Source organism: Aphelocoma coerulescens, chromosome 1 (assembly GCF_041296385.1).
Source record: "Aphelocoma coerulescens isolate FSJ_1873_10779 chromosome 1, UR_Acoe_1.0, whole genome shotgun sequence".
NCBI classification, from domain to species: Eukaryota; Metazoa; Chordata; class Aves; order Passeriformes; family Corvidae; genus Aphelocoma; species Aphelocoma coerulescens.
Window position 1 is genome coordinate 77,913,876 of NC_091013.1, and position 144,179 is coordinate 78,058,054.

General features: G+C 41.8%; 4 protein-coding genes across 6 annotated transcripts; 2 read left to right on the forward strand and 2 right to left on the reverse strand.

The window, feature by feature from the left end:
* Positions 1 to 406: 406 nt before the first annotated feature.
* Positions 407 to 35,058, reverse strand: CUL5 (cullin 5). Of its 2 annotated transcripts, XM_069014409.1 has the most exons (19): positions 34,678 to 35,057; positions 27,175 to 27,284; positions 24,748 to 24,847; positions 23,203 to 23,379; positions 19,687 to 19,828; positions 18,497 to 18,642; positions 18,340 to 18,420; positions 17,045 to 17,138; positions 13,672 to 13,802; positions 12,799 to 12,906; positions 12,138 to 12,202; positions 10,000 to 10,132; positions 9,329 to 9,460; positions 8,565 to 8,688; positions 7,646 to 7,821; positions 7,368 to 7,529; positions 6,571 to 6,689; positions 5,176 to 5,299; positions 407 to 4,034 (listed from the first exon to the last, which is right to left on the reverse strand). In XM_069014409.1, the coding sequence occupies exons 1-19, from the start codon at positions 34,699 to 34,701 to the stop codon at positions 3,840 to 3,842; spliced, it is 2,343 nt and encodes a 780-aa protein (XP_068870510.1). In that variant the 5' UTR covers positions 34,702 to 35,057; the 3' UTR covers positions 407 to 3,839. The 2 variants fall into 2 exon arrangements, with proteins under 2 accessions (XP_068870510.1, XP_068870518.1); XM_069014417.1 differs by lacking the exon at positions 407 to 4,034 and having other exon boundaries at positions 5,207 to 5,946; positions 34,678 to 35,058.
* Positions 35,059 to 42,989: 7,931 nt separating this feature from the next.
* On the reverse strand, positions 42,990 to 52,175 carry RAB39A (RAB39A, member RAS oncogene family). Its single transcript, XM_069030647.1, has 2 exons — positions 51,853 to 52,175; positions 42,990 to 45,680 (listed from the first exon to the last, which is right to left on the reverse strand). The coding sequence occupies exons 1-2, from the start codon at positions 52,173 to 52,175 to the stop codon at positions 45,254 to 45,256; spliced, it is 750 nt and encodes a 249-aa protein (XP_068886748.1). The 3' UTR covers positions 42,990 to 45,253.
* A 24,953-nt stretch (positions 52,176 to 77,128) lies between these two features.
* SLC35F2 (solute carrier family 35 member F2) lies at positions 77,129 to 98,142 on the forward strand. 2 transcript variants are annotated; one of them, XM_069014431.1, is made up of 8 exons: positions 77,129 to 77,318; positions 83,191 to 83,366; positions 83,893 to 84,020; positions 89,484 to 89,643; positions 91,263 to 91,419; positions 92,211 to 92,263; positions 92,868 to 93,022; positions 96,778 to 98,142. In XM_069014431.1, exons 1-8 carry the CDS (start codon positions 77,185 to 77,187, stop codon positions 96,994 to 96,996), a joined length of 1,182 nt encoding a protein of 393 aa, XP_068870532.1. In that variant the 5' UTR covers positions 77,129 to 77,184; the 3' UTR covers positions 96,997 to 98,142. The 2 variants fall into 2 exon arrangements, with proteins under 2 accessions (XP_068870532.1, XP_068870541.1); XM_069014440.1 differs by lacking the exons at positions 91,263 to 91,419; positions 92,211 to 92,263.
* A 41,644-nt stretch (positions 98,143 to 139,786) lies between these two features.
* On the forward strand, positions 139,787 to 141,607 carry SLN (sarcolipin). The gene is made up of 2 exons (XM_069030658.1): positions 139,787 to 139,886; positions 140,955 to 141,607. Exon 2 carries the CDS (start codon positions 141,064 to 141,066, stop codon positions 141,157 to 141,159), a length of 96 nt encoding a protein of 31 aa, XP_068886759.1. The 5' UTR covers positions 139,787 to 139,886; positions 140,955 to 141,063; the 3' UTR covers positions 141,160 to 141,607.
* Positions 141,608 to 144,179: the final 2,572 nt, after the last annotated feature.

Genomic DNA, 144,179 nt, shown 5'->3' on the forward strand with positions numbered 1-144,179 from the left:
CACACACTGTAATAACTTCAGAGACAAATCAACCAAAATATTCAGCAATCCAAGTGCATCCCAGTAAGTTGCAGAGAGACATAACCCTTTTTAAAAATGCCATAAACTAAGGCAACTCCTACCCACTTTTGGCATAGCGGGCTTTGATACACTGAAAGACTACAGCTCATCTTTAAACAGAAATTGGAAAACTAAATAGCTCTACATATATAACTTTAAGTACTTAAAATTTTTTAACAAGAAAAGAATTTTAAGTATCCACTTCTTTTTTAAAGTACTCTGATCATAACAGATGTTGGGACTTGAAGTCAGGCAAATTTCACACATTGGCATTTTTTAGAAGCAGCACCTGAATTCAAATTTAAAATTTTGTAGGGTGAGACACCAAAATACCTTGCTAAATGAGTAGTCTTTTAAATTACATTTTTATTTTGCAAGAAAATAAATTATACAACTTAAAAAATAAAATTCAAAAATTAAGCAGTACATCAAAATAGTTCAGCTGGACTGCCATACAGAAACTACCACCATTCAAAATTGTACAGCATTATTATCTTGGTAGTGGCACACATTCAAAATTGTAAATACCATATGGAGATAGTTATTACAACTCAGGAACTCGAGTTCGCTCAACACTCCAGACTACATATAGTGTATATGACAGAAAAGCTTTCATGTATTGTTTATTTCACAAATATGACCTTAAAGAATTACAAAGATAGCATCCCAGTCATTTAGATGAAAATAGAAAACAGTTTGAGATAGCAAATCTTTCTGTAAAACTATCAAATCTTTTTGCCAATTGTATTTTTAAAATTTGCACTTTACAGGACAATGGCATCCCAATGCAGATAAATGCAAGATGTGAACATTCAGAACATTTATATTAATTTTAAAAAGGTGAAAAATGAGAAAGTCACATTGTCATTTGGAAATGTAACTGCATTACAGTCGTAACAAATGAAAGATAAATGAGTAAAAATAGAAGCTAGGGACACCAACTGTGGAGAGAGGAAAATGGAAGACTTCAGAATTGAAAGAGATTCTCATCAAGTTGTTGGGACAGAGAAAGATTTAACAGTATTTCTTAATTAAACCCATTAAGGATGATTTCCCCCCCACCCTTTCTACATCAGATTTCATTCCTTAGCTATTCACCGTGGCAGTGTGTGTGGCAACGTGTTTTTCAGATGCAGCACCTCCTTAAGCTAGGTCTTTGGACATATATATTCATAGCTAAAAATTGCAGCCTTAAAAGTGCATTGTTGCCATATTGCAAGTGAGGAATAGTTTTCATTTAGATCTGAACTCTACCCTCCCCAAAAGACAGCTTACCCCAGGTATCTCCCTTTAAGTGCATATTGGTGAAGTGACCTGATGAAGGACGCTAAATGTGATTCTGCATCTTTAACAAATTTGCTGGTGTCTGTCTCAGATTTCATAAAAAACCCAACATCCATTTCCGGTATATATTTAAAGAAAAATGACCAAGTCATAGGCACATTACCAATTCTATTTTCATCCCAGGTTTTGAAAAATATATAGGTAACAATTAGGTTGTATTGTATTTATTAGTTGAAGGAACATGTAGCTCCTTAGCTTTTAGCAACCTTTTGCTTTCTGCATACACTCCAGCTTCCAACTTCCTAAGTTGTATCTGAGATGCAGTCTCTTAAACTTCCCTCTCAAATCTAAACCAATGGCTTCAAAATTAGCATTATACCCTTGCCAGCTCTTTCGTGTGACCATTTCACACCTCTTTTTCTCTGGTTAAGGGTTGGAATTTTTCATGTTGAAGAGTGTGCTCAGACTGTAATGTTCTCCCAGTTATCCCAAGTAAGCATTTATTACTTTTAAGTTACAAAGACTGAAAGTCTTGCAGCACAAAGTTTTTTATTAGAATTTTGTTTTCTAATGTTCAAATAGTTTCATTGGTTAACTACACAGAGCACCACTTGCTTTTGATTCTGAATTGCAACACCACAGGGCCAACATAAAAGATGCAATATTTTTAAACAGCATCTACTTTTGAGTATCAATAAAAGCATGTAACACAAGCTGTAGAATTTCAATCAATTGTTATTGGCCAGGCCTTGATTTCTCGCCATCTCTTGGTCATGAAACCCTCACTACCAAAAATTTCTTACTTAAACAGATGTCCAAGTACACACTGTTTGCAGGCAGTCACACTGGCATTTACATTAGTAACAGAGCACACAGCCTGCTTAAGGGTGCAAGCAGCCATTCTTGGAGAGTTTGCTTTTCAACCACTCTTACGGCATACTTTACTGTAACCACGTGAAAGTAAAACTCCTCCTCTTACTTACTGGAAAGCTTTCTTTTTTGACTAAAGTTAATGGTATCCGCTTCCCCATTTCTCACCAAAGAAGATGAGGCCTTTAGATGTTGCAGTTCAACTCGTTAATTAAAAAATAACTTCACACACTTGCGATTTATAGAAGAAATATTCATACAGAACTGAGTAAAGCGCAACTTACCTTTGTCCTATGACAGGCACTCTGCTCCTATGACTCATGGTATCGCTCCAGTACATGCTGGGACATTTCACAATAGCAGAGAATAGGGTAGTGCCAAATGACTACTTCAGATGATTGAGAATGGAAGAGGTAACTTTAAGAAGATGAGATTCCTGATGTGTGTTTGGCACTCTCTCTGCATCCACTAAACACAGTATTTTTCCTTAGCGTTGTTTCATTTTCATTAGAAGTGTATTTCCTACCCTACCAGTTACAAAATAAAAAGCAGAGGGTTTGGTTTTCATATAAAGATGTTGACTAGTCCAATTGGATTAACCTTGCATGTATATAAAAGTTACCACTGAGGAAATAGTACAGGGATCTTCAAGTGTTATTCTCTTTCTGGGGGAGTTGAGCATAAATTACTCTTTAATGCATCCTGATATATGTAGTCATACTGAAATATTTGGAATATAAATATTAAATGTAAAAGGAAATACACTTAATATTTCTGTTCATATAGCAGGCCCACCCATGAAAACTGCTTTTAGAGTGAAGTATCTTTCAAGAAACCTTTGCCTTGTCAAAAAGGGTTGTAGCAAATCATCTGTCCATATAAGGTAACAACATATCGACTTGCTTAGAGGAAACAATTTAAAAACAATTATCTCTTGCTTAGGGAAAAATATCACCAATGACTTGGAAGTACTTCTGTGTCACTTAATGTGTCAATTATTAAAATCCAGTTACTAGATTGAAGCACTGCTCTAGCCAACAGGTTTTAACTGTAACAAATACATATCAGTTGCGATGCATGTGTCTGTGTCTCTTGAATGTTATTACATGAAAAGGATCCGAGATGGACAGTACATTACTCTGTTGATCCAAAACACAAAAGTGAAAGTGCTACTTCTAGTCCTAATTGTATTAAAAAAAAACAACAACCAAACCCAAAACCCAAAATCAAACAAAACAAAAAACAAACCCAAAACAAAACTAATAGCAGTTCCTCAGTGCATGAATATTTGAATATTTTTTCCTTGTGCAAGTACTGGTCATCTAAAAACCAAATCTGTATTCTTCCTGGTGGGTGTAAATCAAATCTACTTTAAAAAGTTCACAATGGGCTCCTCATGAATGCAAGTTTCCCACAAAACAGCATGCTGTTAAAAGTGTGCAACATGAAGGGAATGCCATCATGCTAGCTGAATGAGATTGGCAAAATATAGTCCTCTGTAAGGTAAGGCAGGGATTTTAATACGTAACGAAAGTCAAAACAAGTCCTTCTGCAGCACAAACTGTCGAGCTGTCTGTCCAAGCACCCTTCCATTTATGTTCTCAGCATCCCGCAGAGTCCTCCAATTATGCCATGTATATAAAGGTGTTGATATCTGACTCATCTCTTCTGATATACTTGTGCTCTATAAGCCATTCAATTTGCTCTTTTATCATTTTCTTTTGTGGCAAGAACATGTTTTTCAATATTTCTACCAGTTCAGTCTGAAGCTGGGCATTAGTAATTTTCTTCCTCATTTTCATTATTTGGATGATAGCCTCCTGGTGGGGGACAAGAAGAAAAGAAAAATATTTTTAAATGCCTGGGTGAAGTGACAAATGAACACAGCATTAATAGGAGGCTCCTGGTAAGGCAAGACAGCAAGGAAAACTATATTTTTCCCTAGATAATAGAAATATGCTGCATATTTTAGCCTATGTATATACAGAACTGCTTTTATAAAGAAGTTGATAAAGGAAAAGAATGAAACACTGGCAAGATGCAAGAGATATAAGACAATTCCAGTCAAAGGAGGAGCTAAATCCTATACCTACAGTGTGAATTACTCACTAAAACCAAATGTTCATTCACTCCCTGAGCAGAAGTTGCAGTTTCCTAGGTGACTTATGATATACCTTGTGAACATCTCACTCATTTTGTAAGTACAACCAGGCATTAATCCCGCTGCTCCCAGAATGGTCACATCATAATGTTACATCAGGTGGTACAATTCACAGTGTGCATGGCCTGCAATCCAACCTGACTGACAGAACACCTGAAACTTGAAGGTAAAATGGGATTTTTGAGACTCCATTGTAGGTAATGATTCCTGATGCCAGAAAAAAAATCAGGCTTTTCTAAAACTGTCAGCTCAAAAGATTTGACATGAGTAGCTGACTGAAGAACTATTAACCACAGAGCAGGAAGCTGCAGTTTGTATAGATAAGATGCACTTTTCAACTTTTCCTCTAAGGACAAGGCCTCTTCAAAGTTGTAGTGCTGTTACCACAGCGTGATCCCACCTCCAGGATTATTCTCTTCATTGAGACCAGAGATACCAAGATCAGCAATGCTGTTTGTTCATGGTGGTGGCCAGTGTCACTCAACTTTATCAATCTGCTGCTGTCACCCACAACCACACTGTTGCTCAGTATCTGCTTTGTCCTCTTTCAAGATGGTGACCTGGTACTTCAGAACAGCAGGCTGACAACTAGAAGTGCATGAACACACATCCAAAATCAGGTATTCACAAGGATCTAGAGTCATATAGCAGAAGTGACTTCCAATGGGATTCCAAAGCACCCATTTCATACATCAACATCCAACTGTGGACAGCATGTAATGATAATACAACAAATTACAGTAATGATAATGCAACAAAAGAAATAGGGGAATTTTGTATTCCTCTGGCAGGTTACTTGCCTGGGTTCGCAATATTCTTAGCTGGACTATTCCTTCATTCTCCTCTTCCCGCATCCTCTCTGTAGTAAGTTGTAATCGACCAATCAAATTTATCTTGCCCCTTTTCTGAACTTTAGCGTTTTTTCTGAAAAAAGTTGCATTGCATGAAAGTAAGCAAAAAAATAAACAAACACTTTCAATTACAGAATTCCTGGTAAACTTAAATTACAGCAACAAGGAGTACCATGATAGATCAGATACTTATAGGTTATCAGCATTGCAGCAGTGAGAGAGCTGTCTGACAGATCAGAACTCAATGCCAATGTCTCCACACAATCAAACCTAAATAATGCCAGCAAGCATTACAAGTAAATCCAGCAGCTGAAACAATAAAATTTCAGAAAAATAGATTTCAATTTAATTATATAAATGTGGGGCTCTTTGGAGGAAGTTTTTACAACAAAGTTCAGGAAATTTGACTAGTTAATATTCCATCAAAGAACCATCTGGGACAAAACCCAGCTATTGCAACCAAGAAAGCTGATGGCATTCTCCAGTGGTCACCCACAAACTATCTCTACAGCCTGTATCTTCTGTCATGTCCTCTCATTTCCCAGAGCTCAAAATCCTGTTGACAGGAATAAGCACTATGGCCCTGGACAAGAAACTAAGCCCCAGGAAAGCAGATTTGTCACTTATCTCTTTCTCCACAGATCCAGATGTCCAGCTGCTACTGAGAATGAGGCACAGAATCTGAGGTTACTAGCAAGGAGCCAGTTCTCATCATAGTCACTGACAACAGAGGCAGGCAGAAGCGCAAGTAAAACACGCTGAACATAGTATGTACCACTTGGATATTCTCTCTTTGTATTATCTTGTGCTCAAAGGATTTCAAAGCACCAGTAAAAGAGCCCTGCAATTCTCACAGAAATAAAGACACTCCTCGCTGGTGAGAGCCACACTAAAAATCCTGGCTCTTGACAGCACACCATATTATTAAAGCAGTTTCACTTCTTTTTAACTTATCACTCCGTTCTTGAAATTCTACGTGCGTGTAATATTCAATACAACACTAGTGCTCTGATCACGGCTGTCTTCCATGAAATTTTATGGACTTATTGCTAACTGGAACATGGCAAAGCCTCCAATTTTGCACCTCATCCTTAGGTGTGTAAGAAATTTAATTTCACAGGGATTAGAATTATAGAAATATTTGTTTGAAGGAGCTGCTGTAGGTCATCAAATCCAATCACCTACTTGAAGCATGACTATTGCCAAAACTAAATGAGGACAGGGCAGCAAAGCATGTATTCTAGCTGAATTTTGAAAACTTTCAAGAATAAAGGTTAAGTTAAAGTGAATTCCTTTAGTTATAAAATAGTACATTGTTATTTTACTTTTCAAACATCATCTTACATTAAACTGAACTCCTGGTTCACCGAGAAGAGGGTTCCTTCTGTAAAGTCTTTGGGTGAATTGACTTGAGGTTCATATAATAAAACCTGACGTTTCAGCTTTGGAAATGCTACAAGAGACTACAGAGAAAAGGGGAGGGGGAGAAAGAATGAAAATAAAACACCAGACTTTCTAAATGGAAACAACTACTTTCTAAGACCATAATTCACTGCTGTGCAGACTCTAATGAGGAAACCACACAGCCTTGTTTGGAACTGGTAAAATCAGAGGGGGGACACAGTTTCCAAATCTCCTTCTGAAATGGGTTAGCATAAACAAAATCATACAAAGCAGTAAAACACACAAACTCACAGCTACAGAAGTGGTGTTAAGTCTGACTTACATGGTTTCTCTCTTTATTCGTGAGCTAAATAATTAGAAGTCTGCTAAAGCAAACACTGAAGTTATTTTTAAGTAACATATATTTATCAGGTGTCACTAATTTCCTAGAATTAGACCAGACCCACTCAACAAAACACAAGCATAACTCTGTGCTTTAGGCAGCTTTTTATGGTCAAAAAATTCTTGTAGTTTCCAAAAGTTTGTGAAGTAATACTGGGTTGAGAGAACGTGTTAATGTAAATACTGTGTGTGCTCAGCAGTAGTGCAAGGAGCCAGCATTACAACTGATTAATTACCAAGAAAGGCATTCACATTTCAGTTTCAAAGTGTTATCAGACAGTGCTTTAAAAATACTAATCCTGTATTTCAGAGTACAGAAATCAAGAAGCAATCTGTTCCAAGAGAAAGGGATATACCCATAAAGTCCTCCTAAGTTCTGCATCAGGGAGTTCAGTTGCCAGTTTAAGATTTTCAAAGCTGATCTTCTCTCTGGGTCTTTGGTTCCACGCAAACAGCACAGCCAGTTGAAATGTTGTTACCTCCAAGTCATACTGGCCAACCTCGTTCTTAAAGGTTATCTGTGAAGAGGATGAAAATTTTACTTATAAGCCTGTCTGGATCACAAGCTTTCTTACTGTTATAAATACAGAGAATACAGTCATTGAGACTGATACGCTGAAAACTACACACTTACAATTCCATTGGACATGAGGTGGTGCCAGTGGAGTTTTCTACCACTGTGATTCTTTTTATAAAATTCTTCGACCTCTGGGATGAGATCTTCTAATTCCGTGGGCAGTGACACAAACACTTTTTCAGAACTTCGGGACCAGGCGCCAGCATTTAAAATTTTAATATTCACAGAGTCAGCTGTAAGATGATATTGGATTATATGAATCTAGGCATAACAGATAGATAAACCAAAATGTTTTGGGTTTTTTTCCTACTCTGAACACAATTATGGAGGACTGAATTTTCAGAAAGTTGCAGGGTGTCTACCTACTTAAACATTAAGGTACTCTATGCAGCACTGGCTTTCTGCCAGCAGCACTGATTGAAACCTGTTTTTTTGGCTTGCTACTGCAGAGCTCCTTAAACGCTGGTGCAGCTTTACAGCGGATGCTTATAAGCACTACTCAAGGGTTTTCAGCATGGCAGGTCCAATACTTGATGCTCCTCAGCCTCTCTCATCAGTGAAACAATTTCAGAATGTGATTTAAGCTCTTCATAGCACACATCCAGTTCTCCTGCTGGCAGATAAAGGAGGAGCACAGCACAGAGCACTTGAAGAATGATGAGGGCATGAAAGAAGGGGATAGTTCAGGCATTCACACCTGGCTGATGCCAATTCAAGCCCCTGCTTGCAATTTGTCTAAAAGAGTAGGGAATCTGTATCGGTAAGATTGCTCATAAGGAAAGCCCACAACTCAGAGAGTGATATAGCTCTAGTATCAACTGCAGGAGAAAGCAGAGTCTACAGACACTTCCAATCTAGGGGCAACAATGCCACGGAGACTGTGCTCAACCTGTAGTTGACATACTTTTTAACTTAAAATTTAACATAATTTTTCACTGAAAGAAATTAAAAAGAGCAAATAATTTGAAAACAATACCTGGTAAAGCAAGTTTATTATTTTTGTGCATTTCCTTGAAGGCCTGATTCAAGTCTTCAGACACTTTGATATCCTGGAACATTCTAGCCAGCTTGTTTACATAGTCTGCTGGCATTCCCACTTCCTACATAAACAAACAGAACAGTAAATATGACATAGAAAACTATGAACAAAAAGGTTTCTTTTTAAATAATAAGCTTGAATAAATTAAGAGCATAAAAAAGTATACAGGTATAATCACTTTACAGTAATAGTCAATCTGCAAGGCAATATAAAGGGTTTTTAGCATGGATCATAAGTAGTTATCCCTTAAGGGCATATGATGATCCTTTTAAAGAAATTCAAGTTCTGAAGAAGGTATGCATGCATTAAGGAATCCATAAGTTCTGAGATTTGAAGGAATGTTTAAGGCATGCAAATAATACTCTAATCTACATAAAAATTCAAAATTAGAATAGATCTCAAATTATTTACATATCTAAACAAGTACACTGCATTTTGCTTATTTGCATATGGAACCTATGAAGCCTTTAGATAATTGTATGTGAAACATTTTTACATCTATCACTGCCATTATTAGAGAAGAGTTAAACTGTTTTACTTTCACAAAGTACTGTGATAGAAGGGAAGAACAAGATGCCCTGAGTCGCCTGCTATTAAAGATAAAACTCACCTAAGTGAGAAAGATATTTATGTTCAAGAGTGGAATATTAATTAACTACAAGCATGAGGCACAACCAAAGATAAGATATGATGCTACTTACTCTGAGCCATTCCACCATATTCTCCTCAATTTCACTATCTGCTGATATATCTAATATCAGACGTCTCGTTAAGTGAGCTTTGTGATATCGCATGAAAACATCTTTATTCTGTACATATTTAAGTACCAAAAGCTGTCAAAAATAGAGTTTAATATATTTATTTGCATTGTCAACCAGACATGTCTTTGAATGCTGATCTAATGCACTGTAGACTATGAGTAAAAAAAGGCTACTTGACATTGCCTTAGGAGCAACTGTGTTAATACTATCACAGGCATCAGCAATGAATGTTTCATAATATCACACCTTCAACTTCTTCATTTGTCAAACATCAAGAAATTCTCTTAAATCAAAAAAGACATTGACACTGGTATGTAAAAATCTCCTGTATTATTATCTAGACAAATATTAGTTATTGTAATACATTACAGTCTCATATAGGCATTAATTTAGTATACCAATTTTGTGAACTGACACAGGAGACATGAAACACTGGATGATTTGCAATATTTAAACACACACACACACACTTGATAACATAACAAACTCTTTTCTCTACTATTACACCTCGCATAACTGCTTTTGAAGATCAAGGCCGCAACCCACATAAGGAAATAAAACAAACAAATTCATTCTTCAGAGTAACTGAGAAATAGAAGGCAAAAACATACCACTTCTTTAAGCTTTGCTTCAATTTCTTCAGAGGTTAGTTTTTTGCTTAGTGGTGTTTTTCTTAGCAACATGTCACAGTAATTAGCAAGAAGCTCAGGGCATTTGGATTCAGGTTGTGTTTTCAATCCAACACTAGATAAAAGAAGAACAATATATCTTCAAACCATACAGAACCCTGCTATCCTGGAGTGACTACATTGTTAACAAGACAGACCACTCTCTCCTGATCCCCTTGGCAAAGATCCTGGTGGTGAATTTATATCCTTGTTAAACTAATGAAAAATTAGGGATAGCACCCTTTCTTCTTGAAAGAATAAATACTGCCAAACACTTTTAAACAGCTTCTACAGCTTGATTATTTTAACTAATTATAATTTTAGAACTGTAATAATGGAAGATGCAGGTGAAACTGCAGTTTGAAACAACTATATATTGCATGGAAAGAAGTATTCCAGTAAAGAAATAAAAATGCTACAGTGAAATGTTTCACTCATCTCCTCAGTATGCTGTACTGAGGTCTCAAGAACAGCCTCCTGCACCACACTTCACAGACTGCAAAACTCAACACATCTACCACATCGGATAAAATTATTTCATCACAGCTATAAAGGATGGACTAACAGCTTGGAGATCAAATGCAGACTAAAGTTGAACAAGATGCTACAGTAGGCAAACTGTGGTTCTTCAAAAATCATCAAGCACAGGTCATGTTCTAGACTGGTGAATAAAACCATATGGCAAGGACCAATCCCTATCCCTAGAGTCAGATGGCACCAACTTGACTGCTACTCCCAAGGGCCGAAAGCAAGCTCAGGAATCCAGTTTTCTTGCTCATTTCACCCTCTCACCAATTAGCACAGACAGAGCTAACATTCTTCAGACAACTGGTCCTTTTTTTTTTAATTCATGAAGCAGCTTGCAAGGTGTCTTCTGCCCTCCTAAAGACCATTTGAAGTATAAGCAGATCACAAGCCTTTTGGCTATTACAAAAGACTAAGCAAGATGAAGTTTTGTTTTGCTCAAACCAGGCTGCATATCTAGACAACTTCAAAGTGCTTGGGAAAAAGAATGTTGAACAGAAGACCATCAAAATCACAGTGGTTTCTAAGAAACCACTAGGCAGGGTTCACTTTAGGAGTGAAACAGTTTGAATGAGGTATCGATTTGGATGGTCTCAGGGGAAACGAAAACATTAGAAGATACCTAGGAAACTCCTCTACCTTACCTACACCTATGCAAAGTATAGAAAACAGGGATCCAGTCTTTTGTGACAGCATTCCTCCAATAAATATAAGGAGAAAGACTAATCCCTATTCAGGGGAATTGACTTGCCATTAGTCCGAGACCCAACCTGGACTACGAACCAAGATGCTGGACAGATATTTATAACCATCCACCCCTAACTAGAAGCAACTGGAAAGGGAAGCTGGCAGCCTAGCTACACAAGCTTTGTTTCTGTAGTAAATCAGGTGACAAACTATATATAAGCAATCCCAAGCACCTAAATATACACAAATTCCTACTCAAGTGGCACATCACATGGTAAATGTTAACAATCAATTAACTGACTGCTACCTTCTCTTGGCTGAGTTAGCAGAGCAGGCACTGTAAGCATGGTCCTTCTTCTTGAGTCACGCAGGTCTGCCTAATCTACTGGAAGCTGTTTAAACTAACCTGGTTAATCCTGCACTGAAACAAAAATGCAACAGCTGGACAGGTCACACTCAACTGGAACAAGAGGAGGTGGAAAACAGCTTGTGGATGGTTACACCTTAATCAGCCACAGTTTTTCCCATGAAGATTACTGCCTCATTTTTCCCCAGGACCTTTGCTGAAGTTGTGGCAGAGTTATACAGCTGAGGTTTTTGGAATTAATAATCCAGGAAGCCATTATGAACTTCAGCTAACAAACTGACTCATAGTATAAAAGAATAGATCCCCAAGTACTACAAATAAATTTAAGTTGAACCAGGCTGCTATTCACTGATCTGCTTCCACACGAAGAGAGTCTTACCAGAAGTCAGTAAGCAATCTGAAATTCCATAATGCAAATAACACAAAGCCCTTTTAAACACAGCATTACTTTTTGAAGAGACATTTTAAAAACCTTGATTTGCACAAAGTTTACATGGCTTACCCCTTTTGCTTCAATGGCAATTCAAGTTTAAATATTGTAGCATCATTCACAACTGCTTTGTATGCCTGAAAAATAATTAGATTATTGTTGCTTCACTCAATTTTTCACTGATATGAATTGCAAAGACTTTATCTCTTTTTACAATATTGTAACATTAAATTAATTTATTTTTTTTTTATTACCCCAAAGCTTGCAGATTCTATTTTCAGTTTGAGAGTTCAAATTCTATGACTCACTTTCCCAATAAACTGATGTATTGAGTTTTCCTCTTTTCCACTACCATACTAGTTTCCTTTAAACAACAACTTAGGAAGGGATTACATGGAGCAGGTTGCACGTCTGAAGTCATGAGACAAATACATAGTAAATTCTAAACACAAATTATTGCTGAATCGGACATTAAGGTTCTCAATGCAAAGGTTATCTTCTAATGTGCTCTACAACATTACAAAGCTGAATGCATGCATCTTTATGCAGGACTACAACAGAAATTAAAAGCTACTCAGCTGATAGTAAGTTTCATCAATATTTTAGCCTGCATATTTAATAGAGAAACAGCAGCTTCTAAATTTAACAGTGAATAGGCACAGGGTTTTGGAGACATCATAATACAAATTGCAACAATTCTTATAGTGAACAAAAGACCAGCAGAAACACATACCTTATCTCTGGCAGTAAGAAATCTTGGATCATCTTGAAAAGCTTCTTTAACCAACTTGCTAAACCGATTAAATAGCGTGAGCAATTGCTCTACATATTTCTCAGAATCCTAAAGAGGCAAAAATCAAACTAAAAAAAAGGGCTCCACAGAACTCAGTGTGAGCATACATGTAATTCCCTAATCTGCAAAAATGATGTATCCTCAAAAGCCTGCATACTACGAATGTACATTTTATCTTTAGTCTCTGTACTGAAGAGCTCTACAGCATGTAGGCCTAAACATAGATTTTCAGGATAGTATTTCCAATACACAAAAAAAAGATAAAAATCTATAACTTTCAAATATTATACAATAACATTTTATTTTAAAGGATGTTTTGAAGGACCAATAAAAGACACATGCCACATCCTAATTGCTGTAGACACCTAGGCCTCCTAGACCCCAAAAAAAAAAAGATGATAAAAAACTGAAAAAATACAGTGGAGAAAAAATCCTTATAACTTCCACAATGAACAACCACTCTTAGATTGAAAGCAAACTTCAAATTTCATCAGGAAGTTAGAATTCTGGGAAAATTAATTAGGCTTTTAAAATTAAGATTCTAACACAATTGTATTGTATAAGCACCCCATGCAACTAATTTATAACCTTTACTGCAAATTAGATTCACTTTTTAAAGCTACAATTGAAAACACAAAGAATAAAAAGCTATCCTAAAGTCATTTAAAACTTTCAGTGGATCAAAATTTGACCTCTACACACAAAATCTCAAAATATTATTTCCATTCATGCATTTGTCCCACAAATAGAGAATATTTAACTTCTGCAAAGTTGTTTTCCTGTTGTTATTTTACTAAAACCCAATATACTTACAGTAGTAATAGTTTCAGCAGCTGCTACCATGTCTGCAAGTCCAGCACTAACAATATGTTCTTCCAAATCCTTTAGCATAGGCTCTATGCCATTCGGAACTTTATCCATCAGTGAAAACATTAAATGCAACTCTGAAAGATACAAATACTGATGAAGCCACCAGTCAAAGACCTGGATAAAACCCAAACACACTGCATTTCTCCTAGGCATGTCTCAAGCAGAACATTAAATATCTGAAGAACAGATAATCCAATCGGTCTCTTACAAAGAAAGAGATCTTCAGTACTGTTTTAACTCTGGTCCCCCAAGAGGACTCTTTTGAAGGCAAAAAGAGAAATTTATTGCAGTGTTAATACTTGCTTATGCATACAGTATCTTCTATAGTATGCTAATGCATATAGTATCCCAAGCTTGAACAAGACCTCCCTAAAACCAACGACCATTTGGATTAAGTCCAAGTTCTAACTGCCTTCAAATCCCTGGCAAGAATGTTTCTCAGCTGGAAGCCTACAGGCATTTATGCAGGAAATTGTATGGATTCAAGACATTTCAAAATTTTACATTAAAGCCAAACAAACCTGTCTTTGTGTATATTTCAATACCACTTACAATATTTTTAGTTAAAAGTTTGCGAAGTTCTGAAGTAACCAAAACTGACTAATGCAAACAGTGAACTCTTCTTCCCCCAAAGTTTTAGTTTTTCTCACAGTTACTGGTCAAAAACTTCAAAAAGTGATGTGCTTTATTTGTCTACTTTTTGTGAAGATATTTCAATACTGCTTTAAAAAAAAAAAAAAGCTACTGAAACATCAATAATCATCTTGACAAAGCTGTCCACAAAGAACACTGGGATTAAGGTCACCAGATTGTTGTAAAAAGACCACAGAGATTTGAACTCAACACGGCAAAGGACTTTGCTTCATGTAGAACAAGTGGACTCTGATTCTTTTTTTGATAGAAAAAAAATTACAGATTCACTTAGTTCCTCAACGTTATGTCTATGTGAAAGGGGAAAAGTCAAGAGGCCCCGCCTTTGATTTCTCCTCTGCATTACTTTTGTCAGCAACAACACCAAGATCGTGTCACCACTGAGGATGAAATATGCTACCATCATCTGTATCTCCACAGCTGCTGCAGAAGCAAATAGAAAAGTACAGAGAAGAAAAGAAAAATCCTTTTAGAACATAACAATGCAAATTAGAGAATGGAAACTACAAACAACCTTGAATAAGAACTTGCAATGGTACTAGAGACAACTCACAATGGGCTGAATGACAGATTTCAGGAACCAGGAAAAAACCCCAACATGTAGTCGGAGGCATTCTCAGTGCAATTTAGATCTACTGTAAGAAATGGCAGCATCATTTTACATAGAAAAAGTCCAAAAAGCTCCCTCAACTTTTACTGGCTCTTTTAAAAAGAGTAAGAGGGAGGAAAAGACGGCAGAAAAAGTGAAACAAAAAGATATGTTAAAGGGCTCTACATCTGTTTCTGTACAGTAGTGATGGCATAAATACTTCAAGAAAAAAAACAGTGGTTTCTCTTAAGAATCAGTAGCAAAGGAAGACTCCAGGTGCACCCCTAAGACTGCAGGACCCAAAAAACCATAAACTCTTCAAAGACAGATTTCAAAGTAACAAAAGCAAATGGAGTATTTCACTTGAATTTCTCTCAGAATACATTATGGCACTGAAGAGCAAAGAAATTCATACTGTACTTGTAGGGGCACTTAAAGTCTGCTTTCATTCTGTATTCAGGAAAGCCAAGTGTACTTTTTGTTTCTGTTGCACTTCAAAAATAAAATTTAGGCCTCTCTTCCCCAATTCTATAAGCAAACAAAACCACAGTAAGTCAGTTCTAAAGTCTTTGCAAGCTATGACATTTTTGATAGTTTTTAGCTGGAAAACATTATTCCTTCCTGTCTTTGCACAGCATGTAAATATTACTTAATATAACAAGCTCATAGCCAGAAGTCCCCACCAGAACAGCCCTTTTTTGTCAGTGGTGTTTAATAAAGACAACATCACTGAATTCTTTGTGGCAGATAATATCAGAAAGTCACATGCATAAGCAAAGCACAGCAGGGGACACTATCAGATGTATACATTACTATGTATAGCTCCAGTCTTTAATTACGTTTCAGTCATCTGCACCTGCACCCTTCATTGAAGCATTTTAAACAGTTGTGACGGACTAAACGGAAGTGCTCTGCAACCAAGCACTATCACAGGACAGACAAAGCCACAAGACAGGGCTGTGTGAGTATTTCAACAGGTTTCTAAAGAAAGATCCTTTGGTGCCTGTAGATGAACCCTTCTGAAGCTCTGCATTTACATAAGCCTCCTGCATTCTCACAAAGGCTGTAACATATACTCGTAAGAAGTTTCACGGCTTTCTACATTTAGCTCTGGACTATTGCCAGAAATCATGCTGCTAGATGAACAGATCAGTAAGACATAGTTTTGAGGTCAAATATTTTCTTAAATGCTGCCTTTAGAAGTGAGTGTTTTCTATAATATTCTAAGTCATAAAACAGTTTTCTCATTTCAATAGAAATGAAAACCTCATAAGACATTACTAAATATTCCCTGGCTGCTGGATACCAAAACTTCAAAGAAAAATTAACCTGTGATTTCAGCTTTTTTTTTTTTTCCTACCTGAATTATAACATTTTAATGACATATCAAGTTTCTTTTATCATACAGGACCAACACAAGACTTCTGAATCACACTAACCTCTCAACTTCTGGCAGCAGAGTTAAAAAAAACTTCTGGAAACTTTCAAAAGGCATGCAGAGCTAACTTTCAATACTCACACTGACATACTGGCTATAAAACCACATGAACACCTTGCAGAGATTTTGTTAACTTAACCTACTGGTCCTACATCAATAATCAGAGTAAGAAAAATTTCTCCCTGCCTTTCAGAAAAAAAGCTTTTATAAGGAGATGCTTCACTTTTTTTCCAGGAGTAAAGAGGTAGCGGGGTGAAATGAAGAGGAAATGTTTGTATCTGGAGTATTCAAATAGAAAGTGAAAACATATGTAGTATTTACCAGAGTTGGTCAACATGATGAAAGTAAGTGTAGGAAAAAATAAAGAAAACAGAGCACTAAGTACTTTCTTTGAAACAAGATGAGAACTATCCACTCATTCAAATTAGAGTATTGTGCACATAGATTTCAAAAGTGATAGGAAAAAATATGAACCAATGATGGAAATTTTTTGTGGGACTGCTCATGGGCAATAATATTTTTATATGAAACACTACCACCATCTATTAAAAACAGTAATTTGATATATCTACACACAAATCTATTTTTATGCAGTTCATGCAGGGTTCACCCTGCACTGTTCTTGAAGCTTCACTTACTTTCTGTTTCATTTCGTTTGATCATGCCTTGGCATTCAGCTAAAATAGTCTCTTTAAAAGATGTCACCAGGGCATTGACACAGCACTCCATGAGCTGAAATATATTAAACACAGGATTAGCTCAAGCAGCCATCTGAACACCGAAGTCTGATGTGTCTTGAGTTTGTCATGACACAAAATTTAACCTGTTCTCAACAGTTAGCTCTATAAAGCAATAAAGTCATTCACTGATTCATAAAAGTATGTGCAGTTTGAATAGAATCTATACAGGAACCACACTTCTTCAAATGTTTAGGTTAGTAAATGTGGTAAAGTCTCCTCCAAACCATTAATGAGCTTAGTATTTCTGTCAGCTCTTTTCTCTCAAGGGAGTCGCCACTTTTGGAACAGTAACTACCCTACTTCATTTCCAAGTATACATCCAAGAGCTAAGAATAGTTCTCATTCCAGCATACCCTATTTGGACCAGGCTGGATGGCTTGAACAAGGCATTAGATCTAGAACAGAAACAGCCTGTACACGTCAGGACCATCTCTCTTTTGTCAGCCTCTTTATACCAGCTACAATTTATACTTGTGCAAAACGAATGATTCACAGCTTAACAAAAGGTGTAAAGCACATTTTGATCCACTGCAAAAAAATTATCAGATTTAAAAGGTATTTATTTAAAATAACCTGTTTCCTGAACTAATTTCAACACAAACAATTATGAACTATTAACTGCAGTTAAATCTTCCTCTAGAATTTGAACTGTGTAAAAAATTGCTGAAGAGGCAAGAAGGGGAAGGAATAAAAAGAAAACCGATCTTTTATATTAAATGGCCATATTTCAGCCTAAGAGGAAATATATTACAGCTTTAATGAAATTTCTATTGCTCCTTTTGATTAAAATGAACAATAAATCTTTCAGGTATTCTGAATGAGCACTGAGAAACTCTTTGCCAAACAGACTTGCCCATTTATTTTCAAATATGATTCTCATCCACTGTTAAGCATAGGAAAAAAAACCCACCATACCTAACTCAAAATGAAAGAACAAAAACCAACCTGAATAAAAACCAGCCCTTCAGTTTTAACTTTTGATCTATATGTGCTGTTAAAACACTTGCAGAAATTGTACATTACCAGACTGGAAAGTAATACATGTTTTTGCAACAAATAATTTATGATTAAAAACCACAAAATAAACAGTTTCAATTTACTGGTATCAAATGATACTGTAACACAAAACTAAACCTTGCAGTACAATACTATATAAATATGAAACACATGATTTTTCTACACATTATACTCACTGCTTCTACAGAGTTACATTCACGTCTTGTTTCTAAATATCGTAGTGCTCTTTTCTCTTCTTCTTTTAGTTTAGCATCTGCCTGTGCAAAAGTAGAACAGCAATCATTTTAAGTACTAACACTTTCAGTATAAAGGTACAACAGAATTTTTACTTACATATTTCATATAATTCTGTACACCGTTTTGTTGTAAATAAGAAGGAGCCTGTGTTCTATAAAATCTCTCTGTTGAATCCAAATACGCCTTTTCAAAGTTATCCCGATATATCTGAAGTTTATCTTCAGGATTAGAACAAAGGTTAACTGCAAAGAGAAAGTCCAAACTTACTCTCAAGTCTTGGAAATTTATGTGGCTAATAATAAGCAAATTTCAATGAGAGAGTGAGACTTGTACTAAAAGGTTGCATTGAACAGTTTGAAATATTGCAATAAATGGACTCTGATCACAAAGGTAACCAAACTTGGCCAATCTTTGCTCCCAAAAACATTCAGATCAATTAAGGGAAACCGGAAACAAACTTCATACTTAGCTCCAGCACTTCAACATTCAAACATGGTAACCATAAATACACATACAACTGCAAAATTGTAAGGAAGGAATAAAAAAAGCTCAGAATAGTGCCTAATAAAGGGAAAAGTTCTCTATCTGACTGAGCAAAAAGCTTCTCTTAAGACACTATTCCTGGAATCACAATGTCTCCATTTCAGACTTTTTTTCCTGTTTTACAAGAATGGAGACAGTGAGCTTATTGCAGTGCTTTGCACTATTTGAAAGAGTTTCCACTTTCCTCTCAACTGTTACAGAGAAATGAACAGTCATTAAATGGAATACGCTTCAAAAAAAGTTAGAACTTGACTTCTGTAAAAAGCCATCTCAGAGACTATTAGCCACAAGTTTAGTTCGACATATTGGAAAGCTTTCAAAAGTAGCAGGCGATGATGAAACATCACAGAAGTTTCAGATACACAGATCTGTTCTGCAACAAAGAAAAAGACTGGAAGTCTTAAACGTAGCCTGTTTAGCATTTCTTCCTCAAACTGTCTAAGAAATCAGAAACAGTATGTAAAGGAGTACAGACTAAGTTATATCTGCAACCCCAAAAGGTCAAAAGGTAGTCCTCTCTTTGAAAACATTGATTTTGCAGTAACTGATACACAGGTAAATCACTTAGAACCTAAAGATTATAAACAAAATTTAATTGGTATCATGTATCAACAAGCACAACAAAAAAATCAATACAAAATGCTGAGATAATTCCAACCCTACCACCACAACTGCCAACTTTGTATGAAGAAAATTCATTTACTCAAGTGAGGAGGCAATAGATTGGTGTGTGCAAGACGTACCATATGATTCTCGAACTCCAATAACGAGCTGGGAGTCAAAAGCTTCTCCTAGTCTTTCAGCATGAACTAGCTTCATTGCACTGTCCTGAAGTCTATTTTTTATATTTGAAAATATGGATTCATTCCACGTATCTAGCATGAGCTGCATATCAGAAGAGAAAAACAAAATCCTGTCAGAAAGGTACACGCAGACCTAAGTTTGTGCAAAAAAATACAAGAGATCAGAGACAGAAATTGAGCCATTTATAATGTAATTTTCAGGTCATACAAAGCAGTTCAGCCACATTAGAACTTGATCTTGCTCTGAACTTGTTATAGAAATCATATTCAGTCCACATGCTAAATTTACTTTATGTAATTGGACAGCTGGGGAATGAGTCTTGAATGCATGTGTTCATTCCATTATTCTGTATTGTTTCTACAGTTCTTGATAATTGGTCAAGTAACTTTTCCAGCAACACAATGTGTCAGGAGTTGCAATATCAGGGGCAACTTTTGAGGCAAACACCCAAATATAGTTCACCATTTGGCAGGTGCAGTCTTAGACAAAACTAAAAGCTCAACTAACACCATAGTTATGTAAAGAAGAAGACTGATGGCTCTAAATTGCATTAATCCAACAAGAAAGTTCAGTATGCAAGTAATGCATATGTAGTTTATAAAAAACTTCAGATCTCATCTAAGCACCGCAAAGTTTTAAAATTATTTATGGAGGCTCTTCTCAAAATCTTCATCACTCACTGTGTCCCTTTATATTCCATTGTGTGATTCATTATTTTTGGTGATTGCTACTGATGCTGCTGTAAATGCACTGCATTACACCTGACCACCATACCTGTGCCCACCCAAGCCCCTTTAGCTGCTCAGTAGTAAATACTTGCTACATATTTGCTAAAAATCCTTGTTTGCTTTTAATCTTCAAGTTACTGGAGTTGTTCTTTTTTTTGCCCTCAGATGCTGGATCTGGCTCTTTCTATATGATACTGAATACCCAATGAAATTATGCCAAAGCTTAAAAGATGATTTTTTTTTCTATCCAAGTAAGGCCATTTCATTGCTTTAGAAGAAAGCTCAAACTTAAAAGTACCTACAAACTTGACAGTAACTGCTAAGAATGTAATTTAAGCATGGTATTTGTCAGTCTACACTGGCAGTGGAAAGCAGGTTGGAATAATAAAATTTACTAATGCAAACTTTACCTCATGACTATGAATAAGCTTACTAAAAAACACAACATTGCATGGCAAAGTTAATAGTAAAGATTAGATGATCTTATTCCATTATTGCTTTGTAAATTTTAGATTTTAACACAGCTAGCACCTAATAAAAGTCAGATTTCAAGAGAGTTAAGTTTACCATACTTTATTCCTAATTTTTTCCATAACTGTCTCTCAGCTAAATTTCCATTTCTGACACTGGAGTCTTATGTGTTGGAAGAGAATGTTTAAAACATTGCAACATTCATAGAAGTAAAGCTTTATTTGATTACACTTCCCCAATTACTTTTCTCATTACTTTAACTTTATTGATGTAAACATTATGTTGCATTGTTTAAAAGAGCTGAAGTGAGTGAAAACTGAAGAAGAAACAGTGAGAATGTCAAGCAACCTGGCATGCACATTAACAGCTTTGTCATGGTCAAAGGGCTTCTAGACATTATGGATAGGGAAGTTTTACAGAGATATTTGAAGGAAAACACACGTCACTTTGGGCGACTACATGAAGAACTTCTCAAGCAAGGGAAGGGTTTCCACAAGGGACTTTTTAGAACAGAGAATAATGCTATAAACAAGAAAACCTTCAGCAGTGAATATGAAATAATGAGACAGGTTGGAGACTCCGGGTTTTCATGCCCCAGACACAGGCTGGCCCTAACTGGACCGCATATGAGAGACAAGATACCTCCATCTGCTTCAGTCCCGACTAAAATCTGAATTGTTAGAAACCAGTTCTTTCTCTTACATTCTCCTCACTACTTTGTCCACTCCACCTTGTTTTTTTTTCTTTAATTTCTTAGTTTTCCTACCTTCTGCATAAAGCAGAGTCAAGAGCTCAGGTTTGCCACATCTTGGGGAGTCTAAGATTATGTGCTTTCTCCAACAAACAATGAAAACTAAAAAGATAATTTGAGGTGGCAATTCCTCTCTGCTGCTGTTTTCCTTTTCTTCAAGAGGTACAGAGGACAAGATGTCAAAATAGGAGGGTGAAGGAGAATGGAGAAATGATCAATAGCTCAAAACAACTAAAGTGTGTGTTTGGGGAGGGTGGGTAGGGCAAGTTCTGTGAGGGTGGGGTGGTGCACTGCTCCACACCCCACCCACTGGAGCCTGGAGCCTCCAGGCCAGCCCCAAAGTGGCTACCAAACCACTGGCACAGTGGAAGCCCCATCTGTGTGGAGGGACCAGAGCAGATAAAGGTGTCCCACTGTGTTGGATCTTACAGCAGCTAAGATCGTGCTGGATCCCAGGTGGTAACTATTGATCTTTATCTTTCTACCTCTCATAAAAGTTTGCTATTCAATGTCCTGAGAAGTTTGTTGTCTTCTCCTGTGCTCTGCCTGGCAGTATCAAGGTACTAAAACCCTTTAAAACGCTTGCTGAGCGAGCTTGGGACATAACAAAGGGCAAAGAATAGAACTTTGCCCAAAGTAAGGAATTCAAACTATTTTGCTCTTCCCATCCTGGAGAACAATTAAAATGATCTTCAGTATCAAATGAAAGACTGCTAGACAAATTTCATTTCTCTACAGATACTTTCTGCAATGAAAAGGAAAATGAATAATGTTAAAGGACAACACTCTACAGTTGGTATGCTTTGTTCTTCTTGTAATAAAAGACTAAAGCAATTTACAGGACCATTATTCACTGGACTCAATACTGAGCACTCCATACTCAGAGCCCTAAACTTTCTTTATGTCTTTGATATGAAACAGTAAAATGATCATATCCACAAGATTCTGTATGTCCCATCTTGTCATTGATATGACTGACACTACTATGACTGCTTGGAAAAAAAAAGGGGAAATTAGGAGATCAATAGCTATAATTAACTCAAGATGCATTTAATTGGTCATTTATAAAATGCAGAGATATGCCCAAGTTAAGATTCTGGCCAAGGGATATAAACCAGGAGCAGAAGAACTATTCATTTATCTGTACAGGTACACTCACTACTCACAGATACAGAAAAAATACACGAATTTGCAACTATTTACTATTCCAGGGTTCAAGTCATAATTAAAAAAAAAAAACCCAAACAAACCCAAAGCCCCCCCCCCTCCTTCCCCAGCTTTAGTCACATGAACAAAACTGTTAATAACCAAAGCAAACTGGGGAAACAAAGTCAAACTATTGTGGAGAGGGAAAAACAAAACCGCTGTGGGGCCGTTCTCCCAAAGCAAAGTGATACATCAGGTTACAGGATTGGTGCAATTCCATCTTGAGCTACAGAATCCCCTCAGTGCTGCTACTGAGGCCAGCTGTGCAACAAAGCTCTCTGGCAGTACTGCTCACTCACCTTTCGAACAATGCTGTCTTCCACGTTGGACTTCTTGTTGCTGCCCTGCTTGCCCATCAAAGTGATCTCTAGCTGACAGAAGGGCTTGGGCAGAATGTCGCACTGGGTGAAGAACTTGCGCCACTCCACGATGTAGGCTTTGAGTAGAGCTGTATCATCCTGGTGACTCAGCACCCTCTGTAGGTGGGGGAAGCAGAGGAGGTAACTTATAAATCAATTTATGCACAAAATTTATGGGTTTTGTTTATGCTGAAAGTAACTCCCCATATAAAACTCAAATATACATATATATCAGACTAAGAAAGTCTACATATTGAAGTGCCACTTAGTTTCTTGAAGTAGTTATTTACCCATGTCATATGGGTCATTTCTAAAGGGCAAAGAAAGATAGCAGCAAAAAAGTATTCAGTAAGTTCAAATTTTCCAAATTAACCTTTTTTTTCTCCTTTTAAGTAATCTGCAAGTAAAAAATTAAAATCTTTGGTCTAAAGGCATGTGATATAACAACCATATAAAATAATTCAAATTAACATAAACCTGTAATGACTATGTAATACTCTATACAGTGACAAGTCTTGATTCAATGGCATCTACTAACCTAGGCCCAGATAGTTAACATGTACATTTCATTAAAGCCTGAAAACTTAGCTACAGTGTACACTGGCTATCATAATGCCAAAAAACCTGTCTATCAAATGACAGCCAACACAGACCACATCAAAAGGCCTCAGCTCAGCATAACATTTATGCATGTAAGCAGGTAAGCTGTAGAACTTAAAAATCAACACTTATGTGCCTGGTTATACAAAGGCCTCTATAGAAAACTCTTTTCCTTGAAGCAAAGCCATAGTGGTATAAATCACTTCATTAAAGAAAGGAAAAAATAAAAGTACACAATCTTTCTAAACCTTTGTCATGGGATGCTTTAAATTTTTTTTTTTAATTTCACAACTCCCTCTTTTAAATCCCCCATAGCAAAAGATGTTTTCTGTAGTATGTGTTACAAACACAAGAATTTCCTTTGAGTCTACTGACAGTTTCACTCGTTTGGAGGGAAGCCCATAAAACTGGACAGCTAAGCTTGCTGAGTTGATAGCACAGGTATTTGTAGTACACTGCACATACGGCTTATTTTAAAGCCATCCATGAACATGTCAAAATAGCACTGAAGCTATACAAACTTTTTTTTTTTCAGACAGTAATTTCTTATTCCTGGAAAAATTCTGCCTTTAGAAGTTTTCAAGTGGAAGAAAATTCCATAAGTACTGTTGGATAAACAAAAATAATGGTGCGATTTGTATTTTTTTTAATATAACACAAAAATCACTGCCCATCCTAGCTTCAAGCACTGTGAGAAAACAATGAGCCAGGCAAATGCTCAAGGCTCTTCTTTTTGTCAAGAGAAGTTTGCAGGGTAATTAGGATCTCCAGAACATCATAAAATTTCAAACAAAAAAGCAATGCATTTAGATCCAACAAAAGTCAGAATCATTTGGCTATTTTTCTAGCAATGTGAATAGAAGTTATGAAACGTTAAGAACTTACTGCTTGTGCCTGTTTAATAAAATCAAGGATGTCTTCCTTCAGAGCTTGATGGATTTTTGCTGGACCTTTATCATCCCACAAGCAAACTGCATGTACATCTCTAGAAAACAATTTATCCACCTTTTAGTAACAGCTACTCAAATTTTAATGCTGTAATGTATGAGGCCTTAACAAATTCAAAAGGTCATAGTTTCAGTATGCCTAAGAAATTAATACACTTTTAATCTGCCATTGTTAACAACACAAAACTAGATCCCAGTGACACATGGGAGAAAGCATGTTTGGGGAAGAGACTGAAGCTTTAAGAAAGTCCTGGAAGCAAGTAACTGCAACCTATCTAGGAAAAGGCTGTGGTCAAGATGATGTATAAGACAATTCTGTTTTCAGTACCTCTCCAGTAATCATTATTGAATTAAGGACAATTTTTAAAGCTTTTCTTTGACAAAGACAGAAATCACTTGCCAGTAGCAGCATTACTACTCAGCCCATGCTATTCTAAAATGCTATCATTAACATGCACCCTTCTGACAGTTTCACAATCCAAGCACTACAACATCCTACAAAGAAAATAGACCTTCCTCGTGAGAAATTTGAACCCTGAGGGACCAGGTAATTTAAAAGACGATTTAATTAGTTTAATAAGATCACTCAAACATTTCATGGCAGTGGTAGCATTTTCAAGTGAAACATTACTGGAGAAAAGTTACTAAACAGCACTGCAAAGCAAAATTCTATTACTGAGTTTTAATCAACATTCAAATGAAATTTTTCCTACCTGACAGTCCAGCAAGGGTAACTTAACTCCTACTCTTTCCATACTGAAGACTAAATAAAGCAAGTCACACTCCTAACCATACATCATATACAACAAGCCTTTTTTTTTCACTCATTATCATCCTCTGGTTCTGCTTCCATCTTTCAGTAACAAGGCCACATCTTTGCAGAAAAACACCCATATAGTCTAAAGCTATTACTTTGTTCCTACTAAATCAAAACACTTATTTCAATACAAAAGCAGCTTTTTTTAGTTTAACTGAAAATACAAAACTTGCAAGTTGCTTTGGCACAGATTAAAGGGGCTGGCCTAAGGTTTACAGAGGTCTAACCCAACTGGTGAGACTTACACAACATCTGCAGGCAGAAAAGGTGTTACTGTATTTAGAATGTCACTGTTTCCTGACAGCAGTGAAAAAAAGCAGTACTGGATTAATTATACTCAAAGGGCATGTAGAAGACACCTACAGATTTTGCATTTTTATTAAGAAGCTTAACAAAGAACACTGTCCAAAAATATAAACCTAGGGAAGAGGGATCCTTTCCCTCAATAGCCTTAATTTAGCCATGAAGTTACTTAAGTTCTATTCAGTAACTCAGCTACAAGAAAAGCAATAAATATAAAATTTCAATTCCAATGCAGAATTACTGAACTAGTTATTAAAAATTAAAACAGTGACTCAGAAGTCAGTTCGTACCTTAACTATACCATGTTTCTGGCAACTACTACAGCAGAGACATAATTAGATATTAAAACCCGTTACACATTAGATTACCTTTCCTCTTGGCTGGCAGAAAAGCGTGACAGGTGCATTAAACTGGGTGCACAAAGAGTCACTACACTGTCCTCACCAAAAAGAGCAATAAAGACAGAGTGCAGCAAGACTGCATTTGAAAAAAAACTACTGTTGTGACAGATTTTAAGAAGCAAAAGGAGTGTCTGCAGATTTAAATTACGAGATAAATTAAATTTATATTTGAGGGAAAATAACTCCATTGAGACAAATATTATTTTAGATATACTTCTGATCTATCTTTTGTAACTCACTTCCATATCATGTTTGCAAAAATCACACAATGTATGCCACAAAAAAATCATCACCTAAACTTCTGGAAAAGCAACTTCTAGCTTTTTGGAAGGAAGAAAATGGCAGGGTTTATAGAAAGCACACATTATTGCAAACATTGTCTGAAAACTATTACATTTCATTCTCAGGGTACAAAACCATGCAAATTATACCAGTTAAACTGCACCACCCTGTTACTTCAGTTATTTTAGCAGTCATTCAAATCAGAATAATGTAACATTCAGCAAACTGCCTTTAAATGAATTTACTGACACAGCAGTAAATATTTTCTCTCTAATTCTAACAAAAAAGTTTATGGACAGGTACAAAACTTGTTTATTATGGTCAGCTGAGGTCAAAAGCTCTGCTGTTCTTTCTCCATCCTACTTGCAAAGACCTAAATCTCAGTGAAGTTCTACTTTTGCACATTTACAGTGATGGTGGCATGCTTACCACTTAATAAAACTTTAACTCGTATTTTTGTACTGTGTTTCCACACAATCTGTGTCACACGTAACTTCTGTATTAGTTCAGTAACTGTATTCCCATCATATAGAAGGATGTAAGATACAAACAAATTACTTACGAAAACAGATCAAACCACTGCTGTTTTGTGACAGACTCCTGACGAAGAAGTTTCAGAACAATTGGGCGCATGAAATCCCATTTGTCTTCAAACTGAAGAGAACCTTTATTCTAAAAGGAACAACAAAAAATATTGTTAAAAACCCAGTATCTTAAGTTATCACTGAGGATTGCAGTTTCTACAGTTAACAGAAAAATACTTTCTCAGGTGTCCCTCATAAACTAGCATTTAAGCTACGCCACCACAGCTGAACACTTTTCTCTCTAAGTATCATTTTAAGAAGTGACAGGGCTATTATTTGTTTCAAAGAGACTGCCAACTTCTTCATTTAATCACTGCATTAGCTACAATGCAACAAGTTCGAGCAAGTGTTCTTCAGCTGTTAGTGGAGTTATACACAGACAACATGGGTCAGCTTCACTGTCCCAACCAAGATACACGCAATGCAAGTCAGGAGGCAGTTGTGAACCTGTCTTGAATAAATTATCCTGACCAAAATGGCGGCCAGCAATCAGGAATCGTGTTGTGGATGCTACCATGTACCTTTTTTCTCTCACTGTGCATTTGGCATCAGCAGCAAAAAAGGGAGGAAGGAAGCAGAGTAACGTAGGAGCTGCTGTACCGCAGGCTCCCTTCCTGTGGGTTAACTGGCCACAAGGCCAAGACTACAGCTGGTGCAGATAAAAATTATTTACACCATGCTGAAAAACATAATCCAAGGTGGATTTTTCAAATTTACAATACAAATTAAGAGGAAAGCTAAAGAAATTAAGCGTTTCCATATAATTCTGATTATTCTGAAAAATCTCACCACAGTATACAGGCTAACTTCCATTATTTAAAAAAATCCAAACAACACAACAACTTGGAGAGAAAAACAGCAGTTCTACCATGTATGTTGTGATTCTATTTGCTTAAAGCTGCACATAAAAAAAAAACCCAAAAGAATACACTGATTGAGAGTTCTGTAGCAGAAAGACTACTGGTTGAGTTATCTGGAGGGTTTTGTTCCAGTGAACGGTTTACTTTTGAACAGATCACTGTCTTGGCTAGAAATAATACATTTGACACAATTCACTTTAAAAACAGCAACTAATATAGTCTAACTACTTGAAATTCTAACAAATGCACTGTTCTGCAACTAACATCTCTTCAGATAAACAAGCACAAGCAGCACGCCACGTTCCCTCAATCACCTCCTTTTGATTAATTTCTACATGGAAATTTACAATTAAATCTGTTATTTAGTATTCAGAATAAGCACAGTTTGGCAACTATATCCCCTGGTGTTCTCAAGTGCAAAGATACCGCATTTTCAAGCTATGAAGATGCAACAGGCACCATAGTAACTATTTTGACAGCCACAGCACAGCACCTGGAGGCCACACAGCATTGTGGTAGGTACTGAACACAGCTTTCATGGAATCAGCCCCTGTTGATAAAGTCTATAAATCTTTCAACATAAAAACATAAAACAACAAATTGTTTGCCTATTCAGAGAGTTTTACCTATTCTTTCCAATTGAAAAAAAAAAAGAAAGAAAAGCAATTTGAATGCATCATCTTTGAAAATCACCAACTAAATGCTTCCCCTATATAGAGCTAGCTTTACAATTATTTCCTAGTGTTTGATGCATTGCTCTAATATTTCCTAGTCCTGTGAAAATTGTTAGCTTCTCCTTCCAGATACTTCTGTTCCAAATCACTCTTTGAAGGATAATGAACTTAAAATATCAGCTACTGAACAGTGAGAAGTTCGAGAAAAGGCATTATAAAGAAAGTAAAAGCAACTTCCTCAAAAGTTTTCCTTTTGAATGAAACTTCAGAGAAGACCCCTTAAGTTTTTTGGAACAGGCAAAAAAATCTCTTCTGCAATTCTTGAGAAGTGCAATTCAGCCCTTCACCAAAACCAGCTGAAGATAAAATGAATGCTCTATCTTTTTGAATAAGATTAGTTTCACTGTAAAACATGGGGAGGAGGAGGACTGCAAACACAACTGTTTATATGATTTAGATTGTGATTACCTACTTAATCCTAAGAAGCACAAATAAAACTCAACTTCAGTTGTAAAAACCCTGTGTCCATTTGTAATCAACATCTGCCTACTTAAAAAGAATTCCTTGCATAAAGCTTGTCCTGAAATCCCATTAGAAAAATTTAGAACTTTGCTTCCTATAACTTTTTTTTTCACATTTCCTTCTTTATTCTTTAATTAAGCTGAAGATGAAATAAAATTAATGGATGAAAAATCCTACTCAACTAAACTATTCTTTAAGTTCAATAAACAATTCACAGAAATATAGGATAAGCTGAGTTGGAAGGGACCCACAAGGATCAAGCCCAGCTCCTGGCCCTGCATAGGACCATCCTCAAGAGTCACACCAGGTGCCTGAGAACATTGTCCAAATATGCTTCTTGAACTCTGTCAGGCTGGTGCAGTGACCACTTCCCTGAGGAGCCTGTTCCAGTGCCCAACCACCCTCTGGGTGAAGAACCTTTTTCTAATACCCAGCCTAAACCTTCCCTGACACAGCTTCAGGGCATTCCCTCAGGTCCTGTCACTGGGCACCACAAACAAGAGATCAATGCCTGCCCCTCCTCTTCCCCTCACAAGGAAGTTGTAACTGCAATGAGGTCTCCCCTCAGCCTCCTCTTCTCCAGGCTGAACACACCAAGTGACCTCAGCCACTCCTTGTATGGCTTCCCCTCAAGGCCCTTCACCATCTTCGTTGCCCTCCTTTGGACACTCTCCAATAGTTTAATGTCTTTCTTACATTGTGGCACCCAAAACTGCCCCCAGCACTCGAGGTGAAGCCGCCCCAGTGCAGAGCAGAGTGGGACAATCCCCTCCCTTGCCCAGCTGGTGATGCTGTGCCTGGTGCCCCCAGGACAGGGTTGGCCCTCCTGGCTGCCAGGGCACTGCTGACTCATGTTCAACTTGCCACTGACCAGGACCCCCAGGTGCCTTTCCGCAGCTCTGCTCTCCAGCATCTCATTCCCCAGTCTGTCCACATATCCAGGGTTGCCCCACCCCATATGAAGAATCCAGCACTTTCCCTTCTTGAACTTCATCTGGTTGGTGATTGCCCAGTCCTCCAATTTGTCCACGTTTCTCTGCAAGGCCTCCCTGCCTTCAAAGGAGTCAGCAGCTCCTCCCACTTTTGTATCATCTGCACACTTGCTTAGTGTCCCTTCCAGTCCTGTGTCCAAGTCATTTATGAAGATGTTGAAGAGCACAGGTCCTAAGACGGAGCCCTGTGGAACCCCACTTGTGACAGCTCTCCAATCTGACATCACCCAGTTCCCTAAAATGAACTAGCTGCTCACCCATCACATGATGTGTTTATCCAGCTGTGGGCTGGACATTTTTTCCAGAAGGATACTCTGACAGACAGTATGCAAAGCTTTACTGAAATAAAAGAAGATTACATCAACATCATCTAGGTAGATTTAGGCTTCCATAACATCACAATTTTATACAGTAATTACAGGAAGAAAGGGTGCAATAAATACCCCCTACCATGTATCATTCACATTCACTAATTCCATCCCTATTAGTGCATGAGAGAAAACAGATTTTATAGTAGAAGAGGAGGTCAAACACTGGCAATTCTTAGTTGTTACCAAAGTCACACATGCAATTTCTGAGGAGTATTTCCTGGGCATTTTTTCTTTCCTAGCTTGCTTCCAACCACAGTTCCAAAGGAAAGGTAAGCAGGACAGTAAGGCACACTTTGATGAAATAAAGTTACTCCACTTATCTTCTCTGAAAAGAGAAGGCTAAGGAGCCATTCTAGAGTTCAAATTTTAATGCTTTGAAGAATAACTCCACTTATGATATATTTTGTTTTAAAAGTCACTTCATTACATTTGTTCCTAAAGATTTCAAGTTCCATTTTAACGCTAAACTTTACTTGAAATACATACTACTTTACACATTATACTTTTCCCTGTTCTTCAATTCTATACATAAGCACTTAGATATAACAAGAAGGCAATACACCAAGACTTCACGTTGCTCTCCCTTTGATCCTTGAAATGTCTGTTTGGAACTTTCTTTGCTGCGTACTCTTTATTTCATGCCACACAGAAATTCAGCCTTCATCTCTGCCAGATGCTCTAAACAATATGGTAGAAAAGCAACATCCTCTAGGTCTTACTGTACATCTGATCTACATATGAGTAACATCTTCACCTTTACTACTTCATTGTTTTCAGACAGTATTTATACTAAAGCCAGTTCACAGAGGGATGAAGTAGGAAATACAATGTCCTAGACGGAAACAAGCACTGTCTGACTAATCTCTGCTACAAGCAGCTCTAAAAATCAGTGTAATGCTTGTAGCAAGTTTCTACTCAAAGCAGAAAAGTAGCCACAGGAAAAGCTTTTGTATGTAACTAACTAGCATGCAATACTCCCTAGCTTCTTAAGGATATCCTAAATGGAAACAGCCAGGAAGAAACAGACAAACTTAAAATACAGATCTGGAAACAGGTACTTCAAGTCGAAAAATTCAAAAACTTCAAATGTGTTTCTAGTTGTCAGTGACAAGCAGTTGAAACTGATGCAAAGGTAAGTAATGATTCTCATTTCATTTAAGTCCATGGAAAAACTGTTGCTTCCTTTGCTGCTTCTTTCCTAATATCAGGCTCATGCTGGAGTTCATCTTGCAAGGATAGACTCCTGCATTTGCTGGCAGCTCCAGTAATGCTCTACAATAGTGTCAAGATCTGCCAGCATGGATACAGCTACAGGTTTTCTTTGTGCTACAGTAAGCTGAAGTGCTTTCTGCTCCAGAAACTGCAGAGAAACTCAAGTGTCTTCATATCACGTGGGTGAATTGGTTTAGACTGTATCATCACTGCAAAGAGAACAAGTTACAAGTCCAACAGGGCCCCTGAAATGAAGTACCCCACTTGAAAGCGTCACATGTGTGTTGAGACAGAAAACTCTACGGAACTCTGCTGGAAATGGCTTGGTTATCTACCAGAAAGCCACTGCCTCAACGAGGGAGAGCAGCTCTGCTACAGGTAGGGTGGGCTCCAGCTGACCCTGTAATAGCTCTTACTGAAGTACTGCAGTATTTCCAACACATTACAGTTTGTTCTGTCTCACCAGGACTCAACATGGCCGGTCATGCTAATCTTGCATTTAAAGAAGGCTCTCCAAGAATATGCTTCTCACTAAAAAAAATGAATTTACAATTAGGAAAATTATGCACTAGTGGAGTTTAAATGATGTCCTTTAAAATTATGGCAGCCAGTCAGATTTGGATTCAGCTAGTATCTCTTAATAGAATAAGAAAGAAATATTTCACTCTATTTTCTCAACTATGCAGAAAGCTGAACCAGGATGGGGGACAACAAAAGAAAAAGCTCAGTTCCTGTTCATGCTGGCAAAACTAAGACCTGTCTATACCCAACTTAGATTTGATTATGCAGGCTTACTTGGAAAAGATATGGAAAAATCTTGCAGATTTTAACACCTTTCCTTTCTTATCCTGGGATTTTTACTGTGCCCAGACATTGCTCTTTTTCCCCTTAAAGATGAAAGCAGAAGTAGGTTGGACAGACTCAGATGGCATGAGGCACTGCCAGGCAGCACTGATCTGGAATCAACAGTTTGCTTCTCTGATGAGTGGAACTGGGGAACAAAGGACCTTACCTAGTTCTAATTCTCGCACTGGTTTCTTTTGCCATTATAAACAAAGTCAAATCACTGTATCTTTCTTTCTGTAATGTGGGACTTGTACATTTTGTCATTGAAAAACTCGCTAATTAGTAAGTTACAGTGCTTAATAAAACCTGGAATGACCAGAAAGGCCTATTTTAGAAGAAATATCTCTGCAGCATTTTTCCTAAAACACGCTGTGCATATATATCCTATTATCAATATAAAATATTGATGACTCAAACACCAGTGGCAAAAACATGACTAGTTAACACAAAGACTTCAGGTTGGCAAGAGCCATGTCACCAAGTCAAGGCCTTTTGACTCTTTTTATGTACTTATTGCTCTTTCAAAATAGCTGAAGTGGAATGCTGACAAATCTTACAGGCCTATGTTTGTCCTATCTACTGTGGGCTATCCCACCCCGTGTATCATCAAAGCATGTGTCGGACTTTCTAGAAATCCTCAAACATACAGCAAAGAGATGGTCTAAAACATTAACAAGTGGATAAAGCCATCTGAGCCCTGCTCTGAACACAGGCTTTTCCACAAAAAAGTACATTTCTTCTCATGGGACATTATTTTTTTCACCCATGTTCTTGGATTCCTCAATTTTAGATTTTTAAGTATTTTGAGTATTTTCTGCTTAAATATCTAACTAACCTCTTACTGGCATAAAAATATACAGGAATTAATTAAAATTAAAATTAATTTCAATTACATTTCAATTTCGAGAAAGATTTTTTTAAGCATGTCTTTTTAACATGGAGATTTTTTTTGAATATTGGGAAGAAACAAGCAGATAAATTATTTCTCATTTCTTCACACTGAATGTCTCAGAGCAATAAATAAAACAAGCAGATTCAGGCCAGATCTATACATCCAAATTAGGTCAGGTTACTAAAATGCAAGCAGCACTTCTTCAGGACCACACTGAACTACAACACATAGTGCCGAACACACGTTTATGCCTATATTTATACCTATCTTCAATTGCTAATTCCTCAAGTTAAGCAGACAGCCTTCCCTAGGCCTATCTTACCACTATAGTTAACTGGTGTTGTAGAAACACTTACTGGAGGCATTAATAATAGTGGTTTCAAGTAGGCCCATCTTCCCTGTGCTAGCATGGCCTCAAAGGCCACACGTAGCCTTCTCCTCATACATACTGCAAATATCAGGACAGGCAGTCCTGAGCTCAAGCACTGGACTGTCCCACTGAAATCTTCTGTTCCAACCTGCGGCAGCTTGGGGTGACTGACATCTGCCATCAAACGCGGGGAAAGTGCTTGAAAACATATGACTACAAAAACAAAGCTGCTTAACGTAAGCGAAAGGCCTCCGGGAGTTTTCCTTTGCAGGAGAACTGCAGTTAACATAAAAACTGGAACACGGTGGCCACCCCAAAAACAGCACCTGCCCTCAGCGAAGACATTTTCCAACTCTTTGTTTAACTTAAAACTCATTTTCCGTACACCCGGGTTTTCTTAAATAAACAAAGAGAAGACACCGTTCCCTGTCTATCGGCACGACGCAACGCTGTTTCCCAACGAGGCGTGTTTGGGAAGGGAGAGCCGGGGGGAGGGAGAGCGGTGCTGGCAGCAGGCAGCAGCCGCCGGCGCGGCCGGGCCGGGCCGAGCCGAGCCCGGCGGCCCCAGGCCGCTCACCTGCGGGAGGGCCCTGGGAGCGGCAACTCCGGGCAGCGGCACCCGCGGCCCGACCCTGGCCCTGCCCCCGTCCCCACCGCCCTGCCCGGTCCGGCCACCCGCAGGGCCGCCCGGTCCCCCGCCTCCCCCCTCCTCCCGCAGGACTCGGCCGGGCCCCGCTCTCACCTTTAAGAGATTAGACGTCGCCATGATCCCCACTGCGGGGCCTCCCCGGCCGGTAGCGGCGGCTTCTCTGTTCGAGCTCGGTTCGGCTCCCACCGGCCGCTGCCGCTTTACATGGCCCCGGGCCGCCCGCCCGCCCGGCCGGACCCGCGGCGGCGGCGGCGGCAGCAGCAGCAGCAGCGGTGACGGCGGCCTCAGCGTTGGGCTTCCCTGTCCCGCGGCGAGGCTCGGGGGGCTCGGCAGCGCTGGGACTGGCCGAGTGCTCCGCACGCAGCCGCCCCTCAGAGCCTCATGGCGGCGTCCACCCGGGCGGCGCTCGGCGGCCGCGGCTCCATGGAAGGGGCCGGGCCCACATGATGCGGCGCCGGGAGCGGCCCCGCCGCCCAGCGCGGCTGCGGGCCCCGCCTGCAGCGCCCCCTGCCGGCCCGCCGCCGCGCCGCCCGGCCCCGCCGCTGCTGCCCTCACGGCCCCGCGGGGACGGGGCTCGGCGCGGAGCCGCGGGTTCAGCGTGCCGAGGCGCCGTGGTTTGTAAGCACAGAAATGAGTTGACTTCTAGCTATGTAACTAACTAACCCCGGCCCGTCCCACCGTCCTGCCCCCGCGGGTGCCGCGGCACCGGCCCCCCGCACGCCCGACCGGAGGGAGCGGAGAGCACCGCGGGCACAGCCCCGCACGGCCTCCCGCACCAACCCGTGTGCTGCGAAGCCAAGCCGCTGCCCTACACCCCATCTCCGCCTAAGCCGTCACGCTTCGTACCACTTGTCACAAGTTCTATTTACAGAATGGGTAAGTGTGTAAGTATCTGAAGGGTGTCAGGAGGATGGACCAGGCTCTTCTCAGTGGTGCCAAGCAATTGGGACAAGGGGCAACGGGCACAGAACTTCCACCTGAACATAGGGAAGATCTTTTTTGCTGTGCGGGTGACCAAGCACTGGAACAGGTTGCCCAGAGAAGTTGTGGAATCTCTCTCAATGGAGATGTTCAAGAGCTGTTTGGGCACAATCCAGTGCCAAGTGTTCTAGGATGGCCCTGCTCGAGCAGGGAGGTTGGACCTGATGACCCACTGCGGTCCTTTCCAGTATGACCCATTCTGTGATTCCGTGATCACAGCATATTCAGAGCTGGAACGGACACATAAGGTTCATCAAAGTCCAGCTCTTGGCAGTGAGACAAGGGAACATTTAGTAGGAAAAGTTTGCATTTAGGCACCTTTTGAGAAGGATTTGGAAAATTTCAGGGTTTATTTATATAAAAACAGAATCTCACTTTTCTACTAAAATATTCAGCCTTTGCCTAAAACTGCACCTTGAAGAAAATTTCACCAAGCTTTTCGTACAGCCTCAGAGCCCTGAGAGCTGATGCTGCCTGTTCAATCTGGCCTGCCATGAATCATTAGCATGGACAGCCACACCACTGGCCACCAGGGACGGCACCCCTCCCTTCGCCTCTCCTGGGGCACAGGATTTGAAGATAAATTCATATTGCAGAGGATAGGGACCCTGAAGTGTAAGAAAAAATGTAACAAAATATTTAAGAAATGTGTATACTGTTGTGGAAGTTTTGATAATGCTGACCAAATGTGGCCTGCAGCCTTATTAACTGAATAAATTACGATAGTCATATTAAGGCCTTCTTTCAATTGAGAAGTGAAAAGGAGGTATTGAATAAACTATTTTGACAAGTTTTCCAGCTTCCAAATGCTCCACTTAGTTTACGATTTTTTTTCTCTGCTGCTATCATATATTCTGTACTATAAATATTTAAGTATACTGTATTCATTGCACATGTAATGGACACAGTTATACAGTTTTACGTACAATATATAATTATGCAATATAGATCTAATGTGTTATGCACTTTCCATTGCACATATATTCTACAACAGTGCTGAAGTTGGGAGGCCTCCAGCAGGGGCAGTAAAATGTGTGCATTGTGTATCTGTGCATCAGCCTTTCCAGTGCCCAGTCTGTGTATTACGTTACAGGTATGTAAGTACCAGAAAAGCTGAGGCACATATTCTGCAGAATGTGACATGGAGGCAGCCATTTCTATGAGCCACTACTCTATGAAGTGATTTATTCTCTTTTCCCCAAACTGTTTAAAAATGTGAGCATTTCCAATTATTTGATATTTTTTGCTCTTTTCATTTTCCATTAGTTTCTTTTAAAATATATATTTGCTATTAATGCCACAATTCAGTGATGTTTATAAACTGCTTTTGATACATAGAGCCAGAAAATGAACTGCTATAGAGAACTTCATCTCAGGTCCCTTTGATGCCAAGCTTGGAGTACAAAACCACAACACAATTCATTACACTGTTGCAACAGCAAATTTTGCTTACCCAACATTGAAGCTGAATGAAGTTGGGCAGTGTTTTAAAATGCTATGTTTGAAAATTATGGCTTTCTCTATATTTGCATTTTTCATCCAAACTTATGAAACATTGCCACAAAAATGTAGGAGTACACAGGATGCAGTAGGACCTGAGTACCTTTTGTGGTCTGGTGTTTTCTAAGTCCCCTTAGGCACGTGGTAGCCATTACGTAACATTTATGCTGCTGCTGTGAATGGGTCATCAGTGACTAGGAAAGTTTGTGTATCCTGCCCAGATATGGTCTTGTGCAATAGTTCTGAGTAGGCTAGCCAAGGAATAAAGAGAACTTGAACATTTGAGAAGCAGGGAGACAAGGAAACACTGGTACTTTTTACTGATATTAAAAATAATGTGCATCTCATTTTGCATGGTTTACACAATGACTGTAATTCTTTGGTTTTTTTTTTTTTCCCTGAAGATCTATGCATGAATTTTCTGGGAAATAAAGACATCTATGAGTCTTAAGGTTTTATATTATTTTAGTACCACTTCAGGGTGCTTTGACAGTACTCAGTGTTACATAATATTGTTTTATTTGTTTTAATTCTATTACAAATGGATTATTATTAAATTCTGCTGGTAATGAAGATATTAATTATTGATTGGTACTACATTGGCCTACAGTTTTATATCCTTTGCATGGATTGTAAAAGGCAGAGTGAATGACAATCCCAGACATGTCCACGGCTTCAAAGTGATTTGCAAGGAACAGCTCATTAAGATTTGGATGATCAGTGAAATTAATATCATCATAATATTCTGGATGTGTTGGAGTGAACTGATTCCAGGCTTTGAATGAGTTGCATCAGAGAGAAATATGTGTTTCTATGATCTGTTTAATGCCTTGAAACACATGTACCACTAAGATGAACATAGTTTCTTCTAATCTTCACTTAGTCCATGAAGGGAAAAAAACATGTGATGCTTGATTAGTCCATTTTAAACTCTTCTCCCATCAAACTAGTTATATTCAGTAGGGATACTAAAACTCAGTTTTTCTTTCAATGGGAAATTCTTGTTTATCACTGCTGTGGACTATCACAATGACCTTACGCACAAACTGTGCCGTGAGTCACCAAGTACAGTCCTTTTAAAAGGGCAAGAACACTCAGACATCTACCTGTAGCTGAAAAAAGAAGCACTGTCAGTGACCAAACTTCTCCTACGTTTGTTTCCATTTCAACAAGAAAGCAAACACTTCTGGTGTTTACTATCTGGGCTTCGCATCACCTTTTCAGTTAATGACAATGGCATCCTGGAGAAATTGCCTGCATGTGGCAGTAAAGATTACTGTTGCTTTCACTTACAGTGGCCCAAGGCTTTGCTATCTTAGCGTCACCAGAACCACCTATCCTGTGCATCTCAGTATGACCCCTTTGTTCTCATGCCAACATTGTTCTTTAGCTTAAATAACCTCTCTCCCTGATGTTTGTTTTTCTCTGATGTATTTTTTAGACCACAGTGCTATTCCATCATAATTTCCTTGCTGGAAAACCTTACACTTTTTATCCTGAGTGTCAGTGAGGATGGTGTGGGGTGGTGCAGAGTGACTGTTTGCAGGCAGAACCTGCGGGAGGATTTTTGTTGAGGCCAAATTCCTCCTGGGACACAGAGAAGCACATGGCATGTGTTAGGCAGAATGTAGCCATTGTTCCTCACCCAAGCTCAGAGTTGTGGAGAACTGCTGCGGGGAATAACATGTGATCTCCTAGTGTTTTTTGGACAGCTAGAAATTTACTGCTCCATTCACTATGTACTTGGAGAGCTACAGTTGGGCTGTGAAGCATGATAGAATGAAAGAGGATACAACATGAGGAAACATGTTCTACTTTTCTGATACTTGTTCACATATGCATCTTTTTTTCAGTGCTCAGTAAACTTTGTCTCTCTTTTGTTTTAAAAGCTTTTCTGAGAATCAGACTCTCTTTTCCACAGAGAATTGGGCAGAGAAAAATCCCAATAAAATGAACTGTGCATTTCAATGGCCTGCTTGATGGGATTTGAGACTTGTGTATTTCAAAGTTATGTCTTGGCAAAGCTTGCTCTTTCAAAACATATAACACAAGCTGTATGTCAGCAAAATTACTAAAACTATCTGCACAGAGAAGACTTTTCTCCCTGAATAATAATCAGTAATTATTTTTAAATGACAAACTAATATAAATTATTACTAAATAGCTGAACTATTTCCTTGGCATTGAAAACTTAACCAAAATGGACAATTCTCGAAAGTGCTGCAGAGCAGTGCCAGCCCTGAAAGGTTTTTATTACTAAGATTATGACTGGAATATTTTCCACAATTCCTCCCTTCAGTTTTAGTACCTTAATACTTAGCAACTACCACTAAAATTTTCAACCATTGCCCTCCTCACTGTCAGACCTTGGTGCCAGATATGTCTTCTGACAGTCCCCTCCTGTAAAGAAACCATATGGGGGAGAAGGTAAAAGGGGAAAAAGCCTGCAATGTGGACATTTGCTTTTATGCAATGTAGACACTATGCAATGTAGGCATAGTGCCAGCACAGAGTTATACCCAACTGTTCCTGCAGCTGTGCCACAGAGGTAACCTACCCTTAGGGAGCACTGGAGTTAGGGAGCCAATAGCCTGCATCTCTGTGCCAACTCCAGGCCCTTGGCGCGTTCTTTCATCCCACAAGTCCAACAACAGTGATGGATATTTCTACAGGGTCTTAAGGGCTCTGGAAGCGGTGAGTCTCATTGCTCCCCCAGGGCTGTGCAGGGATGGAAGAAATTACCTGTGTCCTCCTTCCACCCTTATCTTGTGCAGCCTTCTCCCTGGTGATTGGCTTTATTGCTACAGGATGCTGTTTGTCCTTCCACAATTTTCACAGAGTAGGAAAACTCCGTTTGCATAGACTGCACAGATTTGAAGCCACAGCAGTGAGGAATGGCAGTAACTGAACTATAGCTGAAATGTCAGTTTCTTTACCTAGACATTGCTTTTATTTACAATGCATAGATTTTGGGTTTGCTACTTCTACTTTTACCTTTCTGTAGAAGCTCTTCAGCTGCAAGGTGAGACTTTAGCAGCTTGTGATCAGGTTAATCTTAATTTGAGCTGCCCTTGTAGCCTGTGAGGCTGCTGGAGGGTGTTGTCAGCTGGCTCCCAGTACTGCTCCCAGGGAGTAGTCATCTCTCTGCTGGTTACACACTGAGCATCCATCCCTGCATAGCTCAGGCCTAGCCTAAAACATTACTTTCTCTGAGAAGTAAATGAATTAAATACTTTCAAAGACAGTGATCCACTCTAGCATTTTAGGATTGGGATTTTGAATTCCTCGGTTTGAGTTTAAATGAAGATTTATTTAAACTCCTCCATAAAGAGCCGGCTACTCTCCATTCCTGTCTAGCCTCTGTGGATGATGGGTGTTCACGGGAGAAGAAGCCATGCAAGTGGCGTTTGTGGCCAAATGACTGTTCCCTGACTCCCCAGGGTAAGAAGCCCACATTGGGTGCATTTTTGTGGATTGGTGCTATGAAGCTCTTTTCATGGGCTCATTTTAGCCATGCGTTTGCTGTTCCACTGGTTGCCTGTGGGAGCAGCAACTCCATGAAGAAAACCGATTGCACTGTAGAATCTGCTGCCTATATATCCGGCTCTTCCACATTAAAAGTCCTGTTTGGGAAAAGGCTTTTAGATTTGCAGAACCAACTCAGTTTTCTTCACACTGCTGCTGATTAAGTATTATGCAAGGTAAATTGTATCCAGAAACCTGTGCCTTCGTTGTCTTCATATTAAGCTCAACTGGCACATCTTTGGTTGCATTACTTTTATCAGATTTGCGCATTTGTTGACACGCAATAAACAATTCTGCCATGCTTAAAAGAAAACTTCAGCTTTTCCACAGCTGTATTCACTTCACAGAGGGGGAAATGTCAATGAATAAAACAGCAAATGTAGGTAGTCAGTTTTCAGACGAGAGCATCCTGGGATGTAGCACTAGACCCAGACATTGAATTACTACTAGAAATGAGCTGGGAAGTAAGTTTATGTGCATTCATGAGATAGTAATATTTTTTCTCTGAGGACAGGCAGATGACTTTTTGGTTGAATTCTTCTAGTTTTAAATACATTCAATTATACCATTATTATCCTTAAGGAAATTAGGTAACGTTTGTGTTACCACACAGTTAAGTACTAGAGGAGAGGATCATTGCACAAAGGCTTGACTTATTTATTATTTTTTTGATCTGTTTATTTTGTTGCGTAGTCCTATCCATTAGGCTTTTTTAGGGAGAGTTCTATTTTACAGATTCCTCTTTTAGAATTTTAATTTCATTCACTTATTTGAAAGATAGTGTATCGATTCTGAAAAATGAGCAATGCAAATTTTTTGCTATTGACAATTGTTTTTTGATAAGTAATGATTTCTTAAACAGTCCAGCATGTTTGTGGTAAGGTTCCATGTCCATGTAGAGAATAAACCCTCAGCCTTCCTTCTTTTTCTTCAAGACTGAATAAAGGTTGCTGAAATTGCTGTGCCAGCTCTGCATAAAAGCCAAAGGTGGAGATTTGGAGGAGCTCACATTGTGCCAGGGTCTACAGTGAAGGAAAAGCACTCTTCCTGGATGTTAATTATGTAAGAAGAGGGCAATGAAGCGTGTAGTCCCTAAGTGAGCTGAAGTGCTGAGACTGAAATATCTGAGATCATGGTGCATCCACCCACCTTCGCTTTCAGACAGGCGACTTGGGCACCAGTAAGTGTTCGTCTGAGGCAGAAGGGATCTCAGCACAGGGCAGCACGGCGTGCCTGGAGCCTCAGTCAAGCCTGCATTATTATCTGTGAGCACAGGACAGTCACCAGTTTGAAGTTAGCTCAGTAAGTCTATTCCATATTGAAGGCATAAATGAGCAATAGGAATATTTGCTACCTCAAAATCTTTTCCTTGGCTGATTCCTAACATATGAATGAGGCTAGTTTCTGCTTCTTACATGGGACAGATCCAATTATAAGCAAGCCAAAATATCTGAAGGATTAATGTATAAAGTATTTTAATGAGTAGAGGAAGATATTTACTCTTCCTTATCAAAATTAAAATAAAAGCAATGTAAGTCTAAACATTCTAGGAGTCCAAAACAATACTTTTTATCCATTCATTTTCCAGGCCTATGAATCCAAATAAAACCTTTGTCAAGGTTTTTCAACATTTTCCACTTCCTAACTGGGATTGACCAAACCTTAATTTGCAAAGTTTGTGTTTTCTTATTAAATATTTTGTAGTTTTTAATTTGGCTACCAAGTAAGATTTTTCTAATGTCTGTAATTTCTGGGAATTTAATTCTGTTATCAATATTCATGCTTCCTTGGGGGGAAAACGAATATACATGCACTGAACTATAACCTGTTCTACAGCTTATTCAAGCTGTTACTTACATACCATATTGCAAAGCATCTGAAAAGAAAACAATGCATTTCAACAAATTATCTATTTATCAGACATTTCTATCAACTGCAAGTGTGTAGTGAGAAGGGTACATTAGTGTTTTAATATATCATAAAGACAGACAATGCTTGAAAGTACATGTTAATCTACATTTTTAGGAATTACAAATAAGACAACTATGTGCACAGTAGTTTAAAATGCAGTGAACTTCTAGTTGCATTGACAATACCAGTTCCTTACACAGTTGAATCTGGTTAAAAGCTCTATTCTGAGTGTAATAAATGTGACACCACAGGTACAACATTGACAACAGAGATTAAGGCTCTGTTCTGATGATTGTTTATTTCTCTGTGCATACCTCCCCTCCACTCCCCTCTTCTCCCAGCCCTTTTCCCCCCAGTACAACCCTTTTTTTTCAATACAGAATGAAAATCTCATTGGCTCCAGAGTATTCAGGAAAAAAATTTAAGATACAAGATTTTAATCTAAAAGTAATGAAATGTGCAATGAATTATAGATTCACAGCAATACCTGGCACTTATTTTTAATTTTAAATTTTTAAATTATTATTATTATTATTATTGTTATTTGGGTATGTCAGAAGAAACCAGTATCCACATCCCATGGTGCTAAACACTCAAAACCAGGTAGCACACAGAGGGTAGAGTCCAGGACTGGAGATCAGAGACTGATTTAGTCTCAGCAGTTGTGAATTTGAGGAAGAACAATCATCTCTATATTTGAGATACAGAAGGTGAGGCACAGAAAACACAAATGCCTTGTTCAGAAACACACAGCGAACCAGTGGTAGACTTTGGGTCTGTTGACTCCCCAGTCACATTTATTTGTTGGCCTCTTAAACAACAAAGAGAAGATCTTCTGAGATGTGCAACACAGGCCTCATATCATAGGGGAATCAGTGCCAAATGCACACAGCCTGATTCTGCACTACCATGTAGTCATGTTTACTTCATAAAGAGGGCCTGAGATACCCTCCAAACAAAGCTGATTTGGTGTCAATACATGTAGTTTAATAGAGAATCAGGCTCACAGCAATTACTCTGTTGCATGCTGAGACTAGAATTAACTGTTTTATTTGCTAATGAATTAAGGCTGATTCCTGTTTATATTAAGGCCTCTGTATCCTTCCATGATAGTGTAACTGTACCTCAGTGCAAGTAAGACTCAGGCTTTAGAAAAACTTAAACTTTTATTTCCCTTCAAAGTTAATGATTTTAGTTGCCCTAAATGTATAAAGTAAGTGGAACCAAACAACCTGTCTTCATACTACAAAATATTTGAAAAGGATTGTAAAAGAACATAAAAGTAACCTGAGAGAAAACCAACATACGCTTGTTGAAGAAGAAAATTAGATTAGATAGACTTGTTGCCTGGTCTTGAAAAAGGAGAATTGTACATGATAACACACCTTTATATGAAGATAACTGGCTTGATGTTTGGTGGTTATGAGGATGCCAGATAAATTGTAGATGTTTATCAACTCTGGAGATCAAGTAATCTTTTATACTACTACAATAAAATAGAAATAGATTTATTTGGTATTTAAGTGCTAGACCTAGTTGGCATAAAGCTAGAGTGTGTTATATTCAGAGGAATAGGAAGATGACTCCAAGCTCAGTAAAATGCTACATGATCACAGATTTCTCCTATTGTTGTTATTAAAAGCTATTATGGGTTTCTTTCTTGGAATAGGAGTTCTCTAACTTTGCTCTCTGTAGCCAAGCATTATTTTAGAAATTCTTTTCTCTCCAAATGCTCTATTCATAACAGTTTTTGTTTAAAATCTTCCATTTTTAGATAACAGTTCAACATTTGCTGGCTAAGAATAAAACTGTCCTTGCTCTATTCAAATTTAAGGCCTGGGTTCCCATGGGTTGCAGCACTTTTAAACTTTTTTTACTTCTAGTTAGAAGTAGGTTTATTTTTTAAAGCTAATATGGAATTTGTTTGTGTAAATTAACGTAATTCCATAGGCATCGGTGTGACAATGATTACCCAGCTGAGGATCTGGCCGCTGAAATGCAACTCCAGTGGTTGGGAAAGCTGTTTTGTAAACAAGTCAAATTAACAGCTGGATCATATGTGATGTTATGTTTAGTTTCATTGGCAATTCAGAAAATATTTAGTAATAAATTCCACTGTTTCTATTCCCTATTTGTGTATACAAATAAATCATCTTTTCTTAAACATTCTTTTTTTAGTAAGGCTTGTATTCATTGTCATATCAAAAGTGTTTTCTATTGGAGCAATCTTTCAGTTTGCTTTCCTTAGTTATCTTTATTACCAAATTCTACAGCATTCTAAACTTTAATGGTTATTAGCAACCCTGCACTTGAGTAAAGAACCCCATTAAAAAAGTATAAGGTATAATATCTTCTTGTCCAAAGCTAAGGCAGGATGAACAATAGTAATGAGCTCATCTGATCCTCACCTAACGAGATGTTGATTTTAAACAGTATTCAAAATACAAAGCCCAAGAGAGGATGTTGTCACGATGATTATTGCGCTCTCTCAATGTCTTGCTATAGAATTAGTTTTCCCTTTAGCAGTATATAATTTCTTTTCCTGAAGACCACACGAAGTTATTGTACTCTGTAAAGAAAAAAAGCACTTAAAGTGTTATGGATTATAACCTAGACAGAAGGATACAAAACCAAATTACTGTTCTATGATTCAGCTATGTCATGATCTAATATTGTTTCAAAATTATTTTTCTGTCATTTAGATTGGCATCATCTTCTAAACACCCCACGGGCTCTTTGGCATGCTACAAACTCAGCAGATGCACTGTCTTCTGGGCTTTACAGCTTCTTCTGATGAATGTACAACATTCGGAACAAAGCCGCTCTTGACGCCTTCCCATCCATCTTGTATTGAGATTTCTCCATTTTTCACAAGTTCATAGATGTCTCGTGTAAGAATTGTAAAGGACTCTTCAACATTTGTGGCATCTTTTGCTGAAGTTTCTATGTATTTCATACCACAGTCAGATGAGAGTTTTTCAGCTTCTTCTCTTGTAACCTCACGCTGCGACACTAAGTCACATTTGTGCCCTACTAACAGGAACACAATCTGAAAGGGCTGCACGTGCATTTTTGCTTCCTCTAGCCAGTCCTTCACATGTTCAAAAGATCGTCGATTTGTGATGTCAAACACTAGTAAGCCACCCACAGAATTGCGATAATAAGAGCGTGTTATTGATCTATGAAGGGGAAAGAAAAAGAAAAAGGAAAATTAAAATGCATTTTCACTTTATTCAAAGGGGATTACTTTTCCATTTGGCAATGTGTTTTTATCTTTTACAAGTTTTATTAAATAACTTTACTTTTAAAAAGCTGACTGAAATTTATTAATTTATCTACTAGACTACTATTTTTTTCTTACATTCAAAATTCACTTTCTAAACATTCCTGAACCCGACACTTCTAGGGCAAATATTGAATGCTGAATTATTCTGCAAAGTGGTCTTTATTAGCAAACTGTGGGAAATGTTCAGAGAAGAAAATATATATACTTTTGGTGTCAAGTCTGAGTCCTTCAGCTTCATATAAACATGCACTTCACTTTATTATAATCAATTATTTCAAACTGAAATATGTACACATGTGTCAAGAAACCTGGAGCCTAAACCTGCCAATATACAGGCATATCCTTTTGCATTCCTTGCAGAAACATTCTTAAAAATAAAGGTTATATAGATAACCATAACTTTTTGTGCTTGCAGAAGTCAACAAGTAACAGGCAGAGAAAGGAAACTCCCTGAACAAAACTGTCCAAAAGTTTTGAGTGAGCTGGGCAAACACACACTTATTACAGGCAAGGGACACATCTGCCTCCAGCATCTCTCTCACAGAGGTTCAAAAGCTCTTTATGTTTTATACATTTACATTTTTTTAGCATGAGGGCTGGCATGAGGTATTTTCTACTTTTGAGCCCTCTAAGCTCCAGAACATTCACTGGAAGGGATTTTGGAAGACAGAAACTCTTATTTTGGTTGAAAAATTTTTTCGTGTGCTCTAAAATTAAAAAAAAAAAATATGGGGAGAGAGAGAAGGATACAGGAACTAAAAAATTATTTAAATTCTCTAATCATGAGCAGTAGGGGAGAAAGAAGGTGAGAAGAGACATTTTAAAGGAAGTGACAGCCTACCAAAGAGTGGACACAAGCACTTGTTGCTGGCATAAATAGAGACCTAGTGTATACAGAAGTATTCTGCAAATGAAATGAGACGCACAATATCTAAACAGTCATTATCTGAAATCATAATGTAAGCTAAGAATGAATTCCATTTTATCTCACGATTATGAAGAGGATGCAGCCTCAAAACTTTAGGAAGGAGGATGAACTGTTCACAGTAGCACATCTTTCTATAAGAGTAGCTCCCTCCGATTCTCAGCTCACCGCATTTCATGGAGTTTTTGATAACAATTTGAACACAGAGGTATAATTAGCAGCAATAGTCCTATTACAGATAGGTAAGTGCACAGATAAATAAGGCTTCGATTTCTTGGCATATCTAAATTCATTTAGCCACAGCAAAGAGCATTTGAAATGGTTTTCTTTAGATAAGAGGGAGGGACTGTTTCTCCTAATGCTTAGAAAGATCTTTTCTACGTTCCCAGCAATAAACTCCATGCAGTGTCTCTCTGAATGTGAAGACAACAGGATCTTAACCTCAGATTAATTCAAATAGCCTGGATATGAAAAATGGCACACTGTTCCCCAAAATTACTCAAGACCATAAATGAGGGGTATCACATTTTGTGAAGTATTAAATGTAGGTGCCATGAGGATCTGTTTCTGGCTTTCTTAACCATTTTTTTTCCCTTTAGAGTGTCTGCAAACACGAAGGCATAAAATAATTTATGTAGTTCTAGTCAGAGCAAATGTGGGTAACAAAAATGGGATTTGATTTGGAGAAGTGAAAGCTAATACAACGTACTTTCATAAAAAAGAAAACCCATACAAAAAACCCACACAACCCTCTCCCCGCTCCAAACCTTGAAAACAAACAAATGCATTAGCCGGGAAAGAAAGTAGGTTAGTATTGAAAATGCAATGCCTCATCTGCCAAGCATTTCTATATAAAAAGATATCATGTATCTATGAACTGGAGTACTGAAACAGCCCTCTGTGTGTTTTTGGATGCTTATACACAGCAGTCAGTACTGCTAAGTCTAAGCTGTTCTGTAGTTCTAGAAGTACTGTTCTAGAACAGTACTGCTGTTCTAAGTCCCTTCTGCAGAGATGTGCTAATTTACAGTAGCTGATGATCTAAGCCGTTATATTGAATTGTGTGTATGTATTGCATACACATATGTATTAATTATTTAATTAATTATTTAATGCAGATGACTAAAAAGTATTCTGTAACTTTGTGCTGTACATCACAAAAACTGGGTAAATATATTGGAGGAACAACAGTCATTTTTTCTGTACTTCTGGTTTGTATAATTTGAAACTAGTTTTCTCATTACCAAAAAGGAGATTCATATAACAGAGAGGCTTTAGAAAGCAGTAACTCAAGAAAAAAAGCAATACAAAATTTTTAAAGACACATTGATGCATACAGTATCATGTTATGTGGTTTTCTAAAATCTGAGAAAAGGATCATAGAACCACAGAATCATTTAGGCTGGGAAAAATCTTTACGATCATTGACTATGATTGTTAACTCAGCGCTGCACAGTTCACCACTGAACCACTTCCTGGAGTTGACACACGTACATGTCTTAAATAATTCCAGGGATGGTGATGCCACCATGTCCCCACACAACCTGTCCCAGTGCTTTTACACTTCATGAGTCAGCAGTGCCCTGGCAGCCAGGAGGGCCAACCCTGGCCTGGGGGCACCAGGCACAGCATCACCAGCCGGGCAAGGGAGGGGATTGTCCCACTCTACTCTGCACTGGGGCAGCTTTACCTCGAGTGCTGGGGGCAGTTTTGGGTGCCACAATGTAAGAAAGACATTAAACTATTGGAGAGTGTCCAAAGGAGGGCAACGAAGATGGTGAAGGGCCTTGAGGGGAAGCCATACAAGGAGTGGCTGAGGTGACTTGGTGTGTTCAGCCTGGAGAAGAGGAGGCTGAGGGGAGACCTCATTGCAGTTACAACTTCCTTGTGAGGGGAAGAGGAGGGGCAGGCACTGATCTCTTGTCTGTGGTGCCCAGTGACAGGACCTGAGGGAATGGCCTGAAGCTGTGTCAGGGGAGGTTTAGGTTGGGTATTAGAAAAAGGTTCTTCACCCAGAGGGTGGTTGGGCACTGGAACAGGCTCCCCTCAGGGAAGCCTGACAGTGTTAAAGAAGCACTAGGACTATGTTCTCAGGCACATGGTGTGATTCTTGGGGTTGTCCTGTGCAGGGCCAGGAGCTGGACTTGATGATCCTTGTGGGTCCCTTCCAACTCAGGATATTCTATGATTCTATAAGTCTTTGTATAATCACATCAGACTATGGCTTTAGGGATGCTTTAAGGCAGTCACGGTGTTTCTTTTTCATTATGATCTTACTCATCTTTACCAGATGAACCAAACTTTCACTAAAAGCTTTATCTAATTTTGAAGAGTTATTTTTATACTATGACTAAAGACTACATTTTAATGGTCTTACTTTTGAAAATACGTATTACTTACTGAAAAAGAATAGGATAGAGTTTTATTTTCAAGACATGCTAGAAGCAGAATGTATCTAATATTCTGGTCTACTAAAAAGTGGGTCAGTGGAATCACCCCCACAATATTTTGCCTCTACTTAAATGAGCTCTCAGTCTTAGCACCACTACCGAGCATTTTATAGCATTGGCGGTTTCATGATTTAGTATATTATTGGATTTAAATATGGGAAAATTAAACAAACAAACAAAAATCATAGCAAAGTAGATGATGTAAAACACAGCCAAAGCAGCAGATTTCTCTAAATGACTGATCTGAACATAGAAAGAAACTGAGGGTCTACCCTTCATTTTCATTAATCTGCATTACAGACCTGAGTCTATACTAAGCACGTCTGTAGGTTCTTGTTCTAGTAAGGTGTTAAAGGTGTTAGTGATTATGTTCTTGTTGTCCATGTGGCACCTCAAACAATGGGAGATGCTGCTTAGTGATGCCTTACTGATGTCAAGATAAATATATTCAATAACTGCCCTGTCAGGGCATGTTAAAGATGATTTCTAAGTCAATGCATGAAATCCAGTTCAAATACGGAATAATCAATGAACTAGAGACGTGAGAATTTTTTCCAAATAATTCCTCCAAGAAAATACATGACATTTTTTAAGAGATTATAATGGCAGGTGTGTCAGACCTTACTTTTCCCCTGGGAATGTCCCTAATGCCTGGGGCCAAAAGAAGGGGATTATTATGCAGCCAGTAGTTTGCCCTGCATCTAGGGAACTCCCTAGGGAGCTTTAAAGACAGGTTTTACCTCCTCTAAAATCCCAATGCAAGCGAGCCAGAGCAGAATTGGAAATCAGAACTGCAAACTGCTTGGTGTTCCCCAGAATTAGATAACTTCTTGGAGTAATTAGCTCTTCCCTAAGATCGTCTTTGCTTGTGATCTGTAGTGTTCTCCATTAGCAGAGAAGGGAATGTGCAACATTTAAACCTGTGGTGTAACTTAATAAAATATTTATAATTTATTTGACTAAATGTAAAAGAGACTATACATTAAACACCATGATATTTAGTACACCAACTGACAAGAAACTCTTAGCAGAAAAACAAATGCAAATATTTAAAACTACTTTCTTCAGGTTGTATCTTCTGAGTCTTAGAAAAAACACAGAGGTAAATTTAAGAGCAGCTGACTGCATGACTCATCAGTGTATATTCCCTGAGCACTCTGGGGTTAAAGGATGGCTATAATTTGATTTTAAATGTATGCAAGGTTCTGTTCATTTGCATTTCTTTCAGTTGAGTGTCTTGTCATTGGCCATCCTGGCTATTTGTCAGCACATTCAAAATAAAGAGACTGTACACTCTTAGTCACTCATTTACAAGTATTCTGCATTCTGTCTGGAGAGCACAAAGAGGGTGAAAAAGCTTAGAGCTTTCCATTAACATTGTTAATTTCTTTGCTAACCCTTCAGAAGCCTACCTACAAAAATACATCTGAAGTTGTTACTCATGCAAGCCCAGGAACCTTGTTTGTTGTTTCACTCTAAGGCTTATCACAGAGAAAAAAAAAGTTGTTGTCCCCCACTAAAACAATGCAATCCCACCTCTTCATCTGGGTGTGGGAATCTGCACAACTGTTGCGATGGAAGACAGGGAGTACAGAGGAACTGATTCTGGCCAGGGAAAAGGCCCATTTCAATCCTCCTGCTAGCATTCCAGTAACAACAGGTGCACGGTTCAGGTGCATGGAGATGGGCTACGCATTTGCCCGTGCCATGAATTCACATCTGTTGAACCCCAAGTCCAAACTAAAATCCATACAGAAGTTGCCTGAAGTGGCAAACACTACAGATACAACGGAGATACAAGAGTGAGTGAGTGACAGTATCACTTGTAAACTGGGAAATGACTGAGACTTCTGGGGAAGGAAAAGAGGGTAGTTTTGCTACCTGTTTGTAACAGAGGGGAGAAAGGAGAGTATTTAATACTCAGTGCAGCATTTGAGCTAGTTTAGCTACATTATAAATGGTAGAGGTAGTAGTGAAGCAATCATCAGATCACAGCAGGTGCAGAAGGCAGATAAAACACTAATAAGGGACTGAAGCTGGCTGCCCAATGGCTTCCACACTGCCACGGCTGCACTGGTGCACACGGTGCTGCTGTGCTGGAAGGAGGAAGAGCTGGGAGGTGGCCTGGTCTCCAGATTGCATGGGAGAGTTAATGGCAGAGGGAAATAACCGCAGGGGAGGATGAGTTCGGAGGGGATGACAAAGTAAGAAATGACGAGTTAGGCAGAGGGCTCTTGCAGCAAAGAAAGAAAAGAATGTGGAGGAGGAATTTCTATGTTAGGTCCAGGACTTCAGGGGCAAGATGAGGGAGGGAAGAAGAAACAGGACAAGGCCACTTGTTACCCCACAGTGAGAGCTGGGAGGAGAAGGGTAGCTGTTCTTTGGTGTGTCTGAGAGGAAAGGGTGAGGAAGGAAACTCTTGGGAAGGAACTGGTGGACAGTGGGGCAAGAGAGATCAGGTGGGCCACAGGGCTAGGACCACTGGCAGGCAATGGGGTGGAGGACTGTTTGGGGCACAGCAACTAATTGGGTGAATGGAAATGTGCTGGGGGGCAAGGTAAAGTCCTTGGGGCCAGAGATGTGTCGGATGAGGAGGGTACAGGGCCGGGAGGGCAGCAGGGTGTGCCCGGCAGCCGGCAGGTTTGGGGAGCGGGCGGGAGGGGGTGTGGGTAAGATCCCAGGTCCTGTACCTGAACCGCTCCTGCCCCGCCGTGTCCCAGAGCTGCAGCTTGACCCTCTTGCCGGGCTCGATCTCCACCAGCCGGGAGAAGAAGTCCACCCCCACGGTGGGGTCGGAGTGCAGCGGCCCCGGGAAGCGGCCCTCGGTGAAGCGGTGCAAGAGGCAGGACTTGCCCACGGTGGAGTCGCCCAGCACGATCAGCCGGAACTGGTAGATCCAAATCGCCGCGTCCATGGCGGCCCCGGCCTGGCCCGGCTCCGCCTTGGGGCTTTTCTTGGGGCTCCTGCGCGGCCGGTGCCTGCACCGCGCCCCGATCGCCCCCACGCCCGGCATCGGCGCGGCGGGCGGGCGGCGGCGGGCGCTGCGCGGGGCCCGGGGCGCCGCTCCCGCGGGGGCAGGACGGGGCCCTTGCGCCCGCCGCTCCGGGCGGGGCCCGGGTGCCGGCTCCCCCCGCCCCGCTCCCGGGGCGCCGCGCCGTGGTCTCCACCGGCTGCCCGAGCGGGGCGGGGCGGGGCGGGGCGGGCGCTGTCCCTTCAGCACCGCGCTGCCCGGCTCCGGCCGCGGCTCCGCACCCCCGCTGTCCCGGCTGCTCCCGCTGTCCCGGCTGCTCCCGCTGCCCCGGCCCTGCCGCCGCCGCCGGTGCGCGCTGGGGCCGCCTCTGCCGCCCGCTGGGCGGTGGCGCGGCCGAGCCGCCCGCCGGGGCCGCCCTCCCATCGTGCCGTCATGTGCGCGGCCAGACGGGCCCTCTTCCGCCGCGCCGAGCGCAGGGAGCCCACGGAGCGCAGCGCGGCTACCCGCGCCGAGGGAATGCTGCCTTGGGGCTACAGCCCGTGCCCAGCGTCCAGCTGCCCCCGCGGGCAACAAGTGTAGGGTTGGGCCAGGAGAAGAGGGATGCTGGGGCAGGGCACCAGGCCGGCATGGAAAATCGTGGGAGAGAGACTGTTAAAAGCATGGCTTTTGCAAAGAAATTGGGAGCAGAAAGGAAATACTGGGGGAGGTGTGGGGGAACCAGATCGGCGGGTGAAAAAGGGGCATGGACCTGGAAAGGACGGTGGGAGATGGGCAGGCCAACAGATAGAGATGAACAAATGCCAGATTGTAATGATGTGCTGGGAAAGTGGCAAAAGGGAAAAGGACAGTTAGCAATCTAGGTATCCCCAGAGAGAACCATACAAACTGCCTAGAGAAAGGACATAATACTGGAAATGACAGGGACATACACTCTTCATTTCCCAGTGGAACAAACTGCATGTATTTGGCCTTGGTGAAAGTGCCTTTGCCCACGGTAACAGAAGAATTGTGTCAAAAGAGATTCCCGCATCAGAGAAATTTCTTTGCCCTCCTGGGATCTTCAGCTGACTATAATGTTATGATAAATCTGCTGAGCAATAGATTCCTCGGATTTCTTTTAAAGTCTCAGAATCACATGGGATAACAAACACTAACAATCCCCAGATGGCTGCTAAGGGCACTAGAGCCAAATAAAAGGAAATCGTTGGACTTCTGGTAAACAGAATTGCAGCAGCTTCTTCTGTAGTTCGGGCTGGGGTGAGGGAGCCATGGGCAGACAGCCTGAAAACCCAGCTGAGTATGCTGAGAGAGCTGGGAAGTAGGTTGTTGCTGGCAGAAGGTCAGCAGCAAGTGGATACTGATATGAATAGGCACTTTGACAGTGAAAAGGACAGGGAGAAGAGATGGGTGACATTTCTTTTCACACAGCCTGTATTCCTCTGTTCATGTCGGGCACAAATGCAGCTAAATGCCTAAGTACCTGTGGCTGGTTAGAGGCATATCTGGAACCACATTTCTTCTGTAACTCTTTGGGGCAATTTGCTGTACGACGGTTCTCATTGCCTGAGTCTGGTATTGTTACTGCAACGTGTTACTTGGTCACCAGTGTGAGACTGGTAGATTTCCCTTGTAGGCTTGGGTAGATCTTGCAGCTCCACAGTGGGGATGAGTGAGACCGAGGGCAGGGTGAAGTTGAAAGAGGGGTTGCATGCACTGCTTGGGAGATCATGTCTCCCAGCCCCAAAATGAGTTTGTCTGGGATATGAATGAGTGTCTGGCCCTGGGGAACAGATCCAGATGACCCCAGAACCTTCCAGCAAAGACTTGCCCAGCAAGTCCAGAAGCTGTAAAAGGCATAGCCAGGAGCTGCCAAAGGGATTTATCTTTCTATGCATGCTGAGCTGAAGCTGCAAGATGCCACCTGCTCCAAAATCCATTCTCTCCAGGGACCTTGAAGGCTGGCCAGTCAGTCCCTGGGACATAGTGATTCTCTGTCTGCATGTATCTCTGAGAGTGTTCCCTCCTGAATCCTGTACATTTCTCCCTTGTACTTTCACCTGCTCTTCTTAAAATAAATTGAACACACCTTGTACTTGACTAGTTGCTCCTTTAAGTAACAATTAAAATAAAACTGTGTTAACAATGATAATGATAAATGAACCCTTGTAAGGCTAAAATCAGTCAATTTCTTGCAGTTCTGCATGGGTCATGATTACAGGTGATTCCTGGGACTCTTTCCAAAAGTGTTCTGAAAAAAGTAGCACTTATATACAAGAAGTATTCGCATGTGAAACAGGTTTGAGGTACATGCTATCAGTAGCTCTGATACTTGCCAAATGTGAATACTGAAAAATTTTAAGTGGGCTTTGTTCATTGTATAATACCTAGTTCAGACACACAGCAGATTGCTATCCTTTGCACATCTGGGCTGGAAGAACCCCACACTAATGAGCTACACAGCTCATTTAATTCCTAACAGGTGAGCAAAGTCAATTTGCCTAGGGCATTTACAGTTGAGCTAAATATGTCTCCAAATATTATCAAGCTGCCACAGTATGGTCTGTCTAGCTAAGCTTGTCATTGTAGAAAGACTGTGGTATATACCTACCTAAAGCAAAAACCTACACCTTCATTTGTGATCTTTTGAGTGTCATATGATAAATGTTAACTAAAGAACCTGCATTTATACTGTCTATTCTGAAGTGAACATGGTGGGTGAATTTTATGTCCAAGTCATTCCGTTTTTTTTTCATTTACCAGTGAGTACAGAGGCCCTGACAACACACAGTTCTCACAAAAATCTCAGACTAGCAGTCAGAAGAAGCAATCAAAAACTGCTATTTTTTGAGGAGCTAGGATGGTTAGAGCAGAGTGGTTAAAGTAGCAACACGAACCTGACTTTCCTTCCGGCAGTTTCTACCACTTTTGCATGGGCAGCTTCAATCTACTCTTCCGAGGGAAGGTGAATCAAACCTAAATTCTGGGAAATAATAAAAGAGCCAAACAACCTCAAACTTCCAAATCTTCTCCATTATCACCTAGATAACTGCATTAAGCTGCAAATCCAAGATGTTTCAATCTAAAATGTCCTCATTTCCTGTTACATTTTTGACCTGGAATGGATTTTTCTCCAACGTTGGTAAGTGGGTGGGTGACTACCTAGATCACAGCACTTCTGAAGAACATGAACACGTGCTGACATAGAAGTTTATAGAAACACTGATGAAAGGAATTGATTCGCAACCCCAGACAGCCTGTGACTGAGAAACTATGCCTTCTGCTGCCACCCAAGGACCTAAGAGAACTGAGGGATCAGTCTGGAAGCAAGATGCCATCCATGCCTGTTTTAATTGCCTAGGCTATTGGCCTGGAGGCTGATACAGCTGTTCATTTTTTCACAGAACAAGTTTCAATAGATGCAAACTATTGATTTTTTTTTCTCCAAGCTCTTTTTTTTTTTTTTTTCATAGAATAGTACTGGAGGTGGGATACTCCCTGCTAATGAGCAGTGACTTTCCTTCCTCTAAGATGTCACCAGGCCAGGTAGGTTTCACATGATGGCAGGAAGGATATTTCTTAAATGACAACATCTTAGAAGATGTCCTTGATTGATGATGTGTTCTTTATGTTGTTGAGAAAAATATGTGCATGGAAAAATATTGTACAAACCTCAGGGAAAAAACCAACTTGCCCAACTGAGTGATCAGAATCCATGAATGGACTTAGAGAAAAACAAATATCTAAATAAATAAATCAGGATCTACATACAGGTTCATTTTGCGAGGCACTAAAATGGCTCTGTAGAGATGATGCAGGCGAAACTACTCCACAGCTGAATGAACTCACACAGGCAGTCAGTGAAGAAGAGAAACACCCATCTGGGACAAGAAAAACTTCTCCTAACTGTTCAGACCTGATCTTCCTGAAGTACCTCCAACATAATGTCAAAGATAAGCCTGGGAAAAAAAAAATTCCCAACTTAACAGAGTATTAAAAATCAAGGACTGGGTATTTACTCAACAAATGCTTTACAATCATTAGATATTTTTATACTTTTCCTCACATCTCATCAACTCTTAAGCCATCTGTATTACATACTGGTTAACAGTGTGTAACTGAACTATAGGCCCATCATTGTCTCACCCCATTTGGCCAACTATATCCTCCCTCAAAATGTTAGTAATATTGTTATACTTAGAGCAATGACTCACAGCTTGATCTTTGCTGTGCCTAGATAAGATGTACTACAAGAAGTGTATTTCCTTCCCAAACATCCATGTATTCCTGGAGCAGTAGAAGGTATGTAGCTCTGAGAATCTTGCCATTTTAGACATCTAAGATGTCATCTTAGACAGCTACAGTCACAGAAACACATCTAACTCAGGAAAGTGCCAGGAAAATACAGGAACATGCAACCTGCTCCACTAAAATACTAAAGTGAATTCATGCTCATTGACATTTCAGAGATAACGCCTAAACTCCCCAAGAACCTGCCTTTAGGCAGGATTAGATTGCCTTTAGGTGAGATTAAGAACCAAACCCCAAATGGAAATTTATTCTGCTACACAAAACAGGTGAAATATTTGTTCTCACACCTCACTCTTCCATTTGTCACTTGGAATGACTCCTTCTAGGATTCTGTGCATCTTTTGCTCTGATAAAATCTGTCTCCTACATTTCCTTTCTGTTTGGAAAATGCTGGTGTATGAAACAATATAGATTTCCACGAACAAAGAATGCTCTTTGTCTGAGATTTGTGCCATGGACCCTTTGGGCACGTTGATCAAAGAGGTACATTTTTCTGTAAGCACTGCATTTCTGAAGGAATCCTACAAGTCATGGCCCACCATCATGGTCATCTGTTTTTCACAGATTCCCACTTTTGGTCAGATGCAATCTCTAATGGTTTCTTAAAAGGTGTATTATTTTTAATTGCCTTCATAAATGTAATTGCTGAGATAATTCAGGACAGGCAAACAATTCTCCCTGCACTGTTGGCAAATGCTAAACAAAGAACTTCCCTGTATGGTAAGTTCTGCTGAGTTTAGCTTATGTGGAAGAATTCCCCAGACAAATAAGCTGTGATAACATCTGCCAAGTTTGAACTGACTAGATTAATCCAGTATGAGCTGGTAGCACAGGTAATGTTTCTTCTCTTGTACATTACTTGGATGGAGGGATGAAGGGTTATAGAAACTCTGGTGGGAATTATTAACTTGCCTTTGGGATGGAGGAAATCAAAGATATTTGGCCTCAGGCTGTGTGATTAGCAGAGCCATTGCCACCTTACATCAATGATTTAATATGAAAGGTATTAAATTGTTAAAGTGATAGTCCTTTGGGAGCAACACCACATGTAGTCATATGATACCATGTAGGAGCTGAAGCCCAAGAACTGCAATGCATGGAAGCTAAACTGCTGTCCATAGACCCAGCATGTCAACCAGTCAGAATGAGTGACCCGTTTCTCTGGGATTACCAGTATAGTCCTGGTGGGGCTGAAGCTCTGATCTCTGTGGGATATGTCTGCAGATCAGGAATCATCATTACCTGCTTACCCATCTGCTCAGGCAAACTGTATCACTCAGTGGAGTATCACACCACCTCACCTCCTCATGACCATGGCATGCATGGTGTAGATCAGAGACAGAAAACAGTGACAGCTGCCCTGCACTCCTACTTCTGGTGTAAAGGCTTGTCTTAGGCTTTGCAACTGGAAGTAGGCCCCACGGTCTTTCTCCCAGAACACCATCCCCTATGCTTCCAGTTGAAGCCCCACCTTGTTTACACTGGAGGTAGACTGAGTGCCTTTAGGACAGGAAGCCTTCCCTCTGTCCACGGGAACTTAAAGCCTTTTAAAAGTGAATAAAATTTCTTATAAATTTAAGAGACTGTGTCTCTGTTCAAAAAGCACGCATCACATGAGGATATTTAGAACAAAGAAGTTTGTAGAAAGGAATTAGCAGACATTAGTGGACAAAATTTTCACAGTAAGGGCAATCATCAGAAGGGGTTAGACTTAAAAGACTACTGTCACAGAGCCATGTAGGGACTTTTTACCCCGAAGAACTTCAAGAAGTGAACCTAAATGAGGACAGCATTTATGGACTAGGCAAAGATTAGGTTATGTGACTGAAGGCTTATTCCCATGAACACAAAGGAGCAGAGACACAATGGCAGGGAGGGGAACCCCAGTATTACTGTTTACAGGACCATAGGACTCACCACAGGAAGTTGGAAAGAACATTTTGGGGTTGTACAAGACTTACTATGGGATGTTTAGGGGAAGGATCAAAGACAGGGGAGGGAAAGATCAAATTGGACCTGGGAGGAATGAGTGTGAAAAAATAGAGAAGAAAGGAGACAAAAGGAGGTGTACCTGTGTAAATAGGTTACTGGTCAGTGTGCTTGTGCTAGGGTCTTTGCCAGCCAGGGCTCCATTCCTGGTGGGGGATGGCTTTGGTGTGCTCAAGGACACAGATAGCCAATATGTGCCAATGATCATCAAGAAATGGAAAAGCATCCAGAGGTAACTGAAGCAAGAATTGGAAAACAACAACAAATCAGAGACCAAGTGGTGTAATCATCAATGAGGTACTGTTTAACCAGTCCTGTAACTAAGGACATGGAACGGTACTGGGGTAACTGGAGGGAACTGAAAAAAGACCCTGCAGATGGAAGCCCTGTGATTCTGCTCCAGGATGCAGGACTATTTCTGTAGCCTCTGAGTTCAGGGAGCAGAAAAGAGTGAGGGAAACCCAAGATCCACCCATGTTCCTGTGCTAGAATGACAGAGCATAGCGGGAACAACCACACTGACCCACCCATGCTCCCTTCAGGATTGCACCATGTCTCCTGCAGAATGAGGATCTTGTGATTGAAACCCCAATGCCAGCCTACCCAACTGCTCCACTTCATTGCACCATCTGTCCCATGGCATAGGGAAGTCACATAATTTGTAAAATGCCCCAGAATGTGTCTGAATTCAAAAGAAAAGCTATCTGATTTTTCAGGAATCAATCAACGACCTTTAAGGATTCTCAGTGTTCAGATCTGAACACTGCCACTCACATGCATGTTGTTCTTTTTTTATTTGCTAAAGGATGTCATGGGCAAGGAAAGGAAACACCTTAAAGCTGCCTTATATGCCACGGCAAAGCTGACAAGCAGCGCTATCCACTGGAGGGCAGTGAAAGGCTGGGGAAACCTGAGATGAGGCTGAGAATGCTCATACCTAAACACAGCTCCTAACTCGAAAGATCGTGAGTTGCCTCAAACTGAAAGAAAATGCTACAGTGTGCATAGCTGACAGAGTTTTGGTAGCAGTGGGGCTACAGGAGTGAGCTGTATAGGAGAAGGTCTGCCCTTCAGTCACAGCTGGTTCCAGCTGGCTTGGCAACAGATACCACCAACCCACCATATGCCAAAACCCGAACCAATTACAGAAGCATACAGCATCTCTGTGAAATACATTTAATAAAGAGAAGCGTCTGCTGGGAGATTTGTGAGGGTACAAGTGATGACACACAAGAAGACATAGGTGCAGAAACATCTCGAGATGACTGCAGTCCATGAAAGCATCCCTGCAGGAGCAGGTACTACACTGAGGGGGACTACAGTCTGGGGAGGAATCCAAAGTGCAGCAATTGAAATGTGTAAGGAATATGAAGTGACAAGGAAAGAAACCACTACTTGATGCTGTAAGCAAAAGGCAACTCCTGTTCTAGCGCTCTTTGTAAAGCCCACTTGAGAGGTGTGATTTGAGCAAGTGCAGATGAAATAAATTTGTATCAAGAGAGGATGCTACCTTTCTGGAGAACACTGTGTGCTGTGAAGGGATGCATATCAGTGTGTGCACACCTGCACATATCAAGATGGATAGTTGGTGAGAAGGATAAGAGGCTAGGAAGCCATAAAATGGAGAAGCCATAGGTCTAGGCTGGATACCAGGGAGACTAGAGTGGTCTGACAGTTGGCTCCTGGAGGGACCAAGAGGTCCATATCGACCACTGGAGAGGCTATGAGGTCAGTAGTCAACCTGAGACCCATCTGCAAGTTTATGTCTCTGAGCGTGAGTCAGGGGGAGACAGGAGGACCCAGGGACAGTTACTGGGAAGATCCATAGTGCACATATGTAGATGTTGGTTTGTGTAGGGTCATGCAAAGTAAAGTGGAAGGCCGAGGGTCCAGGGTCAGTTACTGGACAGACTGAGTGCCTGAATTGTACTCATTCCATGGCCATATTAAAAAAACTATTTCACAATAAAAAAAAGCCCTTTAACTGCCAAAGAGGAGGCAGGATTAGGATGTTTGTGTCTCTGGTTATGTGATCAGCTATGTATATATCTATATATGCACACACACTCTGTGGGACTATTGGGAATACAGGCAATAGCCCACCTCAGTACTGACTGCATCTGGGAACAGGGAGCTGTGGCAGCCTTGCCTCTGTTGGACTACCAGCTTCGGCACTCCTCAAGCCAAAAGGCTTCTCTCACAGCACAGAAAGAAGCTCCAGCATTTGCAGATAAGTGGTTCTGCACAAAGTACACCACTCTAATGCTAGAAGTGGATGCACCCGAGCCTCCATTCAGATGAGTATTTGTCTGTATTGCATGTGCAACAGCCATTTAATCCACCAACAAAAGGTCACTATGAATGCCTTGCAGCAGAAAAGTGCTGAAGCTTCAGTTCACAAGTTTTATTTACAGTATGGAAGTGCAGAAACAGAATTTTGAAATTTAGCTAACCTGAGAAATTAAAGAAAAATCTTTGGAGTACATCCAACATCCTCACAGTTCTTAAAATATACCTATGCCATAAAACAATCATGTAACACCTGCGTATGTGTAATGTTTCCATGGGTGCCCTCTGAGTCTATTACTGATTTGGCAAAACTCACATCTTAACATTTAGAGTATGACAATTAATGTTGAAGATTTTCCTGGATAATCAATCAATGAAACTACTTTTTCTTCCTCAAAACATATACTGTGGTCCGGCATGCTGAATAAGTGTGATATATATATATATACAGAGGAAACTGCTCTTTACTCTTTAAAAATCAAACATTATCAAAGAAATAGTTAATATTTACCCAGAATTGCAGAGAGCTTTTTAACAGAGGAGCATTTGCCTTTCCCCATCCCCCCAGTAATTGTTATAGGAACTTTAGAATAGAATAAAATAGAATAGGACTATTTTTCTTGGAAGGAACCTACAATGGTCATCGAGTCCAACTGCCTGACTACTTCGGGGCTGACCAAGTTAAAGCATATTATTAAGGGCATTGTTCAAATCCCTCTTAAACACTGGCAGGCTTGCAGCACCCACCACCTCTCTAGGAAGCCTGCTCCAGTGTTTGACCACACTCTTGGTGAAGAAATGCTTCTTAATGTCCAGTCTCAACCTCTTCTGCTGCAGCTTTGAACCATTCCCACACACCGTGCCACTGGATAACAGGGAGAAGAGCTCAGCACCTACCTCTCTACTTCTCCTCCTCTGGAAGCTGTGGAGAGAGATGAGGTTGCTGCTGAGCCTCCTTTTCTCCAAAGCAGACAAGCTCATTCAAGGACCTTCACATCCTTCTTAAATTGTGGGGCCCAGAACAGCACATGACACAGCACCAGTCCTGAATACAGTGGAATAGTCATCTTTAAGCCCAATGCTCCAATCTATCTAGATCCGTCTGCGGGGTCTCCTGTCTTTCAAGAGAGTCAGCAGCACCTCCCAGTTTGGTATTATCAGCAAACTTGCTAATGGTGTATTCAGCTCCTGCATCCAGATCATTGGTAAACATATTGAACAGAACTGGGTTGAGAATTTATCCCTGAGGAACAACACTGGTGACCAGTGGCCAGCCGGATGTAGCCCCAGTCACTACAACCCTTTGAGCTCTGCCCTTCAGCCAGTTCTTCACCCAGCACACCATGAATCCACTCATCCCACAGCTGGACAACTTGGCCAGAAGGGTGCTGTGGGAGACAGTATCAAATCTGTACTAAAATACAGGGAAACTACATCCACTGCCTTCCCTTCATCCACTAGGCAGGTGACCTTATCATTGAAGGATACCAAATTAGTTAATCAAGAATTTCCCTTTGAGAACCCATGGTGACTATAAATTCTTCTTTAGATGTCTTTCAATAGCACCCAGTGTAATTTTCCCCCATAATTCTTCCAGGAACTGAGGTTAGACTAACAGGTCTGTAGTTCTCGGAGTCTTCCCTCACATACTTTGTTGTAGGTGGGACTAACATCCTGTCCGCAGGGATTTCCTCAGACTCCCAAGACCTTTGGTAGATGATCAAGAGGTGTCCTGCCATAATATCTGCAGGCTCCTTCACACCTCTAGTGTGAATCTCATCAGGCCCCATGGGCTTGTGAGCATTCACCTGGCAGAGCTGGTCCCTTGCAATTTCAGTGTCCACAAAGGGAAGGTCACTGTTCCCACACTCGCGGTCCTTCTACTCAGAGGACAGGGCAGCCCAAGGTCTATCGTTATTAAAGGCTGAGGACAAGAAAAGCTTTGAATGGCTTAATTACCACTGAAGTCGCCATGCATATTGCCTTTCTTGCTTGGAAGGAGCGGGGATTTCTTCCCGGCTGTGAGGAATCTTTGCGGTTCCACCGCCCCGGCCTTGTTGTTATTGCGGCCTGTGGAGGTGCCACGTTACCGCGAGGGGGCGCCCTCCGGCCTGGAAAGCTGGGAATGTTCGTCATGGAGCTCAGCGCAGGGCTTTGAAAACAAGCGCTTTCTGGGGCACAGTCGGCCAAGAAGGCCAGTGACATCCTGACCTGGAGGACCAGGGCAGTGACCGTCCCCCTGTACTCGGCACTGCTGAGGCCACACCTCCAATCCTGTGCTCAGTTCTGGGCCCCTCACTGCCAGAAAGACATTGAGGGGCTGGAGCGTGTCCAGAGAAGGGCAACGGAGCTGGGGAAGGGTCTGGAGCACAAGTGCTGTGAGGAGCAGCTGAGGGAGCTGGGGGTGTTTAGCCTGGAGAAAAGGAGGTTCAGGGGGGACCTTATCACTCTCTACAGCTGCCTGAAAGGAGGCTGTAGCCAGGTGGGGAATGGTCTCTTCTCCCAGGTAACAAGTGACAGAACAAGATGACCTCAAGTTGTGCCAGGGGAGGTTTAGATTGGATATTACAGAGATTTTCTTCCCTGAAAAGGTGGTCAGGCATTGGAACAGGCTGCCCAGAGAAGTGTGCAATCACCATCCCTGGAAGTGTTCAAGAAACATGTGGCTGTAGCACTTGGGGACGTGGTTTAGTGGTGAACATGGTGCTGTTAGATTAACAGTTGTCCTTTTGATAAGCCTTTTCCATATATTCTGCAATCCTATTATTTTAACACAAAACTACAGAAAAATTATATTTTACCTTCCAAATATACACCTTGTCTTAAAACACATTGTCTTTAGCCCATTGTATCTTATGTAAAGCACTAGTTTTATGTGGCTGCATTAGCAGTAATTAAACTTGGTCAGAAGTTGTAATGGCATGTTGTGCCCATGATGTGCTATGCCAGAGATGGGTCTGCATGCATCAAGGGCATTTTAAGATGGGAAAAAACCCAAATGATTTGACAAAGTATTTTTTGCTGAAGCCAAAGGAAAAAACCCTTGGTGCTGAGGAGATTCCTTTTGGTTTTCAGGATCAGACCCACAGACAGATTATTTTTCTAGATGGATGTTTTATAGAAGGATCATTTTTATAAAAAACTCTTTTTCTGGGAATAAATTTCAATTTCTGTGGTTAAGATGTGTTTCCTGTGCTCTCTTCTCTGATGTCTTTGGAAATGAAAGCATTCATGTTCACTGCCCCAACAGAAACACCATAATGAATGTTATTTACTACAAGCAGTTGTCCATACAAGGTTATCAAATAATCTAGAAGACAATTACCCAGCTGCTTTTAAGAGAGAACACAGGCTAGACATGTTCAACCTGTTACTTTTTTTTCTGGGAGGTGCTAAACACACACAGCTCTCTTGGCATTACAGATCAATCACCGGCTCTCTTCAAGCCAGACCTGAAGATAAAATCTACTTACCTTGGTCAACACTTATTAAGTGACATTAGACTTCTTAAACATTCAGAGTTTTGTATTTCATTCAAATAGATGCATTTATGTCAAACAGTTGTAGAGACAATTTTTTTTTTCCTTCATCTAGTAGTTACAGCTGGCCAAAGCCAGCTGGCAGGCTCAGCTACCTGGTCCTTTGGTTTGGGATATTTTTCTACACAAGGGAAATAGAGTGCGGCTAGATCAAAGCTGGAGTTTAGATGTATATGTACAACCTTGGCAGCCACCTTGAATTTATTCCACTCTAACTCAACCCAAAATCTGGCTTGTGATTTCCAAATAGCAGAATGCCTTGTTCTTTCTTTTGGTTAAGTTCTGAGTAACTTTTAAAGAAAACGGGAAAAGGTGTGACAGTTCCAGATGGGTTGAAACACAAGTAGGTACATATTTGACTACAAATTTAGGAAGTTCTTTTTCTTAAGTGTGCATTGTCTAAGATATACTATTTGCAGCTCCAGGAAACACAATGGCCTTTTCATAATGCAAAAATAATCAGAGCTATTTGAAAAAGCCTTGGCTCATTGTTAATGCAATGGGGATAACAGGAGTTCCCTCCTTAGCATGCAGAGAGAATTTAACAACCATTGATTTGTACATACTGGTTAGAGAATCAGAAGATGTCTTGGAAGTGGTCACTAACCTGAGACATTTGACGTGACTGCTGAAGTTATGGCTGATTTCACTGGTTTGGAGGGTTGGGCAATGCTGACAAGGGGTTTTGTGGTATAAGAGGTCTGAGTGGTAGTGGTGGACTAAGAGATATTGATGGGTCAAGGGTTGCTGGGGAGGGGGGGACATGAAAAATGTGTGTGCCAAACAGAGACCCCACAGAAAAGAAATGTAAACAAAAGAAACAGGGCACAAAACAAAAATGACAGTTTCCATAAAATAGTGACTTAGTAATAAAATCATGCAAGTGATTCTGGTAAATCAGTCTAGCCATTCTTTTTCTTCTATCACAGATGTAATGCCAGTTTTCTGGCATGAGGTATTACATTTATCATACCCAAACAGCATGAAAAAGCAACAGTCCTAACACCCTGTTACACCATGGTTGTTCAGTCTTGGACACCAATTCTTTGCCTGTGTATTTCCTGTGGAAAGACCTAGCTTGTAGCTTCTAGGACTGAGATTCTAGACTGAATGTCAATGAATTGACATACTGGTCAATGCTATGATTTGCAAACTTATTACTACCTCACATGGTTGTAAAGGATATAAGAATCTGAAACACAGAGCACACTTTATCATAAAACAACAACTAAGCTTTCAGATAAGTACATATATTTTTAAACCTCCCCCACCAAAGAATAATTCCCCTCTCATTAACTTATGTTTCAACATAACATTGAATTTAATAAGGTTGCAAATATATTAAGACTGTCAGATAAAGAGAATTCCGTGATCAGTCTTAGTCCTAAAATAATCTAAGTCCTATGATGGAATTATAATAGGAATAGAAATGACTAAAATGATCTGGTTACATTTCTTAGTAAAAAATGTTTAGGAAAGCACTTCAACACATGAAGCTAAGTGGGTACTTGATATTTTCCTAACCTGACAACTAAGCTCTGCAAGTGTCTCAAATACCAATATTTTCTTACAGTCATATTGAAACCAAACAAACGTGATTAGCATTGCTTATTTTGTGTTAATTTTTGAGAACAACGAAACAATTTCCCTTGGAATGTATATTAAATTGTAGGTTCAAAATGTCTTCCAACATCTTCCCACAAGGTGAAAGTTCAACTAAAGTAATACTACAATCAAGGTGCAGCTTGCATAATTTACTCATTAGTGGAATGCCTTGCTAGGATTAAAACAGGGAGTGGAATGCAGTTCCACAGGTCTTGTTGACACCTAACCTCTTTAGCTTTTATTCTACTTTTGCAAAGCCTTTCCCTCTCTCTCCTTGCTTAAAGAAAGTCTTTAGGAACTGTTCAGAATAAAAAATACAAAGACCTAAACTCCCACATGGGTAAAAAACCAGATATATTAAAACCCCCCCCAACTTTAAATACTTAATACTCAAAATAATGGTCTTGAGAGAAGTTAATTATTTTTCTGAGAAGGAATTTATATGAGACGTGAGCATATTATTTAACTAAAATTTCTTCAAGCTAGAAATTTCAATGAAATGGCTTTTGTATATGTAGGAATTAAAAAAAAAAGAAAGCTGTTTACTCTGCATTATTTACATAGTAGCTCTTTTCTACGGTATCTTGCTGTATGTAGAATAGTTTTATTTTACACCATTCAAATGTCTGGTATTACTTGTGCTTTGTTGGATTGCCAAAAACTAAAAGGAATAAAAAATAATTTGGTCTTAGTTCCACACTGAAGTTGATACTCAGTTTCTGCTTTTTCTTGTGTAACACCTGATATGCTTCTACAGAATGCTTTTCCTCCAAGTATGATTTAAAATGTCAGAAGGCATGTTTTTATTTCAAGAATAAAGTCTATCCTAAGAATAAGTAACACTTCTTTCAATGTAGATATGAACACAAAAATAATGAAGAATCAGTAGATCAGTAAGAGAATGTAAGTCTTCAGAAAGGACCTGGCAGAATCCATGTTTCTGAGACAATAAATGTTAAAACTGCTGAAATCACCCTGCATGATCGCCTTAATTGCTGTGTTCAGGTTTGGGCTCTCCAGTACAAGAACGAGAATGGCATTTAGGAGGGTGTCCAGCAGTGGAGATGGTCAGGGGTCTGCAGCATATGTCAGCCAAGGTGAAGCTGAGGGAACCTGGAGAAGAAAAGGGGGATCTTTCTGCAGTCTTCATCTTCCTGATGGCACACAGCATAAGGACAAAGGCTGACAATCACAAATTGCAACAAGGGAATTTCTGAGTAGGGAAAAGGACTTATTAATTTATTAATTTATTAATTTATTTGTTTATTTTCTGTTGTATTGTGAGGATACTTAGACACTGGAGCAAGGACCCAAAGAATTGTGAAATCTTCAGCCTTGGAGATATTTAAGCTTAACAAGACAGGACTCTGAACAACCTGCTCAAGATGACCCTGCTTTAAGCAGGGGTTTGGGCTAGATAACCTCCAGAGATGCCTTTCAACTCAAGCTATTCTGCAATTCTGTAAATATTTTTGATATATCCTAGGGTCCCTGTCTTAATAATATCTCATTGATACAGCCCAAATCTGCAACAGTGCAAATCCCCTTGGACGAACTGCTGTGTGTCTGGATAATGTCTTTTCAAGAAATTACACTAGTTGATTTAATTAAAGAATTTCTTCTGCCTGGAATCCAAGTTTTGCTTGTGGTGGATCATCACAATGCTGCCTTAGGTGTTGTTACCTACACCTTTTTCAACAAGGTGTGGCAGAAAAGTGCCAGTGTCAGTAAGGTCTAAAAACAATCATGGAAAGACTGTCCCAACTCTTCTGTTAGGTTGGGAGTGGAAACAGGGGTCTCACCTGCTTATAAAATACTATCCTACCCTTAAACCTGTTTTAGTCAGGGCCTGGTTAGCCTCTTCTCAGCCCTAGTCCATATGTAAGTGGTAGGATTTAAAGATGCACCACACAATGCAAAGTCTGGCATTCACACTCATGCAGGGAATTGTGGATTCTGGCCTTCACCACTGTAAGTTTAGTCTCAATTACTCTGCAATATCCCATCACAGACACACAAGTAAACTGAAATGAATACTACACAAGCTTAATCAAGAAAGATCTGACTGGCAAGTTTTGCAATTAAATTTACACAGATTTTATTTTTCATGTAATATCAAGGCTGAATGCAGTGTCACAGGGTATTCTGATTTTAAAAAAATGGGGTCAATGTAGTAAAAAGACTATTTTGTTTGTGATTTTCTTTTTAAGACTCAAATTCCTAATCTGATTATCTGAAAAATAGGGTGTGAGCACAGCTAAAATGTACTTTCTCAAGAAGAGCCCAATGCTGACAAAATGGGTCTACATCAGAGCTGCCCTTGTCACCCCAACCCATTATCCATAACACCTCTACCTTTGCACTGGAACTGGAGGTCGTCTCCATGACAGGAATTTGGTGCAGAGAGATGAGTCAATGTAACACTGATGTTATTTGATAAAAACACCCCAACCCCCTAAATCCCGAAATATTTTCTGATGGCTCAACTAGCTGCATGGGTAATCTCCGCAGGCTTAGAGGGAATACAAGAGAAGGGACAGGACCACACAGCCAGAGGTGAAAGGCTCAGCACAGCAATCCAGAAAAGGAAAGCCAGTTCCACCTGGAAGGTGTGACCCCCAGTGCCCCATACCAGCGCAGAGCAGGTATCCCATGCTGAAGGCTTGAACTAAATGGTGGATACAATACAGACACAGGATTATCAGGTCCCAGACCAATAGTCCAGGCCAGAATAACCATGTGTGCCTTTCCCACTCTGACAGAAATGCTGCCAAGTACATACACGTGATCCCCAAACATTTGTATTGCCAGGAGTTGCTCACTGCAAAACAAAACATGAAATCTTCACAAACGTTGGGAATATTTGTTGGACTATAATTCCTAAATAATGTGGAAAGCTTTCATACAGGGTTGTACCCATCTGTAGAGAGGAAACTCTAGGCAATTTGGTGGGATCTTTTCAAATATTATTTTCATAGTTATCACTGTGATCAACTAAAAAAAACCCCGAACTATTCTGTATAGTCCAAAGAGCAGAAGATGCCTGTTATAGAGGACTTCTTTTATCCTGCAGATGCAGAGTCAGAGGTATTAGATGCTATTCCATGAAACCACCATGAGAACACAATTCTTTTAAGGGAAAGAAATCTGTCAGAGGGTTGAAGAACATTTTCTTTCATTTCAGGGACAGAGAGTTTTGACAAAAAAAAAAAGCCTTCAACATGTGCTAAATAGGTTTAAATTTTGATGGTCTTTGGGCGTTACTATATTTGCCTTTCTGAGACTGAGCTCATGGTTTGAAGCTGTAATCTCCATTTGTCCCACTAGCCCTTTTAATATCATATATGTTGTGTCAGTGCTGGAAGGTTAAAGATTTGAGGGAACTGTGTTTGGACTGGGTGCAAAACCAGAGTCCTTTGAGATTTTGCTAGTTATTACTGAAAGTAACACCCACATTGATTTATTTAGGTCTTGGAAACACTAAATTTGTAACAAAACCCCACTTTTTTTTATCTGGGTACAGTTCCAAGCAGGGGGTCACATTTCAGGTGAGTGGGAAGTGAGGATGGTGTGTGAAATCAGAATTACAGATGCACAGACTTGTGTGACCTCATATTGATTGCTCCCAAAATGCATCTGTTTTACCACTTCTGTTGGCTCTGGTAATTTTCAATGACAATCAAGTACCTAAACTCCATTCTTGGTATTTTCTCATAAATAAACCTCACCACATATTGAAATTCTCACCCCTCCTCATTCAGTTGCTTTTGCTTAGTAGATACCTTTATTAACATTACAATGTGAAAACTTATCTTTGTATTTCCTTCTTGGTAGAGACAGCAGAACCACCCCTGCACCACAGGATATGGCAGCGCAGCCATAAGATGTGTTTTTCTACTGACTATCTTACTGTGATGTTTCTCAGATTATATTTTTTGAAGAATTTTAGAGAATATTAAAATATTTTAATTTTAAAATGGTGTTTTCCTTCATCTGCAAATCTTTTTTTTTTTTTTTTAAAGATACTAATGCCCTGCTTGTTTCTGCTATTCCTATGGAAAATCTGTTCCAGGCCATGCTGGTCCTAATAGACAATAGACAGAGCTGTATTGAAAATATTAGTAAGGAACCCTCTTCGCATTTTCAGCCTAAACCTAATAACATTTCATATATGCATGTTTGTTCTGGTACTAATATTGTCTTTTATCTAAAGAAGTTTCTTTGTAGGGTTTGCTCAGTGCATTTTTGACAGTGTTCTCATTTCCTCTCAGTGTTCTTTGCTAGACCAATGAGCCCATGGTCTCCCACAGACCCTTTTGCATCTTTCTGCGTATTTGTCTTGAATACAAGTAACCAGCACCTACCCTATCTTTCATTAAGTTTCCCCAGGACTTTGTACAGGGTAACACATCTCTCTCTTGATTCCAGCTGATGCATTCTGTGATTCCATTTGCCCTTTGTGCAGCTATTAGGCCTTTCCAGCTCATGGCCATCCCAGGTGTCTCGGGGTGACTTTATGATGGGTATCCCCTATTGCTGCCCTATGCCCAGAAATTAACTTTGTGCCTTTCTGTGCCTTTAAACTGAGCCTGAGAGGGGGGAGAGGAAAAAAACCGAGTGAACTTCTCAAAGTGGTTGTTCAAGGATACATGCTCCTCTGTGCTCTTCTGCTGCAGTAGACAGTGGAGGAAGCACCCTGCTTGCTTTTCCGCCAGCTTTTGGCTCCTCTTCTCCGGAGGGAGATGGAGAGCTGAACTTTCTTTTCCTGGGACTTCGGGTTTTTTTTACCTTCTTCTCTTCTGGACTGTTTCAACATCAGAACACATTGGGAGAATTTTCTACCGAGGTGGAGGCCCTGGAGGTGGGCCCACGACCCAGCTCCAAGGAGGAGAAGAGAGACCACACGTATGGAAGGACTCTGAAATTTTCCCAGGTTTCTCTCCACAGCAAGAGGTTTCATTATTTAGCATTATTATCCTTTTCCTGTGTGTTTGCTAAATAAATAGTTTTTATCTCTTTCACTTTCCTTCGAGGAAAATGTCTTTTTTCCTGAAGCTGGTGGGGGAGGGCTGCTTGTAACCTCCCTTCTATCAGAGGATATTTTTCCTCCAAATTTGTCCAAACCAGCACAAATAATTAGTGGCGCCCAACTTGTGGCTTGAAGGAAAGTGAAAAAACCTGTACTAATTACATTTTGGTTTGAATTTAACTACTTTGTGTTGGGGTAAAGTAGTCACTATGTTGGTTGAGTTTATAATGTCTCTCTGGCTTGATGTACTTGTGTCTTTCTGGTCCCTAGGCCTATTTGAGGTACTAGTGCCTTTCTGGTCCCTAGGCCTGTTTGCCTATCCACGGATTGCTCCGATCTTGTTCCTGATACATAACTTTTGCCGAGCAGGGGCATGAATCCAGATTTCTATTTTGCTGTGCTTGGGGACAATGATTTATAAGAAGTTAACAGAGATACAGGCAGCTGTTCGAAGTGTGTATGATTTGTGGTTTCTCTGTCCTAATATCAGTCCTAGTTTCAGTAGCCTGTTTTGGGGGTTTATTAGTAATTGCACCCGGATTGTTAGAGGAGGAGGAGATGAAGTTTCCCAGACTTTCATGTCCCTCCCCTTTAAATTTGATACATTATCTTTTGAGAATGTTCAGTTTCCCCTGGATGTTAAAGAGACCACCTTCCTGGTATTTTATCTGGTAAGCTTCCTCTTTGTGGTTTGCAGCTTGTCTAGAACGAAAGCTCAGATTTCCAGCAGACTGATGAGACACCTGACCCAGATGTGGAAAATCCTCAGTGGTGTGGGGAATGGGAGGATATGGGCCAAACCCTGAAGAAATTCTCTGACCCAATAGCTTGGAATTTTCCCCTTCAAAAGGCCTACTGCAGATGGGTTCTCTGATAGTCCAGGCAAGATGTTCAATTGTTTAATGCCCTCATTCTCCACCATTATGTAGCAGGTTCAGTTCATAAACCAGGAAGAAACACCAATTAAGTGTAGTGGTTTGGTTCAAAATACCCATTACTTATTTATTTTCCTTCTGTGAGATAAGAATTAGGAGAAAACAAAGCAGGCACAAAACTTAAAAGAATATAAAGAAGTTTATTAACAGACCTAAAAGAAAGAAAAAAAGACCAAACCTTCAGAACACTTCTCTTCCCCCTACCTTTCTCCCTTCTCCCACTGACAATGTAAAAGGACAACCCTTGAGATTTTCATCAGTTTACCACCTCTATAATAATCATTTTCAGTTCACTTAGGGAGAGGAGTCCCTCTTGCTCATGCTGTGGATACATCTCCACAAGAAACAATTCTCTCATGGCTTCAATGTCACAGCAAGACAGCAGCCCGGGATGGTTCTCTGCTCACATGTCAAAGTCCCTTCCCTTGTCTTACAGCTTTCCCCACAACTGTTTTCAAGGGTCCAATTTTGAGCTACTGGAGTACCATTTTAAGGTTGAGCTGTTCAGAAACAAAGCTTCTCTTCACCTATCTCTGGGAGCATCTTCATCTCTAGGAAGAGAGGTCTTCTTCTTCTCTGGGAGCAAGGGTCTTCATCACTTTCATCTCTCTCTGTTCAAGCTTCTCATCAAACCACAGCTACTTCAACATTTGCGTCTTTCAGCACAGGTGCTTTTGCTCACAATTGCAATTTGAATGCTCCACTCCCCATGCTTTCATGAAATTACAACGGGTACTCTGATGTATCATAGTCCATCACCATAGCTTTACAACAGGAAGCTAGGTTTTCAGCTTCTAGGTTTGAAGCATCTCCTCTTTCTCTTCCCTCAGGGTTTCAGCTCTTCCTTCTTCACTGACTTTGGTGTCTTTATGGTGTTTCCTTCACATGCCCTCACCCTTCCTTTTCTTTTGACTTGGGAGAGGATTGATGTCTGCAGGCTTCATCTGTTCTGCAGAAAACTTAACAACACTAGAAGGGTTAATCTCACCCAGGCCTTGCAGCTGGAATTCGCTTATTGCTGTTGGTCGCATGATCTTTGCCGGGCAGCGGCCTCAGATGAATTTCGGCCGCATTGGGTGTGGGTCGACCTGCCTAAGCCGCACCGTTGAGCCGCCTGCACGGAGCAGGCCGCGGGTGGAACAGGGCCACTCGGCTCCGGGATGGCTGTGTCCCGTCTGGCCCGGCCCGCACTGAGGGGCTGCGCTGGGTGTCCAGCGAGCAGAAGCGGCTGAGATCTCAGCCAAGCTGCGCCGTGGCCAACCCGGCTGAGCAGGGCCCAGCCCAGCCCTGCTGGGCCACGCCATGGCCCCCCAGTTACCTGTCCGAAAGCTGGAAGCAAGAGAGCTTTCCCGGGCTTTGTTCATTCTTAAATGTGGATCACAGAGGCGTGTCAAGCTTCTTAAGTGGCTTTAAAAAGTTGCCAATATTCAAACTAGCCAGTTGATAGGTTCTATTGGGTCTAGAGGAAGCTGTAAGCACCTCTTTGCAAAGAATCACTTCCGTGGCTGATGGAGCCTTCTTTAACTAAAAACCCAGACTATGCTAAACCATAACACCAGGAACAGCAAGTATTTCTTTGCCTTAGCTCCTAATCATTTCCAAATAATGAGCTATGAATCTTTGTTACTAGCTTCCCAATAAATGACATTGTGTTCTGTAGTGATAAATCTAATGTCAGTCCCAAGGCTGCACAGTTCTTCCAAATAGTGTTCAGACATTTGAAAGCAACTTTTAACTAAGAAAAATAAGAAAATAATGACACAGCAGAGAAAAATTACCTTACATCTTGTTTTATTGTTCCAGTTGTTTATCCTAATTTCACTCATTAGCTTGACATTTGTTTCATTCCTTTATTTTTCTAAGAGAAAAGTGATTATGCTGAAGACATGGTATAAGACAATGAAAAATTGAAAATGTGAAAACATGCAGTTATTGAATTAAAAAATAAATAGCCTTTATTATTTCATAATAAGAGCTCTTACTTAAGAAATGCTATCTGAAAAATTGTATTTTTCTGGTATCTTCCCAGAAAAGGTTTCACCAAGGAAAAACCACTCTATTATTCTAGGAATTTAATACATTAAAGAAGATAAATATCTTTAGAAATTATAATTCTGATATATATAGCATGGATAAAATAATAGAAAAAACCCTCCCAAAACGCTGTGGAGGAAAACATAATCTGACCATGAAGGACCTCTAGTGGCACATATACTTCCAGTGAAAGAAACCCTGACATTATGCTTGCTCAGCATTTTAGAAGGAATCACTTCCGCAGTTTCAGATTTTGACTTCAATTCATGTTATATTTTTTGTCCTTCCTTTGGTTGATGCTGATGCAAAAAATATAATTTTGTTACAGTAATGTACAACAAAGTGTCTAGCTGTACATAGCTTTGCCCTTTACTTGTTATCATTGTTATTGACCTTTATCACCTATTCAAACTTACGATTTTGTCAGCAGGAGGAACAGCCTGATAGGACACACTGAAATGAAACTGTTTAGCAAAAAAGGAGTTGGAAGCAGATGAGAATATCAGAGCTATGTCTGTGTCTTATTTGTTATGGCTGTTCTAATTCTTTTATTTGTCCTCAGCTCAACAGTTTTTTGGTTGTTTGTTTGGTGGGGTTTTTTTTTGGTTTTTTTTTTTTTTTTTTAAGCAGCAAAAAAAGCTATGCTGGTACTTTTGAGTTATCCTTCACTCATTTTAGAAGATATCCAACTATAAGAAATATTTGGATTCTTAGTTCCTTTCAGTCACACTTCAAAATAGTTTGATAATTTAGACACAACTTTTGAACACAAGTAATTAATTTTTAAAGAATTCTATAAATGTATTGCTAAAAATTCTTTGTCAAAAAGGAGGTATATACCTACCAGTTAGTCTAGCTTCCAAATGCATCCTGCAGATAAACTAAAGTAATTCCCAGGGATTTCACTCATCCTGGAAAAGACACAGTAAACTATGTTACAGTGAAACCAGTTACTTTTGTAGAGCGCCAGGAGGAGAGTTTCTGTCTCTGAAAGAGGATGCAGAGCCTTAAATGCACAGACTCCCATGTTCCACTGGTGAGATGGCAGAGGGGAGGGGTAATACTGGTTCTGCGCTGAATGAAGGGTGGCTGCAGGGCCAGTCAGCCTGGCTGGCACACACTGCAGGCAGGAGATCTCTTCACTGGCATGAGGAAAACTCAGGGGCCAGCAAAGATCCAGAAACATACAGCCACAATCACACATGAGATGTACCCTGAATTGTAGCAAAGCAGGTGCCTGAAGCAGGAGTACCTGAACAGGAAGTCATGTTTAGACATCTCAGATATCTCTGCATTCATGGCCATGTTGTCCACAAGCCATAAAAATTTCCAGAGATAGCGAAGTTTATTATACTTTGCAATGAACTTAGTCCCCAAAGTCTAACAAAGGGCACTTTTAACAGTTGTTGCTGTTTTTTTTTTGTTGTTGTTAAAATTTAAATTAAAAAGAGATCCCTGCCTGTTTAAACTCTTTTTGTTTTGTTTTATATTTTCAGTTCATAGATACCCCTCTGGCACTGCAATCTTTCTGCAGCTGAGCAGCTCTGGTGTAAAACTCTGGCCTGGTAATGCCTTTCTGTTGTGAGGCTGCTGCAGCCTACCTGTAGCAAGGAATTCCAAGAGCTGAGCTTAAATGAACACAATCAGCACCAAAGCCATGATTCCCCCTCTTTGAAAAACTGGCAGCAGATTGCAGACATAGGATGAATAAAATTAAATGCAAAGATAATAGTACCACAGTTGTGGAACTCAGATATGACTAAAGATACAGGGTCTGATAGGTCTGCTTCTTTTAAACTTTTTGTTAGTTTAGGTTGTGAAGAATCGTGACCAGCATGACCTGATTCATAACTATCATAACACTGAGACTAATCTTGACAGACTGAATTCTTGCAGGAGTGACAGCAGGATTTTTATAGGATTAGGAATTCAAAATTAAAATACCAATAAACTATTCTGTTATACAAGTGAAGAAAAAATATATAAAATCTCAATGTAATAAATAAATGGGTATGTATATTATAAATATACAAGTATATTTCTTAATAGTTTTAGAACATATAATTATACAGCTTTTCTTTCATTATGATCTTTAACATCACACCATCACAGAGTCAAAGATGATATTTGGGGTCCAATCCTCTCCCACATAGCCAATACCTGGGTGCTTACTTGATCCTGGGCCCTTGGGGAAAGGGGAGACAAAAATTCACCTTCATTCATGACAGGTACATGAAATTGTAAAGATAACCTGAAAATGGCAGAGTAATGCCTCTTTGACACTCATGAATCTAATCCTACAAGGATGAATTTGAGTAGTAGCAAAGGGAGATAAACGCAATGAGAGAACTGTGACAGAGAAAACCACGTCTGAAGAAAAAGTTATGGTGTTGATGGGAAGAAGATTAAATTGTGGTGCTCTGCGGGGAACAGGTGAGGGTAGAGACCAACAGTGTCTTGCAGCGGAAAATCCTTTCTGCCAGCACAGCCAACACTGTGACAAATATTTGCCCCAATGAGGGGAGAAGATTGCTCTTCCTGGAGACACCTCTGGGGTTCAAATCCATCATCTGTGACACATACAGAGCATCATTAGAAGTGTTGTTTAAAAACCCACCAAGGTATGCAAAATGTCACCAGGTTCTCCAGGTAAGTTGCCCTGAGATGAGGGTGAAGACAAACAGGATGTGAAAAATCCAGAGGCATGGGAAAGAAGCAGCAAAGAAGTGGGAGTTGAAACGTTAGAAGACTCGAGGCTGCGCAGAAAGTTGCGAGAAGTTAAACTTTAAGGGTTTAGGGTAACTTTTACTTCTGTAACTGGCAGACGCTCCTGAACTGCCTGCGCACCAGGCCAGCCGCGGCGGGGCACCCACATGCCCCGGGGCTCGATGCCTTCGGAGGGGCTGGGGGTAAAGTAGCCCTGCAGGGACCCGCACCGGGGCACCAGGCTGGGCTGCTGCCGGGGAGCCCCGCGGGAGAGCGGGAAGACGAAGCTGTTGTTGGCACTGCTGGAGCCGCCCTTGACTTCCCACCTGCACCCAGCGGTTGGAGGAAACGCCGGGGCCGGAGCGCGGCGAGGGGAAGCAACACCAGGAAAGCTCCGACCCCCCGCCCCAGCACGAGCCATGCCCCTCCCGGGGGCGGCCCCTCGGCGGGCACAAAGCCGGGCTCGGCCGCTGCCCGGGGAGCAGTGTGGTGCTGCCCCGGTGTTGGTCTCTTCTTCCCGCCAGGCGCCGCCCGCCGCCTCCGCAGCGCCCGCCCGCCCGCCCTCCATCCCTCTGCGCCCGCTCCCGGCGGGCGCGGTGCTGGGGTAGGGCCGTGCCATGGAGGAGGCGGCTGCTGCTACCGGGGCTCTACCGCCCGGGGATGCGGCTGCTGGGGCCGAGCCATCGCCCGGGGCCGCCGCCGCCGCTCCGCGCCGGCTGCTGGCGCTGCTCGGGGCCAAGCTCTGCACCTGGTGAGTCCCCGGCCTCCACGTGGAGCCACGCGGCGCCGGCCTTCCCGCCCGCCGGCTCCCGGGCCGCCCACCGGAGCGGGGGAAGGAGGGGAGCAAAGGGGAGGCGTCCCTGCCGCTCTCGGCAGCGGGCAGCGCGGTCGGGATGCGGAGGCCGCTCTGTGCCGCCGGGAGCAGCCGCGGGATGCCCGGGCCGGAGCGGCAGCCGCGGTGCGGGCCCGAGGGTGGTGGGGGGCGCGGGGCTGAGCAGAGCCCGGACCCTTCGGCCGGCGTGGCACGGGGGAGCCCGAGGGTCTTTCTGTCAAAGTAGTCCTACTTGTCTTACTATGTGCTCTCACACATAAACACGTACCTTCGACTCTTTTTTTTTTTGTTTTCATTTTTTTTCCCTTGCACTTTATCTGTTTTGTAGTCTTCGATCAGCATCGTTGTGAAGGACAGGTCATGGGGGATAGGAAAGGTAATAGAACGAAATAGCTGAAATGAGGTGTGGAGTCCAGAAAGACCAATATCCCCATTTCCTCCTTCTGTGAATCAGCTTAGGATAGAGAGGCGTTCAGGTATATCTCTTGAAATATAAGCACTAGTTAAGCATGGAAAACTTGTGGGAAAATTCCGCCAAGTTGTGCAGACATAACATGTGTTCCAAAGCTGATACTTGCAAAGCACTACCTTCCAGGAGAGCAGGACTCTATCCTCAGACTTCTAGGCCATCCACTTACAACTTCACTTTCCCTTTAAGGGGAAAAGAGAAAAGACAGTCCCCGTTTAAAAGGCTTTTTTTTGAGCCGTAGGTTTGGTCACTAATAATTACTGCATCAGATTTGTCAGCCAAGGATGTGCTGGCTTTCCTGCCAGCCTTGTGCTCATAAGCTGGGGTCTGGCAACTGGACTATGTGATGATGTGTGCTGGTTAAGCAGAGCCTTATTCCAGTGGACAAAGCCTCATCTCTTTTGGTTATAACTTTCTCTTTTCACTCCTCCTGCGTGTCAGGAGAGTCCCTAAAGGCAAGACAGAAACTTATTGAGCTATTCAGTAACCCCACCTATGCCAGTAGTTTTGCCAAAGGGCTACACTAAGTGAGTCTGTGGAAGGTACTTGAAAGAAAATCAAGAGCTTTCACTAAATTTTGTAAAGTGTTGTCTGATACTGAATTCATAGTTTTTCTTACTCTTTTTTCCCCCAGGTGATGGGAGGTTCAGCCACTTCAGTTCTGTGAGAAACCTTTCTGAGTCATAGGAAAGTTCAATACCTTTATGTAATGAACTAGGTTGACTGTGGGTTTTTGGGGTGATTTTTTTAAAGTAAAACCATTAGAAAATGTATTTCTAGTGCTTTTCTGTTTCCTACCTTTTACAAATTAAATTGTCCTCAGTTTCAAAGCAAAACATGGAAAAACTAACTTCTGATGATGTTAGTTCTTAAAAGTATATTTTATTGTTCTTAGCTTATTGTTAATTATGTTGCAATATGGGTTCAGTCTGAACCTGCATTTTCCTTTAACTATGAGTATGAAAAAGTGAGATTATTGAAATTAAAAGGTCACTTCCCCCCTGTTTGGGAAGGGCTCAGTAGCTGAAGCTAAGTGCAAGTAAACTCTGTATGTGAACAGTGTTGCTAGGCTTTGCCATGTTAGTATTACATTGGTGGCATACATAAAGTCAATATTTGAAAAGCTGTATTTATTTTCAATTAAAAAATTCACATTAAAATTCCAGGATTTAGTAAACTAATTGCCAGTAAAATTATTAACTGTGGTCTCATTAAATTTTCTTTCACTTCCTCTGATATAGACTCTGATTGTATTTTAGTATCTTGGTGTACTTTTTAGCCTGCATTTCATGTGGAGCCAAGGAAAGCCAGCCTGAGTTTCTTACGGTGTTGAGAGCTGCACATTGTCCAGTGTTCACTTTAGGCCAATTTGTGGCAAACTTTCTTGCTGTAAAAAGGCCCAAAATGATTTTAGTTTTGCTCAAAGCTATAGATACAGCTAGCTAAGATAAATAGGATGGCTGACAGGAGGGGAGGAATAATTACTTAGTAGCTTGCTACCAAACATTAAAAGCCAACAACGCCCCCCAATCAACTATGAAACTAAAAGGCCTTTTCAAACCACTTACCTTGCATCATCTGAGACTCCAAAGTGAATTAGTCCTTTTCCAATGCATTAAAAAATACCAGAGAGGATTTAGTTCTGGCATGGAAAAGTTAATAACTAATATATTTCAAAAAATGATCAATTATTAATAAGAAAGTCACTGTCATCAATACTCAATACCAAAATGAATGGAAAGTCATGTCTTGAAAGCATTTTTCTCAGAAGAAATTGCCTTGCAAATTGCAAACGGTAGGTTTTAAAGTTTTTTGCTCTCAAGTTTTACAGAGGATCAGGCATTTTTCAGGATAAGCTATGAGCCCAGTGCATCATGCCAGGAGCATGGTGATGTCTTCTCAGAAGAAATTAGTTTTGACACCTGGGCAAATGCTTTGAAGGGAAACCATTGCTGCTTCCTGCTGAGGCTTCCACCTGGTATGGAGGAACAGTCAGGGCAAGAGGCTGTTACCTTACACACTGCTGAGAAAGCTGCCAGGTGTGGAGCATTTTGGGACTCACAGAAGACATTTTTCGATGGCAGCCTTCGCTGTTGGTGGACATTGTATTTCTGTGTGATTTTTGATGTTAACATTTTGAATCTGTTCAGGCAAGAAAAAAAGTCCCTGAATTAAAATAGACAAAAATAGAGAAGGGCATGAGGTGTGATGAAGCCTGCTTGCTTTGTCAGATGCCTTTGTTATGGTAGAAGTAAATGCTGTAGGACTGCCAAGACATATATTAACTAAATAGCAGTGCTTGCTAGAGCAGTAACCACAAAGCAAACACTTCTGGAGGTTCTGGACCTGCCCGTCTTCCCAAATGCAGAAATGCAAGGAGGTGGTAATTCCTGAGATACTTGAAACTGGGGAGATTTGGTTATAAGAAAAGCTGAGGATCAGCTTAGTGCAGTTAGACCCATCTGCTGTCTTGCAATGGAGTGTCTTGTTTTCAGTAAATGATGGTTGAAGCAGATCAATTGTTAGCAAATTTGAATGGCAGCAGACTTACCCCATTTTGCCTGCTCTTTGGAACCTGGTCACTATCCAGTTTGCCAGAATGCTGCACGTAGAGTCCAGGCCTTTGCTGTAGTGAAGGTGCCGTAGCTCAGGTGGATCTAAGTTGCCCCTTGCAACTCATATCGTAGGCAAAAGTGTTTAAAGCCTTACCACACACAAGTCCATGTTAAACAAGCTTCCTTAAACAAGCTTGTGGGGTGGTATTGCCTGTGCTTCTGCCTTTCTCTGTGGCAGCACACAGGAGATGGGTGAAGGGGAGTTTATGTCCAGGAGGTGACTCAGGGCTTCTGCCAGCCAAGGCAGCTTTAACCTCTCCTGGTAGCATATTGATGAGGGCAGTTCATTTTGTGCACCACACAGGCTTCACAGGCTTTGCTCCAGTAAAATTGCAGCAGTTTTGCCCAGTCATGCCTCTATTCATGTCTGATCCCTACCTCCATGCTCTCCTCCCAGCTAGTCCAAGCACAGGGTGAGTTTAGTCCAATAAACTGCTAAAGGCTTGCTGTGTTCCTCATGTGCTGATGGTGAAGAAGAAATATTTTTCTCCTAGTTTGGGGCGAGAAGCTTTATTTGAATAATAAAAAGTATAGATGTATTTTTTTTAAATGCCTAAACCCACATATTTATGTATTGTTCACCACAGTAGATCTTCCTTTGAATTTCAGTGGGTCTTTTGTCATTTTACCTGCTGCAAAGGAGACAGAGTTCACAGGGCTGGCAAAGGGCAAGCTGGAATCATCATTCATGCCTGCTTGAAATTTTAGCTAACTTACATTACATTTGTTCTAATGGCAACTGATTAAATTCTTTACATGAACATAAAAACATATTCCTGTATCAGCCATAATACTTAGCCAGAATGTGTCTGATTTGTTCACTAAATAGCATAGACTATTGACCAGAATATAAAGAAATGAAAAAGAAATTAGTTAAAATAGAACTAATAGATAGAAGTGAGGTACCTTCAAAGTCTTCTTCTGCAATTTTTAATGAAAACCGCCCACCACCCCCCCCATACCTTTATAGAAATGAGAATGTTTTTCTTTCACACACCAGTAAGAGTTACTCAGATGAGACTGGATAGTACCTTACAAGATTGTCACATGATGCATAATACTTAGAGTGTGAATGTGCACCTCTGCTGGGATTGGCAAGGCAAGCTGTAGTAAAGCATGCGGTTCATATCTCGTGGAAGTACAGCGTGGCTGGACTTTGTAGAGATTTGCTGTCTCATCAGAATGGACTAGGAGAGAAAAATGTGCTCAGCAGCATTTTCAAAGTCAGAAGAGCTCGGTGTCAGACTGAATTGACAACAGAATTAATGCAGGTGCATTAGAGTCTGTGCGAGGAAGATGCCTCCCTTCCAAAAGGAGGGATTGATTGTAGCATTGTAGTTGGCTTTAGCACTGCCGAACACACCTTTCGCATTGCCTGGCAGCTGGATGGCACAGCACAGCAGGGTGAGCTGCCATTTACTGTGTTGAAGTCACCCACCTTGGGAAAACAGCTGTTGTTACTATCAGGTGGTGTGCCTAACACACGGGTGTCCTGCCAGAAGTCAGTGTGGAGAGATGTGGGCACAGGGTAGGTACAGAATCCTAATGGGGTCCTTTCTTCACTTGCTTGATTAATTTGAGTGAAAACAAATGAATCAATTGTGCAGACAGTTAAATTTCCATTAGTAGTCTTCAGAGTAACAGATTAAATGTGAACTTGGCAGACCTGTACAGACAGCACAGGGCTGAGCTCCTGTCACTGTATATTGTGCATGTGCAGAGACTGGGGTGGCATAAATCTGCATGGCTCCACTGGCAGGAGAAAGAGCAAGCCAAAAGATACATAGAGTTACATGCTCCTGTTTGTCTAAGATCATCTGAAATAGTTTATCTTATGTTAGGTGAAGAATTGCTACTAAAAGAACATAAGTTTTTTTTCATTTTTCCCCCCCCAGCTGTGGGTGGGACTTAAGAGGAGTTGTAAATGCAAACATGATCTTACCCAAAATGCATTCTTACCTCTATCCTCAGTTACAGCAGAACTGAAAAAATCCACAAGAAATATTAATTATAATAATTCTTATTATAAGCAAGATTTATTTTAAGGTGACAACGATCAATCACTGGAACAACCTCCACAGGGATGTTGTGGAGTTCCCATCACTGGAAGTTTGCAAGAGAGTGCTAAATAGTCTCATCGAGGCTCCCTTTCCCATGAAAGGTTGGACCAGATGGTCTTTCAAGATCCTTCCAAACTGAGCTATTCTTTGGTTTTATCATTAATAGTTTTGTGTTTCCTTAGCACTGCTCAGCTTAAAGTCTCAGCTCACTAAAACTCAGGTCTCAGATGAGCCTGAAGGTAGGTATGCTTTATCTTCATGTTGTAGATCTTTGTTGACTGAAGTCAGGATGGAATTCAGTGGAGGACAAAGGATTTAACTCAAAACCTGCTTAATAAGAATAGGACCCGCTATTGGGTAGAGCCTGTCCAGGTGACCTGCGTGAAGATCCTTGCAAGTAATTGCAGTCTCCATCCTTGGTGGTTTGAACTGGCCTTACTTCTCACGTGGCTGTCCTGAGGTCAGACTAGATCTTCTGTGTACACAAAACCCTGCTTACCTGTAGATCAGAACAACAGTGGTAGGGAGTAGAAAAAGAATAAAGTGTCAGTTTAAAAAAATGGCATTTCCCCGGTACAATTAGAAAATATTTTTTTAGAAACTTGAATGTTTAATTCTAAGCTTACTGTTTTGTCTTTTATTCACAGGCATATTTGGAAAACTATAATTCTGGGCCAGATGCTTTCCTTGTTTATCTGTGGGACTGCTGTTACAAGCCAGTACCTGGCAGAAAAATACCAAGTGAATACTCCAATGTTGCAAAGTTTCATCAACTATTCTTTGCTGCTTCTAGTTTATACAACAATGCTGGCATTTAGGACTGGTATGTGAAATATGGGATGGGAGATTCTGGTTCATCTTTTTCTTTCTTTATAATTTTCCTTTCAGAAATTGAAACTAAAGAACTCAATACTCATCCTAGTTTTTATAGTTCCTGCTTTATAATAACACATGGAAATTATTTTCACAGGTTAAATGTGCATTTAATTTGACATAACTCTATATCTGTTTAGTTTTGTGCTCTTTGAAGTCCTATGTTATATTAAGCAAAATAGGCTTAGTTGTAACAAGCTTTGTCACCAGAAGGTATTTAGTATTCCTCCTATTCTTATTAATTTACTCTGTAAATAACTCTAGTCTTCCTGTGTTTTTCTTCACGTGGAAGAATTTCTGTGGCTTTTCACCATTTGCATTGTCTCCTCCCAGGCTGGGTTTCCTGTTACTGTATCTTAAGCAGGAGCAGGCAAAGTCAAACATCTTGGTGTTATTTATGCTTCTACAAAGCAAAATTCCTGTGCAACATTTGGCTGGAAAGAAACACATATTGATTGCTGCTTTTTTCTAAACAGGCAGTGGCAGTCTTTGGCAGATTTTGAAACAGAGGTGGTGGAAGTATATTTTTTTGGGACTGGCTGATGTTGAAGCCAATTACATGATTGTAAAAGCCTACCAGTATACAACCCTCACGAGTGTGCAGGTAAGGACTGATCTCCCTTTTTGAACTGTTGCTTTTATTACAGTTTTGGACTGATTTCTAAAATGAGATTTGTAGTACAGACATGGAAGCTATTTAAGCCTGGAAAGAACTTTCCAGTATCTATTTTCTCTCTGCAGTACAGGGAAGAGCATCCTGTATCATGAATAACCTTTCCAGGAAGCAGAGGAAATTGGCTGGTATTACCCTGTGCCAGCTCTTGAGCTGAACCCTAATTATTTTGATAAAAGCACTCCTAAGAGTTCGCTGACAGCCACTCAGTTTTTTCTCCTGACACAAAATAAAGATTTATGACCAGATGACAGTCAGTCAGTGGGGGTTCTTGCTGATGAGAGTGAGGTGGATCTCTTGCCTAGCCCTAGAAGCTGCAGGAGGCATTGTGAGATGTAACCCCACCTGTGAGGACACACTGAATGTTAGCTGGTGTTGCTGACCATGCAGTGGGGGATCAGCCTTGTGGCTTTTGGATGTGGCAGTTCAGGGCCCTCTTTGGAAGAGGTGGAAGGAAGGTCAGCACGCCTAAAGAATAGTAGACATCCTCTGCAACACCAGTGCTTGATGCTGCATTGCTGCAGTAGGATAAATCTTGTGTTCTGAAAAAGCTCTATAAGCTGAAGGGCTAAAGCTGCAGTTCCTTTTCCAGCAGCTTTTGTCTGTGTAGGGTGACAGAGCCAGTGCTTTCCTCCTGCCTCCAACTGCATTCTCCTGAGCTTGCAAGGCCAGTTTCCTTGAACAAACTGATTCAGAACAAGGAGTAAAGTGGAAGTAAACCCTGCCTTTGCCTGTACTGTTGGTGAGCTGTGTCAGGTCCAAGTTAACTCACTGTGTGACTTCACAGCTGCTGTGGGAACAAGGGAGAGGATGGTGCATAAGCAAGGAGGGAGTGTGTCCAGGTTGTGTCAGTTCATGCCTGCTGTTACCAGTGGTGGGGATCTGTGACTGTGGTTGTGGCCCCACTTACCTGAATAAAAGAAAAAATAACATGAAGACTTGGCTGTTAGTTGGAAAGGAGAGTTTAGGTGTCAGTGTTTTACAGAGTCAAAGTAATAGGGGTTAATATTTAAGTGAACTACCTGTAAAGCAATAAACTCCTGCAGTCCGGGCTCCCTTTAGAGAGTTGCAGTAACTTTTCTTTGCACTGCTAAAGACCAGTTGTGTCTCTTGGGTTGTTATTGTCACATTTCCACTTCATACTTATGTGTTATGACTCATTAGGTCTTTAATCTTCTTACAAATAATGCCTAAGAAATCCAAGTTTTAAAAGTGACATGTTTCAGTCTTAAGATCAAGTTAAGCTTATAAGTGAGACCCTGTTTGACCTTATACTTTACAGGTGAAAAAGCCAGGACTTTGATCCAAGTTCTCAGAAGGAGTAAAGCTATTCTCATGATTTCTTTTATAGAAATTAAGAAAGAATAGATATAATAGATTGTCCTGCCCAGTTGCCAAAATCTCAAGCATTTTCTGAGGCTTTTTCCCTCGTGGTTAACCTTGTGACTGATGCTGCTTTGTGTCAGTTCAGTAATTGCGATTTTGTTGCAACTGCCTGTTTCCCTAAGGTTTCTTGCACTTTCTCTGAAGTCACTAGTTTCTCACCATTGTTAGGAATGAGATACAGGAGAAAAAAGAACCACAAAAAGTCTGGGATTTGCTCTAGTGCAAGACATTTGCTTCTGGTTTTGGCAAGCAATTTTGCAGCTACGTCAGTACCTGTGGTTCAGAGCACCCAGCCTGATGGCCTGTATGCAGTACTGGCTGTGAGTGGATGCCCAGGGACCATAAAAGCAACACAGGGGTGTATGGCACCTTCCCAAATGCAGTGTAATCATTGTTAAAATGCTGTCTGGCTGGAGCTTCAGCTCACCACAATGAAACATAGCTTCAAAGATAAGTTTTTTTCAGCTCAGCAAGGAACTTCCATGTATTTTCTCGCACACGCACACAGAGGCAGAACTGTTTTCCCTTTAGTTATCAAATAGCAGCATTTTACAGAGGGGGCTTAGAGATTTTTAAGGTGATAACAGTGGGATGGCAGCTCTCATTTCTTGGTAAATACAGAAGAAGTCTTTGGTCCACAACTGAACAGTTTGGCTGTGGATGAGACACTGCCAGGATGCTCCTTGCTGCTGGTGTCCTTCTGTCTTGTGGCGGGACTTGACTGTGCTGTGGTTTCACCACCTATTACGGCATGAAGCTGAGTTGGGAGAGGTTTAGGTTGGATATTAGAAAAAGGTTCTTCACCCAGAGGGTGGTTGGGCACTGGAACAGGCTCCCCAGGGAAGTGGTCACTGCACCAGCCTGACAGAGTTCAAGAAGTGTTTGGACAACGCTCTCAAGCACATGGTGTGACTCTTGGGGTTGTCCTGTGCAGTGCCAGGAGTTGGACTTGATGATCCTGATGGGTCCCTTCCAACTCAGGATATTCTATGATTCTGTGATTTATAGCAAAAAACCAAGCAGTGTAGCTTCAGTTTGATGTTTTTAACATGTTATTGAGCACATTTAGCATTTTCTCTGTAGATAATTCAGATGGAAATGTTTTTCAGGCAACTATTGACACATTGTCAGCTGATGGAAGAGTGCTAGCCTCAACAGGAGAAAATACAGGATGAGCCCCTGGGGCTCAGCTGGAGGCTGCCCTGAGGGAATCTTGTGGGGAATGAGCAGGTTGAGCAGTTGAGCTTTCTTGCTTACAAAGCTGTCTGAAGCTGGCAATTATAAGCAAACCAATGACCTCCAACTGTCTATGATAATTTATTAACCATGTATTAAAACATCTTTTAATAATTTACCATGCTTTTAAAACCTCCTATAAACAGTGTGGCCAAAGCATGGCTTGAGTCAAAACATTTGTAAATCAAATCACCAGGTTATCTGTTTTTCTCCCCTTGTTAAAAATATAGTTTAGAATTGAATAAGATGAGAGTTTGAAGAGGCTCTACTGGAAACAGTAGTTAGTAACTGCTCTAAATGTTGTAGCAGCTTGATAAATAAACTTTATTGTTTTAACTGATTCCATTGACACAATTCATCGTGATATTACATCTGCTTTGCACCTCTTTGATCTTGATCCTGTACAGAGGAGCTCTGTAACGTACTAGATGAAGGGAAGGTAAGATCAGTAGCTAGAAATCTGGTTTCATCTGTCTGTAACTGAGGATAATTGTCTCCTGGAACAGATTACCAGAGCGTGTTCTTCACCATTTGGTGCCCGTGTGTCCTGGCTGCAAGTTCTCTAACCATGGTGCTGTAGTTCTACAGTATGTTCTTGGTCTGTATGCAGAATTCCCCATCTGGCATTACTGAAAGAGCTTCTGGCTCATTATTTACTACTCCCTTACATCCTAATTAAGATGTTTTTTGAAGGGTTTACTTCCACTCTTTCTGTTTGGGTTGAAAATCTGCTTGGAGGTTGGAAGGCTACATTCTAACATCTCCGTTAATGGGAAGTGAACGCTTACTTATTAGTAGAAGAGGTGTCTACTACCAGAGGGATAAAAATTTTGCTTTCTAATGCTTGTAGTATTTCTTGTTGTTTGATACAACATGATGTCAAAACAGTCACATGTTACAGGTTTTTCTTGAGACTAGACTAAGGGTAAGATAGAGAACAAGACCAGTGACAAGATAGTCTGATGTTTTTTCAAGCCTGATATTTTCCAGAGTGTAGAGTTGTTTCGAAATACTTGATATCACATATTGGGGCTCAGGTAGTTGTAATGTCTCATAATACAGCCTAAAGAAGTACTTTTACACTACACAGACTTTACAAACTGGACAAGCTGGAGGCAATCCGAGGAGAAAAGACGAATAGATGGAAGGATTAATCCTTAATTAAGGCTGTAATCTCTAAGAGCTTCCCTTAGCACTATGTTTGTAAGACTTTACTATGTGTAGTTATGAACAAGTAAAACCAAACATATCAAAATAATAACAGGTTTGATTAGAGCCCTTGGGGACAATGGCACAGCACAGAAGTCGGCTGCAGTGGTGCACTGAGACAGGCAGAGGCTGGAAATGAACATTAAGAACTAAGGGCTTTTGTCTTGATTCCAGGGTTTATGCCCCAGTCCTACTGATCTGGACATAACACTTTGTTGGGACTTCAAGAAGCCAAGTTTTAAGGACTGACATTTGAGAGTAATTTCTGAGGAATCTTTGGGAAGTTGACTATATGTTCTGCAGTAGGCTGTTCCCTTATGTAGTTCCGTGGCACTCTACTGAGACAGGTCAGAAAATACAGCTTTTCTTTCCTTTGACAAATTCAGAAACAAAATCTATTTCGTTGAATTAAATATTAAACCAATTATGATTAGCCCAGTGGTCTTGGTGGTATTTGGTTATTCTAGAACAATATGCCTGTCTTATGCTGCAGTGTATTCTTCTGTATTAAGTACACAGCTAACTCTTGATGTTTCCTGTACTAAAGGAGAATAGCTAGAAGATCCTTGGAAAGTGTTCAAGGCAAGGTTGGAGTGGTCAAGCAGAAGGTGTCCCTGCCCACGGCAGGAGGGTTGGAACCAGATGAACTTTAAGGTCTCTTCCAATCCAAGCAGTTTTGTGATTCTATGTGTGGGTCTAATAGCAAAGCAAAGATACATAAGAACATGTAGAGAAAAAAATAAAGAAAGGAAAGATAAGTCGGAATCACTGCTTTTCATGGAGCACAGACATCCTTGAACCACAGCTGTTCAGTTGGCTTGGGGCAATGTCTGCAAATACATCTGAAGTGCTCCAAAACTCCATCTGCCTTGTGTGTCTGCTGCTGGGGCATGGGTGAATTAGAGTGGGTTACCTGCTTCTGACTATGGAGGGTTAGCTCTGACAGAGTGATGAAAATGCGTTGGTGGCTTGTATGTGTTTTTGTGGGAAGTTGGGAAATTAGGAAGATGGCTTAAGAAAAGCTGTTCTTGCCTTCCTATTTTATTTCTGCCAGTTTTGCACATGGTTTCCAACACACATACCAGTTTTGGTTTTTAGTATGAGCCAGTTGAGGGGGGTGGGGAATCAAACCCAAAGCTGCAGGGTCAGGTCCTTGTCACAGTCACATCAATGTAGAATCAGATTACTTGTACCCATCAATAGTTCCAGATTTTTGGTTTGTGTACATGGAGCCCCAGGGAGCAACGCTGTTTCAACATGCTAGATGCAACATCTAGCATTCATTTGTGAAGCTGCAGAAACTGATTAGATCCATCATTAGAAGACTTTTCTAAATCAGTGCTTTCCTACCAGGAGAAAGTGGACCACTGTTCCAGCTCCTCCTTCACTTGCAAAGGGGAAATGTGGGTCTCACTCCTCTCTTAAACCAATCTACTGGGGTTGCTTTGCAGGTTTCCTTAACATCTGATGACTGGAAGTAAGATCCTGTGCATTTGCTTTCAGGATGTTGCAGTCCAGATTTGGGGTGGGTTTCTAACTCAAACCATTTTTCTGTACACACAGCTCCTGGACTGTTTTGGGATTCCTGTGCTGATGGCTTTGTCGTGGTTCATTCTCCGAGCAAGATACAGGCTGATACATTTTCTTGCTGTTGCTGTCTGTTTGCTGGGTGTGGGAACAATGGTGGGTGCAGACATTTTGGCAGGGAGGCATGACAATGAAGGTAAGGAGTCCCTTATTGGGGGAAAGAGCAGAGAGATGGTCCCTGCTGTGGACAGGAATTTGTAAAGCAGAAATAGTAGCAGATGCAGTTCTGTTTTGAAAGAGAACATGTTGCTATTTTTATTTCTTGTCCAAGAAGAGCAGATGTTGATTTTATGGAGAGCTGTGGAATTTCTTTGCTTGTATGTTTGGATATTTCCTCCACCTTAAAAAAAAAACCTACTTGTGTTGAGTTTAAATTTTGCTGCTGTTCATTAGACGTGATGGAAAGTCTCATTCCTGAAAGCTTGTTCACTTTGACTATCATGTGAGATGGTTTAACAGAATAAGCTCTCCCTGGCTCTCCCTGCGAACCTTGTCTTGGTTATATAGTATCAACCTGCTGGCAGCCAGACTTCTCTGATTTGCAGTTTTCTCTGAGTACAAGTACAAAATAAAAAGTTGCTCCCAGCAGCTGGCTTCTCAGCGTTATCTTTGGCAGACCCAACAGAAGTGGTCCATGTGTCCCCAAGGTCACAGCCTGGAAAGCAGGGGCTTACTATGGGAGTGGAAGAGGAGATGGGACAGGATGCCAGGATTCCTGGGACCTCTCGGAGGGAGGCTGGGCTCTGGGGTCCAGGAGGCAGCTGAGTGCAGATAAGGGCAGGTCTCATCTTCTCAATGACAGATGCCTAAATCAACCCATGTCATAGCCATCTTATTTTGAATAAGAATTTTGAATTTTCAGAGCCAGAGGGTTTGAGAGAAGGTAAATTTCAGGGCATTGCCTTCATCAGGCAGCATAGAGATAAGTCTGTGTGGTGTAATTTTGGGCCTTACTGTAGCTAAGGCATAAGACAAACTAAAGTTTAGCTTTACTGCTATGTGATACAAGTGTCTTGGTCCTGAGGGAGAAGAATATTTCCCCGAGACATTAGGCAGTTGTGCTTTATTTGCTGACCTGGGGATCCTTACTGCTGCTTACCCTCATATTTTAGACATATTTTCTTAGTGATTGCTTTGGGAAGGAAATTTTAAACCAATTGAAGGATTTAAACAGCAACGATCCTCTTGCTATTTAGCTGATGCATGGAGACATTTAATGATGAGTGATTGTAGCACAGGGGGTTCCATTTGCAGTATAAATACATCACAGCAGGACACATGGTACCACCCGTCTGCAGCGCCCACTTAGGACCTGTCATAAACCTGGAGCTGAGTCCAGGTCCCTCAAAAATCAATAGAGTGATTTTTAAAAAGACTTGAATCAGGCCTTACTGCAGAAGTGGGGACAATATTCTCAAAGTGCAGAGAGCATGTCTACCTGGGAATTTGCTCAACTCCTGACAGTGCCTGAAGTCAGCAGTAGTAGAATTGGACCAGATGATAGAGCAGTGTCTTGGCTGGGATGAGATATAAATGCTGGGTTTAGCTCACTCCACACTGTGCAGGGTGAGGTGAGCAGGCAGCAGAGTCTGTGCTCAGACACTCTTCTCCACACACAAAACGTGTTTCCTTCCCCCTTTCCCTGGAATGAGCTAGGAAGATAGAGATGTTCAAGATAAATTTGCTTGCTTTTTTAAGGAAAGTTAAAAAGTGTTTATGGCATTACCCTTATTGTGGATTAATATTTCTGTACAGGTAGTGACGTGGTGATTGGAGATGTCTTAGTGCTTCTTGGTGCTTCTTTGTATGCCATTTCTAATGTGAGTGAGGAATACATTGTGAAAAATCTGAGCAGAGTGGAGTTTCTAGGAATGGTGGGCTTGTTTGGGACTATTATCAGCGGTCTACAGCTGTAAGGATCTAATATTTATTTTAAAACTAATTAAGAATATTCTACAGATGATTGCTTGTATACCCTGAAATGATGTTATTAAATTCTTTGTTACATCTGTATTTGGCCTATATGGGAGTCCTTCCACTTGAGTTGATTTTTGTTGCTGATCAGCATCTGTTTTATATCCTTTTTATTTGCACTACTCTTATTACAGCAATTCTAAAGCTGAACTCCTGCAATTGAACATGTACAGTACTTGGCTGTATTTTTGATTTTGTTGATGCTTATGAGGATACTCAGTGTGCTGAGAACTGTTCACAGGAGTGTATTTCTTAATGGATTTTCTCTGTGGAAAAGTTTAGGAGATAATTGTTAGCAAGAGATCTTCCATAATAAACTCAAGTTTAAAATGAAGGCATGTATACTCTTACAAATAACCACATTTGAGTAACAGACCAGATGCACTTAAGTCTGTCTAATGAATTATATAGTCCTCATTTCTCATCATTATAGTTAATAATTTCCTCAAATGGTATATCAAATAAAACTGAATCACTGAAGGATTAAAACGCCTGTGAAAAAGGCATAAGAATTAAATAACAGTGCTCTTGACTTGCAGGCACTTTAATTTTCACGTCTTTTTTCATGCTTGTTAGATGTTTGAGTTAGTGTCATAAAGTAAAATTTGAAACAAAAAATGAATGGCTTAAAAGTCAAAATGTTTCTTATCTATTTTGGTAATTAACTTCTCTATTCGAGTATGATTTCTTTCCTTTTTTTACTGTTTTATATCTTTTCTCTGACTGTAGAGCTATTGTGGAACATAGGGAGATAATGAAAATTCAATGGAACTGGAAAGTTGGTATGTGTGGGACAAAATAATGTGCATGTTACAGAACACTGGAAAATGATGATAATTTAGACCTTGGATGGTGGGGCTTTTCTTTCTCTGAATAACAAGCAGCGTTAATGTTACATTTCACAAGTTTATTTTCTTTAAACTTTGCAGCTCAGCAAAGAGAGAGGGTCTGCAGGATTGAACTTTAAGACAGGTTTAGCATTTTACGTATAACTTGAAATAATTTTTCAGAATAAATTGAAATAAGTAAGAATGAAACCTGTTTAATTACTGACATGTTTGTTGTTGAAACATCACAAGAGCATTTTTCTGTTGCCCTTCCTAAATGAAGTAATGGAAAAATTGACACGTTTTGACCTGAACAGAACTAAATGTTATCAACAAATGTGGCTCTAAATTTCTTCAGTCAGCTCTTAAGTAGGAATGAATGAGAACTTTCTTGTATAGATACAGTAATCCTTGCAATACAAGGTAATCTTTTCTTACACATACATTCCCCTATCTTTTAGGAGATAAAAATAATAGTTTTAAAGCATCTGAAGAATATCAGTGCTCTTTAAAATTATTGTTCTGTGCCTTAGGAGTAACTTGTCCCCTTGTTTTGCAGCACTGCTGTTCACAGCCTTTGCCATGTGCATGTTTGGGCTGTACAGCTTTATGCCGGTTGTGATTAAAGTTACCAGTGCAACCTCTGTCAACCTGGGGATTCTGACTGCAGATCTCTACAGTCTCTTCTTTGGGCTTTTCCTGTTTTTCTACAAGGTGAGTACATTCATTCCTTCACTTTCACATTCCTTCACTTATGTTTCTACTCCAAAATTATGAATAAGGTGTCATGTTCTTAGAAGCCCCAGAACAGTCGTTTGCACCTGCACATTTCTGCAGCTTCTATCACTCATTGTTGGCAGGTGTCAGTCAGGAGGAGTGTGCTTAGTTAATGACAGAGCCTTGCACTGTTAGCCAGAGAGCCATTTTCAAACCATTTCACACTCCAAGGAGTAAGTTAATGTTAAGAGATAGTAAATAATTTCCTGAGGTGCTCCAGTAATAGAGTTCTCACTGAAAGCCCTTTGTGGAACTGTATATTAAATCTGGTTCATTACTCCAAGTGTCCAAGGAGAGGGTTTGAATCTCCCTGTCCTGAAAGGCATTTGGTGTCTGAAAGAGGACCAGTGTGATTTTCAGAAAATAATATTTTCTTTCAGAACTTCAGTCTGTTTATTATCAACATGGGATGAGAATCAAGCTCTCTCTGTGCTCCTGCTAAGGAGTGACTAAAGGATCTGAAAAAATACAGATAAATATGTTATTCTGTACACTCTCCAAAAGGCAGTTACTTTTATTGTGCTCTAAAATATTTTTGGCAGTGTCTGCTCAAGCTAAATGACAATGCTAAAAGGATTTCATTCCACCCTCCACTTTTCATCCAGAATCACTTGTGAGAACCTAGCTCATTAAAGCAATTGGAGTAATTGATTCAGTTGCTCGGTGACTGGAAGGGCTGAGTGAGAAGCTTGTGAACTTTGCTTAGGAACTTAATTTGTATTATTCCATGTGGTTGCTTTCTCTTCAGCCAGAAGCTTTTAGGTGAGATTTATTTTCTGAAAATGAAAGCAGTGCATAGTCTGGTAATGGTAGGGTCTGACAGCAGCTAGATTTTCCTTTTCAAGAGTCTCTTAGCTCAGCTTTCCTCCCTTTTTTGGGTTCCAAACTTTGCTCCAAATTACAAAGCATCCATTAAAAATGAATGCAGGAAGCAAACCATATTTACGATGTAACAATTAAATCCTTTCTAAGTTACTTCCAAACGTGCATTTTGACACACAGATAGCTTAACTCAAGAAGTGATTATAAATTTATATTCATAATAGTAAAGAGGAAGAAGAGCTTTGGAAGGGATATATTAAATTTTTATTTTTCAGGTTTTTAGCTTATTTTGGGAAGAGGTTTTTCTGGGAGCAGGCCATCTCATAATTGCTAACAGCAAGGTATTCTGGTAGCAAAAGGAAAAATGAATTAGGGAAGACTTCGGGATTGTGTTGAGAGAACTTCAGTTATTTATTGAAATAGGAACTTGCATCTGGGGTTAGAAGCAATGAAGTAGCAAAAAAGGGAGTAATAATAATGCCACATCTTTAATAATCAGAGGATCTGAGATAACCATGAACTGAGAGAGCCCAATTTTGACATGGCTTTTGGCAGTAGAAAATCTTATTGCCAAGTTAACCATATAGTTTCTTTACCTATGGGGCAAAGAAACCAAGCAGGATATTTGCTGGATTAAAAAGCACTCTAGACATAGGAATCTACAAGCAAAAATACAGGGAATTGCTCTGTATTCCCCATTATCACATGATATTTCATAACAGGCTGCTGAAGGCTCTGCTGGGCTGTAGGGTGGAGAGAGCCATGGAGAGCTCTGAATTGCTGTGGTCTGAACCTACTCTGAAACAAACTTACACAAAATACCACAGGACGACAGACAGTGGCTACAGCAGAGACCAGGCCCAGGAATTGACAAAGTTTTGACTTGTGCACAGTATTTTGCTAATGCACTTAACTTTTTGGCCCCATCCATGTCTGTTTTAAATGAAATGTGAATTTTGCATGCCTGTTTTGAACTCTTTTTTTTTTTTTCTTTTACTTCTTTAATGAATCCTTGCTCTGCCTCCTAATGATCTCATTATATACATACCTGTAATCCCTCAAGAGATATTGAAAAAGGTCTTCAAATGCTTTTGTTGTATAAACCCTTGTGGAAGGGAGTATACTGTACAGACACTAGATGGAGATACAGTCCTCCAGTAACATTTAAAGTACTCTCTAGGCTCAGCAGTGTGAATGAGGATATGACTGAAATCAGCGTCTGAAGCAATAAAGTTGTTGGAATATTTGAAATTAAAAAAAAAAGAAGAGAAAAAAAATCCCAGGAAAGGAACACTGAGTTCTCACCAAAAACAAAAGAGAAAAAAAGAGAGAGTGTAGGCCTGTTGGAGCAGCATGGGTACTGTTCACCTGTGTCAATAGCTGCAAACATACCTTTGGGTCACAGGCCTTGGGTCACAGCTGCACTGCAACAGCTTTGGTACCCTGCCTCGGTGATTGTATCCGTTCCTGCAGGAATTCACTCATCAGGATCAGAGACACCTCCAGCCTTGTGCGCACTGCACTGTGAGAGGGATCTGCAGTTCTGTGGCTGCCCAGCCACAGGTCCTTGCATGCAGGCACATCCTCACTCAGGGCCTTAGGCTGGAGAATTTGTGCAGGTGATTGGATACAGCCCCAGGCTCTGCCCATTTGATGGGAGCAAGTCAGTAAGGGGTATGACCACAAGTGATCCTGCTGCCTCTGTTGGGATAGTTCAGAGCTTGATGCTTCCTCCTGTGTGGAGTGAACACTTGAGTCCAAGCTCCTCCAGGCAAACAGCCAACAAGGTGAGGAGAGAGAGGGCACTTAACATAAGGCCACTGTGTTTCAGTCTGCTTTTCCTTTTGTGTGTTGCCATCCAAGAGTTTCCAAGCCAAGTGACTGCCAGCTAGAAATTGCAATGCCTTAATTGTAGATGCCTCAGTCTTCTTTGGATGAGAGTCCACTGTCTAGGTCCTACCGTTCATTTCATCCTGATAAACTAGAACATATTTTTCAAGCATGTCTAAGGAAGCTAAAGAAGTTGAAGGATGTTGACAGAGGCATGTAGAATATGCTATGTCCTTACTCCTAGTGTCTAATCTGCGTGGTTTGACAAAGGGAATATGGAGGATTTTAATAAACCTGCTGAAAAGTGTTCCTGGCTGTGGATAACTTCAACACTTGGTATTATTGAATCTGGTGTTATTTATCTTTCTGTCAAGGTGGATGAATCTTGGCAATTATTGGCAAGTGAACAATAGACTGCCTGATGTACTGCTGCAGTTTGTACTCTTACCTGTCACCACTCTTCACAGAGCTCAAATATCAATCTTGTAAAAGGAGCCCCAGCCTCTCCCTTCAAGGACTTGTTGGCTGTAGAGAGCTAACTGGTTTTGATCCAGTAATAACACTTATCTAGCCCTGCAGATGATTAAGAGATCTGTGCAGAGAACCAGCTGCTCTGGTGACTTGCAATAGCACAGAGATTCATCTCTTGCCAGAACCTGAAATACTTGCATGTGCTGGATCAAAATTCTCTTAGGGGTGAAGTGTTTCAGCATTCATATGTGTAAACAACTTTCATTCAGTACGACTGTGTTGACACCCATTTGTTCTCTCTGTTCAGATTCTTGTATGTAGACCTGAGGAAACTCCCTGTCCAACAGTCTTGGAAATGAGATGCAGAGAAAACCAGCCAGTGGCCCAAGTCTTTAAGTAAATGGAGCTGTTGAATTTTGGTTTTCAGACCCAAATCCATCTCGTGGTGATAATCCTTATAAAAATAATTTTTACAAGGAAGGGTAGCTTTCACATTCTTGAAACAAGGCAGCATTGGCATGTTCTTATGTCAGGCAAGACTTAACACATCTCTTTCTCTCCTCTGCCAGTTTTCAGGTCTTTACATCCTGTCCTTTGTTATCATCATGGTGGGCTTCATCTTGTACTGCTCCACTCCTACTCGGACGGCAGAAGCCACGGCCCTGCCACAGCCCAGCAGCGCCGGCTTGGACAACGCTGCACTAAAGCTCGAGGAGAGCGACAGTGAAACCCCAGCCGTAGCTGTGCAGTTCACAAGAGGAGAAACTGTGGTGGTCAGCACTGATTAAAGAAATGGCAGCACTTCAAAACAGAGCTTTTTTTTTTTTTAATTGCCAAATTTCCCTCAAATATTAATTGAGAGAATTGTCCCACTGCCAAGGCACATGTTGTACTGTGCTGGGTTTAACGCACTGGATAGACTTTTAAGGCCAGATCCTCAATCAGTGAAACTGTATTGATTTGCCCTTGCAGAAAATCTGGCCTTTAGATGAAGACAGATTACTATTTATGTGGAGTCTCTGGAAAGTGAGAGACTGTTATTTTTAAGTGCTTAATTAACTTAACAACAAATGCTTAGGGAAAAAAACGAAGCCAAAGCAAGCTCTCAGGTCACTAAGTGGAGCAAATATGTTTTATATTGCATTAGGGACCTAAATCTGCACGATGCTGTCTGAGGGCTTCACGGTTTCCACCCCTCGGTGCTGGGTGCTCTCAAATAGCATCTTGCCAAAGCCGCTCAGCTTCTCACAGGGCCTGGTTCTGCAAGCCACAGTACATTCACACACCCTCTACGTGCCCATGGACTTCATTCCTCTACGGAAGGATTTGCTGCCTACATTCCACCCAAATGTTCATCTCTTCATATTGCTGCACTCCCTGTCGCAGCTGGGGCTGCTATGTGTATTTTATTTTGAATTTTGCTAGTATGGGAAGTCTGAATATGTGTTTTTATAATTCCTTTTGTTTCTCTCTGTGGCCTTTTGTTTGGTGCATTCCCATTAGCTGTGGGGGAGGCAAAGGCAGGCTCTTCCTCTCTTCAGTAGAACTGAAAGTGGGTTTTTTTTTCTGAATTAGAAAGCAAAAAGGTTTGAATAGAAGTTCACTTCTCAGTGAATTTCTCCCTGAAAAGGGACACATTTCTGCTGAAAGAGTTGTTATAAAATTGGCATTTCTTCAAAAAATTGAATCATCTAAGCCAACTCTCATTGCAACAGTAGTGACATAATATCCAAAAGGTTAGATGCTTTTAGTAGATACACTGGCAATTTTCCTACCCGTCTTTATATTTACAATAAATGATTAAAAAATACAAGGCTGCAGTTTTAAGATCAGTAAAACCATACTGGGATTTTATTTTATTTTATATTTTGTACAAGCCTTCAGAGCTCAGGTGTATGAAGTAACAAAAGAATAAAGTATTCAGCAGCTGGAGAGTTGGTCTTGGTTTGCTTATTTTTTAAGCTAGGATATCTTTACTGCTCAAAATTGTATTGATTAATTTTGCCAACCAAATAATTCTTTGACTGGCTAAGCTTTGCTCTAGAAGGAAATACGGTATTTTCTGAAGATACTGGTGATCAAATGACTCAGACTGGGTTTGTGCTTCTGGTGTAGTTTATTCAAGCAAAATTTTCCAGCAAAAATCTTACCTGATTGTTATTTAGCAACAGGAAAACAAAAGTTCAACAGGTACTACAGCAATGATCACTGCTTTTTCACTGTGTAGTTCATGCACAGAAGGGTGAACAGGTGCTGATGTTTTATGAAAAGCATTTGGGTCCTCTCCCATATAGAATGCTTCTTTTGAGGGGGAATGATATTTATTTTATTTTCTAAAATTATGTGGTATATGATCAGTGTAACAGAATGTAGATTTCATCTGAAAGTACATGGAAATGTGTATTGACTCAGGCTTTGGCTGGTCTTCAAACACAGGGCTATCTTGTGTGGTGTGAGTGCTCAGGCAGTAGCTCATCTTCTCAATATATAGACCACTGAAACCAAAATTTTGTAAAACATGGGTGAGATTCTAGGCACAGCCTGGATTTTTTCTTCCCGGGCTTTTAAAATCTGACTGTAATAGAAGGTTGGAATCTGATTCAAGCAAATTGGGCCAGACAGGACTTTTGCTGAGCTGCAGGGAGAGGGGAGCAGTGTGGGGCAGCTCAGATTCCCCAGCATGGACGCTGGGACACTTATATTCTGAGTTGAAAACTTTAAAACTCTGTCACAGATACAGGCTGTGATTTAATTTCTTATGCTGCAATTTCACCTCATACAAAAGATTTCCTGGCGTATTGTGGGTTGCTCAGGTTAATGTGTGCTAATGGCACCAAGAAGATATTTCAAGCTCCCAGTGAGGACAGGTTGATAATTTTTTTCAATCCTTCTGTCAATGGCACTGTGCTCTTGCCATCCTTGTGATGGCTCCCATTTATCTCCTTGTGACCCTGCTGGATGCAGGGGCCTCCTCGGACAGCCTGGAGCAGTGGCCAGCCACGTGCTGGTGATCATGCACACCTAGTGTCCTACCTTTCATCACCTTATATTTCTACTGCATCTCTCTGGAATGGCTGGCTGGGTGGAGTGGAGGCAAAGTTGACTTGCAGAAGAGTTCTGCAGCAAAACCACCAGCACCATAGTGTGGTCCACACTGGGTACATGAGGTTCTTGAAGCCTGACCCTGAAGAGTCCTCAGCATGGGGTGCTGGTTGCCTGAACGTGCTTTGTGTGGGATGGGGCCAGATATATCATTCATCCTTGCTGTCTGTCCCATGAATCAGAAGAAGTGGGTGCAGACTGTTGAAGAAAGATGCATTGCTTCAGATCACAAGTGACACGTGTGTTGCTCGTGGGGAAACAAATGTTCAGTTAGCGAATCACGTATGCCGGATCCTCTGGTACCTCTGAGACAAGGTGCTTGGGTGAGTCTTTACATAAATCATTCTGGAGTACTGGAATAAGCTGGAGAAAAAGAAATCCATCTGTCACTTGCATTAAACACAAGAATCCAAATAAAAATGTGTGACATCCAGCCTTCCTCCAAGGTTTGGTTACAAAACAGCAAAAGTTTTCTGGCATCAAAATGTCACGGTGTGTTGGGAAATAAGAAATTAGTGTGTCACTAATTGAGTGCTAACATCTCTAGAGCTTGAGGGAGAGGATGGGCTTGTGGACATCAGCTATTTTAAGGTTTTTGACCTTTTCTAGGTCACACATACAAAGTTCTATCCGATGTGATGTCTGCAACAAGCACATCAGTTCTTGTCAGCACCATTCATTCACGCTGTTTATTGTGGGATATTTCATTGTGTTATATATGCTTGTCTTCAAACTGTCTATTTCAATCAGTTTAGGAGGTTTGACAGAGAGAAGCTGCACATGCTCTGTGATCAATCATGAACAATTCTGAGCAAGCAGACAGAGATTCCTAAAAATGCAAAGTGAAGGATCCTGTGACTGGTTTGGTCTTTCACCAAAATGCAGCCTCCTGGCAATTCCAGAGTTATACCTGATGAGAATCCAATGAGCTGTGATGTTGCAGATTTAATGTTTAACTTGAGGGCTGCACCTAAACATGCATTCATCAGACAAACAGCATCCAAGGTATTGGAACTTCACCCTCTTGAGCTCTCTCTTTGCAGTCCTTGGAGGGAGCAATTCAGCTCTCCCTTGGAGATGCCAATTTTTATTTATTGAATTTGCTTGTTTTGGGTGCCTACTTTTAGATGGAGCCAAGCCAAACCTAGAGACCCCAATCAAGTGCAATGTCCCATTCTTCAGGACATTGGTGTCTGTAGTGAGTGGCTATACAAACTGAAATGTACAATTTATGTGAGAGATGAAAGAGGCATGGAGAGATTTCCTTAGCAGCTATGGGAAGCCCATGGCTGGTTCAACAAGGTTCAACAATTGGTGCAATGGTATCTAAAATGTGCATCCTTCACTTCTCTCCTGATACAATTTAATTTTTCTCTTGTATAAGAGCATTCAAGACTGAAAGTTATAGATTTTATAGAAAAGAGCCAGAAGGAAATATCTGATTTCTTGTACAACATGGGTCAACATATTGCATCTGATTGCTCACAAGTAAAAAACACAGCACTGTACCAGCTGCTAGCCAGAAAATTAACTCTATCCCAGCCAAAACCAAGAAAAAGGTGTAGGTTTCAGTCATGTTGCTCCATTTCTTTAAAATCTTGATACTAAATTCTCAAAGCAATATTGAATTCATCTCTTCTGGAAGTATGAGGTTTGATTTTATTTTCATGAGCTGGCTCTTGGATGTAAAAAGTGTGAAGAAAGTTACAGTTCTCAGAGCTCTCTGAGAGTAAACAGCCTGCAAAAGCAGGTTTCCTGCCCTTCAAGACTGATGTATTTTTGTTAAGCTGCCAGCCAGCTGGGAACAGTTGTGATATTTTAATCTTAAATGTATGGCCTGGGGTCAGTATCACTGAAGTCAAGCCCATGACATCACCCTATTAAAAATAAAGTTTTATTTTCACCAGGTCATCTCCAACCTGTCTCCCTGTGTCAATACCAGGAGCAGAGCTTGTGCAGCAAGGCAGAAAGATCACTGGCACTACAGGTGAAATGTGTGTTTAATCCCCAAAATGGTAGTATCACATTCTCCAGAGTACTCCGAAAAAGTGGACAACATGTATTGAAACTGCATTACAGACAGCTTCCAAAGAAGGCATTAAAGAAGATGGCTTATTATAGAGACATATTATTATTGTACAAAATGAAATTTTGATGTTTTTTTGAGATGTTAGGATGTTTTTATAGAAATACCAAAGTTTATTATGTACTGATGCCTGGAAACAGTGCAATATCTCCAGAAGTACCCATCATTAGAAGTTTATTTAATCAGCAGCTGGTGACAGCAGTTGCAGTTCTTTGAAATATTCTTGATGTTACAGCAGTCCAGGGTGATGTTGCTGCTCTTCAGCACCATCTGTCGACACTGTCTCTAATTATTTTAATTAGGAACAGCAATCATACAGGCAAAAGTGTACCTTCCCCAACACAACCATGTAATTCAGTAAATGCACAACCAAGGGGGTGATTGGAAATGGGACAGACATAGCAGTAAAAGGCTGCTTGCCAGTAGTCCAGAGGAATTGGTTTTACTTTAACCCATTATTATTATTTAATAAACCAGATAACTCATCCATACACAGATTATTGTAACAAAGTAGGGAATGTTTTAAATTTTGGCCTCAAAATATTGGGTCACATTTCCTTGAAAATTTGACCAAAACCATGGCAAAATTCAAGCTGGTGGAGAAATCTTCCTCAGAGTAAAAACGATGCCACCAATCTCAAACAAGCCAACACTTCATGTTCTGATCATAATATACGTATATGCATAATATCTGTGCCCTTGAAAAATCAATGAGTATTTAAAAACCTGCACAGGTACAGGATACAAATTGTGTTCCTGCCTTGCTGTATTGTTTGTGGCAGAATGCCTTCAAATCAGTTGCAGGGAGACTGTGATGCTCCTTGAAGCTAAAAACCTTTGCAATTTTTTCTCCCTCTGCCATCAGTGTAAATGCCTGTTGGACTTCCCAAGAGAAATTGCTTTCATTTAATAAAGTTTATATGTTGCATGTGTTAAAAAAAGAAAACCTGCTGTGTAAGCTTATCTCTGGCAACATCAGTAACTTGATTTGCTTCTTGAGAGCAAGAATGATTTGTAACTCACAACAAAGCTAAAGTAGCATCACTAAATTAAGAGCATCCAGGCAGCTGTAACGCAGTTACAGCATCAATGCACTTGCTGTGTTAATGTGATATTAAGGTTATGAATGTAGTGAAACAGGAACCAGAGTGCACAAAGATGCTCTTTCTTCCTTCCTACAGTGTTTGTCTGCTCGTGCTGACGTGGAAGTGTCTGTGTGAGCTGAACAGGACCCGAGGACTACCTGCGGGTTTTGTGCGTGCAGACGGGAGATGCCACCTCATCTCTGTGCTGCATTGGCTCAAGGCAGTGACACACTCTGTGCTCTGTCAGAGAGATTTTGCTCTTATCCTGCTTGTTTTCCTCAGTCTAAGGGAGGCAGGAAGTGAGTGGTTGCTCTCTTTGCACAGGAACACCAGGAGGCAGGGTAGGATGCTGGGCACCTCTCACGCGCCCCTAACTCTTCCGGGAGCTGCTGTGGGGCTTCCCCTGGGGCAGCAGGAAGGACCTACAGGAGTGCAGCCCTCAGCTGGGATGCACTGCAGCTGCAGTGGCTTTCTCAGAATCTTGCTTTCCAGTTGCCAAAGGCGGGTGTCCCTTGATCTGTGCAAAGAGCATTTACTGCGGCAATAGAGCTGCCATGGGCCCTCTGGCAGCACTGGTCTGTGCTCACAAGTACAGAACGAAGGTACAGGCCCCAAGTCATCTTAACTGCAGTGAAACCTGGGTCCAGCCTCACTTTCTGGAGCCCAGTCTGAAATACACAGGTAACGACTTCCTGGAAGGGATTTGCGGCAGGGTGTGAGAAACACGTGGCAGGATCTGGAGTTACCTCAGCCCTCTACTCTGGTGAGGTTCTTAACCAGATGCCAAGTGTTGCTGTGTAAATCTGGGATGCATCAACTCTGGATGCAAAACACTGTATGAGACACATTCTGCAGAGGCAGGTCACTGGCACAACCTTATGGCTATGTTTTCACCAGTAAATAAAAGAGGCTGTTTTCTGGCCCATAAGCCAAAGCTGCAGGTTCAGCCACAGCTGAGATCTTGCTTCTGCAAAGAGGAAAGCATCCCCATCTTCATGGCAGCTGATACGTAGAAGGTCCTGAGAAACACCAGGAAAACACCATGTTTAACTTAATCTTTGCATTTGTTTTTCCCCTTGCTTTTTTTGCTTTATACTAATAGATTTCTTTGCTTTTCTTGCCATGAAAACCTTTCTCTGCTTTTGTCTACTCAGCAGAAAGGGGAGAGCAGTGGGAATAAAAGAAACCCTCTATCAAGCTGCCTGCCTCACACACAGACTTGCAGCAGGTTTTTCTGAGAGACTGTGAAACACCATGGACCTTGCCTGGTGCTCACGCTCTGGTCTCCTGGAGTGGTGTGGAGGGGAGCTGTGCTTACAGGTGGTGGTTGCCTCCCCTTCCATGGTACTCAGCCCTCATCCTCCCTAGGCTCAGGGGAAATCTCTGAGATGCTGGTTATCATTTTGGGGGTTCCTTAGTTGCAGAGTCTGAAAAAGCATGAAGGGTGAGTCACATTCAACCAGCAGAATGGTTTCATGTGATGGAACTGAGGCTGCACCTCACAGGCCCCAGCAGGGAGCAAGTTCTGTCTGAGTCCCCCAGGAGAATGCTGGAGGCTGCAGAGGGCTGTGGGAGCCCAGCCCAGTCCAACCTTATCTGTGCTGTTCACCTGGAGCCGCCCTTGGCAGGAGCCATATGATGGGTTTGGTCTCAGAGGATGCTGACTTGGATGTAACATGGATGATCAGAACAGCAAGATCCAGGAGTCAGCAAGGAAGGTAAGATACTCAAGCCATATTGACTGGCTCTGCATGCAGGTGGTGTGACACAGCTTGTGTCCCTACATCTACACTTCCCTCCTTAGCACTGGGGCTCTATGGATCTGCCTTCCAGGATGAGTTGCTGGTTTGTGCTGTTCTTGTCTTCCCTGACTTTGCCTGGGGAAGTTCAGCCAGCACAGACCACAGTTTGCCAGCCCTTACTTTATTTTCCATATGTCACCCAGTGAAGACTCTGGCAGAAGTTAGCTGCACCTTTGGTTAGCACAGGTGAAATCAGTAGGAGAGGACCCAGTTATTCCTCCACGTTCTTGTGTGCACCATGATCCTGTTGTGACAGGAGACTGAGCAGGGTTAAATGTGCCAGGCCCACTTCACTCGTGCTCCAGGTTCCTTTTATAATGTCCCTTGCTACCCTCTGCTGTGTGATTTCTGCAACAAATCACTTGGATATCAGGAATCTGCACATATTTCACTCAGGGACAACCAGTGATGAGCGTTAGTTCAGACTTCATTGGTGCTGGTGTGATGACAGTCTCTCAAATGTCAAGTCTGTGCACATGCCTGGGCCCTGCTTTCTTTCAGTGAGGTCTATTTTTGTTAAAGGACAGCTTGGGAATTTTCAGAGCATGCACTCTTCATCCCTTAATGCTGCTCTGCAAAGTCAGTATTTTCCACTGTGATGGGCTGCAGTTTTTGGGATGAGGGAGAAATGAGTCAGCCAGAGGAGTGAGCGAAATGCTTTAGAGGCTCCAGCGAGCTACTACAACTGCTGCTAATAAAACATGTAATGTTTTATTACACACCCATCTGGGTTTTCTGTAGATCTTTTCAAAACTCCTTGTAAGTTTGAGGTGTCTGCTGTCTTTTGTCTACAATTCCTTCACAGATTTTTCATTCGTTTTTGAATGGCTGCTGGGAAAAAAGGTACTGCATTGAGCAAAAGGAATGATTTATCTGAGCATGAAAGACATTTCAAAAGACAAATGTCCCAACCCAGGCTGTTAACCTTAAGACTCCAACATGAGGATTATGGTCCACTGAGAGCTAGAAACTTTTTTTTTGCAAAGAAAAGGACCTTTCATCTCAGTATTGAATGAGGAGAACTGGAGAATTGCTCCCCTTTCTTTCTGCAGCAGAGTACAACTGTCTTTAGCAGCATTATCAGGCTGCTGGCAGAACTTGGAGTCAGGTTCATAACAAACTGAATTAAGACTGTTTTAAAGAAGACCTGAATTTTTCTTTTTAATTTGCTTGTAGTGCTAAGAAGTTTTCCACAGGGACTGCCTCAATTTGCCCCAGCTCATTTAACCACAATTCAGTTAGCAGAAGTGATGGATTAATTTCATTAAAATGATCCAATATTCAATTTTGATTATAATTTGGAGATGCTGCATGTTGAGTTACTCATTACTGGATCGACCTTTAGTGTCACAGAAGAATTCTTCTGAGGATTGTGCCCCATGTCCCCCAGACAAGGCTGACAGGTTCGTGTCCATGAGGCACTGACTGTGTATTGAGAACAAGGCAAGCCTTAAAGTCACTGCAGAACAGGTGCTGACCTGTGATCAAATCCTTCACACTGTTTCCTTAAAGCAGGGAAGAGAGAGCAGATGACAACAGCCAATCTAACTTCTCACAGTAAGGAATTGTCATATGGATGCTTTTGTTGGATGAATTTTGGTCACATTCCTGGTTTAATTGACTAAAGCTGGCTAAAAAGAACTTGAATGCATTGGTCTTCCCTTTCTGCCATCAGCCACAGCAAGGTCAGTCTTGCCCCATGATGGACATGTCCTGAGCAGTGGCTGCTGGCAGCATGGTCTGGCAGGGGGGATGAGGTCCTGAGTGGCCCTGTGGGCCCAGGAAGGAGGGTCATGGGCATGGTGCCCACCCCAGGTCTGCCTGCCTTCCCCCACTGCTGCTGAAGGCTGCACAGACAAGTGGACACTGAGGTGTGATGGGGCAATTCTGAGTGACCCAAGCAAGAGCTGTGGCAGCCAGCCTTGGGGATGTGCCCTGCAGGGGCACCCCTGAGGTGTGCCAGCATTCCAGCCTGGACACAGTGCTGTGGAACACCTGACCATCCTGTTGCTGAGATGTAACCCTGCCTTCTCCAGGGATGCAAAGCTGACTAAAGAGCCTCTTCATTATGGAGGACACACTCTCTCTCCTGTGCTCTGATGCTCTGGTGCTTGCAGTGAGGGCCCTGCTGCCAGGAAAGCCTTGCAACTGCGTGTGCAGCCACATTCACGGGGTTCCAGTTCTGCCCAGCCCCTGGCAGCCTTTGATCCAGCACAGCATTGAGATGCAGCGGAGTTGTGTCCTTCTGGGACTACTTCCCATCCAATTAAGCTTCTCTGTGCTGTGATCTCTATCTCAGTAGTAAGCTGATCCTCTGGCAGGGTATTCGATCAGAAATTAATTAGTGGGAGCAAAATGTTGTGAATACATACACTCTTAAGTTTTTATTCTAATAACCTAGTTAATCATTTTGCTTCCTCAAGCAAAGAAAAAGTGTGAATTCCAGTGCTTTGATCAGGCCTTGACATTTTGATGCTCAATTGCTGAGATAAGAATCCAGACCAATAGTGTTATAACAAAAGCAGTTTGAAAGAGTTTTGGTAGTTTTGAAAGTGCCCTTTCTGGAAGATGGACCAGGCACTCAGGAAAAGGTCTGTGCTCCAACATGATACCAAAAAATGTTGGTGCTATATGAGGTGGGGAGGAAGTTGTGCATTATCCAGTGGTAACTGGATTGAACTGCAAAGTACTCAAGACTTTTTTTCCTTAGGCTCTATTTGTGAGTGGAGGCTTTTGGGAATCTCAGGGATGCAGAGCAGGCTGCAGGAGAACACTCCCTCTGATGCCACTGCTCCTTGCTCTGCTATTCCTGTCCAGCCAAAGCAGAACATGATTTTTGCTCCAAAGTATAGCAACACTTAATTTTTCTCTGCTCATTCTTTTCGTTCATATTCCTCAAAAATGAACATGGACTTTATCTATTTGGTACAGATCTTCACCATCTGCTGGTGACACTCAATATTCTCATTTTGTTTTGAAGTGGCCTAATTGATTAGAGATCATGTTGCAATGAGACTTGTTAGAGAACACGTCTGCAGGCAGGCTGCAGGAGTCAATAGAAGCAGTCCCTTCTCACTGAAACAGACAGAGCACCTTCCTAGGAGGAAATCATGAGTTAGACCACTTACATTGGTATTTACATGAACAACCCATTTAACATAAACACCAGAGCAGATGGACTCCAGCATTCCAATGCCCTGCAGCCATGTGCAGCCCTGGAATCCCAGCTCAGCAGAGAACAGCACTAACAGGAGCTCCCTGTGTCCTGTAAGACAGGTCAGCAGTGCTCATCTGCAGGTTTACTGCACTAACAGGAGATGATTTAATGTTGGCATTTTGAAACTGGTTGTTTTACTGTGGTAGCACAAAGGCAAGGATGTGAGGTTGGGGTGGGATGGGGTGGGGCACTTTTCCACACCTGGGACTCTACTTACAAGCTAGTGGGATATTTTTTTGATTCTGAGCTTAGTTTTCCGTCTTTCCTTTCATATAAACCTTTTTATTTTGACATGAAATCACTAATGCAAGCCACTGGGACACTTGCCCTTAGTGAGCTGTCATCATCACCAGAGTACACAGAAATATTAGCTGTGGATCAGCTTGGAGTTGTTTGGAGCAGAGGGCATGTGGTGCACAACAAAAATTGCTCATGGCCAAGTGGGATCATTCTTAGCAGAGTGAGCTTAGACAGGGATTTTACATGAATCTGGCACCAGAGCTGTGGCACTTGTGCCCTCTGCTTGGTGGATGTTGAGACTGGAATACTCCAGGTTTCTCTATGCAACCCTTCATCAGCTGATTAGAAACCTGAAATCTTTCTGAACAGAAAAATAATTGGAAAACCTCTGTCACATTTCTCCAAGTTCAAAACTACAGTTCTGATAATTTGAAACATCATGGTAGGCTTCAGAAACTGGGATAGTACTCGTCTGTTAGACATCATCTGCCTTGATACCCATAAATGGAGGGGAACTGTAAGGAAAAATGATGTACTGCAGTCTCGTACTGATTTCTTAGCACTGGAGTGCCTTGAATAACCACTTTTTGTGTTAGTTTGGAAATAATGTCAGTTATTGCTTCATGCAACTTCTGTCTAGCCCAGCATATTTCTGGTGGTGGCCTTATGCAGTGAAACTTCTGTTTTGTAAGTGGCTGACATTAGCTGGTCAAACACCAAATAGATTTGTTTGCAGTGACTTTATTGAGCTCTGTTTTGATCTTTAGATCCTCCTCCTTAGGAGTGCTGCCTTGCAGACAGCACACTTCAGGTTTAAGTCCCTGTCTGAAGAAAGACTTTCAACTGCAAAGGTGTTATAGTATTTTCAAAGCTTTTTTCATCACAGATAAAGATCTATACTTGCCGGCAGTCAACACCTTTGAAACACCATAAGCAAAACAGAAGCCATCAACGAGCTGCATTAATAGTTTAGAAAGGTATTTAATTATTTATGATGAAGCTTCAGCATATTCTTCATATAAAACTTCACTGTAAAGGTGTTGCCTTTAAATACACTTCTCTCTGCTCACTACCGTACCACTGGGAACAGTTTATAGGGCTTTTATTTATCAGAGATCATCAGCAACATTTAGTTAACTTGGAAGAAGTGTATTTAAGGTATTTTCATACAGGGGTTGTGGTTGCTGTTTGGGTAGGCAGGAGTCAGCACAAGCTTATTTGGTTTCTGTCGGCAATACTGGCAGAGAGAGAGTGCAGGTTACTTAGAAAGCATGGATATAAGGTATTTTATTACAGGTTCTCAGATAACACAATGAAACTGCCATGGTCTGAGCAGCTGTACTGATAGCTGAGACCCCAGTGCTGAGCCAGGAGACTCTGTCTGCCACAGCACTGGTAATTGAATAGTCATTTGATCTTCCAAACTCAAGTTTTCCAGGTATTAGAGCAACTTCCTTTGTAAATGTTTCTGGAGTTAGAAACAGCTTATAAGGGACTCAACAGTCTCAAAGGACTGGGAGTTAGAAATGGATTAGGAATATTAATATCTAAATATTATTATCTAAAAGTTAATTTATCTAGCCAGACAAGAATATAATTTCCTCCCTGATGTCCATTAGGGGACCCTTTAATGTGCAACACTGATTTTATGTTGTAGCACCAATGAATCCAACAATTTAATTTGCCCTGCCAGAACAGGTGTCTCTGTGTCACTCTCCTCTGCATACTTTGCTTTCTTGGGGAAGCTGGAGGTGGCATGAGACAGTCATGGACACAGAGTTTGTGTTTCTGTCCTTGGCTTGTCTCAGGCTGAAATTAAACAAGTGTGACATGAGGTGAGGGCAAATGAGGAATATGGGCTGAAAAGGTAAAACAGATTTTCAGGAGATAAAATCTGGTTTCTCAGAAGCACTTCTCTCACCACCAGCATCTCTCCTGTTACATCTGGATGCTCTTACCCTGCCTTTCCAGGTTAATTTTTCCCGTTTGCAAAAGGATCTTAACATTTCCTGCATTCGTAGCATTGCATCCAGATGTATAATTCCAGAGACTATCAATGAACTTTCACAAACCCTCAGATTTACCAAGGCAGAAGATGTTAAACGGTCACTGATGTATCAAAAGATCATTGCTAAACATGGAAGTTGAATATTGTCTTTCTGAGGTCCAAGCTGGTCCCTACTCCCACAGCCCTGGGGTGTGCTCCACCTTCTGCAGAGGTGTCCAGATGTCACCCCTTGATGGAGCTTGGGTCACTGCATGGAATGGCTGGTAATCTAAGTCCCGTCCTTAGGGAAAACATAAAGAGCAGGATAATTAGGCTAAGAACACAGATTCACAGGCAGATTTTTTGCACATTTATTGGTACAGCCAGTGGATAGGGAAAAAAAAATGGTTAGAAATAAAGAATGATGTAGTCTAGTAGCAGAACTAGAAGGAGTGAATTTCACAGCTTCTGCTGGGAGTTCATCTTTTCTTTGACTACTGCTAGCCTATACCTGCTGGGCATCACTTTTATCTCTGACTCATAGGACACTTCTGAAGAAATGTCCTTCCCTGGCACTTTTTAAACTTGAAAATATCTCATAATCTAAGGCATTTCAAAGAGGAAAAAGAGGCTCTGGACCTACTTGCAAGAATGTTATCATGCTACCCTCTAAAAGTCCTGTTTTTCATCTCTGTATGTGAAACAAAAAAGTGCTGAAGAAAAGAGAAGAAAAGAAGACCAGGTACTGTTACAGTGGGGATACTGCAACACACGTATCAGACAACGAGGCCCATGGAAAAGAAATATTCTTGGTAGATGTTTCAGAGATGTTTATTTCTCCAGCCGCATGGCCGGGGCTCTGCCGAGGAACTGCTCAATCACAGGACCCGAGGGTCCTTGCCCGCGCAGGGGAACACAAACCAACCAATGGGGAACGAGGCTGCCCAGGGGCAGGGAAACCCCGTGTCTCCCCCCAGGGCCCCTCTCCCAGGACCACATGGCAGGGGGGAAGGGACCCCGCCATTTCACCCGTTTATTTTTAACAAAAGAGATTTAAAACTTAACATTGAAAACAACTGGATAAACATAACAAGGACAGTTTCAAAACAAAACAAGCCACCCTCCTGAGTCTTTAAATGTCCAAACAGATTCTCTGGAACATCTTAAGGCTGACAGAAGGGAGACAGGACTCTCCGAGCATGCTTTGTGGGGAAACTAAGGCAGGAGAGGGTTTCTTCCATTTGTACCTGTTGGAACTCTAAACCACAATAGTTAATTTCTTCCCTCCCCCTCTTCATCCCCCCCTCGGCATTGGAAAGGGATTTCTAGGGAAACAATTGGCAAAGGTATGGTTTTGTGAGGGAAACCATGGGTGAAAAAACAGATTGGGAATACACTGGGAGTAATAGGATATAGGGTAAAAGGGAAAGGTGGGATTAGGAAAGGGAGACTGTAGGGGGGACTTATAATGGAGATATTGTCTAAAATGACTACAATTTTTAGCATATATACTGCCTTTTACAGAAACACCATCAGGCCCAGTGACCTCTGCTGCTTGTAACCCTTTTCTACCTTGCACAATTTTGAACTCTACCACTTCCCCATCTCCTAAACTTGGGATGTATTTTTCAGGGTTATTCTTTTTAAAGCAGTTCCATGAATTAATATGTCTTCCTGGTTGTCACATCTTGTTATAAAACCATAATTTTGTTTAACATTATACCATTTTACTATTCCTAAAACCTTAGCTACGATGATCTTTCCCTTTTTCCGAGTGGCTGCTGTTTTCTGTCTCGCTGAGTTCCTGGTTTCTCTTTCTCTCGCTTCTGTGTTGGAACTGCCAGGGCTGCTGGGGCCGTCGGGGCTGCTCGTGCCTGCGCGCTCTTCCTGGGGTCGTATTCGGGGCTGTGCGGGCCGGGCCGCGCCACTCAGCTCCCTGTGTGCCATCTCCTCTGCTCTCAGCCGCGCTGCCGCTGCCTGGGGCCACGCCCACGTCTTGACCAGGCCCCAAGCGACGACCCCCCCGCGCCCTGCTCCAGCAGGCGTTTTGTCTGGGCGCGGCTCTGCTCCGTCGCCAGCTGCCACCCATGCGCCGCCCCTCTCGGTCGGGCATTCACGGGGCTCGATCCACCACGTGCTGCGCGGAGCTGGGCGGGCTCCCGCCGCACCTTGCTCTGCTGCCGACACTGCAGCTCATGTCGCTCCGCCTGCGTGCGGGCACTGCCTCGCTGCTGCTCCGAGATCGCTCGGTGCATGTGGCCGCGGCTGCACGGTCCCTGAGCCAGGCTTCCCTTTGCCAGGACACACCTGACATTGCTCAACAGTCTTGGTAATTAAATAATATTCACAAAAATATTCTTCCATCGGCATATATTTTGACTCAGAAATTCACTGTGTCCAAACAGTATTCCAAAAGTCTTTGGTAGGAATTAAATCCCAAGAAATGTAGAAAAAGTTCTTAAACAACCATGAAAGGAAATGTTTCAGTTCTTTTTGAGCTTGAATTAAGCTAAAATTTACAAATCGTTGTTCAAGAATCTTTTCAAGTTTAAGATAAATGTTCATATGGGGCTTGGAGAGCCAAGAGTCTTTCCACGGTTCCTCCATAGTTTAGAGGTGGAACAGCAAAATGAAAACAAGAAGAGGAATCCAGAGTTTACTCACAAATCAGTTGCTGTCCTTAGGGATCGGGGATCGTTCTGCCCGCATTATCCACCATTCGTTACAGTGGGGATACTGCAACACACGTATCAGACAACGAGGCCCGTGGAAAAGAAATATTCTTGGTAGATGTTTCAGAGATGTTTATTTCTCCAGCCGCATGGCTGGGGCTCTGCCAAGGAACTGCTCAATCACGGGACCCGAGGGTCCTTGCCCGCGCAGGGGAACACAAAACAACCAATGGGGAACGAGGCTGACCAGGGGCAGGGAAACCCCGTTTCTCCCCCCAGGGGCTCTCCCAGGACCACATGGCAGGGGGAGGGCCCCAACAAGGTACCAAGTCAATGTGCTTGGAAAACAAAGCAGCATTTAGAGACAGGTTTATTTAGCACTATGCCTATGATGTTTTTGGTCACCTTGGGAGCTTTTAGACCTGTGGGTTCTGAAGATCTGAAATGAGGGTCTTGCCTTCTACAAATAGTAAATTTCTTGCCCTTGTGCTTGCAGAGGAAATACAATCCAAAGGAATAATAACAGCCTAAGTCAAGAGAAAACCTTTGCTATTTAAAGAAAATTTTGTTTGGACTACGGGGAATCTGGCTCATCATACTTAAATATTTGAACCTGGCAGTAGTAACCCAACTCTCTGTTTCCCCACTTGAAACTTGCATGGGCTCTTCACAAAGTAATCATCATGGTGACAGCACTCAGGGACCTGAGTCTTCCCTGTTTGTGCAAAAATTCACAGTAATGGCACAGATTTGAACTTTGGTGTTCTAAAACAAGAACAAGAGGAAAAAGAAAGGCAGGATTCAAATCAAATTGTACATTGATTTAACTAGCTTAGATCCCTTCTCCAAGGAAAATGCTGCAAGAGCAGAGATCTGGACTTGATGATCTGAAAGTTGTATTCGTGTTTCAAGCTGAGATCCAGCTCTTCTCGCACGACATCTATTGTATAGGCAGGAAATGTGAAGTTTCTCACATTTTCTCAGCTCAAGAATGTAGATGGAAACACAATCATTTTCCATTTTGCAGGTATCTTATTTTTGTTCTACCAGAAATGTGTACCATTGAAATTACTACTGCATAAAAAGTCACTAAAGTATCATATTGAGGCATGGTGAGATGCAAGCTTCTTGAGCAGGCTTTTGTTTCTCCTATGAGAAGCCCATAAGGAGAATGGAGATGTTATGGAAGTCTTTCCTTTAGGTAGAGCATGAGAGCTCTTGGACACTTTTGTCTCACACGGCAAATAGGCTATCACTGTCCTAGGCAAATAAACTGCTCCAGAACAGTACTTCCTCTCATCGCTCTATTCCCAAACAACAACCCCCTTTCCCATGTGGACAATTATGAGGAAGGGCAACTGCCTTTCTGTTCACTGTGCATATTATGCACATACATGGCAATCCTTCGGCATGTGGAAATTTGCTCCAGAGGCCCTTATCACCTAGGAGACAAGTTTTTAGACCAGCACCACTACTATGAACCCACTAGATGTCCATGCACATCCTCTTGATTCCTGGGGCTCTTATTTGTCATCTTGTTGTTGTGAGAGAGGGCATGGTTAAATTAAAACCGGAGAAGAGCATAAGCACAACTTCAGCACTCCTGCAAGAATCTGTTGCCACTCTCAATATCATCAAGCTCTGGCAGAGGAGGGGCTGTGGGTCTGTGTCCCAGCTGAGCTGCTGCACAACATAGTGTGGATTTTGAGGATGTAAATGAGTTTTAACCGGCATTGACAATTGCATGCATCCGTGTCTTTCCTGCAGAAAGTCCTGCAGAAACAAAAGCAATTATTCTGGTTAAAAACAAGGCTGTAGAGCAGGCAAAATGGGCTCCAAGAAAGCAAGCATGCTTTTCCATTAAAACAATTGGCATAATGTAGTTCTATGAAACATCTTCTTCATTTCCAAAGTTATTTTTATACACTGAGCTCGATGTTACTTGCTAATTAAAAAAAAAAATTAAGCAGAGGAAGGGTTTTAATTTTAAAGGCTTCCTCTGCCTTTTTGAAGTAAGAAATTCAAACCAAAGCACTAGTTGGTAGCTTAGATTCAGAAATAACTCAGTGCAGATCTCCTTCCTATCAAAGATGTTTGCTAACTCAGGGGTCACTGTCATTGTAGAGGGGACACAGCAGGTATGCAGCCTGTGACATAGCTTTCTGGTTACCATGCTCTGAAGCTATCAAAAGCTTAAGGTCCAGGTTATCCACATCCTCCCCCTGAGCTGGATCTGTTTCATTCTGGAGCCAAAGTAGCTTCTAGCCACATCAAAACTGATGTGGCAGAAATAGTAAATTTAATGCTTAAATTTTTTTTTGGTCCTACACCCAATCTGCTCTGAGAGGCTGATGCCTTACCCAAGGATTGGATGTTTGCCTGTTCTGTGTGTTTGCCTCTGTTTGTTCTGTGTGTTTTGACTTCATGCATTCAAAACGCCATCAAACAGAAGGAGAATTAACAAATCCTTAGTGTGCTGGGGGTTAAGTGGTCATATCAGCATGCAGAAACTTCTGGCCATGGCAGCTGCCTTCATTTTGGGGAACTGAATGCCCACTTGGTTGGACATAACAGAAAACTATTGCATGTGGGCAAAGTGATGAGGATGGTAAGACACTGGGACTGGTTCCTGAGAGAAGTTATGGATGCCCCACCATAGGAAGATGGACTAAGCTTTGAGCAACCTGATCTAGTGAAAGATGTCCCTGCCCATGGTCAGGGGCTGGACTAGATCTTTAAAGGTCCCATACAACCCAAACCATTCTATGATTCTATGATGAAGTGATGAGTTTGGACCCTGGGGTCCAGGTTGTTTCCTAGTGCTCTGACTGAAAAACCTGAGTAGGAAGGAAAGGTGTGGTAGCTGCTGTGTATTTGTGAGAGAAAGAGGGAAACCATCAAGGTTCTGCTCTGTAGGCAACCAGAGAAGTGCTTTCTGTGAAACTACCAGAAAGAAAGAAACAAAGCATGAAACTTTGTGTGGAAGGAGTCAAGGCCAGAGAAAACGTATCTTACTATGTACTCAGGGGTAAAACACCCTTTACATACTTGGAAAATAACATACCTCTCAGCCTTTTTTCCTAGTAGAAACACTTTGCAATTTTGTCCAATTCCTTGGATCAAAAGAAGCAACTACCCAGGCAATTCAGACCAAGCTACAGACCACAGCCCTGGTTTTCTTGTGCATCACAACAGCAGGGTGGTGATTGCTCTGGTGCTGCTTCCTGGTTGTCCTGAAGATGAGGACTGGGTAAATGAAGCAGAACAAAACCAACATGGAGAATATTATCATTGGTACACAGCAAATGAGTCACACAATGTTCCAGGTATTTGAGTGCAGAAGTTTTCTCTGCTGGATTATTTGAATGAAGCATATTATATTTGATTGTGTCGGTAGAAAAGATTTTTCCTCCAGTAGCATTTTTAGATTACTTGTTCTTCCTCATGCATTTATTTGCAGTAGATGCAAAGAAAACATGTGTGTTCTGCTATCTCTTTTTATACTGTTGAGCATAGATGTAAATTCTTTAAGACAAGGATGTTATTATTTGTAGCAATGGGGAACAAAGACTCCCAAAGTTATTTAACTGCTTGGTGCATCCTGGGGGCGGTCTGATCTTGAAACACTAACATTGTAATAAAACATGATGATAATAGTGTCTTTGGGAGAGCACTTACTGAAATTGGTTTTTGGGTGTTGTCAAGCACTTTTATATACCAAATAGATAATAGACAATAAATTAGAGGTAGTAATTAAAAATTGGAACTTATCTGAATGTAATTTTCAAGGAGATAAGGGTATTGCTATTCATAAAATCTACAGTGCTCAGTCAGAAAGGTGACAATCGTGTGCGATTCAAGTGATCTATGATATTCTAAAGCAGCAAATCACATAGCTGTGGCATTTAGTAACAGCTATCAGGTGACAAAGAAAGATGGATCAAAACATGTTTGTACAAAACATGTCCATTATGGATGACAAGTATTAATAAGTACCACTGTTTTTAATGCAAATAAGCATCACATTCATAAACATCATATTCCGCTGAGAAGCCCTTAGTATTTTAAATATGGTCTCTCTTTCTTGCCGTTGTCTCAAAGGCTGAGAGTGTATAGGTCTTAAATCTTCCAAGTTTTGACCTCTCAGTCAGGATCAGTTTTTGGCCATTCCCTACCATGGCATGTCCTTGGCCACCCATAGTCTCCACAGCATCTGAAGGAAGGGGAAAGTAAAAGGTGGTGGAGACCCATCCTCCAACTCCTGCCTTCAGGAGATCAGTGCATGGAGTCTGATAAATCCTATCCTCAGCCTCTGAAGGTTTGGGGAATGGAGAGGCTGGCTCTAACTTTCTGTTAGGCACTTAGTGTAAATGGTTAAATTTACATGGGAGACTAGTGGTTTGAGTGGCCAGAAGGGAAAGGGCTTGGTGTCCATCTCAGGGACTGTAGGAGAGAAGATGCCTCACAACCATTCTCCATGGTGAAAAGCTGGCCAACAGCCATCAAAACGAGATTTGATTAGCTGGGGGCCCAGGCTCACCCCAGTGAATGTCCTGCTTGGTTCTCTGCTTGAAAAGGGGAAATTAATATCTCTCAGGCAAACCTGTGGGATGTGGTGATGCTGTAGCTGGAGACAGAGAGAGCCCTGGCACAGGGACAGCAGGGGAAGAAGATCTGCCCTGGCTGTGCAGGGAGGAGAGCCCTTCTCTCCCACACAGGGCTGCCTGCGGCAGTCACCTTTCCCTTCACTCAGCTTGGCCCTCACCACTCACCTTGGCACTGGGGTCTCTGGGCTCTGGTCTACTGCACCACAAGGCATCTTTCTCAGGCTGGGAGCATGGGTGTCCATGCAGCGGAGACCCCTATGGGGCCTCCTCTATGATTTCCCTTGCACTACTCCCCAGTGCTCCCTGGGTGAGGAACCATTTGTGTCTCTAAATGCAGCACTGAAGCACGTACTTTGTCCCCAGAACCTGTCAGCTGCTCTCAGTGGGGAGGAATGTTCAGTGTAATTGGCACCTGGCATGCCAGAAAGCACCAAAGGTGGACACTGGCAGTGGCTCTGGCACTGGGTGTGATGCCCTGACCCGCTGGGGGATCTGCTGCGTGCTCATGGCTGCAGCCCTCATTCCCGGCCTGGCCTTGCTGGGGCTGGTGGCCTGGCTTCGAATGTGGCAGCTTTGCACTCCTGCAAGGGCTGTCTGCACCTTGCAAGCCCCAGTGGTAAATCTGCCCTGGGATTAGTCTCCAGCAGCCCTGGCAGCTGCCATTCCTGCTCAGCTCCCTGTGCAGAGCTGGCCCTATGGTGTGCAGGGAGAGTCAAGGTGCCCATGGGGTCCGCGGTGCCCTGGGGAGGGCACACTGAGGCTGAGCAACTTGGCAAGAGTCCAGACAGCCCCACAGCCTGGGTGCTACAGCCATGGCACAACCAGGGCAGCACTGCAGCCTGCCTGGCACAGCAGGGCACGGCGCCAGGGACATGCCTGCTGCTGCTTTTTGGCCTCCCTCACACTCCCTGGGAAATGCACCCAGGGATTTGCATGGACCTCACCACCCATCAGTGGAGAGGGAGTGGAGGTTCCTCCTTTGCTTTCTTTAAAATAAAAATTCAAGCCTTATTCCATGCCCTCTCTGCCTCCCACACAACTTCTAATACTTGCAATTAATTATTTTTCAGTTTCATTTTTGTAAAACACAAATGTTTCTCAGGGAGAGAAATCTGACAGCTCTTACCTAGAGGGTGCTATATAATCCTAAAAGTAGGGGGAAAATTAAAAGTAGAAATAAAAACAGGAAAAAATCAAAGATATTTGACTGTCACCAGAAACCCATGAGTGTATTTGATCTCGGGAAAAAAATATGTTAAAATGAAGTGGAAAACCCAGAAAACAATAATGGAAAGACAGGTGTAAAATTAGGACCTGGTGCAGCAAGCAGTGAACCAGGGAGATCTGAGTCCTGAGCACCACGAAGAGGTGGGCTGAGTGATGCCGAGTGCTATTGCGGTGACAGGGAGGGCAACTTCTTGCAAGGCTGGTTTTAGGTCACAAATACTTTGCAATCAGTTTTTTTCCCTCCTTCAATAAGTGAAACCTACAAAAGGCAAAAGGCATCTTGTCGATGCCTTAAGTGGAAAACACCCTTTCAAATATGTTTGATAGTGATCTGAGACACAGCTGCCAGTTCTGGCAGGCAGCAGCAGCCCAAACATGCTATTCTTAGACCTGGAAAGCATAAGTAGGTCAAGTTACAATTGGTTCTTATAAACACCATCTCCACTAAAATCAGAAATCAATATGAGGTCAGAAATTTGCAGTATGTTGAATCAGCAAGATAAAATGGATGGGGTTGGTAAGAGCATGGTGCTAATAGCACCAAGGTTGCGGGTTTGATCCTCCTGTGGGCCATTCATTTCAGAGCGGGACTTCGTGGTTCTTCTGGGTCCCTTCCAGATTAGACTATTCTGTGATTCTGTACTTTTGGTTCATCTCCATTTTCACCAAATGTGGTTTTGCTTCTTATGCTAGCAGCTGGAGACTTCTCCCTGGCTGGGGAGGTACCATGAGCCCCCTGAAGGTCTGGCAGATATAAGACAGCAGTACAGTTTGGGGATGGTTTTTATTTACCCATTCTGAGGTAAAGCTAAATAGTTAATGAGATTAAAAAAATAATTGCAACTTGTCAAGTGCTTGGTGACTGATAGTAAACACATGGCAAGTGTGACTGGGCTGATTCCAGAATCACAGGGCCTTGCTTGCCACAGCTGAGAGGGATGCACAGGTTGTGCCAGTCCATCTGGGTGCCTGACTCCTGGAAATGTAGTTCTTCAGTCATGCCTGTCCTTGGCCGGTGCCAGCCAGCCAGGAGGCCTGGAAGCTTGTGGGAGTGACCACTTCCAGGCCGTTTGCTGAGCATTCATTTCAGGTCCCATTCTTCACTGGCTGCACCAAGGGCTTCCCAGGGACTGGGGCATCAACGGTGACTGGAGGCACAGCAGGAGGCAGAGTTCTCCCGAGCAGGGCTTCCCAAGGTGTCCTAGAGGAGTTACCATCGTTGCTCTCCCCTGATCTCCTGTATCTTTTGGAGCTGCTCACATCTGGTTGACACAACCCTGAGCAGCAGTGGACTGCTTTTGTTAAACCGCTGGCTGGAAAGGAGGCATGAGTAGCAGCAGAGGTGGATGGGACTGGGCAGCTGAGGTGCTCCACAGGGCACTGTGTCCCTGAGAGGGCTGTGCCAGTGTCCTGCCTGCTCCTGTGGGTGGCTATGCCTCCACCAGTGTCTGTGCTCCTCACACAGGACATCTCACCAGGGTCCTGGCTTGCCCAAAGCCACTGCTCTCTCCTCTGTGCTCTTGCCTCTCTTTCTTTCTGAGATGGAAACATTTAGACATGGAGGGAGTTAATTTGTAGGCCAAAATGTGTAAAATGTGTAGAAATTGGTGTAAAATGTGGGTAGAAAATCCAGTGTAGATTTTAATCCTGTATTCTCTTTTCCCCCCACCCGTTTTCATCTGCTCAATTTTATTCCATATTTTATCCAGTCTTTGGGTCTGGCATTACAGATTTGTTTCTACTCTATTCCACACAAGTATTACATTACAGGTCAGGGACCTCCTTCATGTCCATTTGAGCACTGCCTAATTATAGCTCAAGCTGGCCTTGTAAATAGGCACAGAATCTTTTCCAAATCATGTTCCTCTTCATCCTTTTCATTAAAAAGGCAGATGGGCTGCAGTTATTTACAGCCACCTTGGTGGAGGAACCAAGACCAGAACATCTTTATCAGCACTGAGCTCATACTGATCATGAGGAAAACATCCATGCTTGATTGCAGACAATGAGGAGGGAGGAATACACCAAAAGGAGGTTTTCAGATAAGCATGATAGGCAGGGAAATGTCTGGAGACTGATCAATGAGCTCTTGACAGAAAATACTAAGGCTAAGCTGAACCTGAAATGAAAGAGGGATCTCTTAATTGTGAGTCTGAGCCCTTTCCCTGATACTGCAACTGAGTCGATGGACTGATTTAATTCCTTGCCCTCATTAAAACAGATTCAAAGTTCTGACATGTTTGGGATCCCATTATCAACCAAAATCCAAGTTAAATCTTTAAGAACTTCAGTTTCCACTTGGTATAAATGTGTCAAGTCCTGTGATTCATAACAATTTTCACAGTGTCTTTGAAGTTTCCCTTGCAGCTCCAGCGTGAAGAAGCATATTAGCAAACAGGAATACTCCACTTAAACTGAAAATCATATGTGCATTTACTGTAGTTAGAAGTGCTTGACAATAGGAGTCCTGAGGTGCAAAGCCATCAGGCAAATGACCTCCTAACCTAGCAATTTGTGTTTCACCTTTCAAGCAAATGTTCTGGTTTCCAGGTCCTAATTCAAAGGGCAGCAACAGCATCACTGTTAATTTCTTAAGTAGCCCTTGGCCATACTGCAGCTTTTAATGTAGGAATAAAATTGTACTTACATATTAGCTGACACACGATGCAGTTACAGCTTGGGTAGGTCCTGCCTATGTAACTGAATATATCTTTCATTATATCCTCCGGGCTGCTCAAGTCCACAGACGGCAGTGTTTAGAAGACTAGTAAATCACACCAACTTAACTCTAAAATGAAATCGTCCCCTAAATTTATTCATTAGCAACACACTTGCAAACGGGTATTTCTTGCACCATATTAAGCATTGCCACTACAAAGAGAGAAGTCTTAGTCCCTGACAGTCATAAAATTAACTGTGAGTATATGATACCACAGAGTTTGCACTGCTGGCTACAGTCTCGGTCATTCATAATCACTGAGGTCCTGAGAGCTCATCAGAAAGAGAATTCAGAGCACAGGTGGTCTCTTTCTTCTCTGATTTTCCTTGTTGATGCCTTAGATTTTCATGCTATTGACCGTCTCCAAAGAGCAGCAGAAGGTCTCTTCTTTTCCTGATGCCACTCGTGCTATTTTCTGTTGTCTTGCCAACAGTTCTTATCCCATCTATTTCTATGCCCCTGTGCTTCTCCTCTCTCTGGGCAAAGAACCATTTGTGTATCCAACTGGTTTTTTTACTGGGATATCTCCGATGCACAACTACAGCTATCTTTTCCCCTTTGATGGTGACTTTGCTCACATGGTTTTGCAAAATTGTAGCTACCAATGCCATCACAATGTGACAAAATACTTGCATGCAGTTGGTAATTGCCCTGTTTTAGTGTCCAGGTTGAAGGCAAGTTATCACTGATGTTATCCTGACTAGTGCATGTCTCTTTTATAGGTGTCAGGCCTCTGTTTTGACTACACTGTACTGGTATGGAGCAACCCAACCAATACTCCATCTGCAAGGACATGCACTTCTGTAACTGAGGTGTTAAAGAACAGGGTACTGAAGCAGACATCACAGCAGTCAAAAGAATCCCAAAAAACCAAATGCAAAATAGAATCAAAAGAACCAGATTAACAAAAACCAGCAGGGGCTAAATCAATTAGAAACTATTATCATAATTTTTTGGTAGTAAGTTCAACCTCCTGCTTCTGGCAAGACCAGCCTTGCTGCAGGACATTTGAGGCTCGTTGAGGATTCCTGGGAGCCCTTTCTCTATGTGTCTTTGTGGAGTACTTTGCCCTCATTTTGTTTGACTTCTGACATCCTCCTGGAGGTTTCCAGCTGGTACCAATGCTACAACAGGCAAAACGGTGGTCCAAAGGGCAACAACTTCCTTTACTGACCCACCCCCAGGATGAGACTGAGCAAAGAATGACATTGAAGGCCTCTGGGAAAATGGCCAGTGATCCCAAAATTAAACCTGTCAGGCTAGCTGTGGTGATGATCATTGGGATCTGAAGAGGGACTGAGACAGAACTGAATCACTCCAGATTCAATATATCTCTTCAAATGATTTGAGCCAAACGACATGTTCCTGTATGTTGCCCACATTCATCATGCTCCAGGGTCTGAACAGGGAACATGGGTTGGCATCACATCTCACTCAGAGGTCTCCAGAGGTGCCACCTGGTTCTCTTGGAGCCTATATATTGATCTGTGCATCTGTGTTCCCACACTTCCGGGAAGAGGGTACTCACTAAATTCAGTGGTGGCACTGGTGACTGCTGTGACAGCTGCTTGTCTGGAGGGCAATGAGAAATGACTCCAGCATTCACATGGGAAATAAAAGACCTGGAGTCATTTTCCTCAGCCTAGGGAAATCTAGGAAATATCCTAGGGGGATATTTTTCACCCAGTGCTGCAAAATGCTGCATTCAAGGCTCATGGGATGATAGGGACTTGGGTTGTGGGGGGGATGGGGGTGACAGGAGGTGCAAAGTATCCTTGACCTGTCTAGGCTGAATATGTGGGACCAGACTGCCGGAACACAGGGCCATGGTCCCTCCCTTCGGCTCTGTGGGCCGTGGTACATGGTATCACCCTGCTGTACACAGAGCAAGGGTTATGTACCCATTTCATGTACTGCCTGAACATGTGGCTTCTGGCTAATGGAATGGAAAGCTTCTAGAAAGCTGAAACTGGTTACACTTCAGCTGTATTGGCATTTTCGTGATATTTCTTGGACTACAGAAAGCCCCTCTATTGTTCAGTGGCAAAATCTCAAATGGCTGGGACAAGACTAGATCCAGTTTTCCATTAAGAGCATCACCATTTGAATATAACATGCCTGCATAACAATTTGCCTGTGGTCTGATTCAGCAAAGATCAAGTGCACTCAACTCTGAGTGAGAAGAGCTATTCTGAAATCAGCAGCTGACTCACGAACAGCTAAACATGCACTTAAGCACTTGTTGGGATGCTGCAGCGTGGCTCCTTGCCTGGGGGGACCTCGGCACCCAGCCAGGCTGGGGATGGAGGGAATGGACATCCCCCACTCCCCGAGTTGTACATGTATTATATTATCACTTTTTTGCCAGTAGGCAGAAAAGAGGTTGGGATCTAAGAGTCAGTGGCACTGGGGAATTTTTCCTTCCCTGTCCTGGCTCCCTTCAGTTCCAAATGGGAGTGTGGCTCACAGAAGGTCCCCTCCTGTAGTGTCAGCTGGGGTACAAGCATGCAGCAAGCTGCGCACCCACATTCCTTCCACTGTATAACTAAGGCACTTACTTAAATGTCTTAAAACACTTGGCCTGTAAGTGAGGAGGTATTTTTTCAGGCCCAGAACACACTCACAGGGAGGTTTGTTTTTGTTGCTTACTTTGATTTCATCAGCTGTGTCCATTTTGGGGTTGCCTCTTAGTAGGCAGAAAAGGGCTGAAGGTGACAGTGGATTATTTAACCAGTGCTTTCAGTGAAGAGTTATCTAGTCCTCCTAATTCTTTTCCATGTGTTCTCTTGACTTCCATGCCTCGAAGAATAAGAGCACCAAACTTTATCTGAAACATTATACTGCAGGATCCTCACTGTAGAAACAATTCATCCAAACAAGTCCTTCTAGGATTAGATAATGCCCACCCAGTCCTTGATCAGATTTTGAAGCAAGAGCTGACAGGTGTCCTGTGGCAGGGATGGATGCACATTCCAGGGACAGCTGTGGGGGGGACTTTGGAGCCCCAGACCCATGGCAACAGTGGCATGATGTTGTCTTGGCCACGTTGTCAACAGCAGGCTCTGGCTGTACAAGCCTTGGCTGTTTGAGACCACACAACTTGTCCCAGGAAACCTGCCAGGCGTCACGACTGCACTGGAACGGGGCTGGTGTGAATATATAGAACTGCGAGCTGTAAGGAATACTTCAGATGCTGCTGCAGCAAGGACTAATGACTGAAAAGGAAAACTCTGCTTGAAATTCAGGGTCTATGAAGATTAGCTTTCAACCCTCTACAAACTATCAGAATCTGTCCTTTGCCTGTCCATAAACACCAAGGCCTTCAGATTATCTCCTCACAGGAATGACATGATCCAAAGGTCTGGTAAAAGACCCATATTCACAATCATAAAAAAAATCACAGCCTCAACAGGGAAATCTTGCTACCTAGAGCATGAGCAGGGAATTTGTGGTTGGTATGTTTCTTTTTCAAAAAATGATTTTTGAAATAGACTTTAAAAAACCCAAGGTTTCTTAGATTGTTACAGAAGATACTTGCAGTACATAAAGTATATTAATAAGACATATTTTTAAATGTATGACTGAAAAGTGAGACTGATCCCGGCTGGGTTTAGATTGCAATTTTTAAGCAAATTTACTTCAGTGGCAATAAAGGGATTAGTGGTGAATCCTGCATGAACTCCAGGCTTCATATCTAGACTCCCGCTCCTCCTTGCTGAGAGCATCTTGTGCCATGGCCATGTTCTTTCTGTACTCAGGAAGCAGGTTTGTATTAGAATAAAATGCTTATAACAGATGAGGGTTATTTTGGCATCTTTAATGGTGTCTAGTTATGAAAATACTCCATCTGGGTCTTCTCCATCTCCAAGCTGGAGATGGAAGCAAAAGTTGGAAGCAAAAGAAGTTACTTTTCTAGTTGTCTGGACTATGCTAAATAGAAATGTAAATGTCTTGTGCTCATACATATCTACACGGCTGCTTTTTCTCTATTCATCTCCACCTGAGACTGAAGCAGGTGGCCTGTGAAAGTTGGAGAACTCAAGCTGTATTAAGGAAAAGTTGCCCCAGCCCTTCAGCACTCTCAGGAACTTCTTCTTGTGTTTTCTGGCCTCTGCAGATACCACCAAAGCTGTTCCAGTCCTGTGTAGACTTGAACTGCAGCATGACCCTTCTTTGTAAGTGCTGGACGTGCAGGGATCCTTGTGCTCCTGTGAAAGGCTTGGCACTGATCTCATGAGGTTGGCTCAGGAAGGCTCATTCCCATTCCTGGGGATCTGCAGGTTAGACCTTCCCCACAAGGGGTGGTTGGGACCAAGGCAAACATCTGCCCCAGCACCACCCCGCTGTCCACAGTGGCCTGCACTGGCTGACATCCTTCTGAAAAGTCTCCAGAGATGCTGAGTTTGGCTTTTCTGCCCACTGACTGCTGGGGCATCTCAGAAAGATTGGCCTTGCTGGGCTGAAGTTGTGCTTTGGCTGTGTGTGCCTAAGTCTTCATCATACAGACAGGTGAGCAAAAAAAAATCGTGCTGGCTTTCTGTAGACATCTTTCTCATCTTCCCCCTGCCTCCACCCCCCCCCCCCCCCCCCCCCCGTTCTCTCCTCTGAGTTTATCTAGGAATAAAAAAGAGTCGATGCAATTGTTTCATTGTCCATGAACTACTTACAGCAAACAGCTTTCCAGTATGCCCTTTATCAAATGGAAAGACTATAGCTTGGTCTTTAGTGATCCTCAGCTTTGAAATTCAAAGAAAAGAACTTGCTGTCTATAAAGTAAACAAATAAGGCTTTTGAATGGAAAAAAAAAAAAACCAACCTTTTTTTTATTTTAATTAGCTATATTTTCAGGCTTTCCTCTTTCTGTCTCTTCAATAAAACATCCAACACTTTTTCAAAGAATTTTTTGTCCAAATGAAATAAGCAGACCTGAAAATATTTTCAATTTTTTCACAATAGCTTGTCCTGCAGGTCCATCCAGTTTTCACAAAAGTGTGAAAGGTCCAAGAGATGGACAAAATAAGTATTGCTTGAACTAAAAACATGACAGGGTCTCTCTGGATTTCCTGGGGTTTAAATCAGGCCCTAGAGCGAGGTTGTTTTGCCAGCTGTGATGTTTCTCCCTGAGCTCACTGCAGACTGCAGCTACAGTTTGCAGTAAACATTAACTGCTTCTCTTCTGCAATTTTCATATTTGTCCAGAAACATATTATAGGAAAACTAAGAAATAGTACAATATTTACAGATCAGATGAATTTATGTATTCACCTCAGTGAACTGTTCTTAGGAAAGATAGTGAGAAATAAACTGTGAATAATTTGTCCCCAGTCCTACCAAGAGGAAGATGGGAGAAGAGGCGTTTTAAAATCTCACTCAATGTGTCAGCGATTTTTTCCAGGCTTTTTTTAGCTCAAATGTTTTTTAGCAAAATTAAAAAAGAAAAAAGGTGTTAAAATAAGTCTTTTTCAGAAGTTTTCAGGGAATGTTTCTAACAGAAAAAGGTGCATACAAACCCCAATGCACCTAATTTAATACTCTTGACATTTTCTGGTAGCTGGGATTATGCAGAATGAGGAAATTATGCAGAATGAGTAAAAGTTATTGAAGCACATGGACCTGCCTCCTCTTACTGCCTTCCTGCCACCAAGCCGGTTTTAGGTTAGAATGTGCTAGCTAGGGTGAAAGGCTGGTGAGAAATTAGGGGTTGCCACTCTGCTTGCATTATCTTTCTATGGCAGAAACCAGGATATTCCTGCAGTGAGGTGTGCCTCCTATTGGCAATTCCCGCCTGTATAGCACGCTACCCTTTAGAAACACTTGAAATTAGGAGAGTAGCTATTAATGATTTACCTCCTCCAACATGCATTGATTGGTGTATCTAGAATGTAAGCAGGAAAATGCCATAAGATTTCCATAGCTTGGTTTCCTGACTTGGCTTTGACTTGGCTTTGACTTTTACAACGCCATGAAATCATAACATAGGCTCCATGGGTACTGGGCAATCCCTCAAGCTCCCATTTGCGTGCTGCTTCCAGAGGGCACTGCAATGATATTTGAGTTCCTGAACACCCTCCTGTGTTGGGGTGGTGTGTTCACAGCGTGGGTGCAGCATCGGTGCCGTGCTGCTCTGCCTGTGCTCAGCCCAGCGCTGCTGCCTGCCCTCCCTGCACCGCAGCAGTGCTGCATGTGGGGTGCCCGAGCTGAGCCGTGCCCCACCTTGTGCTGCTCCAGCTGCCCCAGCTGCGAGTCTCGTCTCTTCCTCCCCTGGGAAGTGGATATCAAACACCAACATGAGAGGCTGGACAGATCCACAGTCCAACTTAGGAAGGGAATGTTCTTGTAGCCTGCATTGATGTACAAAACCCAGGGGCAGTCAAGTCCCTGTTGAATTCCCCAGAGAAGACAAGCCTGTGTCTTTCCTTCTGAGTTATTAGACCTGCTTGGGTCTGGCATCTCCTTCCAGAGCTGCACATGTGGTCATGGCCAATCCTGGGCCTGAGTGGCCCTTGGCACAAGGGGCTTCTTGACTACGTGCAGATGTACTACAAATCCAAGCAGCAGAGGAGGGCAGTGGTGTTCCTTCAGGGCTGCTCTTTGCCACAGGACTGTGACCTTACAGTACTTCTAGTGCTTCATTAATTCCAGGAGGTGACATCCTATTAGACCTCCTTATCACATTCCAGAAGTTTATTTCAGAAATATTACATGGACTGTAAGTGGGACAGCTGTTCCCTTGTGACGCTGTTATTAGCATGGATCCCCTTTGTCAGGAGTCCCGGAGCTCCTGCTGCTGCTCCTCTCCCAGGCTCAGTTTAATACTTTGCTTTTTCTTTCAGCCCAAAAGAACTCAAATGAAGGTCCAACAAGGTGTACCCGGCAAGGAGGCTTGGAGAGCTGGGCAAGGGGCAGGAGCGAGGGCAGGTCAGGCTACTCTGAGGCTGACCAGCCTGGCACAGTGTTACTCCTGTGCAGCTGTGCCTGTGCTACTAAATAAAACAAATCAGGGCCATCATTTGCCCTGAGAGGGGGAGGTATGGCCCAGCTGCCCTGCCTATAGCTCTCTTCCCTCTTAAGATGGGATGATCATATCCAGACTGCCTCCAGTGCAGGGTCCCAGTGTCATGCTGCAGAAGCTGTGCTTGGGGACATGCCTCTGTGGGGCTCAGCCTGTATGTCCTAGGTGGACAAATGGTACTTTTTGGACTAGTGGGAAGCACAGAGGTGGAGGTCATCTGTATGGCAAAGCAGGGAATCTCTGGGGTTTTAGAGCGGAGCAGAGCCCTCCACTCCTGTGTGCCTGGACGCTTTGCTGAAAAGACAAGGAGCAGCAGAGACACAGTCCTGACAAATTTATGGGTAGGTGAATCCTATCACATCTTTTTTTTTTTCAAACTGGAGCTTAGCTAAATTTCAGCAACCCAGTAAATAAGGATTTGCACCTAGACATGTGTGAAGTGTGGCAAGCTGTGCATTGTTCAGTAAAAGGGCTTGCTTCCTACAGGGGATACTTTTGGGTTTATGGTAAACCTGGTGGGACTGAGATCAAATAATACAACATGCCTTTTTCCTCACTTGCTGTGTCATGTGCAACCTGATAACCTGTGATGGGAACCTGAAACTTCTGAGTAAAATGCAACAGAAAGGGAATACAAAATACAGAGCAGTGAATGGGACAGACATGCAGAGCTGGTGGGCACTGGATCTGATTTCAGAAGAACAAATTTCCTTTCTCCATGAGGACAGGGCTTGGTGGGTACCAAGTACATCATGAAGTCCCTCAGGGTGGGCACTGGGGATGCTGCAGACAGATGGCTCCAATTTTTGTCTCTGTTGTGCACTCAGGTCAGTCACAAAACTCATCACCTCCTGCATGTCTTCCGTGATGTGTTTTGGACAAGACATGCACTAATGAGATTGAATCCCAAATCCAAGGTTGTATTTGTAGGTGGGATCAGCAATATTTCTTGCTGAGATTATGGTTGTTTTACAGGCATCAGCCTGCTAAAGTGCCAAAGGTGTTTATGAAATTCATAGCTTGAACAATTAAGAAAACCTGGGTCTGAGCTGAGTGGTTATGGATGAAGAACAGAGGACTGTTGTGAGGGAAGGAAAGCAGCACAAATAACCTGATTTTAGAAAGAATCTCTGCGTAATGAAACTGGAACAGGCTTTTTGTGCTCTTGCCTACTGCATTTTTAAATCTGTAGCTGTCTGAATTTCTGCTGAAGAAGGGATTTTGTGGTTAGTTGGTAAAACCCAGTTATTTATACAATCATGTTTTATTTGCAGTTTTCTGCCCAAAATAAAATGTATTTCCCTGACATTTCTAAACCAGCTCTGTTATGCCTGGTTAGTGCAGTAAAGCCAGAAGCACCAGCCTTGGCCAGTAATCACAGTAAGTCCCATTTTGGGTACCACTGCTGACCAAGTAAAAACTGATGGTGGGGTCAATCATGATCAAAAATATTTGTTGCTGGATGTAGAAAGCTCTGTGCCCTACATCTGTCTCCAGCTGTGTTCAGCCCTGTTCTGTCTGGATGTGATCTCTGAGTCCTGCCAACCTCACTGTAAGTACTTGGGGCCCAACAGCATTTTCTAAGTCACTGTGACTGTCACCAGTTTCCCTGAATTTGAATGGGGCTCTGCTTGGCCACTTTTCCCTCCAACCAAGTTTAATAGGCTGTATTTCTTCAGAGGACTCACAGGGCAAGACCTTCTTTTACTTCCAAGTTAAATGGCTTGGGAGACAGTAAGCAGGCAAAGGCATGCAGTCATGCCTCTGGGGGTGGGGAGCAAGCAGGCTCCTTGGCTCAGAGTATCCTGTGCATCCTGCCCCCCTTGGATAACACACACTCCTTGGCTGACATTTCCCCAGCACCTTCCGTTCTCTCACGCTGGTCATACCCAAGCCACGTGCTGCAAACCTCCGAAAATAATTGGCACAGAACCAATAACTTCTTGTTATGAGGAGAACTGCACGTAGAAAACAACACAAGCTAGCAAGGTTCTCATGCCATTATTGCCCAGGTAATCATCAACAATTTCAACCCTTGTCAGTGTGTCGGGGTGGAAAAACTGAACTTTAGCTCAAGCTAATGAAGCAACATCCCTCTAATGTTGCCTGGAATAACAAGTTTCTTGTCTGACCTGGCACAGATTGCTGCTTCTCTACAAAAGCATAACAAGCCCCACAGGAGCTCTGCAGAGGATCAGAGTGTGGTTCCCTGGCTGTTCCTGATGGATTAAGAGATCCTTCTATTATCCAGGGTTGACACAGGTCAATGTCATGTCATCCAGCCTGAGCAGTCTATTAGGTGTCAGATGGTTGCTTAGGTCCTATGGGCAAAGTACTGATCTTGCTAATGTTATCAAATCAAGTCAAAGAGTGCACAGACTTGCACCCCTGACCCTCTCTTGCAGGGAAGAGTCATAATCATAGAATCATTTAGGTTGGAAAAGAACTCTAAAGTCACTGAGTCCAACTGTTAACCCAGCACTGCTGTGTTGACCACTAAACCATGTCACACCAACCCCTGGTGACATATCTACGCATTTTCAAACATCTCCAGGGATGATGACTCCACCACTTTCCTGGGCAGCCTGTTCCAATGCTTGATAATCCTTTCAGTGAAGAAATTTTTCCTAATAAAATCTAAACCTCCCCTGTGGCAATTTGAAGCCATTTCTTCTTGTTCTGTCACTTGTTACCTGGGAGAAGAGGCAGACTCCCACCTGGCTACAGCCTCCTTTCAGGCAGCTGTAGAGAGCAGTAAGGTCCCCCCTTGAGCCTCCTTCTCTCCAGGCTAAACACCCCCAGCTCCCTCAGCTGCTCCTCACAGCACTTGTGCTCCAGACCCTTCCTCAGCTCCGTTGCCCTTCTCTGGACACGCTGCAGCCCCTCAATGTCTTTCTGGCAGTGAGGGGCCCAGAACTGAGCACAGGATTGGAGGTGTGGCCTCAGCAGTGCCGAGTACAGGGGGACGGTCACTGCCCTGGTCCTGCTGGCCACACCATTGCTGATCCAGGCCAGGATGCCATTGGCTTTCTTGGCTGCCTGGGCACAGCTGGATCACGTTCTATGATGGGTAGGAGTTCATTCTTGCTGACACTTTAGCCAGACCACCTACCTGGAAAGTGTCTCCTGTGATGCAGAAAGCTCTGGAAGATGGCAGATAACACACCTTCCAATAAAGAAGAACTGGAAGATACTTCAGAGGGGCAAGTGCCAGAGGTGCCCTGAGCCAATGCTTTCAACACAGCACTTTCAAGCAGAGCATCTTGTAACCATGAAAAGGTTTGCACTATGCAAAATGGGTAGCACTGAGGAGCACATCCAAGAGTGAAGGGAAGGTAGGGTGCCCGGCTCCAGCTGCCATAAACACTGAGTGCACGCTGGCAGGTCACCTATTCACTGCTGCAGGATTATGTCCACGACCTGATTCAAAGAGAGTCATGCTGACAGCTGGCTTGGTAGTGCACAGGTTTGATATTAGCAGTTACCTAATCAAGCCCTGAGAGGCTAAAACAAGTAGTTTCCTATTCCAGGGAAGGGAATGAAAGATAGAGTACTAATAGAGGAAGGGAAGGAAAGGTATGATAGCTGAGCAAGGAGTGGATCTCCTATTTGCCCCTTAGCCATATAACACTTGAGTCTGTGGGCATAAGCGTGGGTGACTGTGTGCTGCTCACTTGCTTCTCTCTTGCAGTTGTACACCCTCAGGTAATGAAGTCTCCATCTGTTCATGCAGAGATGTGTTAATTGATTTTGTAGAAAGCAAAAAGTGGATTTAACTATTCATCAGTGATGCACAAACTGTGATTACTAAGACAAGGGCAAAGAACATTTATCGCAAACAACAGAGGAAGCTTAACCTTAGTGATGCAGCTATCTAGTGTTGAAAGACTTTGCTCCCAATACATTACTGGTCAGTAGTCCTGTTAAAAGTTACTGCTCACTCTTAACACTTGTCTTTCCAAGACCCAGAACATACACCCAGCAAAACAGACTGGGAGAGCAATTATAATAGATGTGGATTTTGACTAAGAGGAAAGAAGAAACACTGGTGAGGCCTGGGCTGAGGGTGCTGGTTTGGACTGTTCCACTAATTTGGCTGTTCAAACTTTTTTTCTGGATTAAATCCTGACAGTCTCAAAAGTTTTTTCAGCTTCATTTCATAGCCTGGAGAAGCATCTGGGTCCTGGAGAAGGAAGGGGTTACTGGATTGTTGAGAGTATCCATGTTTTACTTCTTCTCATTTATTCCATATAAGTACATTGCTCGGAGAAAGAATAACAATTTCTTTTCATTAGTTAGTTACAAAACTCGGGTCTACATTGTCTTGAGTCAAGGTTTATTTCAGATTTCATTCCACTTACACAGGGTCAGTGACTGATGTAATTAGAAAGTCATTAGAGACCTCTTGACTCTCTTTGGCTGTGTATAGACACCTCAAAAGTGAAGGGTGAATCTGTGTTGAGAGAGGATCTTCTCCTGCCTTCCCCCACTATCAAGTCAATCCAGCCCTTATTAGCTCTGTTTTTTTTCTAATGAACACAAAGCAATGCAACCAAATCCTTTGGGTTCAACTCAGCCCTTGCTAAAACCCATAGCAATATTCCTCTGGAATTAAGTGAGAGAAGGATGAGATCCTTCATGAGCTTTTCTTGCTAACTAATACCGGCTTTGGATTTATCTCAATGGATAATACTGAAATGTGAGTGTCAGAATCGCTGCAAAGGGTATTTGTGGTAGTGGTGGGCTAGAAGAGATGTTTTACTTCCTGTTTAGTGGCACTTTATCTATTCATCACACGCCTTTACATTTGTAGAGAACACCTAAATCTTGCAGAAGCATTAGGTCTTCCATCCCTGTTGGCTTCCCCCTGTCCCAGGCATTGTCTGAGGGTTCTTGTCTACAGCATCCAGAAACTCAGACTACTGTAAAACCCCGTATCTAATTGGTGGTGAGTGCTAAACTGTGCTTTACCAGGGCTCATGCCATGAAGCATTTATAGAGATAAACTTTCGTTGTTTAAATTCAACAATATTCCTGGTTCTAATACAGATACCTAGCTTAGTGTGGTTTCCTCTTTACCAGTCCTGAGCTGGACCCAGAGCTCACCCCACATGTTCTCTTTTGCAGACCCCCATCCTTCTTTTTCTTGATTCCTGGATGAAAGTATGTGGCTTGCTATGTATCTCTGAGCTCCCTAACTCCAGAAGCAGGGCAGTTGCTTTCTATTTGTTTTTCTATTTGTTTTTCTATTTCTTGGTGGGGTTTAGGGTTTTTTTTTTTTGTGTCTTTTCATTTGTTTGTGGTTTGGTTTTTGTTTTTCCTTCCCCCCTCCCCCCCTTCCCCCTCCCCAGACAGGCTCCAGGCTAAGGCTTCAGCTTGCTGGTTCTGTTCACATGCTTCTCTGAGTGTCCCTAGGGAAGAAGAGTTCCTTTCCATGTTCCCAGGAATGGGCTGTCTGTCTTCTTACTGTGGATGCTGGACTATATAACATGCCTACTGCTGGTAGTTACTTCCTGATGATCTTCTGACTGATGGTGAGGTCCCACCATGGTGTTTTTTGGTTGTTTCTTTTTTTTTTTTTCTTAAATTGAACCAAGTGCACTATTTTGTCAAAGAGTTTGCTGTTGGTGTTTGTAAAGTAGTGAGAATGGGAGGGAATGAAAGCTTGTACTAACAGGTAGCGCAGAACCCAGTTTGGCCATGGTTTAGTCAGAATTCCAGGGCTCTTTCTTTGTTAGGTTCAGGTGGAGCTGTCAAAGGATTTGTTTCCCAGGTGCACTGAGAGAAAGTGGCCCCCTCCACTCCTTTCTGACTGTGCATGCACAGGCTGCTCCCCTGCAGCATTTTCCTTCCATAGTGCCTATCCTTCAGGACAGCCCCCATCACCCCTCTGAAGCACACCCCTCTTTGTATTCCTATAGCCAACTAGGAATGTTTAACACTCCCCTGTGACTGCTGCAGTTTTGTCATGAGGATTTGGGCAGGACATTTTCTGTCTGAGGTAAGATAGTGCTGCTTTCTTGAAATGCAGCACCTGCTCCATGGCATCTGTGTTTGCTGTTCCGTGGTAAATACGACAGAGGCGGAGGGACCACACAGCACACCTGGGGTAAGGGCAGCCGTGTGCTTTGCAAGTTGCAGCAGAGATGGGCTGGGAGCTTTCAAAGGCAGGTTCATCGGCCCACAGCCCTGCAAAACCTCACTAACGCTGTCGGCTGGAAGTACCAGGGTGTGTTGGCACAACAGCTGGTGGCTACTTAGTAACTAAAGGCAAACCTTTTTCCCAGGAAGGGGTTACAGGCTGCCTTGTGAGTGGCTTCAGACACGCAGAACTCACACAACAGCTGTATGGGTTAAGTTGAAAGCTTGTCACATACCAGTAGTGCTGATATTGTTGTTCACAGAGATAAAAATTGTATTTCTTCATGGTGCCAGGACATAGTTTATTGAAGACTCACTTCTTTCCATGGAAGAGATCAAACCAGGCTGTAAGTGCACAGATGCCTCACTCTGTGCTAGAGTAAACGGAGAACATGACTGACATCAGTGGAAACTCGTGGCCTGACTCCTACTCAGAAGTTACTCTACAATTACTTACAAAGCTGCCCCTTTTTTTTCAAGATAAGCACCCTATCTTTACTTATATGCCCATTTACCAGGATGCAACCAACAGGTTGTAGGTTCACAGCCTTGTTCACCAAGGTTCACCCTTGTTGCTCTGTGTCCATACCTGTTCCAGGATAGCTGGACCTTTGCAGGAGACTTGTGACATGTTGATAGCTACAAGGGCATCAATAATTCTTAATGAAAAAGCACTGAACACCAAGGCCTGAGTACAGAAATCTGCACTTCTCTGTCTCTGACCCTGCTGCACCAGTCTCTCCTCCACCACCTGTAGAAATTTCCTGCACCACTCAGAAATCACTTTAAAAAAGATTGATTTTGTTTCTGATTTGAATGTGTTCTTCTTCCACTGCAGCTTCTGCCATCAATCCCTCTCATGTATTTCCTTACTAGTTTGCAGATTATTTTTTCTTTGAACCACTGATTACTAGATTTTTGATCTGTTCTGCTAACACCTTATGCCTGTGGACAGCAGTCTGCTGGTTCAAGCATAAAACCTCAAAAATGGCATTCATCAGAAGACAGAATCTTTACTGATGTGGCAGAGGTCACAACTATTGTGCTTCTGATGTTGCCAATGCAGGGGTTCATATTCCCAGGGATTTAATGTGCTCCTGCCTACTCTGTCTGCCCAAACTACAGCTGTCTGGCAGCACATTTTAAGGTGGTATGGAAGAGTATGGCCTCATTAATCTACATGTCTGTGATCTTGATTCTGATTGCTGAAAATCGCTTTACGGGCATTTAAGCTCAAAACCCTCTCCATAGCTTCCCCAGTCCTGTCTGGACAAGGAAGTGCAGCGATAGCATATCCCAGTGCATAGCCATGAATTCCTGACTAGCCTTTAGTTAAATTCCTGGAGAAACTCATTAACTTCAAGGTCTGACATTTAGCATCACGGAGAAGTTGACTTTTACTGGTTTTCTGTAAAGCCCTGTGAAAGATAAAGTCTGTGTCCCAGAATTCAACTCCATTCAGAACAAGTGAGATGTAAGAATATAGGAGCCAAGATGTAAAATACATCCATTTTTGTCTAAGTTTCAACAGCATTTTTGCATAATTCCACCTGTGATATTTAATCTCCTAATGCTACTCACTGCTTGATCGTCTCTGGAGTGACTGGGTCACCGCTGTTGAAAGTGAATTGATGTTTTCTTCACTCTTGACCTGACATTTAAATTTTTTTTGAGACAGACAGCTATAAATATTTAAAATCAAGGCCTCCTCTGCTTTATCTGTCTTATCTTACCTCTCATTTGTGGTACTTTAGAAGTAATTTCAAGTTTTCTTCTTTCCCCTCTGTGTTCAGGGTTGCACATGATCTTTTGTTGGTCTGACTGCATTGCCACAGAGGGCTGTAGTAATGTGCACAGGACTGCAACATTTGTCCAGTTGAAAATGTTGTAGAGAAATAAAAGGAGTATCTTCTGAAGTCTAAAATTAATAAAACAACTGCCAAAACCTAAGAAAAATATTATAAGAACAAGTATAAAGAACAAGCTCTGACAGAGAACAAGGAATTATGCTGGCAACAACTGTAAACATCTGTGTGATTCATGGCCCATACTTATACATACATATACTGCATTTGGTAAGAAAGGTAATGCTGAGAGCAAAAATGAACACAATATCCTCTAATTGTGTAAGAATGGCTTTGAAAGATTATATGGTACTTCATTAGTAGGCTGGGGAGAACGTGAGATAGTAACAGCAGCTTTAAATATAGACTGAAGCCTTAAGTTTGAGTATGCAAGGCATGAAAAAGGAGCTTTGGCATGGCCACATGAAAGCTGAGAACATCCAGATCAGTCAGAAAAAGAAGAAAAAGTGACAATGACTAGCATTTAAAGTAAAATCACTACGTTCACTCTCTTTCTCTCCTTTCTGCTTTCCTAATCAGTACTAAATCACTTGGACAAATAAACCAACCTTTTAAAGATACAGCCTTTTAGGTCCTTATGCTTTTTGTTCATAAAGAGCAGGAATAAGCGGGGTTTTGTTGGCAGGGGGGAGAGTTGGGTGGAGGGGGCAGAAGTTTCAACCTCTGGCAACCTCAGACTCTAATCTGTGGCGAGTTGAAGTCAAATGTTCAGACACTGGTTGGATTCACTGTTAACATCCAGGCACATTCCACAGCTCAGGGGTGTTTATTGGACCTCCTGGTCAGTGCTAAGCCCTTTTTTTTTCACAAGTCTGTGTGTGTGTGTGTGTGCGTGCATGTGTACATATGTAATATATAGGTACATCCTGTCAGATGACATCAGAAGTAAATGTAATATAATTTGGCTCTTCTAAAGTTACTATGGTCTATCTCTGTCAAACAAAAAGTGTTTCTTGGCTACATGCTCTCACTTCTAGCAAATGAGCTACCTTCAGTTTGCTGATGGGTTCAGAAAAGTTACTTTCTTTGCTATACAGAATATTTTAATTTGCCATATAATTTTTATAATGTTGAAAGTATGTAGTATGTTGTGTAGAGAAGCTCAACTATGAACAAGTTGCCTAATCTAGAATTATGCATGGAATGAGCAAGAGGGAGCCATAAACCCAGCGTGTTTGTAGTCCCTATCAAGCAATCCCAGTAGACTGAATCCCAGACGTTTGAGGATATCTAGGCAAAGATCATGTTACATTTGCTGTGTTTCTGTATGCTTTTCCTGGATTTCCCTACCAGTCAGTGTGTTGGGTTAGATGAGTTTTGTTCTGGTTCAACAAAGAATTCTTGTGATCCTAAATGGTCATCCATGGTCTTCTGCAAGATCCTCAGCACAAAAAATGAGAGAGATGTCTGTGCCTGCAGAGGCGAGTTAGGGTGTTCACTGTGTGTGCTGATTAGTGACATTTATAGTGCTGTTTCCCTGCTTTGAAGAAGGGAAATTTTCTAGCTGTCGTGCAGGACATTCAAGAAGGAGATGAACTGGGACAGAGGAGGAAGAGGCTCTCTGTCAGTGTAGAAGTGCAAGTACAGGCCTGAGGACCAGAGCTGACGGGTTCTAGGTTAAAAAATACACTTTTTGAGTTTTCTGTTAGCAGAGAGTAAAATAAATCCCAAGGTTTCCACAGCCAAGGGGAATATTTGGGCAGTACTGTGTAACGTTCAATAATTAGGGTGAATGGCATTCACATGTTTCACCATTTTTCTGGTGAAGATTGATGTGTTTCAAGGTGAAGTAGATGAGGTATTGCATGAGAAATCCACAGATTTCTGCTTCAGAACATGCCAAGAGAGGAAACAGTATAGGATAGGCTCATGGTAGTCATAATCTTGCTTCCCGCTGGCTAAAAGGAGCATTTTCAACCTAGATTTCCAAAATCCCTGTAAGTATGGGATGTTTGCCCAAGTTTTCCTTGAAAGGATGGCTCAGCAGAGCAAGCATGGTAACAGGACCCTACAAGCCTACTTAGGCATGTAGCCCCTGAATGAGGCATGGTTAAAGCCTTTGCTGTTTGATCTGTGTACTTTAGCTCAAGACTCCCACGCAGCATACTGGCTTTTTTGAACGTGCTGCCTGGTTGTGTAGGAGGGCAGTGGCAAGGCAGTCAAACCAAAAGGAAGGCTTCTACTGTTCTGATCCCCCTCCTACCTCCACTGATCCCATGGGAAGACTATTTAGGGAGATCATCCAGCAAAACCCAAGTAACACTCCCCTCCACCCCCCTGGTTACCCACAGCTGTTTGTTTTGTTGTGTTTTCCACCGGGTAGGTTTCCAGCCAGCTGGCCTCCCTCACCGGGCCATCGTCCCATGATATGAGTGCCAGCGTTGGTGCAAAGGGAGAAACCTGGGAGCTCAGGGAGGGGGACGGTGACAAACAAGCTTGGATACTCTGAGCTAAAGTATGTCTGAGCATGGCTGAATATAAATATACAAAAGGCATCAGAATTAATAAATAATCTGCATGCTATATATCACACCGTGTTTGGCAGTGAGAATAAGGTCAGCGTTGTGGATAGCCTTACACACTTTAGCTTGATCAGGATCCCCACACTCCTCTGGCAGTACTGTGCTGCAGAAGTGACCCCTCTGACTTCAGTGGAAGTACTTGTATTTTCTAAGTAGGGGGAAACCCATGGCACTCCCAGTTCATTCCAGCTCGCTCTGCTCTGTCAATTCAAAGGAAGCAAATAGCCATTTCTACTTGTTCATGTTTAGAGCAAGTTCTAGCAGTGGCTTGAGCAAAGATAAGGGAATGTGGGGTTACAGCTCTCTAGGCCACAGAGCAGTGTCTTTCTGGGGTGAAACACTGCAGGGTGGCAGAAATATTTGTCTGTTTGCTCAGACAGGTGAAGCATTCACACCAGCACTGAAATTCAATGAGGGAAGAGCATGCAAGAGTGACAGCAGTTCTTTAAAGAAATGTTTTCCACTTTTCAGCACAAACTAGTCTCGAACTTTTCTATCCAGCAAATGATCCTGTTTCAGTTATTTGTATTGAAATGAAAAATATATTTTGCTCCTATTCACTTTCTTTTAAACGCATACGAAGCTGAGAAGCTGTGCAGGCTGTAGATATGTGGAACAGCAACAGCTGTACTGTACTCAAAAAGGTAGATATGTAGACAGGCTCCATATCCTGGAAATGATCTTGAGATCCTTAGCTCTGCACACAGAACTCTTCAAGTGGCTCTTTCTTTCCCTTTCCCCACACTGGGGAAGACACCAACAGGCTGAAGGAAAGAATGTAGTTACAGAACATGGGAGAATGGCTTCCATCTCAAAGAGTAGGTTTAGATTAGATACTAGGAAGAAATTCTTTACTGTGAGGGTGGTGAAGCACTAGCACAGGTTGCCCAGAGAAGCTGGGTGCCCCAGTTCCCAGAAGTGTCCAAGGCCAGTTTGGATGGGGCTCTGAGCAACCTGGTCTAGTGGAAGGTGTCCCTGTCCATGGCAGGGGAGTTAGAACTAGATAATTTTTAAGGTTCCTTCCAACCCAAACCATTCTGTGATTGTATGAAATTCTCTATCAGATCAAATTGACTCCCAAGGGATGCACACAGCTCTGCTGTTAGCACAGCACCATGGCAAAAGAAGCAAATCAGCCCACAGGGTCCACTGCATAAACAGCCTTAACCAAATCTTCAGCCCAGCTTAGACCTTTAAAAATATTTGGGGGGGTGATGTCAGCACCTGGGTTGCCAACACACTTGTTGGTCTCCACCCTCAGCCTACTTTAGTTCCCACACAGGGACAGAGCATCCAGACCAAGTGGGAGATAGGCAGAAGCTTGGAGGGAAATAAAATCTGCACTGACCCAAAGTCCAGAGGCAGAACCACTGGGCTCCATTTACCTCCTCAAGGTAAAAGAACTGGCTTACTTATTAGGTCAGATTTTCTCATGTGCAAGGACATAGGAGGCTGGCAAAACAACTTGAAAATGTAGGAATTTGTTAACTGCATGCACTAGGCTTTTAATATTTAATCTGCAAACTAAAGCAGTTTCAATTGAAGCTCTCTGTCTTCATACTGGTATGGTCCCGAGGCTTCTCATTTGCACCAGAGACATTACAGCCTAATCTGGTTGTGTAGCTGAAATTCTTTGTCTAGAGTTTATGCCTCATTTGTTTAAGGGTTCTTATTTTATTTACCTGGTATGCAGATTGGATTAGTGCATGACATTCATGATAAAGTATTCTCTTTTCTCTGCATGAACTCCAAAAACATGTAAAATTCAAAAATTGCTGTCATAAAGTAAATAAAAACCAATAACCAACAGAAAAGTTTTTGAGTACAACTTGAATGGGATTTTTGAAATAAGAGATTTTTAGCATTTTTCAATTCAATTTTTCCTTGAAATTTTAGGAAAGGCAGGAGTTTCTTGAGAAAATACTATTTCATCTGTAGGAATGACTCACAAAATATGTGAAGTTCTTCAGAAATGAAAATTTTTAACCTTAGGTTCTCCTTGTACTTTTAGTGGTAACAAATAATTCAGATTTATTAGTCTTTCTCTATAAAATAGTAGTTTACACTTAGTTTCTTCAAAAAAAAAAAAAAAAAACACAGATAAATATAGGAATTTAAAAACTCTTACCAGTAGTATATTTACAATGTATTCTTGTTGAAAATGTTAAATGGGGCTTGGGCATTATTTATTTGAAAATGCTTGCTCTAAGCAGGATTGATGTCCACAGACTGCTCACACCTGTGCACTGTATTTTGGGGTGACACTGGGAACGTCCTTGTCAAACGCTGGAAATCAAAGAAGGTGATAAGCTGCCAAAGATGGCTTTTACTTCTTAGCACCCCAGTACTTTCTGACTCCTGGCCACTGAAACAACATTTATTTAGACCGACGTAAAAAGTTCTACTGACTCTGCCACCTTCATGCATCTGTGCTTTACATATTTTTCTTCTATTTTTTTAAGAGAGCCTGTGACTTGAAGGTTGAGCTCAAGGACACATCCAAGCAAGTCACCGAAGTTTTCCCTTTGCTCTGCCTGCTGACCTCTGCTCTCTCCTCATTATTCCCAAAAAATGGAACATTCCACGCGAGAAATTTGCCTCAACTTCATGATTGTCCTGATTACAGTAATCCTCATGTGGCTCCTCGTGAAGTCTTATCAGGATTGAAAGACTCTCAGGATCTCTGGAGGTGATTTCAATGTGTGCCTCCACAGACATCAGTAACACCCACAGCATGCCACAGCAATAAGCTTTCAGTCAACCGAGGATGTCATGAACCCCTTTTTTTACTCTCTCCTATCTTGTGCCTGTGCTGATGTTTGTAATGGGTCTGTGATGGTGTAATTATTTAAGTCTGCAGGGATCCAGCTGTAAAATGTAAGATGCTTAGGAATGGTTTGACGTGGCTCTCTCCTCTGGTAGTTTCTGTGAGTGCTGTATCCCCAGCCCACCATGCTGGCTCATTTGGCAGCAGAGTCGGGTTCTTGAGGGTATAAAACTGCAGTGTGTAGTGCAAGAGCCTGTATTATCCAATATAAGAGGAATAAACTTGCTTGGCAGAAAGGAATATGTAACCTCTGCTTTCACTTGCACACTTTGTTTAAATAAAGACCATGTAAACCCATTTTTTTGAGCATTCCTTATCCCTCTCCTGACCTGAGCTGATAACAGCTGTGGTACAGTGTGATATGCAAGTGGGGTGGTTTGCTTGTTCCTCCGACTTACCTTTTAATTTGCATTTTAAAAAAAATGCTGTAGAATGGAAACCCTGCAGCATAACAGACATGTAACCACATACACGACCTGTTTGGGTCACTTTTCTGTCCAGAGAGACTTACACACTTGGTGCCTGTGGACACGGACTTCAAAGAGAGCCTTTGTCCCACTGAGGCATTGTCAATAATTGTGTTCTCTGAGGCTTGATTTTGGGCAGGGATTCCCACAGTACTATTTTTGGCCAAGCTATTTTTGGAGCAGTGCCTGGAGGGATGAGCCTGGCCAGTTGCAGGCATAGGCTCCTGCTGGCACCCCAGCCCTGCCGTGAGCCTTGCCCAGAGCAGGAGTCCCTCTGGGTCCAGTGTGGCACACCAGGTGCCACAGCACAGCCGTGCCCAGCCTCAGGAGGCTGAGGTGTGACTGTGTTTGGGTTGCTGTGATGTTGTTGTCGCCTGCTAAAAAATCTTGAGCCAGCTTGAAGAGCCCACAGCTTCTGGGCTTGTGAAATCAGTGATCAAGCTCCTCCTCCTCATTCCCCATCTGTCATTTTAACGGCTTCAGAGAATCAACATCTTCTACAAAGTACAGCTTCCTGTAGGAAGGCAGTTAAGTATGTGCCATGCTGCTGATACACATCTCTTTTCTTTCCAGGAGCCTGGAAGGAGCAGGCAACATTGCAGGGCTGTGCTGGGCTACCCAGGTCTTTGATGGTGAGGCAGAGCTGGCCCTCACAGGTGGCATTTGGGCCCATGCTTCAAGGAAATAGCAAATATTCTTTGTCGCTGTTGTACCGGGGACGGTGAAAAAGCAACATGGAGTTCAGTCCAGGAAGGGAATGGAATTATTTATTAATTTCCAAACTCGTTTATATAATCTGGTTTGCTTGAATGGCATAAGGTTATTGGTCCTTTGACCATCCACCTCTTAGAATGATTGGTTAAACCCTACAACACCCCTTCAAAATATTTCTCCAGTCAGTATCATACTGCAAAACAATCTTGCACCTGCAAGATGAAGGATTGATTTACAAAACCTCTCACTGTTTTCAGCAAGCATGCTTGTGAAAGCAAACTTTCACATGGATGCTGGCAGAAAGCTGGAAAATTTCTCTGCATCAAGCTTTCCACATCCACAATTCTTGCAGCACCACTTATTAAGGGTTTTTGCTGTTTAAAGTTTGCTAACAAATGAGCCCTTGCCCTGTGTTGTTTGTACTGTCTGTCTGGGTTTGCAGTCTTGCAGTTTGTGCCTTTCATTCTCCCAGTCAAGAAATCCCCACTGCAGTGCAACGATAAAAAGTCACCTCCTGTTTATTCTTGGCTGCAAATGAGCAAACTTGCCTCCAGCACTTCTAGGGATGGCAAATTTTCTGAAAAAAAGTGCTGCAACATTGAAATGAACTTCTGTCAGCAGTGGACTCAGCCTTTCTCTGCAGCCCACCTTGCACCAGATGCTGCTCTATTATCAGTGTTGCATCTGGTCTGTTTGTGTTCATAAGCTTGGCTGAGATATGCAAGCAATGGCTGGAGAAGGACATGGAAAATCTGTTTTTAAATACTGTGAATACTTTATAATTCAGTATGAAAGTTTCTCATCTTTCACTGGCTGTAACTCCCAGAAGAGAGCAATACCATGAGTAAATTGACATTTTTGGGCTCATCTCAGTCTAGCAATGGAAAAACCAGAGGTGTGGGCTTCACTATCTGAACTAGCAGTGGTTCAGAAACAGTTCAAAGTGATCCTAGCAGTTTTCAGATAGGAAGAATCACAGAATGGTTTGGTTTGGAAGGCGCCTTAAAGATCACCTGCTTTCATCACCCCTGCCAAGGGCATGGACACCTTCCCCTAGACCACTCCTTCACTCTACATCTATCCCCTCTTGTCCTATCACTATATGCCCTTGTAAGAAGTTCCTCTCCAGCTCTCCTGCAGACCCCTTTAGGTATTGGAAGGCTGCTAGAAGGTGTGCCCAGAGCCTTCTCTTGCCCAGGTTAAACAGCCTGTCTTCAGAGGAGAGGTGCTCCAGGCCCCTGATCATCTTTGTGGCCCTCCTCTGGACTTGCTCCAACAGCTCCATGTCCTCCCTGTGCTGGGACCCCAGAGCTGGATGCAGCACTGCAGTGGAGTCTCACCAGAGCAGAGCAGCGGGGCAGAATCCCCTCCCTGGCCCTGCTGCCCACGCTGCTTTGGATGCAGCCCAGGACACCTCTGGCTTTCTGGGCTGTGAGGGCACATGGCTGGGTCGTGCTGAGTTCTCATTATCTCATTATCCAATGCCCCCAAGTCCTTCTCCTCAGGGCTGCTGTCAATCCATTCTCCACCCAGCCTGTATTTGTGCTGAAAGATGCTGAGAAAATGTTCTGGAGAGTTTGGATCATCCACAACTTTTAGTCGCCCACCTTTTTCAGAGTCAACATGCGTCTGACTTTGACAATACAATTAAGGTTAATCACCTGGAACAAGTTCCTAAA

Coding starts and splice junctions, on each gene's coding strand:
- CUL5 (XM_069014409.1), bottom strand. CDS start 34,701: ATGGCGACGTCTAATCTCTTAAAG. Junction 24,848..27,174: donor CAGTGGTTTGATCTGTTTTC/GTAAGTAATTTG, acceptor ATTGTTTTCTAG/AGATGTACATGCAGTTTGCT. Junction 12,203..12,798: donor TTCTTACTGCCAGAGATAAG/GTATGTGTTTCT, acceptor ATTATTTTTCAG/GCATACAAAGCAGTTGTGAA.
- RAB39A (XM_069030647.1), bottom strand. CDS start 52,175: ATGCCGGGCGTGGGGGCGATCGGGGCGCGGTGCAGGCACCGGCCGCGC. Junction 45,681..51,852: donor GCGGGGCAGGAGCGGTTCAG/GTACAGGACCTG, acceptor TCCCCTTCATAG/ATCAATAACACGCTCTTATT.
- SLC35F2 (XM_069014431.1), top strand. CDS start 77,185: ATGGAGGAGGCGGCTGCTGCTACCGGGGCTCTACCGCCCGGGGATGCG. Junction 77,319..83,190: donor GGGGCCAAGCTCTGCACCTG/GTGAGTCCCCGG, acceptor TTTTATTCACAG/GCATATTTGGAAAACTATAA. Junction 83,367..83,892: donor AATGCTGGCATTTAGGACTG/GTATGTGAAATA, acceptor TTTTCTAAACAG/GCAGTGGCAGTCTTTGGCAG.
- SLN (XM_069030658.1), top strand. CDS start 141,064: ATGGAACATTCCACGCGAGAAATTTGCCTCAACTTCATGATTGTCCTG.